This window comes from Phoenix dactylifera, unplaced genomic scaffold (genome assembly GCF_009389715.1).
Source record: "Phoenix dactylifera cultivar Barhee BC4 unplaced genomic scaffold, palm_55x_up_171113_PBpolish2nd_filt_p 000539F, whole genome shotgun sequence".
In the NCBI taxonomy this organism is placed as follows: Eukaryota; Viridiplantae; Streptophyta; class Magnoliopsida; order Arecales; family Arecaceae; genus Phoenix; species Phoenix dactylifera.
In genome coordinates, this window is record NW_024067948.1 from 104,893 (window position 1) to 249,071 (window position 144,179).

The 144,179-nt window shown below is 40.7% G+C and overlaps 3 protein-coding genes across 9 annotated transcripts; 1 reads left to right on the forward strand and 2 right to left on the reverse strand.

Annotated features, from left to right (window-relative positions):
- Window positions 1-161: 161 nt before the first annotated feature.
- Window positions 162-3,753, reverse strand: LOC120106373. The gene is made up of 7 exons (XM_039119377.1): window positions 3,461-3,753; window positions 3,278-3,389; window positions 2,963-3,187; window positions 2,483-2,845; window positions 1,980-2,294; window positions 1,092-1,895; window positions 162-503 (listed from the first exon to the last, which is right to left on the reverse strand). The coding sequence occupies exons 1-7, from the start codon at window positions 3,751-3,753 to the stop codon at window positions 162-164; spliced, it is 2,454 nt and encodes an 817-aa protein (XP_038975305.1).
- A 24,549-nt stretch (window positions 3,754-28,302) lies between these two features.
- Window positions 28,303-92,139, reverse strand: LOC103714908 (GTPase HflX-like). Of its 7 annotated transcripts, none has more exons than XM_039119380.1 (13): window positions 91,674-92,139; window positions 89,115-89,257; window positions 82,567-82,683; window positions 77,206-77,320; window positions 76,318-76,455; window positions 74,238-74,333; window positions 74,035-74,148; window positions 54,479-54,547; window positions 49,358-49,428; window positions 49,163-49,256; window positions 48,699-48,824; window positions 48,497-48,586; window positions 28,303-28,752 (listed from the first exon to the last, which is right to left on the reverse strand). In XM_039119380.1, the coding sequence occupies exons 1-13, from the start codon at window positions 92,031-92,033 to the stop codon at window positions 28,642-28,644; spliced, it is 1,644 nt and encodes a 547-aa protein (XP_038975308.1). In that variant the 5' UTR covers window positions 92,034-92,139; the 3' UTR covers window positions 28,303-28,641. The 7 variants fall into 7 exon arrangements, with proteins under 7 accessions (XP_038975308.1, XP_038975312.1, XP_038975310.1 ...); XM_039119381.1 differs by lacking the exon at window positions 28,303-28,752 and adding an exon at window positions 37,511-37,826; XM_039119383.1 differs by lacking the exon at window positions 28,303-28,752 and adding an exon at window positions 38,866-39,282.
- LOC120106375 (pentatricopeptide repeat-containing protein At1g08070, chloroplastic-like) lies at window positions 31,980-34,196 on the forward strand. The gene has a single exon (XM_039119379.1). The coding sequence runs from the start codon at window positions 32,032-32,034 to the stop codon at window positions 34,105-34,107; it is 2,076 nt and encodes a 691-aa protein (XP_038975307.1). The 5' UTR covers window positions 31,980-32,031; the 3' UTR covers window positions 34,108-34,196.
- Window positions 92,140-144,179: the final 52,040 nt, after the last annotated feature.

Below are 144,179 nucleotides of genomic sequence, written 5' to 3' on the forward strand. Positions count from 1 at the left end.
GAACGACCATCCACTTGAGAAAGCCAAGAGATCGTATCCATCCATCTATGCAAGGCCCATGGAATATTACACTTGGCACAAAGAACAGACCAGATGCGTTGAGAGAATGGGCACTCAAAAAATAAATGATCCACATCCTCATGCCCACCCCCACACAAAACTCATTGGGCGACCTGAATAATGCCAAAGCGTATAAGCTTAGCTTGAGTATACAAGGCATCCTGGATGGCTAACCAAAGAATAAAGGACATCCTTGGAATAGCTTGGCTATGCCAAACAAGCTTCCACCAGTCCACTTTACTATGACGCAGGCGCAACGACTCCCAAACACCACGAACAGAGAAGGAACCCTTCGGAGCATCAATCCACTGCAAGACATCCGGCCTTCTGCTATCTGGTCGGAATGAAGTAGGAGTACTACTAATGAGCTCAAGCCATGCAGGGGAGCGACAGATAGGCCAGTGCCACTCCTGGCGGTCAATAATAGCCTCAACCTTGGCATTCTACCCAAGGCCAGAATCATAGATAAACCTTTCCCCAAACACCTCAATAAGAGGATCAAGGGGATGCCAATGGTCAAACCAAAGTGAAATACTACTCCCATTGCCCACTCGATATCTCATCTTCCATCGGACAAGGCTGCGAAGACTAAGAATCTTCCGCCAACTCCAAGAGCAATCCCTGGGGCATTTGATCTCCCAAATACTTCTGCCTTGCAAAAGATAAGAGCGAACCCAAGAAGACCAAAGAGAGTTACCGTCATCATTACAGAGAGCCCATAAGTGTCTGGTCATGGCTGCCCTATTCCAAGTCACCATGTTCATAATGCCCAAACCCCCTTCCTCCTTAGGCAAACAAATATTGTCCCATGCAACCTTCGCACCTCTAGTGCTAAGCTCACAACCCTTCCAAAGGAAAGAGCGTAAAGTGGATTCCACCTTCTTAATAATTGATTTGGGCAAGATGAATAAGGACGACCAATAAACTTGGATGGAAAACAAAATAGATTTGATGAGTTGTAATCTACTTGCAAAGGAGGGAGCACGGCAAGTCCAACTCTTAGTTTTGGCAATAATCCGGTCCACCAACACCTTACAATCGGTAGCCTTTAACTTAGTCATTATAAGTGGCACACCAAGATACCTAATTGGAAGCGCTCCTTCATTATACCCGAGGATATCCAAAAGCTGCATTCGAAGCTCGGAAGGCACTCCACAAATGAACATGCTGCTCTTATCTGGATTTGGTATAAGCCCAGAGATGTCTCGAAATTGCTGAAGACAACCACCGATCAAAGACACAGAAGCCAAATCCGCTTTACAGAAAATCATAAGATCATCTGCAAAGCACAAGTGAGAGATCTTTTCCTTTTCACAATGCCAATTGTACTTGAAACCACTGTCCCTTACCATATTAGCCATCAGACTCGAAAAGACCTCTATGGCTAGGACAAAAAGATAAGGTGACATAGGATCCCCTTGCCGCAAGCCCCGACCCCCAGGGAAGAATCCATGAAGTTCGCCATTAATAGAGATGGAGAAGCGAGTAGTGGAGATACACTCCGCAATCCATCTAACAACTCTATCCGAAAACCCCATAACACGTAATACAGCCAGTAAAAAATTCCACTGAACGGAGTCATATGCCTTCATTAGATCCACCTTAAGAGCACATCTCGAAGAGCCACCTGAGCGATGATAGTTCCGCATTAACTCTTGGCAGAGGATAATATTATCACTAATACGTCGACTCGCAACAAAGGCCGTTTGAAAGGGTCCCACCAATCTCGAAAGTACCACCTTCACCCTATTTGCTATGAGCTTTGCAATACACTTGTAAACAGTGTTACAACAAGAAATTGGTCTAAAGTCCTTTACCTTGGTAGGGTTTTGAACCTTAGGAATCAAAGAAAGTGTTGTAGCATTTACTTATTTCAGAAGATGCCCGGAGGAGAAAAAAGATTGGATAGCCGCTATGACATCTGCCCCAACTATTTTCCAAGCCTTCTTAAAGAAGCCAGCACTAAAACCATCCGGACCGGGAGCCTTGTTGTCCTTCAAAGAGAACATCACCATCCTTATTTCGTCATCTGAAATAGATCGATCTAAATCCTCCCTCTGAATCTCAGTGAGCCGCTTTGGAAGGACTCGCTGAAGCATGTCCTCATCAACACCCGCAACCGTATGAGAACCTAGAAGATTCTGAAAGAACTGCACAATGGTGTCATTGACCTCACCCGGAGTCTCCACCCGAGCCCCATCATCAGTAGAAATAGATGTGATCTTGCTACGACTCTGAAAAAGCTTCATAGATTGGAAGAAGAACCTCGAATTCTTGTCTCCCAAATTCAGCCACTGAACCCAAGCCTTTTGCTTCAAAAAACTTCTTCCGCTCTGCTCAACTCCAAATAATCCTTAATGAGCCTTGACTCCTCGGTGTGAAAAGTCGAGTCAAGGGGATGACGCTGAATTGTACGTTGTACCTCCTCCAAAGCCTCTTCAGCTCGCACCACTCGCCGAGGTAAATTTGCAAAGAACTCCATATTGAACTTTTTCAACTCCCCTTTCAAATACTTCAATTTATGGCATAGTTGATACATCGGACTTCCTTTTACATCTATAGCCCATGCTTTAGCTACCACGGATAGAAATTGCGGATGCTCAGCCCAAAGATCAAAGAATTTAAATGGTGTTTTTCGCGAAGGTAAGGCAGCAAGTGTTACCACCATTGGAGAATGATCCAAAACACCGGAGGGAGGAAAGTAAGCTTTAGAGCCTGAAAAGTCACACTCCCATCTCAAATTGGCAAGGACCCGGTCTAGCTTCTTCATAATAGGAGCCTTGTCCTGCCGATTAGACCACGTGAAGAGACAGCCATTATGTCGTAAATTACTTAGGCCAGACTGAAATAAACAAGTAGCAAGGTCATTCTACCAAGAAGGCCAACTATGAGAGCCCCCAACCATCTCCTCTTGTGACTTTATAGCATTGAAGTCCCCCATGAGCACCCATGGAGAAGATTCCCATCCCACACTGTGAGAAACTAAATCAGCCCACAATTCACTCCGCTTAATAGGGCAATTATCACCATACACAATCGAGACAATGAAAGAGGAATTCTTAGCAAGATCCCTAACATGCACATGCATCACTTGGTCGGATGAATTTATAAGAACCACATCCACCTCCTAAGGATTCCAACCAATCCAAATCCGTCCATGAGAAGAAGTATTATAGTTGCACAGTAAGCCCCAAATTCGAAAGATGGTGTTCGCCACCTTTTCTTTATTTCTCTCTTTAACTTTAGTTTCCACCAAACCACAAAGTGACAATCTTTCCTTTCGAATAAGTTGTTGCACTTCTGAATGCTTGAAAGGGTCATTCAAACCCCTAACATTCCAACAGGCATTAATCATTAAAACTAAGAAAAGAGAGAGAAATCAAGCTCCATAATGGATTACCTCCATTTACCCTTCCTCGGGGAGTAGTATTTTCGCCCTTTCTTGCCCTTGCCACTTGACACTTTCATCTTCTTTTTCTCAAGCGAGTCCTTTGCCTTAATAGCCAACTGATTAGCCATAGGAGTAGTAGCACCATCTGCACAAATAGCTAGCGGTTGTGGAGTAGCTTCATCCATTTTGGGTGTATGCTCTTCAACATCATTTTCAGAAAAATAATACTCTCCCTCTTCAAATTCCACATTATCCTGAAGGTCCTCAAAAGCAATGAATGGAAGCGTGGACTTCTCATCCATTAGGTGAATGTAAAACAATCGCATTAGATGGTGTTGCTTCCAATTCACGCCCCCAAGGTGCTGTCAACCCTTTATTCTCACAATTAAAGTTGAAGGTACCCCACATTCCACCGGTGACTTTCCTTTTTTACGCCTTGTAACTTCTTGCCATTCACCTTCACTAGTAGAACCCACCTTAGGCACCACTTTGTCACCACCATCAATCTTAGGAACCCAAACTTGCTTTATTTTCTCCTTGGCCACCTTAGGGCAAGTGCCATTTGAATGGCCAAACACTCCACAAAGTCCACATTTATGAGGCAGCCACTCAAAGTCAACAACAACACATATTTGCTCCCCATTAGGGCATTGCAAATCAAATTCCTTAATGAGATCCTTAGAAGCATCAATCTCCACACAGACCCGAACAAAACTAAGTCGCTTCCTTGCAAGAGTGATGTGATCCGCATGCACAGGAATCCCAATAGCGCTAGCCACAAAGCTTAAGCCTTGAACCGTCCAATATTCAAGTGGCACATTGTAAAGCCGAACCCACACCGGGATCTTCCGCATATCTTCTTTGGCCAACTTCAAGTTAGGTTGCCATCTTTTAAGCACTAGCGGCCTATTCGCCATATGCCAAGGAGCCTTGTCTAGGATGTTGCATGCATGCTCAACGCTATCAAACTTGAAGAAGAAGAAGCCACTTTCAGAAGCTAGAACCTCTTTCAATCCCGAACTACCCCATATCTTATGAGCAATCGAATTTACAATTGGAAATGGGAGCTTATTTCCAACAAAGTAGCCAATGAGAGTAGCCTTCCATACCTCACACCCTTCTTCAACAATGCTAGGAGGTGGTAGCACCTTAACCCGACCTTCTTCTCTCAATGGTGGTTCATAATGCAACGAATGAGAGGTCTTGGAATGTTCTACCAATTGAGGCCCACGCAATACATTAATAAAGCTAGGCTGAACTTTAGGATTTTCAGCCACAATCACACTAGGCCCATTGGTATGCACGGCCCCCACAAGATCATAGCCCACTCTGAGGCCTTGAGCTTGATTCAAACTTGAAGAAGAGGCTGGCTGACTTTTTTGGAGATAAATGAATCTCCCAAAGGCAACTGATCATTCAAATGATTCCCAAAAGTAGTAGCTTGCAATATAGGAAAGTTACCTAGTTGGGCTTGAGAGACAATGGAAGGAAAGGGTGGCTGACTTAATTTGGAGAGATTTGAATCTTCTAAAGCCAGCAGATTTTTGAAATTCTTCCCACAATTACTAACTTGCAAGGAAGGAAAGTTTCCTTCATAATCAGCATCATTCATAGGTAGTAATTTACTTCCGAAAATAGCTCCTTTGCCATCAATAGAAAAATCTCCATTTGAATTTCGCAGTAGTTGTTGAGGGAAGAGTAGTGCCGCTGTAGGAGGCTGTATTGCCTCTTGAGGAGGCACACCACCATCACCAATGGCTCCAAACCGACTTGCATTCTCACCTTCAAGTGGATGCACCATATGATCCAACCCAGCAACTTGAACGCTACCATTAACATCTCCAACCTTGGTATTTGGCAACCCCAAGGCTATTCGTGCAGAACTAGCATCCACCACTCCCTTCTTGTCACCAAGAACAACCTTTGAAGTAGCAGCACCACCACACTTAGACCCACTCGGATCAAGATTCAAAGCACCGCAACCAGGGCCTAAACAACCAATAACTCCACCACCAACAAGATTCTTCTTCACCTCACTATCATTTGAAGGAGAATCCATCAAAGAGTTGAAAAGAAGAGACCACCAGAACCAAACAATCCCACAGAAGAAAAAAAAAACACCAAAGTAATCGGATCAAAAAGAGGCTAATCCAACTACAGAAGAGAGAAAAGAAGGAACAATTGTAATCAACAAGAAGAATCAAGGATGATCATGAAGGAAGAAGAGAGGGAGGAAGAGAGAGAGGTCCTCATTAGACACCCTCTATTCTTCGAAGGAGGTAGAAGTTTGTTCCTTCTTTTCTAGACTGTGGGTGCTTTCTCCCCCGTGACGCAATAGAGAGAGAGCCTATTATATATATCTCGAGTCGAGCAAAGTCATCGTCTTTCTGCCGATCCGCTTTTCGGAAGATGAGCTCGATTTACGGAAACACTCAATGCAGATGAAGCCTCTTAATCTCGGCCTTTCCATACTTTCTCGATTCGCTTCTTTCCGCTACTTTCTTTTTCCGGTCTTTTCTTCTTTCTAAAGAACCAGCGATTTGAGACTATTATACGTCAACACTCACGAATGCATCTTTTACAAGAAGACGAATGAAGATTAGAAAGAATAACAAGGGACTTTATGGCTTTCACGCTGAATACGCTACCTTGATCCGCCCTATCTAATTAAGTGCTTCGGGAAGGTTGTCTACGCCGATGATAAATAAGGCCGGTACGCACCTACCATTGACGGTCAAAAAGCCTTGCCTATCCGAATCGTCAGCCGATCATGCATTTCTTGATCGCCGGAACAAGCACATACTCATCGGGCCCTCCCGGGTAGGTGAAAAATAGGGGTTTCATCATGATTCGAATCAGGAAGAGGGGGTTCTTCCCTTAAGGAAAAAGGCGTCGACGAGGTACTTCCAAAGAGTAGGGTAGGCCTTTCCGAGAGGTAAGTCAATCTCACTTTGAATCTTTTTGGGTAGGCCCCGCCGGGTGGGCTTCTGTATAGTGATTCTGATCCTGGAAGAGTCTACGACAAAGTCAGAATATGATCAATTGAATAGATAGATAGGCCGTCGCTTTAATTATACGGTTAGGCGGGAGAGCGGAACTTCCCCCATCGGAAAAACAGAGCAGTAACAAGAAAGGGAAGGCATCAGTGAGGGAAAGCCGGGGCCCCCTATACTTCGAGTAAAGCTGAAAGCACTACTCCCTTCGTCGCTTGGGACGCCAACCTTCTTTCTAAAGGCCAACTGCAGATCGGTAAAGTCTCTCTCTCCTTTCTATCCATGATCTTTTGCTTTCGGGATTTCTTCTCCCCTTGTCCTTCTCTCTGCCCTGAAAATAGAGACAAGAGGATCAGTGGAAGGGGGATTTGTCAAACCCAGGGAAGGGAAGAGGCCTGCTCTACACCTAGAACAGCGGACCGACGACTGAAAGCACATGACTGAGCAGCTCTTGTTGACCTCCTCGAGCGATCTTCTTCAGCTCTTGAAAACCGGTATGATGGTTCTGTTCTATTTTGGCTGTGATCAATTTCGAAGCTGCTGGTTCGGGCTTTAATTGGATTTTGACGATCCTTGCTTCATCAATTTCGAGCTTAATAAATTATTAATTTGGCTGAAAACTACTTGTATTTCTAACTTGGGATCCGTCTGTTGGTTGTGTCCTCCTACTTTAAGAAAAACTTCCTCTTTTGTCTGACCTCTCGACCGCTTCTCGTCGAAGAGGCAGGTGATTGAAGATCCGCCTAAAAAATGATGTTTCCAGTTCGACGATAACCCGGGTCCCCTCCTTCTCCGGAAAGAGATCTATTAGTGATTGGGCCATGAAATGGATAATTGAGTTCACCTCATACTGCACGCGATTAAGCATTCCTATCCGCCTCATAAACCTATTTATCGGCAAGGATTTAATGGTTCGCTCCTCCCCCTTTGACCCGACGGCATGAAAAGCAAGAGACCTCCAATAACCGGGAAGTCCAGCAGGAGGATGCTCCTGAGAGAGAGGTGGAACCTCCTGTTGAAGAAGAGCGTGCGGTAGTTCCTGAAACAGTCGGAAGAGTTACCCCTTCATGATACTGTATAGGACAGTGATTAAGAGGATGTCGACGAAGAAATACAAACGGAAGGACCTCCCTCTATCTATAACCACACAAGAACCCGTGGGAGAAAGGACGGAAGCACTAACTTCTACTCCTGTCCTGCTGTGGAAGCAGTGGCCTCGCCCTCTCCACGCTCTAGGTAAGCGGTCTGTCTGATGGAGCTGATTGATCTAAATGTTCCGCCGCTACTGGTGGGGTTTTCGACTCCCCCGCTACCGGATCGCCCGAATCACCTGCTGGATCTACTGCCGGATGATCTACTTTAGTATGGACCAGTGCTGCTACTGGATCGGCGGAATAGACAAAAGCCACTGCTGAAGCTTTGACTTGGTCAGCTGGATTAACGACTGAATCTGGACCTGGATCTACTCGTGCTAGCTTTGGATCTTCCATACATATCCGGCTACTTGTTCCGGTGGTTACGGAAGCAAGCTAAGGGATGCTACTGGATGTGCTGCTACTACTACCGCATACGCTGCTGACTAAGGAGCTGGGACTGGCTCCGCTCTGCTCTAGCTTGCTTCGTCATCAATGTCGTAGGCTCCGGTGTTGCATACGGATACTTATATCGACCCGTAGGATACAGAGCAAAAGGATATAGTATAGCCAACATTCCGCTACTAAGAAGGGATGCAACTAGTCTAGTAGTAAGACAGCTAGAGAGAAGCAACTGCTCTAAAGCCGGAAGGCAGGAAGCAGAGGTCTTTTATCCAAAAAAAACTACCTTAAACCAGTTGGAATAAGCTATCAATACTGGCGAAGCAAGAAGAGAAGCAGCCGTATTCTCCATTAGAAAATGGCTACTACTTTTCTTTAATGAGGGGCGAAGCTAGGGATTAAAGCAGGGTATTCTACAACACTAGGTTAAAGCAGTCTTTTCAACTCTAGCATTACTGGGCGAAGTATGGGACAAAGGCTATTCAAAAAAATTGTACACAAGCTTTTTTTAGGATATTTACTAGGGCTCCGTCAAGCTAAGGATACGAGCTCCTAGAGATTTGAGACTTAAAGCAGCTAGCTAGTTAGGAAAGCAGCATTAATACACCTTCAGATGAAGAAGGTTCCTCTTGAATTCAGCTAACAAAAAGAGGAACTCACTTCACTAAAGTCGACGGTTTCAATCAACTCGTCAGTCAGAGGTATAATGAAGCTAGTAGTCTATCTAGTAAGAGAATCAATAAAATGAAGTACTTGCTAGCCAGAAAGCCGATAGGGAAAGCCACAAACATACGCCTTTGGATAACTAATGCTTGCTCCTCTTGTTTACAGCTTAAGACTATTAAATATATTCAAAAGAAAGAGAAGCAACTGCTCTAAAGCAGTAAGGCAGGAAGGCTAAAGCTGCTAGTCCGAAGGCGACGGTTGCTGCCCATTGCTTTGCGACTAAAGGTTCTCCTGTGGACAGCTTGGGCCTGCCCCTACGATGGGGACACACGTGGATATCTCGCTTCCCCGGGGACCCCTTCGTCTCTCTGGGTTGTGGTATTCGGCATAGGGAATTGATTTGACGGTTCCATTAGTGTGCTGTTTCCTCTTCCTACGCCTGCCTGCTGCCCCGCCCTAGCTGCTCCCCAATCCTGTCAAGATGCTGGCTTGTACGAGTCTACCGGAACTCGTGCTTTTACTCGACAAACCTGTTCAATAGCTGCCTCTGCTTCTTTCGCCGCGCCGCTAGCCGGGATAGGATCCCGATGTAAAGCTACAGAATAACCTGCTCAATTCACTGCTGCCGGGGGACATGGAACTGCTCGTGCGACTTCAACGTTTCCATCCGGCTTTTCATCTTGAACATCTGGATCAACAACTGGGTAGGAACAAATGGGGGAGAAAGGACGGAATTCAAATAGTAGACCCTGGAGCAAGTAGCCCGCATCTACTGCAGCTATTGCGGCTATCTATGCCGCTACTTTCGCTACTACCAAAAAAGTGGCTGAGTGGTCAAAGGTCGGAGCCTTTTTTCGGTGGTACAAGCGCAAAGTCGACCTAAAAACTTTGGGTTCCAGTTATCGAACTGGATCAACCTCCACTACTCGCTCGACAGAACTACTTGCTTAATCAACTGATGCTTCTGGAACTACCCCGACCTAGCCTCTGCAGGTAATGAATCTCTTGGATCGCTCCTACTCGCGACTTTTTACACCTGCTGCGCTTCATGATTCGGATTAGGAGCTCCGTCAACTATGAAGCGGTCGCTCTTTATACGACGCTCGTTGCTCGCAATACTGACCGCCCTGAATACTTCCACTTGCCTGCGCATCTCGCTCTCGCTCGTTTGCTCTTTAACTCACTTCGCTCGCACCACTCGCTGCTCGCAGGCTCCTCGTCCGGGAGCAGCTTCCATAGGATACAATCCCTCCATAGTCATCCCATCTTTAAGGGTCGGTCAATCCAATGGTGCAACCTCAACATCAGAAGGGGCAGTGGTCGACAAAGAATCGTCGAATGGGCATCTATGTTTCCAAATCTAACATCTGAGCAACATTCCTATCTATCAGGAGGCTTATCCGTCACCTCTGATCCCTAACCTCCTTTCTTTCTTCGGCGGTAGGGTGGGTCGAACAAGACAACTCTGAGTTGCTAATCCATTAGCCGCTTCCAGGGAATGAAGGAGAGGTGAAGAACCATGAGATAGGACTCATCTTCTTTCCCCCCATCTTGAAAACCTCTAGTGCCTACCCCTATCACTCTGTTCGCTGCCCCCTGCTACGCGAATCCCTCGACTGCGGAATCCAACCTCCTGCCATAAAGGAAGGAGTTGATCGGGTTCAGTAGCCCGCCCTAACTAAAAGGTAGGTAGGCGGGCTTTGAAAATGCCTTACTTACACCTTACTGATGATGATCAAAAAGCCCTACTAAGTAGAGGACTAGCCTTGAGTTCCCAATAGTTATGACCTTCTCTTTCTTTCCCGCCTCACCCGAACCATTATTGATACGATGCAGCTGACTGATTCTTGGAAGGGGGGAATGAACCTCAAGACTCTTTTTCCTTAAGCCCTACGAGGTCGAACAGGGGTGCTAGCTATGGCCGGGTCGACTGCGGAGAGCCACTGAACTTCATTCTTTCCTCCGGTTTGAAACCAATCCTGTCCTTCCAGTCGAGCAAGGCCCTTATCCCGGCTTTGAAAGGCGAGGACCAGCTCATGAAAGAATCGAGGGAGAAATAACTTGCAAAATGAAACGTCGTTCCTCAGGCTATCAAGTCCAGTTCCGAAGGCGTCAAGTCATGAAGATCACTTTCCTATATGAATTTAGCACATGACTCCTCATCATGTGTATTCCGAACCACTTTTCGAAAGTTTTTTCGTTTTCTCCAGTTCCCGTAATTCGCGAAACTCGTGATGAAGAGGGAAAGTCTTCGAAATCTGGCATCTCGCATCGATTTGTGTGATTTTTTTTTTCTTTTCTTCTTTCTCCTCTTCTTGGGACTTGCTTTAGGACTGTGTTCGTAATCCTCTATTCCCTCTGTTTGGATCCCACCTTGTTCTCATCGTCATCCATTCTCCTTGTGTTGAGGTCGTCTTTCGAACACTTCCTAAAGCACGCTTCTGTAATACCTTTTCCTACTCCTGAGCTACCATGAGTTTAGAATCTTCATTGAGCTTTATCCGCTTCAATAAGGTATTACACTAGCCTTCTCAATAGCCTTACCAGCTACGTTGGAGGAGAAGTTCTAGCCGCTTCCCCCTTTGCCTATCTTCCTGCTCTGCCAGTATACCTCCTTGCAAACCATCCTTCCCATCCAATTCGGTTAGTCTTCGTAAGAACAAACCGTATGCTTTTGTAATCATGCTATTGTAATGGGCAAGTTCCCTATCTTCATTGCTCAGGGCGAAACTCTGCTTTAACAATATCCTCGGGTTGCAGGATTTCTTTCTTTCTGGCCGCGTAGCCCCTTTGTTAGGAATACCAGGAAATCGAAGATGCAGAGAATACGCTGTTGTTGTTACAGAATATGTTGCATATAGTTGAATAGGTTGTTTTGTTTGCGACGAATACGCTCTTTGACACATCTATTATATAGATGCCCAGAGGAGGATGCTAGTGAGTTGTTAAGGAACTTCTTTCTCTAAGACTGACTATTGCTATTGGTAACAGTCTTGAGGCCCTTACTCCGCTTATCTCTCTAGATGCGGCCGGTCTTAGGACTTTTTGACAAAAGCGCCAAAGCCGTCGAAAGGTAACTGATGCAAAGAAGGAGCTGTTCTCTTTTCACGAATCCAACTGACATAGGGGCAAGATCTTGACTATTTAAGGTATCCCAATTCGATTAGCTCTGACACTAGGAATAGTTAGTCTGTAAGACCTATAGGGCAATTAGACTGAACATGGCATGTCTGACTGATTGACCTCTATAAGCCAAGGAACTTCTTGCATTGCACATAGGGAAGGTGCGGAGCGGTTCTTTATCTTATCATTGCCCTAAGGCTTGGAACTGAACTGCAAGTATATATATAATTAAGGATATTGCTCAGAGTTAGCAGTCGAAGGGAGTTTGAACTGTGAAGGAATTACCGGTGCGCACAGAGAAGGAGCTGTGAGGGAGAGAATACAGAGAATACGCCCTTGACTATACGGAGGATAAGGAATTAGGCAGCTTAGGGACTGATTTCCTTTCTTATCTTATTGTTGAGACAGGAAAGCAGGCAAAGTCAAGCAGTCAAGCGGGTCGGCATCTATCTGCAGTAGGAGTAGGACGTAGCGCATAAGAGGGTCTTAGGAATCGATCTAGATGCCCAGAAGAGGATGCTATCGAATGCGCTCTTGTCGCAATTGAATCAATAGTAAAGATACCCACGATTTTGACTGCCACAGAAGGAGCTCTTACTGTTTTCGCCTTTTTCGCTGCTCTAGATGCTATCGAATCGGAGTTTCCTGGAGGGACTAATAGAGGGAGAAATCGGATTGATGCAGAGAGGAGTAGGTGAATTTTTTGGACTACAAGATCAAGCCAGATTATAGAACAGGACCTAATAAGTAACATTCCATCCTTTCTTGAATCGTAGCTCTCTCACTTAACCTGACCTGCCTACCACTTAGAGGATTTTTCACCTGTGTCTCTTCGTGCGGCAATGTTGACGCACCACCCTTGGGGTTCATACAAATCAAAATGACTGGAGATGTCATTATGGAACCAGGCCACCAATAGATCGGTGAAGCTCCTTTTTATGATTTATTCTGTAGGATCTAATCATGATCACTCCGAGCAAACCCTGCCTGGATAACCACTGTGCTGAACTTCTAAAACCGACGCTCGAGGATTCGCTTGCCTTGCCTTACTAGCAAATGTGTAGATTGTTCAATTGGTGAAGTTTACAATCATAGAGCCCCTCCCAGGACCCGACTTAACACTTACTTAATGTTCTCCGCTCAATGCTCTCAAAAGGCGAGGGCACTTCAGCTCTAGTCCCAACTCCTTATAGAAGAATGGAGCCTTTTTTCTTCGATTCGGTGAGGTTGCCTGAATTGGTCTAAGAGTCAGGGCTGTTTATTCCGTCAGGTGTTTGCCTCTGTGGGCAGATACGCTATAGCGGACCTATCGGCCTACAATAGGAGATAGAGGCATTGTAGCGAGCCTCACTAATACGCATCTAAGGCGGTAGGGACTACTAATGGACTATCATGAACGAAGTGAGGGAAGGAGTCTAGACCACAAGCCTAGTGTACTATAAGGGTACGGAACTCCGGGATATACTCTCGTTATTACCGTACCGACTAAATTAAAGGACATCTCGATCTCAGCGGATGACCCATATTCCAGGACCATACAAACCTGTTACATGAAATGCGCCAAAGCCAAAGCAAGATTTGTTCTTTGAGAGCGATTAGGAGATCATCAGAAGCCCCTTCCAGGCCAAGGCGATCTAATGATCGTAGGAGCTTTGCCCCTTGGAGAGTTGTCGGTTCTAACTTCTGCAAAACGTGCATAAGTTCAAGCTTTACCTCCGCTCGACGGGATCTAATAGTGCATCTGTCAGGAAGGAATTGTGGAGGGGTCCCTCATGTTGTAGTTACATGGTATGGCTAACGCTCCTTAGAGGACAGATCTGCTTCTAATTCACCTACCATTACTTCATCAAGACCATGAATACGAACAATGCCATCGCCTACTTGAAGTACGGTGCCGGTATTTGCAATCTTTACTTATCTATTATATTGTTAAAGGGGCCAGACCAAGTTTTGTTTCTACTTACCGCCCTGTCCCCGCTTGGATGGAGGGAGTGGAGAAGGCCTGCTCGCTGAGCTCGGCAGGAAATCTTATCTAGGACCCGATGCTTCGTCTCTTGTTGCTGCTTCGGCGGATGCACTTTGTCTAGGAAGGTATCGAAGGTCGACGTTTATAGCAGCAAGAGATTGGTGCTGGAGAAAGGGCCCTCCTCTTGTGCAATTAGTGAGTTAAGTAAAGTAATAGTAATAAGAACTATGTCGTGTAACTTCATTCAAAAATGTCCGATTAGACTTTCCGCGGGGTAGCAAAGGAAACTTGCTGAATCAACTCCTTGGAATCGGAGGCCTGACTGAGGGTCGATCCTATGGTAACCTCAACCTAGGAATGCCTATTTCACTTCCTTGACAGCCTGGTAAGGTACGCGCTATCGGTTCAACTCTTGCCAGTTAGTTTTGCGTATCAGTTCCTTGCTTTCCTTCCCCAGCTTGAAGTTCAGTTCCAAGCCTTAGGTCTGCCAGGTACTTACCACTTCACTACTGGGAAAGAAGAGTCCCCTACCCCACGGAGGATCATGGCACTCCCGAACCCCGTTTTACACCTCGGACCTGAAGAACTGCACTGCTGCTGGCCGAGTCACTCCTTGCTCTTTGCTTTTTTTGTGATGGCATGCTTCTTTAATTCAATCTTTCATTTCATTCATTCGTCGAAAGATTGAGCCTGTGTTCAATTATCGTGACTTACCCATCCATTTGTCTATCCTTTTCCTGTGTTAAGGTCTAGTGGTCATTCCTCGCCCTCGATTAAAAAACCAACTTCATTAGTCGTCTGTATTTCCTCCTTATGGTGTTCAGTGGCTCGACCGGACCCACGTCCATTCGAAATCATCCATCCATCCCATCCGAAAAAACCGAAATCTTCCTACTCGAACAATAAGTCCTTTTGTTTACAAGTCTTCTTTATATAGTAATTCGACCTATTGCTCGCCTTTTTCTTCTTTATCCTTACGAACCGAACCGTAGAGGTTGACTCCCGTCTTTGCAAAAGACGATAAATGAGACCTCAGACCAGGAGTCTGAGGCTATGTCTTGCAGACTTGCTCAAGTACGAATAAGAGCATTGGGGAAGGGCTGCAGTTGTCGATTCTGAGCGAATGGTTTTATGTGAAGAAGAGGTGGTCACTTTTATAAAGAATCTGATCCCGTTACGGTTGGGAAAGCAAGTGCCATCCGAGAGTCTGCTTTGTCTTCTGCGGGAACTGTTTTATCTAAAGGTAGTAAAGTGATGCCAGAGGAGAGAGAATTGCTTTTTTGAAGAAGCGTAAAAATAAGCTCTTGCTCATGAAGCCCTTTCAGGTGCAGATGAATAAATATGCCGTTTAGCTTTGGACTACTTGGCCTACGACCGAAAGATCCTATCCAATAGGCTGAGGAAAAATAAATAGAAACCCTTATCTTATGAGTGTACCGATGCTGTCAGGAGGATCAACGAAAAGGTAAAGAAAACCACTTTGTTCAGTTCAGTAAAGTTGACTGTCTTCCATGCGTAGCTATGCCCGGCCGATGCGTTCCAGTTGCATTTAACTGGAGGAGACGGATGATGAGGATTCATCGATGTTGTCAAATTCCTGTTTACCTGAAAATACGCTAAACAGATCGTTGTTAGAACCGACAAACAAAGTTTAAATTAATTTTACTCTCACCTGTTCTACTTGAAGAATAGTGGTTGTAAGAGGTCGATCCACAGGGAGGCAATTGGAGTTGCTTAAAAAATAAAAACGTTGACTCGGACTCAAAATCGATTTTTGAATATAAAAAAGAAAAGCATTACATCGGGGATGTTTGAATGATTCTCTGGGCTACTAGAGAATGTTTTCTACTTGAAATTGACAAAAACATAGGTATTTAAATCCTAAAAGCATTTATATTTTTAACTGATCAAAGAAAACCTTTGGCATAAATTAAAATGGATGAAAATAGTGCTAAGAAGATTGAAACCTGGAACATAAATTGCATAAAAGAAAATTTTATATATTGCATGAAAGAAAAATTAAAAGATTGCATTAAAAAAAGAAATTAAACTGAACCTAGAACAAGGATTGCATGGAAGAAAATTGATTGATTTCATAAAAAAATGATTACAAAAAGTAAAAAAATTTGAAGATGAAGCCTAATGCTCCTTTCTTCTGCAAATAAAAAATAAAATAAAAATGAGAAAATCCCTTCCTCTCCCATGGTGGGACTTCAACATAAACTACTCTTCTTTTTCTTTCTTTCTTTCCAAGAACAGAGCACTCTGTTCTTGATTCTTTTTCCTCCAACCGAGCTCACCTCCTAAGCTCCTCCCTCCTCTATTCTTTCTTGAACCAGCCGACCTCCCTCTGTTTCTTGGTCCCCAGCCGATCACCACCCTCCTCCACCGAGCTCACCTTCTCCTCTCCTCTGCCGATGGCCCCTCCCTTTATAGATTAACCCCCTAGAGTGAGGATGCTTGGGATCTTTGCTGGGAGGAGGCGAATCGTCCGGGATCGCATGCGGAAGAGGAAGGATGCCACGAAAATCACTGGGGTGCTGGAAATGGAAGGGTTGCATGTCATCTGGGATGCTGGGGTTTCCTTCATGGACGCGGGATCGTTGCTCTTCCCTTCTTTGGGTGCCGGATTGGAAGCGGGAGGAGGACGAACAGCTAGACGTGAATGACGCTTCGAATCCGGAAGGCTGGCCGCGGGATCGACGGGGCGGAGCCGATCGTGGAAGAGATCCGGTGCGGATCGGTTGGAACACGAGATGCTTGCATCGCTCGAAAGGGTAGCTGGAAGTAATGCGGACGGTTGGAGGAGGATGATGCGGCTGAAGAAGAAACGGACGCGTGAGGGAATTCGCTGATTTGGGAGGCTGTGAACTTCCTTCTTTGGGCCAAGAGGGGGACGCGATGCAGGGAGGAATGAGCTAGCCGCGGGATGCTTGCAAACGCGGAGGAGACGGACGGGTTGATGCTGGGAATCCGGAATGGGCGCACGGCTGGGAATGGAAGGTTGCAACGCTGGTTGGGACTTGGCTTCGCAGGAAGCTGGGATTTGATCCGGATGCATCACGGATCTAGAAAATTCTGGGAGCACATTGGGATTGAAGGCTGAAGACCGTTGATGACGGAAGAGATCCGGTTGCATCGTGGGGCTGAGCTCCTTCACATGAAGATGCTGGCTTGACTTGAGCTCGGGCTGCCGGGCATTGGGCTCAAACCCAATGTTAATTGGTTTCTTGGATTACTTGCACTCAAGCCCAAATAAAACGTTAATTAGTTAATTTTATTATTAATGATTAGCTATAATACTAATTAAGATGGTATGACGATTGCACTTTTGTGCCCTCATCACATCCTCCAACCAGCTTATTGCTAGTCTCTAGCAATTTAGTGCAGAAATGAGAGTGCAAAAGTATTAATTATTATTATACAAATATATGAACTAAAATAAATACTCACTTTCGTAGAGCACCACGATTGCACTTAGCATGTGCAACAAGCCGTTAAACCCCTAGGTTACCCTAGTGGACGAGTGTTGTCTCGTGAGGGTTTGCAGTGAAATTACCCACAAACTTCATTAGTCAAGGATTTCCAATTTTTAACTTGAAATTTGAACAAGTATTACTGTATGAAACTAGAATTGCAAGGACAATAGAGACTTGTTGCTATCATATTTAAGCAGACTCTAACTCAAGTTTCATTACACCCCATCTATCTGCTAACAAGTCAAGAATGTAGTGAGATGCAAGATAGTATTATATAAATGAGTGGCTGTCACTTACTTCCAACATGATCACTCCAATTTTCAAGACTTCCTAGAGTTAAATGGTAATGAACACCCCAAATTTAACTTTTAATTAGTCTGAATGCTAATAAGAATGACTTGTGCAATATCTAGCCTTATTAAGCTTTCTAGCTGACCCGTGTAGCGAGTGTTAGGCCAATGACTTCCGATCCAGATGGCTCAGGGCACTAGGTGTGAAGACACCCTAACAGGCTTAATAACCCAAGTCAACTAGGCTCCAAAGCCAAATTAGTCACTCAGAGTTTAATCTCAGCCATCCTCACCTTTTTACGCGAACACTCGTTGCTTGCCAAGCAAGAGGCCCGGTTACTCAGTGAGAAGACTTACAATAAACTCATTTTATTTAATTTTTTTATCTTTTTTATATAATAGGGTGTTCATCACACATATAACTTTAAATTATCCAGAAGATTAAAAGTATTCATATTAGTTGCAAGTTTACATACCCCACTATTCATGTGCTTACGTGTAGGTGCTAAATCGTCTTCTATCATGTTAGTAGAAGATAGGTGGGACGAAAACTTAAATTAGAACTGCTATCATATTCCTTAACTCAAAGCTATTGTCAAAGCAATTCCTAGTTTGTACAGCCAAAAAGAATTTGAGTTAAAAATTTGAAAATCCCCTTTTTTTTATGTGCTCATCATTTTTTTTTATTTTTTTTAAATCAAAAATATTCTCACCCCCATACCTAAATCTAACATTCTCTTCAATGTTAAAGAAATTTTAAAGCAGTAATAGGATAGAGGAGAAGTTACCTGATATGGGTAGGCAAATTGACAATTGGGGCCAAAAACCCCCAAACCTGCATGTTAGTATTTTTTTTAAATTTTTTTTTATAATATTTATATGTTGGGTTGCCTCCCAAGAGCGCTAAGTTTTATGTCTTCAGCCAGACAATTCTAATTCATTCATGATAGACAGGGTCGGTCAGAAGTGTTGCCTCAACTTCTGGACTCAGATACTCAAGGTATGGTTTTAAACGATGTCCATTGACTTGAAAGGACCTACCATCCTTGGTGTTGCATATTATTACTGCACCATGCGGATGCACTTTCTCTACTATGTATGGGCCAGTCCAGCGGGATTTAAGTTTTTCAGGAAACAGATGTAATCGAGAGTCGTATAAAAGAACTTTCTGTCCTGGGTGAGATTCCTTACGAATGATCATTTTATCATACATGATCTTCATGCGATCTTTGTACTTCTTGGCACACTCGTAAGCATCGTTTCTAATTTCTTCAAGCTCATCGAGCTGAAGCTTCCTATGTTCTCCCGCTTTGTCAAGATCAAAATTTAAATGTTTAATAGCCCAATAGACCTTGTGCTCTAACTCGACAGGTAAATGGCAGGCTTTGCCATAGACAGTTCTATATGGAGACATTCCAATTGGTGTTTCATAAGCCGTCCGATATGCCCACAGTGCATCTGTTAGCCTAAGAGACCAATCCTTCCGAGATGTATTAACAGTTTTTTCAAGGATGGTCTTGATTTCCCGATTGGAAATTTCTACTTGTCCACTTGTTTGTGGATGATATGGTGTACTGACATTGTGATTAATGTTGTACTTTCTCATAAGGGCTTTAAAGATTTTATTACAAAAATGTTTTTCCCCATCACTAATGATAGCACGAGGGGTGCCGAAACGAGCAAAGATAGATTCTTTAAGGAACTTGATAACCACTTTGTGATCATTGGTCTTACATGCGATAGCCTCAATCCATTTTGATACATAGTCAACTGCCACAAGAATGTACTGGTGCCCAAACGACATAGGAAAAGGATCCATAAAATCAATACCCCAAACATCGAAGATTTCTATAATTAAGATAGGGTTCAGGGGCATCTCATTCTTTCTCGAAAGTTTTCCTAATCGTTGACATCGATCGCAAGATTTACAATAGTCATGCGCATCTCGAAAAAGTATGGGCCAATAAAATCCGCACTGCAAAACTTTTGCAGCAGTTTTCTTCCCACTAAAATGACCACCACAAGCATGGTCATGATAAAAGAAAAGGACATTCCTTTGATCATGTTCAGGGATGCATCGTCTGATGATTTGATCAGGACAGTATTTGAACAAGTATGGTTCATCCCAAAAATACCATTTTACACGAGCTAGGAAGCGGAATTTCTCTTGTTTGGTCCATGAACTGGGCATTCGTTCAGTAACTAGATAGTTGACTACATCAGCATACCATGGAACATTGGTATGGAAAATCATCATTAATTGTTCATCAAGGAAGGTCTCGGACACAGGCATGGATTCTCCAGATGATTCAACAATTAATCTGGACAAGTGGTCAGCTACAACATTTTCAGATCCCTTTTTATCTCATATTTCAAGATCAAATTCTTGAAGCAAAAGGATCCAACGAATGAGTCTTGCCTTGGCATCCTTCTTTATGAGAAGGTACTTAAGGGCGGCATGATCAGAATAAATAAGAACCTTGGATTCTATTAGATAGGGACGAAATTTGTCAAGAGCAAAGACAACAGCCAACAACTCTTTTTCAGTGGTAGAATAGTTCAGTTGGGCGTCATTCAGAGTTTTGCTCGCATAATGAATCACATGGGGAAGCTTCCCCACTCGCTGACCTAGGACGGCACCTATTGTATAATCAGATGCATCACACATGATTTCAAATGGCAGATTACAATCAGGGGACCTTATGATGGGTGCTGAGGTTAGTTTAGACTTAGTCTTTCGACAGCAGTTATACAAATCGGCGAAAAATTAAAAACAACATCTTTCGCCAACAGATTGCATAAGGTTTCGACAATTTACTGAAATTCTTGATAAAGCGGCGGTAAAAACCCGCATGCCCTAAAAAGGATCTGACTTTCCTAACAGTTTTGGGAGGTGGTAATTTGGCAATTAATTCTACTTTGGCTTTATCCACCTCGATTTCCCTTTGTGACACAATGTGTCCCAAAACAATACCTGATTGGACCATAAAATGACATTTTTCCCAGTTAAGAACTAAATTTTTCTCTTTACATCGTTCTACAACAAGGGTCAAGTGATGGAGATATTCATTAAAATTAGATCCGAATACAGAAAAGTCATCCATAAAAACTTCTAAAAATTTCTCCACCATGTCGGAGAAAATGCTCATCATACACCGCTGGAATGTAGCCAGTGCATTGCATAACCCAAAAGGCATGCGACGATAGGCAAAAGTGCCATAAGGACAGGTGAATGTGGTTTTCTCTTGATCCTCACGTGCAATTGGAACTTGGTTATATCCAGAATAACCATCAAGGAAACAGTAATGAGAGTGGCCAGTTAGACGTTCTAACATTTGGTCAATGAAGGGTAATGGAAAGTGGTCTTTCCTAGTCATGGCGTTCAGCTTTCTATAGTCGATGCACACTCGCCATCCAGTTTGGATTCGAGTTGGGACTAACTCATTTTGGTCATTCTTGATCACAGTAATTCCAGATTTCTTGGGTACGACTTGAACTGGGCTCACCCACTGGCTATCAGAAATAGGATATATAATCCCTGCATCTAAGAGTTTAATGATTTCAGCTAGAACCACGTCCTTCATAACTGGGTTAAGTCGCCTTTGTGGTTCTCTAGAGGTTTTTGCATCCTTTTTTAGATGAATTTTATGTTGGACCACAGAAGGGCTAATTCTCTTAGTATCAGCTATAGACCAGCCGATCGCTTCTTGATTTTTCTGAAGGATATTTAACAACTTCTCTTCCTGTTCTTCAGTTAAATTTGATGCAATAATAACAGGTAAGGTGTTGTTATCCCCTAGAAATGCATATTTTAGGATTTCAGGCAGATCTTTAAGTTCAAGCTGGGGAGGTTTGACACTTGAAGGTACTAGCTGGGATTCAGGTATAGGTAATGATTCAAATTTAGTAGCCCATCTACTAGTATCCATTATAAAAATAGAATCTAACAATGCATTAACCTTTTGATTCGACTCTCCTTCCTCACAATCTTGGCTGAATTGGGCCAAACATCTTTCTAGTGGATCAGAATAACTTGATTCCTCGAAGGACTTTCTGATTATATTCTCAATCATGTGAATTTCTTCTAAATCGTCCATCTCATATGGTTGATTACTACTGTGAAAGACATTGAGTTGGACAGTCAAGTTTCCAAATGCTAAGGTCATTATCCCATTTCGGCAACTTATCACAGCATTTGACATGGCCAAAAATGGTCTGCCAAGGATTACCGGGATGTGACTACCCGGATTTTTCACTGGTTCAGTTTCAAGGACTACAAAATCCACAGGATAGTAGAATTCATTAACTTTTACAATCACATCCTCCACAATTCATTTGGGATACTTTATCGTCCTATCTGCTAATGAAAGAGTGATGTTTGTGGATTTTAATTCCCCCAAACCCAACTCAATGTAAATAGAATAGGGTAACAGGTTCACACTAGCTCCTAAATCTAGAAGAGCTCTCCGAATGATGGTTTCTCCTATTTTAATTTCAACAGTGGGGCAACCAGGATCCTTGTATTTTGGGGCAATCTGTTGTTGAATAAGAGATGAGGCTTGTGCAGCCATAACAGCTTGCCTAGGAATACTGGTTTTTCTTTTTACCGTGATCAGGTCTTTTAAGAATTTTGTATAGGAGGGGATCTGTCTGATGACATCTAGGAAGGGTAAATTTATTTGAACATTTTTAAAGACTTCCATGATTTCATCGTACTGAGATTTTTTCTTTGAGTCTTGTAGTCTACTAGGAAAGGGAACCCTAGGTTTGTATGTTTCTATTGGTTTCTCCTCTATTCCTTGTGTTCCCTGTTCTTGTGCCTTTTTCTGAGTGGGGTTCGGTTCATGCTTTTCTTCTTTTTCTTGTATAGGAAGTTGGACCTTGTTGTCCACTTGCTTGCCAGACCGTAAAGTGGTAATTACCTGAACTTCATGGGTAGGGTTTTCATTAGAATCAATCTGAAACTAGCCTCTCAGCCCTTGATTTTGTTGCCTACTAGGGTTAGGTACTGGCTGACTTGGCAATTCACCTCTCTTCCTATCCCCTAGAGAGTTAGCTATTTGGCTCAGACTAACCTCAAGTTTTGCAATCGTTTGCGCATGGAATTGGTTAGTTTGTGTTTGAGCCATATTGGTCTGTTGTTACTGTTGGATGAAGTCTTGTTGCTGCTTCATTATATTAGCCATCATGGTTTCTAGAGTTGAAGATTGTTGTGGGGCAGGGGTATTGTAAGGAGGTACAGATGGAACCAAAGGTTGGTTCATTTGTGATGGACCTATTTTGGAAAAGTTCCTCTGAAAACCTGGTAGACCACTTTGATGCTGAATAGGTTCATTTTGCTTGTATGAGAAGTTCGGATGAAACCTATTATCAGGATGATAAACTGGGCTGAATGAATTGGGAGTGGGTTTCTTAAAGGCATTATATGAATTTAGAGCATTTGCCTGCTCAGCCTTAATGTTGGGTAGACTAGGACAATACTCCACTAGATGCTCAGAACTGTTACACAAGATGCATAAGCCTTGTGGCTCATGTTCCACTTTCATGATGGAATTTGGCTCTTTTTGTGAGTTTGAGTTAGTGGAAACCGTAAAAGCATCCAACTTTTTTGCTTAGATTATTCACCCCATTCACCAGATTCGACATGATATTTTTGAGTTCTGGGTCTGTTTTTATTCCGTAGGTCAATTCTCTAGAACCCATAATCATCTCTATCTACCTCCTGACCGTAGCTACTCCAATTTTGAGCATTTTCAGCTAAGTCCACAAGGAACTCATAGGCTTGATTAGGGGTTTGGTTCATGAACCTACCCTTATGCATGGATTCAAGCATGTTCCTATGTGCTGGAGGTAATCCTTTGTAAAAGAAATGTACTAGATCAGCCTTGTCAAGCCCATGGTGCGGGCACTTGACCAAAAGATCATGGAATCTTTTCCAAAGTTGGAAAAATTCCTCCTTAGATTTTTCTCTAAAAGTTTTATGGCATCCTTAATTTTTTCAGTCTTTACTATGGGATAGAATTTAGCCATGAACTTCCTAGATAGTTGTTCCCATGATGTGATGGAATTTGAGGCAAGGAAATACAGCCATGCAGCAGCACGATCCTCTAAAGTCATGGAAAACAACCTTAATTTAATACCCTCTTCATCTAAGTTTTGATTTCTAAACGTTTGACAGATTGTCAAAAATTTGTTTAGATGAATGTAGGGTTGTTCACTCTCGAACCCATGAAACTTGGGTAACATGTTTATTATTGCAACCTGAATCTCGAATTGGGCTGCATTATTAATTGGTAATACTATGCAAGTAGGGGGACTAGCGGATGCGGGTGCAAACAACTCATTCAAAGTTCTAATATGTTCACCAATTGTAGAGATTGACGGTTGGTTTACAGTTCGCAGGTTGTGATGAAAAGTTCTGTCAATCTCAGGATCAAATGGGGTTAACTTATTCCTTAATGATCTTCTACCATGCATACATTATCAACACTTCATTAGATTTGACTCCTACAATGAACGAAATCTTAAAAGAAGAAAAGGGCTAGATACAGATGACCACAACCAACACCACACAACAATTTGACTCTATTAGTCTTAGAATTAAGTGAGGTTTAGTAGCTTTTAATCTAATTGCACAGAGATTTATCAGGTTAAAAAGTTTCTGAAATTCTCTCCTAGATTAGACAGCTTCTAATCTCCCTTTCAGAGTAAGCTTGAGCTTACCAGTTAAGCGATCCAGTAACCAGTGACCAGAAAAGTCCCGGAGTGTGTGGTGGTGCCAGAAGGGATACACCGATACCACAATACCCGTAACAGTTCTCACTATTGTAAAACTTTCCTAGACATCACCAATTACTAAATTCTCACTGGAGTGGCTTTCAGCCGCTTCTTTCCAAGAGCCTAATTGAGCTTGAAAATCCCAAGGCCAACGTCTAATTGATTTTAATTTAATTTGGCTTAGGATATGTATGCACGATGGTGATTTTTGGGCTAAGGACAGGTAATGACTTTCCGACCTTACCTTAAATTATTTTATGCAAATGCTTAATACTAAATGCAGCAAATAATCAATAATTTTTTTAAAGTTTATGCAATGTCATTAGGTTGTACTGATTAAATGAGCAAGCAATTTTTTTTTACTATTTTTTTTTAATTTTTATATAGCAATAACTTGAATGTAAACTAAACACAATCCTTATGTGTCAGTCAATCTCCGAATGCCCGTTAAATAAGCTTTGGAGATTACTCCGTGAGGAGCCCCAATAGAGGTATGATAACCTCGGAGGATTGCACCTTATCAATTACTAGCAAAATTAATATTTTTTTTATTTTTTAATTTAATTAATTTTTTTTTCAAAATTCAGAATTCAAATTTTCAATTTAAAATTTTTTTTGAATTTTAGAATTTTAGAATTTTGGAATTTTTTTCTTTTTCAATTTTTTTTTGAATTTTAAATTTCAAATTTGAAATTTCAGAATTTAATAACTACGAAATTATTAACTAAAAATTATCAAAATAAGAAAAAATAATAAAAATAAAAATAAAAACTTACTACCGGAGTGCGTTCACTCCGGGTATCCAAAATCCGATTTGATCTTCGTGATCATTGTTGCTTCTTGATTTGCCTCCCCGGCAATGGCGCCAAAATTTTGTTGTCAAATTCCTGTTTACCTGAAAATACGCTAAACAGATCGTTGTTAGAACCGACAAACAAAGTTTAAATTAATTTTACTCTTACCTGTTCTACTCGAAGAATAGTGATCGTAAGAGGTCGATCCACAGGGAGGCAATTGGAGTTGCTTAAAAATAAAAACGTTGACTCAGACTCAAAATCGATTTTTGAATATCAAAAAGAAAAGCATTACATCGGGGATGTTTGAATGATTCTCTGGGTTACCAGAGAATGTTTTCTACTTGAAATTGACAAAAAGATAGGTATTTAAATCCTAAAAGTATTTATATTTTTAACTGATCAAAGAAAATCTTTGGCATAAATTAAAATGGATAAAAACAGTGTTAAGAAGATTGAAACCTGGAACATAAATTGCATAAAAGAAAATTTTATATATTGCATGAAAGAAAAATTAAAAGATTGCATAAAAAAAAATTAAACTGAACCTAGAACAAGGATTGCGTGGAAGAAAATTGATTGATTTGATAAAAAAATGATTACAAAAAGTAAAAAAATTTGAAGATGAAGCCTAATGCTCCTTTCTTCTGCAAATAAAAAATAAAATAAAAATGAGAAAATCCCTTCCTCTCCCACGGTGGGACTTCAACATAAACTACTCTTTTTTTTTCTTTCTTTCCAAGAACAGAGCACTCTGTTCTTGGTTCTTTTTCCTCCAACCAAGCTCACCTCCTAAGGGCTCGTTTGGTTCGCGGGAAAAGAAGGGGGGAAAGTGTGGTAAACGGGAAAGTAATGAGATGCCTCTTGTTTGGTTGGAGTTTTCAAAGGAGAGAGAAGGAAAAGTTATATTCCCATGGGAATGTGATTCCCACATTTCATGGGAAAGTCTTTCCCATGAGAAACATGGGAAAGTTACTTTCCCATGAGGCGGGAATCACTCCATTTTTACTTTTTCCTAAAAAGTCCTTTCAGCATTAAAGAAGCATTAAAGAGGCATTAAAAACCTAATTTTTATTAAGGGCATAATAGGAATTATATATAACTTTCCTAGGAAAGTGGATGGCCAACCAAACATAAGCACCTTGGAAATTTGTCACTTTCCCATGGTCAACCAAACATGCCAAAAGTACTTTCCTAGGCATCCTCTTCCTAGGAATTTGTTTCCCAGGAATCATATTCCTAGGAAGGAAAATGCTTCCCGCGAACCAAACGAGCCCTAAGCTCCTCCCTCCTCTGTTCTTTCTTGAACCAGCCGACCTCCCTCTGTTTCTTGGTCCCCAGCCGATCACCACCCTCCTCCACTGAGCTCACCTTCTCCTCTCCTCTGCCGATGGCCCCTCCCTTTATAGATTAATCCCCTGGAGTGAGGATGCTTGGGATCTTTGCTGGGAGGAGGCGAATCGTCTGGGATCGCACGCGGAAGAAGGAGGATGCCACGGAAATCACTGGGGTGCTGGAAATGGAAGGGCTGCGTGTCATCCAGGATGCTGGGGTTTCCTTCACGGACGCGGGATCGTTGCTCTTCCCTTCTTTGGGTGCCAGATTGGAAGCGGGAGGAGGACGAACGGCTGGACGTGAATGACGCTTCGAATCCGGAAGGCGGGCCGCGGGATCGACGGGGAGGAGCCGATCGTGGAAGAGATCCGGTGCGGATCGGCTGGAACACAGGATGCTTGCATCGCTCGAAACGGCAGCTGGAAGTAATGCGGACGACTGGAGGAGGAGGATGCGGCTGAAGAAGAAACGGACGCGTGAGGGGATTCGCTGATTTGGGAGGCTGTGAACTTCCTTCTTTGTGCCAAGAGGGGGACACGATGCAGGGAGGAATGAGCTAGCCACGGGATGCTTGCAGACGCGGAGGAGATGGACGGGTTGATGCTGGGAATCCGGAATGGGCGCACGGCTGGGAATGGAAGGTTGCAACGCTGGTTGGGACTTGGCTTCGCAGGAAGCTGGGATTTGATCCGGATGCGTCACGGATCTGGAAAATTCTGGGAGCACATTGGGATTGAAGGCTGAAGACCGTTGATGACGGAAGAGATCCGGTTGCATCGTGGGGCTGAGCTCCATCACATGAAGATGCTCGCTTGACTTGAGCTCGGGCTGCCGGGTATTGGGCTCAAACCCAATGTTAATTGGTTTCTTGGATTACTTGCACTCAAGCACAAATAAAACGTTAATTAGTTAATTTTATTATTAATGATTAGCTATAATACTAATTAAGATGGTATGACGATTGCACTTTTGTGCCCTCATCAATCAACGTCTCGGAGGAACTGGGATTAGATGACAGGCTATGATCAGATTTTTTTTGCCTGCATCTTAGATTGAAGGGGAGAATTTGATATATCTGATCCATGCATAATATCATGAAAAATGGATACAAATTTTTGACTGCTACTTAGTATCGGCAATGGGTGTCTTGCCATATATTAATGGCATAAACAATCCTTTGACGAGCTTTCTGGTTAACAAAGAAAAACATCTTTCAAAGAGGAAGAGACTTCACCAATGGCTGTAATGGATTGCAAATCCCCATTTGCAGTATGAATTTGTATATTGCCATTATAGTGTTTGACATTAGAATGATTCTTGGAGGAATGGGTCATATGGTTTGAGGCTGCAGAATCAAAGAGCCAAAGGTTTGAAGGAGATTTACCATCACCAGTAAGTCTAAGAGCTGAAAAAATAGAGAAGATCATTTGTTGAACCATTTCAGGTGTTAGAAAACCAGAGGCAGCAACTGTAGTTGAAGAAGTTTGTGAAGACATCGTTGCATTAGAGAGAGAATCCAAAGAATCAGAAACTGGAGAACTAACAATAGCTTGAAATGCTCTTTGATTGCGATTTTGTGGTTGCATCAGACATGTTGTGATGATGTGCTCTTTCTCCTTGCAGTAATTGCAAAATTTCTTCTGACAGTGAGTTGCAATATGGCCAATTCCTTACAACTGCAACATTTAACATTCCTCATATCTCGACCTTTCGCTTCCCATTTGCTGCATAGGCAATATTTTGAGAACCTGTGGAAGCCTTCTGTTGTTCCATAACTGCCTGTGTAAAGCAGCGCTGTTCCCCTCACAAAAGCTCACTCAAACAAGTATCCAAAGATGGTGTAGGAGATTGGCTCATTAAGTTAGAGCGAACAATTTCAAAATCTGGATGCAGTTTCATCAGAAACTGATCTCTCTTGCCTATTTCATTGACCTTTTGAATAGCAAACAATGACTCCACAGGAACTTTGGCATACACAATATCAGAGTATTCAGTCCACAAATTAATAAAAACCATAGTAGTATTCTTGAATAGACAAGCTCTCTTGATTGTAGTTTGCAATATCAAATTCCAATTAAAACCTTCCAGCATCATTCTCTTGGTTATAAACCCGTTTCAAATAATCCCACATACCTTTGGCTGTTTTAGAGGGGCAGAGATTCAAAATTATGTGGGATTCCGTAGTTCCCAAAATTCAACTCCTAATGCGTGCATCCTTCATCTCCCACTCTGCTACTTTAGCACTGCCAGTAAGTCTAGAATCAGACCCATCAAGGTGTCCCTGTAGTTCTTTGCCTTCGAAAAATGTTTGGAATTGAAATTCCCAAGTAAAATAATTCTTTCCTGAAAAATAGATGCAAGAAGACTTAGATTTTTCAAAAGACATGTTGAACAAAGAAAGATTATGCAACAAAATTAGGCCACTCTGAAGCTCGAAGAAATTACAGAACCAATTCTATAATGTCCAGTACCAAGAAGACGAGAATCACGAAAGAAATGGCTAGGCTCTAATACCATGTCATTATATAGAAACGAGATTAATTACAACAATTAAGACTCCTTAATCTAAACATGCAATAAATATAATATAGCCTAACTATGGAAAATACATTTTAAAATCAAATGTCTATTTACAGCAATATATACTGGAGATAGGCTGTCATCGATAGCTGGCTTTGACACAGACTTCTTTCCAAATATTTAAAGTATCATTGGGCAAATCTAGATTAACTAGTTAGCTTGATTGGCTTGGCTTAGTTTTGAGCAGATTAGCAGGCATTTTTGACTTGATGGGCTCAGGAAGATCTTAATTTCTTGACCCAATACATGACAACTTCAAATGATGGAATTCCTCTAATTATCTAATACTGTATCCAAACAAGCATCTTCTCTAGCCGTAGTTCTCAAATCTAAGTGTGTTATCCTTCTGTGGAAATCTCTACTATTTTATTAGGAGAGGCTTCTGTTGTGGTTGAAATATGGCCTGAGGGTGATCACGCCGGAGGAAGCCGAGAAGACACCGGCCGAGATGGAAAAAAGGGGAGAAAGGGAGCCATGTCCTGCGCTCCAGGGTACCTATACAAAGTCTTGGCTGGAGATTCTGGCAAAAGCCCTCCGATGATTAAGTTAGCAGAGTATTTTGAAAAAAAAAAGTTCCCGAGTGTTTTTGATATGGTTTATTTATAGTCCTCACAATGGTACCTAGGTGGTTGAGGTATGGTCTATCCTCATCATAAGAGGAGATGGTCTTGGTCAGGTGGTGTGTGACCAAGGCCAGGGCTCACTTGAGGCACACGGTTTGGGCGGTCCTTGTGCACGGTATGGTGTTGGCCAGTGTGGCAAAGTATGGCTCTTGGCAAGTGTGGCAGGATATGGCTCTTGGCAGCAAGTCATGGTCCTTGGTTGGCATGTCATGGCGTGGTCAGCAAGTCAGGATGTTCGGTCATATGTGCGAGCGTGGGCGCATGCGCGGGTCGTCGGGCAGGCTTGGAGGCCGCGACATGTGTTTGGCGAGGTCGGCTCGGCTTTTGGCGGGGGCTGAGGTCGGCCGGGCCTCTGGCCGAGTCGGCTCGGCCTTCGGCGGGGTCCGAAATCGGCCTGGATCTTAGTGGGACTGAGGCCTGCTCGGCTCTGAGGTTTGCTCGGCAGGAATTAGGTGGTTCCACGCTAGAGCAGGACGATCCATTTTGCCTCTCATCAGCTTCAATCATTTTCCTTTTCATACTTATGAGATTCTGGATGAGATTTACTTTCTAAACTAACAAGTTGATACAAGCTGTTCCTATCTGCATGTTGCAATTTTCACAATCATTCAAGTACGGCTACTCCTCCCCCCCCCCCCCCCCCCCCCCCCAATTCTCTCTTCCTATATCTCTATGTTTGTGTCGCTTTTGTCATATTGGTTCTCTTTCCCTCCGCTATCTTTCTTGGTCTTTCTCTCTCTCTCTCTCTCTCCAGCGCCATAAGTGAGACCACTTACACTAGCCCATCCCTATGTCTCTTCCTTTACAAAACCTCCCTCAAGACATCACCTAAACCCCAAGCCCTAACCTGTCTTTCTTTTTATTAGACCAGGAGAGGTTAATCCCCACTTGCTATCTACTCCCACCCTACACCATCTAGACTAGAGCCTAGGTCCAAGCAAACTAAGTCCGAGCTCGCGGAATCATGGCTTTGCCAATAAAAGGTTGATGCGAGAGCCAATGCCGCTTCGAATCGAACCCAATTACCATTCGAGCAATCGTTTAGCAGTCTAAGCGCCTAACAAAAAATTTCCCGGTTCTGAAAGTTTCAAATATCAAACCAAATCGAGGGTTGGTTGGGTTCAAAAAAGAACTGTGCGCCTTGGACTGGGATTTGGCTCAATTAAAAAGAACCCAATTATCCAAGCCTAGAAATATAGAGTTCTAATTTGGCATTCATATCCAACCACAAAAGGATCTAGAGAATATAGGAAGATGAGCAACTCTTTAACATTTGGAGCCAGGTTCTAGATGAGCATATGAATTTGTATGCTCTTAAGAAATTGAGAAGCAATTATACACCTACATACATATTCTTTGAACTCAAATTCATGGAAAGAGCCCTACTTTATAAGGTAGAGGTCCTTGACATCAATCACTGCATCATCGTCCCTTAGGTTAGCTAAGAAAATCTTGGGCTCTCATTCCGCTCTTGTAGCATCCAGAATTGTGCTCGTATCCTGAAAGCCTCCACCTTCTGGTTTTCTTAAGATGAACTTTGATGGTAGCATCGAGCAGGGTGGATGCAGTGGCGGTGCTGGGTTTGTCATCAGAGATCAGGAGGCCAGATTAGTGACGGCCGGGGTTCGGTGGATTTTCGATTAGTCCATCGTCGGTGCCGAGATCAGAGCCGCTTGGGTGGGAGTCTCCTATGCTAGGTAGGTGCTGGGTGCGGACAGTATTATTCTTGAGAGAGATTTAGCCACGGTGATCGAGTAGATCCAGGGTCTAGGTTGTGCTGCCAGTGGGATGTGGCTGTTTCATGACATCTGTAGTTTTTGGGTGAGTGCGCCTCCCATCAGGCTATTTATGTTTACAGAGAAGTAAATAGTATTGCGGATTGGGTGGCATTCTATATAGCTCATCACTCCAGCTATTTTTTCTGGAAGAACCACGTTTGTTCCATATTCCTTACAATTTTTTCTTCTTTCTGACTTTATAGGCTATACCCATACCCGTTGTACCTAAGTCGCGGATGTACCAATATATATATATATATATATATATATATATATATATGTATATGTATATATATGTATATATGTATGTATATATGTATATGTATATGTATGTATATATGTATATGTATATGTATGTATATATGTATGTATATATGTATATGTATATGTATGTATATATGTATGTATATATATATATGTATATGTATGTATATATGTATGTATATATATATATATATGTATGTATATATATATATATATATATATATATATATATATATGTATATATTCATCAATTAATTTGGGGAATCGTTCTTTTGCGCGAAGTATACAACCCCGGTCCCCCTCTCTCGCATATTTTGCGTGCTTAAAAAGCAAAATAGTTGAGTTGAACTGGAAAAAAAATAGACAACGGGCTTCCCATGATGAACCACTCATTCTCACCTTCCGCCACCCAGACCCAGCCACGGCCTCCGCTATCCATAAACCACGCCCACCTCGCCGCCCTCCTCCAACTCTGCCAAACCCCCCGCGAGCTGAACCAAATCCACGCCGCCTCCATCAAAACCGGCCTCTTCCCCCACTCTCCCGCCTTCTCCTCCCGCCTCCTCGCCCTCCACTCCCGCCCCGTCCTCGCCACCCTCGACGAAGCCCGCTCCGTCCTCGCCCGAATCCCCCACCCCACCGCTTTCTCCTGGAACGCCCTCATCAAGCGCTGCGTCGAAGAACACCACTCCCACACCGCCCTTGCCCTCTTCTCCTACATGCTTCGCCGGTCCTCCGCCGCCCCCGACAACTTCACCCTCCCCTGCGTGATCAAAGGGTGCGCTCGGTTGAATGCCGTCCAAGAAGGGAAGCAGATCCATGGGTTGATTCTGAAGCTGGGTTTCGGCCCGGATGGCTTCGTTCAAAGTAGTTTGGTCAGCTTCTACTGTAAATGTGGCGACTTGGTCTCTGCCAGGGAGGTGTTCGATAGAATTTCGTGTAGAGATTTGGTTACTTGGAATTCGATGGTTGACGGGTACGCGAGGAATGGCCAGATTGAGGTGGCGAGGGGGTTGTTTGATGAAATGCCGGAAAGGGATTTGTTCTCATGGGCATCATTGATCAATGGGTACTCGAAATGCGGGGAAACTACAATTGCTCGAGAGATTTTTGAACAGATGCCCGAGAAGAATGTGGTCTCTTGCAATGCGATGATTGATGGGTACATGAAAAATGGGGACTTTGAATCTGCTAGAGAGTTGTTTGATCGGATGCCCGTGAAGAATGTCATCACTTGGAACACGATGATCACAGGGCTTGATAAGAATGGGCGTTTTAAAGAAGCTCTTTCTGTTTATGAGAGGATGCTTGCAGCAGGACTTGTTCCGAATATGGTGACATTGGTTAGCGTCCTTTCAGCTGTCTCTGGGTTAGCTCTGCTCGAAAGGGGCCGGTCAGTTCATAGTTACATTAGGCAGAATGGATTTAGGGTAGATGGTGTTCTTGGAACTTGTCTTATAGATATGTATTCGAAGTGTGGCAGCATTGAGAGTGCTCTCTCCGTTTTCGAGGAGATTCACAGAAGGAAGTTGGGGCATTGGACTGCGATGATCATGGGCTTAGGAATGCATGGTATGGCTAATGATGCTATACAGTTATTCATGGAGATGCAGAGAGTTGGAATAAGACCCCATTCTATAGCATTTGTTGGAGTGCTGAGTGCCTGTAGTCATGCGGGAATGGTGGATGAGGGGCGTCAGTATTTTGATCTCATGAGCAAGGAATATGGTATAAAGCCAACAGTCGAACACTATGGTTCTCTGGTGGACCTCCTCTGTCGAGTTGGGCGTCTAAAAGAGGCGAGAGATGTGATAGACCGGATGCCCATGAGACCAAACGAGATAATTTGGATGAGTTTACTTAGCGGATGCAGGAAATATGGAAAAGTTGAGCTTGGTGAATTTGCTGCTAAGCGTGCGATTGAACTGGCACCTGAGGCTTCTGGGTGCTATGTCCTTCTCTCCAACATATATGCTTCTGCTGGCCTCTGGGACAGTGTCTCGAAGATGAGGGGTCTGATGAAGGAAAGAGGAGTTAGAAAGGATCCAGGTTCTAGCATGGTAGAACATGGAGGTGTGGTTCATGAATTTGCTGTGGGGGATACTTCTCACCCCCAGACTGAAGCAATCTATAATAAACTGAATGAGATGGGTAAAAGATTGAAATGTGCAGGATACATTCCTGACACCTCACAAGTTCTGTTGTGTATAGAAGAGAGAGATAAAGAAGCAGAGTTGGCTCTCCATAGTGAGAGATTGGCAATTGCTTTTGGTCTTATAAATGCGGAACAAGGGTCGCCGATCCGAGTTGTCAAAAACTTGCGAGTTTGTAATGATTGCCATAATGTGACAAAGCTACTTTCGGGTTTTTATGAACGTGAAATAATTGTTAGGGACAATAGCCGCTTCCACCATTTCAAAAAGGGAACATGCTCATGCATGGATTACTGGTGATTTTTCTACTGCTATGACTGTATTTAATCCTACATAAGGTGCAAGTGACATTGGGCTATCTTTAATAAAAGTTGGAGAATTTTTTGCAACGAATGTTGTAGCTCCGACATCTGCTATCATATAAAGATCATTTTTTTTGATAATATAAATCAGGTAAGTGATAGAAGAATGGCAAGATTCGCTGACCTTAAAAGTAAGAAAGCGGATGAGTCAAAGGACCACAAAATAATGTGGATGTACATTTTCTTGCTTTGGGAGAAGGGTCTGCTATGAAGATGCTTGGCCAGGATATTGACCTCCTATCTCAATGGCGCAGAACCAACAGATGCTGGAATATTAGGTTAGAGAGACCCCTCACAGCTAGGGAGAACTTCAAGAGATTCTTTCTCTAGTCCAGCCTGGAGTTGGTCCCAATTTTCCTTGATGGAACCTCTGTCCATCCATGAATTAGCAGTTTGGAGGACAGCTGCACCCACAAAATTGAGATTTTTTTTTTTTTTTTTGCAGTTTGGGGGCAAAAAACAGATTAAATACATAGGAGAATTTGATGAATCAGGGATGGTCTTTTACTAATGGTTGTGTGCTGTATAGTAACACTTCAGAAACATCTGCTTTATTTTCTTCTATACTGTCCCTTCTCCAAGAGAATTTGGTGCTGCATTAGATCCTCTGCGTTTCTGCGGTCAACCTGCTAGCCTCGCTTTTCTTTGGACTAAATGAAAAAATCATGGAGTTAAAAGGCTTCTTCAACCAGCTTGGCATCACTTAGTTTCAACTGTCACTTGAGCATTTGGAAGAAGCATAATGCTCGTATTTTCCTAAAGAAACACTCTTCCTGCCTATGTTTTAAGATTGGCTATGAGGCTTCTCAAGGATTTATCTGCACGCTCTGCAATGAGAAGCAGATGAACAAGCTAACTATCAAGGTTCATGCAGAACCAAAGCCAGATTCACTACAGAGTAGCAAAGAGAATACTCAATACATTCACGGCATGAAAGAGTTCGGCATATGCTACAAACCCAACTGACAGTGATTTGGCTGGATCAATGAATGACATAAAAAGCACTTCAGGCTCTATGCTTACGCTAGGATCTGAAATTTTCTCATGGGCATTGAAGAAACATGACACAGTGGCATAGTCATCAGCTGAAGCAGAATATGTTGCAACAGTAAGCTCGACTTTTCAAGCAATGTGGCTTAGAAGAATACTTGCAGACATCGGAGAGCTATAGAAAGAGCTTACTGAGATATTCGGCAGCAACAATCAGCAATCACAATGGCAAATATTCATGTGTTTCACAATAGGATGGAGCATATTGCAATCAAATATCACTTCTTGCAAGGATCAACTACAAACAGGGAGATTGTGCTAAAATACTGCAAGACAAAGGAGCAGGTTGCGGACATCTTTACAAAAGCATTGAGACAGCTAAAATTCAAGATTTTATGGGGCATGCTTGGAGTATCCAAAAAGTAAATTAAGAAGGAGGGTTAAAATATTAATATACCTTTTGTAGGATAAAATAAACAGAAAAAGTAAAAAAAAAAAATCAAAAATATATCTGGAGCTTACTCAAATGATCTTGATATTTATAGTAGTCTCTAAAAACTTGATAAAAAATTATTATATCTAGAAAGCATCAAAACGTGGTGCTATGTTTGGAGTCCTGTAAGTAAACTCGCATGGAGCTTCAGTTACAAGTGTGACCAATTTGCTTGTTTGGATGCTTGCAACTTAAATTGCAAAGTTAAGTTGGATGGCTGCAACTTAAATTGTAAAGTTGAGTTTTGCTTGTCCTGCAATTTAGGGTTGTCTTGCAGTAGGTTGACTTATGGTTAAAATGGTCATAAGACGAGTTACAGCAGCTCGACTATATATTTTAATTATTTTTTTTCCTATTCCATTTCAATTAAAATCTTAGCACCACACTCTATGTCATCGCGTCCCTCTTATCTAGTGCCCCATTTCGACCTTGTCCCATTAGACCTCTCTGGTTGCGACTAGCCATCTCCTTAATCTCTTCTCTTTCTCCTCTTTCCCTTTCCCTTTCCTCTCCTGCCCCATTCTTGAGTCCTTCCCTGCCACCATCTTTGATGCCTCCTTAGGTCTCCCACCTTTGGATGCCCTACGGCTACCTCGTCCATCTTGACCTTTATTGCAACAACTTCCTTTTTACCCGCTCCTCATCTTCTCCTAGGTCTCCTGCCCTAATCCCTTCCTCTTGGTTGCCCTCATTTGCTGTGCTGCCCTCCTCCTTCACCCCATCTCCTCATTCGTCATCACTATCCACATGTTCCACCACTACAGTGTTATGCACTATCTTTGGCCCCTTGCCCCCATCTCCTTCACCTTCTCTGCCTTTCTCAAGACCTGCACCATTGCATGCTCCTTACCAATGGGCATCTAGGTCCATGCCTATGCCCTTGACACTGATAATTTTGATACCAACCTCTTCGTTCAAAATACCCATTATCTCTATGTACATCGGGTGCTTCGACGTGATGTCTACTTGCAAGGTGTTTGAAGGAATGTATGTTAGCAATACCATATCTTGGGCTTTGTTGATCCTGGCCTATATCAAGACGTAGGACATAGACTCCATTGAGGGGCTTTTCAAGAGGGCCCTAGTGAAGGACATAGTGCCATGGACTACCATGGTCATAAGGTGAAGTAAGGCCACACCCTCTCTCTCCTCTCCATCTTTTTCGTTTCATCTTTATTTTGCCCAAACTCTTCTCTAAATACAAGAAGTGAACTTTCTTCTAAATCAACTACTGCAATTTAAGTTTTAAAGCTACTTGAGCTGCAGTGCAACTTTAATTATAAAGCTCTAACGAAGCATAGAAAAATTAGTTGACCAATATCCTCCAACTAGAATGTAGCTAAGTGCCCCAACCACCAATCAAATAAAATCTTTTTTTGTCTTCATATACCAGCTCTTTTTACCTTGAAAACTATTTTATCTTGGTCCAACTACTCTTATTAATTAAAGTAGACCTTTTTCTCTTTGTAAATATGAAAAAGGAATAGCGCATTGTAGAGCAAGGTGAAATGATGGATGAAGTTTTTCCAGCAATTACCAGACAAAGAAAGATGTACTCTCACCAACAAAAGAAAAAGGAAAGATGTGCAACATCTACTTTACTCTAGTCAATCTCTGTATTGCCAATCATGACCTACTGGGAGGCAAAATTTCAAGATCACACATGCTATGATCACAAGTGCAAGATGTATCATGTTTCACGGGCTCAGCCCAACTAAAACATAGAAGCAGCCCCAACAGTCACAGCCACGAGTCTTGCATTCTCTTGCTTGAACAATTCACAACCCCAAATAAAAAACTAGTATGGTTAATGCAACTGATGAAGACAAACACACCAACTTTAAAACTACACAAGGCAATTTCTTGATTCAAAATAATCCTAAAATTTCATGTCATCAATTAAGACATCTTTAGTTTTATCTACATGAGTATAATGTTACAACAAGATCAAGCTCTTATGCTAAATCTTGGCCTACATATATACAAAATATTTACCATATCTCAATTCATGAACAGGGGGCCTGAGAAGAAAACTGGCAAGAAGCTATTAGAGAAATAAGCTTATCATATTTTTAGCAACCTGAAGCCACATGTTGTTGCCTCATTGGTGTGAGTGACCTAGCAAGTGGAAGGGGCACATGTGCTCTCACTACAGTCCCATTCTCCATGTATTCCTTCAATAATTAATATATATATATTTAGAAAATTAAACATGAATATTTTCTTTCTTTTGAGATAATAACATCTATTAGTTATTTTGTCATAATCCATCTTACACCTCAAACATCTTATCCACTTGAAAGAGCCACACAAAGATGTAAGCAACAGGAATATCGAGATATTAAATTTGGATAGTGAAGAAGCATATACAGAAATCATTTTAAATGGATAATGAGATGGGAAGCAATGTACAAAAAAGTATTATGCATAAATCACGGCTTTTGATTATATAAAGATGTGTGCATACATTGGTGGCTCGTTGCAGTTCCAAGCGTAGGCTAATTTCACAGCATAACAACATGCCCTATCTGTCATTATGATCTGGAAGGACTTCAAATGCCATTCTTCTCTTAGGCAAATTAATACAGGAGTACTTGTCATCGGGGCTTTGCATAAAGAAAGTTTACTAAGTGAATCATGTACTACTACTGATCTTAAATTCACCTTTCCCCTTTTCCCAAAAGATCATGCCATTTGTAGAGAAGGTAACTTTAAATATCTCCTCGGCCCTTCATTTTTTTTTGTTGTTGCATCTTTTCCCTTTTTGGTGCACGATAGGTTTAAAGAAAATGTTCAGCGATTGTAAGAGAATGGGGAAGTGTAATACCAACAGGGAAGGAATTTGCTCACTAGTCTGGTAGGTGTAGAAAGGAGACAGATTACACTTAGATAATGGTTAACTTTATTTCAGTGGCAAATCCGATGAAAGATTGTAACTGTAAAATAGCAGTGACAATCACACAACTTTTACTCCAGACTGGTGGCATATTTCTACCTTGTTGGTGGATCTTAAACCATTAGAAAAAGATATCAAAATATTCTGGAAAGAACTCAAAGAAGAGTATGGGAAAAAGAAGAAAAATCTAAGCAGACTAGTGGAGTAGCTGACGCACTATTTTTTTTTTAATAAATACCAAAGAAAACGACTTAGATGATGGATGGGGGGTGAGACAGAAATACAATGTTTAAACTGGAGTTTGGCTAGTTGGATCATACTTTAATGTGGCATTTATCATATATTTTCTTCCTGACAACTGAATGAAGTATTATAGTGAAACAAGCCGTAGTTCCTCCCAGTATAGGCCCTTTTAATGCTTGGGTTAACATTGGGATGGTTTCATAGTTTCATAAGTTTGAACCTGTGGCATATTAAGTAATGACAACACCTGCCTATGAGATCTCCAAATCACTATTAAAATCATGACCATCAGCATGTCAGTTCGAGATCCAAGGGGTAGTCTCAAGGCCCTTAGCTATTGTTCTTGAGAAATGGTTGAATCAGGTGCATTCCTTGAAAGACATTTATAGGATTTCTCTCTACGACAATTTTCACTTCTGGATCCGGCTAGCTCAGTAGGTTCTGTTCTGTAGCATGTCTTTTTATTACCTAAAGCTGCCAAACTGAGAATCCTGCAACAATTCAAAGGGTCAATATCAAGTTGAGAGTTGGTAGTAAAATATTCTCGAACATCAATCATATGATGATCAATGAAACCAATTCGATATGAGGGTGGGAAAACAATGCATGATGGTGAAGGTGAAGGCTGAAAAGAAATACTGATGGTCTAAGATCAACCAAGAAAGGTAAGCACTTTTAGGAAGAGTCACGTGCCATTGGCACAGAATAAAAGAGTCATCCTAGAAAGTTTCAGTACCAAACCTTGGAGAAGAAACATAGTAATTTATTGAGAATCATCTTGCAAAAATTGTCTGCTTTCGGTTTACTAACTGGGTGAAGTACCAAATAGAAAGCTTGACAGAATAACTGAATTTTGAGTATGCTCTTTGAGTGCTAACAGGATGCAGGAGAGTTGTTGATCACATGGTACGGTTCCAAACTATAAGATCTTTAGTCATAAAAAACTCTATTGTATGTTAACTCATAAAAGATTATGGTGTCCAACTTGATTGGTGAAAGAGGTTAGTAGGAGAGAGCGGGTAGAGAGAGAGCGGGTAGAGAGAGAGAGAGAGAGCGGATGCGCCAAAGTCCGCGCTACCTAGGGAGTCTTTGAGGTATTTTAACAAACAGGAGTGGGGGAGGGGGTCATGGCCGACCTTGGGGGCGGTGCGACAATGCCGGCCCCGGGGAAGGCCGAGGGACCTAGAGTCTCTGTTCCTGGGGGTGGTGCGAAGGGTCGCTCTTGGGTTGAGGTGGCGAAGGGTGAGTCGAGGAGGCAAACTTGGACGTGTCATCGGTCCTCTCCGACGGAATTGGAGATGCTGCAGAGGAAGTTTACGGAGGTGGTGGTGGTACCCGAGGAGGAACTGGAGGGGAATCGGGCGGAGTGGCGGTGCACGACGGTCCTAGTGCGAAGCCTGGGGAGAAGCGTCCCGGCGGAGTGGGTAGCAAGGGAGATCAAGCGGGCGGGGCGGCTGAACTATGAGGTGGAGTGCTTTACGCTTATGGACGGCGTCATCGCCGTCCGGTTTGCTAATGAAGATGACCGGGAAGCCGCTATGTCGAGTGGCCCGTGGATGGTTGCCGGACAGATTCTGGCTATGGACCGGTGGCGTCCCAACTTCATCCCCGGGGAGGAGGGTGTGGGAAGAGTAGTAGCTTGGCTCCGGTTGCCGCGATTGCCATTAGACTACTGGAAGAAGCCCACTATTTTTCGAATAGCATCCAGTGCCGGGATCCCACTGGCGTTGGACGGAGTCACTGAGCAGGGGCGACGGTACGGCTTTGCCAGGGTTAAGATTGCACTGGACTGTTCCGTCCCACTCAAGCCGGGTATTCTGGTGAGGGGTTGCTCGGAGGGGGCAGGGGAGCCTTTTTGGCAGAGCTTCATTTACGAAAATCTGCCGGTTCCCTGTTCTCGGTGTGGTCGGATCGGGCATGGGGCGGCGGAGTGTCCCTTCCACTTGCCAACCCGTGGGGCGGCGGAGATGGGGGAGTCCCGGGGGAAAGGCAAGGTTGTGGAAGGGACGGATCACCCGGAGAGCTCGAATCAGAAGGACGGGGATGGTGTTGCGCCGGAGGATCTGCCGGTCTTTGGACCGTGGATGGTCACAAGCTTCTCTCGATATCCTCGGGCAGCCGTGACGAAGGCCCGGGGAAAGGAGAAAGGTGAGTCCGGGGCTAGGGGGACCTCAGGGTCGTGTTCTCCCCGTCCCGGCAAGAAGCCGTCCGAGCACAAAACGGGAGATGAGGCCTCCCCGATCGACGCCGAGGGGTGGCAAAAACCCACCAAGCTCGCTCGACGAAGGACGCCGGAGAAGGATGTCTCGGCAGCCGGTGCGGGTGTGAGCAAGGCCGGACCGAGCCAGCTCGTCCAGGGAGCGGAAGCGGGGGCTGAGTCGGGCCTAGAGCTGAGTTCGGATTCGGACGGCGCTGATCCGAGTCGGGTCGTAGGCGAGGAAGGGGGCGAACCTGGAAGCGGACCCAACCGGGGTGGGGTCAGACCTGAACCCACGGCGCGTCCTGATGAGCTGGGAGTGAGCCCAAGGAAGCGAAGTAGGAGTCCTTGCAGACCCAAGGGCTCGATGCGTCACTTCTCTCCTGCGGGGGGGTTATCTCTAACCAGGAAGGATCGGATGGGTGGTCACCGGAGGAGTAGGAGTTCCCCTCCACACCACTCGGCGGCTTGTAGTCGCCCCCCCGGGCGGGGCGGGAGCCCAAGGGTGCCGGAGGCTTGTTCAGGTTTGGGGAGGTGGCACCCGCAGGGAAGCACAGGTACAGGTCCGTGTCTGTGGCGGCAAGTCGATCCGGCTTGGGGGAGTCATCGTCGGCAACTCTGTCCGGTAAGGTGGGGCCAATGGAAGCGTCCGCAGGGAAGGAGGTTGTCGCTGGTTCCGGGGCGAGCAGAGTGGGGGCTGATCCTCAAGGTAGCCACAAGGTTCTAGCGGTGCCGGATCCGTGCCATATGGCACGGCTGTACAGTGAAGGGGAAATCTCAGAGGAATGTGCCAGGGATGCTGTGGAGGCTGGGGACGCCGGGATCGAGGCTGACAGTGGGCAACGGAGTGTCATTGATCGTGTGGTGTCCTCCTGTTTGAGGCGTGTGAATCAGTCTGAATGTGCTGATGAACATCTTCAGGTCGTGAGCCAGCTGAAGGCAGCAGCGAAGAGGGAGCTCTCGGGAGATGTGGCTTGTGTTGGGACCACGGAGGAGACGGTGTTTCATGATTGCAACCCCGGGGTAGTGGGTTGTGATACCCCCATGGGTGATCAATGAAAGTCCTCCTATGAAATTGTCGGGGTGCGGGGAAGCCCTCTTTTGCCCCGGCTTTTCGCAGGACAGTGCAGCAGCATTGTCCAGACATTTGTGTATTGTTTGAGACCCGCTTGTCAGGGAGGAGCCTAAAGAAGGCCAGAAGTGCGATTCGCAGATCGTGGGGTTTTTATGCAGTGGAGTCTCGCGGGCTATCAGGGGGCATTATTGTCACTTGGAAGCAGGGATCTTTCAGATTGGACATATTTCATGTTTGTGAACAAGAGGTTATCATGGTGATCTCGGAGGGTGCTAACTCACCTTGGGTCCTTGCAGCGGTGTATGCTAGCACTGATTTCAGGGAGAGACGGAGGCTATGGGAGGAAGCATCGCAGGTGATCTGTCAGGGTTATCCTTTGTTGATTGCTGGTGACTTCAATTGTATAGTTGATCCCCAGGAGAAGATGGGGGGTAAGCCGTTCTCTTATGAGCGGAAGGTGAAGGAGTTTCAGGACTTTTTGTCTGTTAATGGATTGATAGATCTGGGGTTTGCAGGTCCTAGATTTACATGGTGCAACAATCAGCAGGGTGTTGCCAGAGTTTGGGAGAGACTGGACAGGGCCTGTGCGACAGCGGGGTGGATCCAGAGGTTCCCGGATCATCGAGTGAGGCACTTACCCAGGATTGCATCTGATCATTGCCCTTTATTGGTGAGTACTGATGTATATACTCCGGTGCATCCCCCATTCAGATTCGAGAAGTTGTGGCTCTGCTATCCGAGATCATGGGAGATGGTGAGGGAGGCCTGGAGCATCCCTGTTAGGGGTGACCCCATGTATCGGGTTTCACGTAGATTGGAGCTGGCGAGGAGGCGTCTGAGGAGGTGGAACAGGGAGGAAGTGGGGAATATTTTCAGTAGGATTGAGGAGTCAGAGGTGGCCATTGCTAGATTACAGGCTCAGGAGGTTCGAGGAGGGGGGCTTCTGGATGCAGAGGTAGGGGAGCTCAGATCCTTATTGGCGTTGCATGATGCCCTCCTTAGGCAGCAGGAGATATTCTGGAGACAGAAGGCGAGGGTTCAGTGGATCATGGAGGGGGACAGAAACACCAGATTTTTCCACCAGGCGACAGCGATTAGGAGGCATCAGAATCGGATCAGAGCTATCAGAGGTGAGGATGGGCAGGTGTCGGAGGATCCGGATGTGATCCAGAGGATTCTGGTGAGTTTCTTTAGGGCCAGGTGGACAGAGCATTCGGCAGGTGCGAGTCTAGCTGATAGTCCGATGCCAGGGGATGGGGTTACGGAGGAGGAGACTTCAGCTCTGATCAGGCCGGTGTCGGAGAGGGAGATTAGGGAGGCGGTGTGGTCCCTCGGGGGGACAAGGCCCCGGGGCCGGATGGATTCCCACTGGTTTTCTTTCAGAGATATTGGACGATAGTTGGTCGTGATGTGACGGAGGCTATTCAGTAGTTTTTCAGTTCAGCAGTGATGGCGCATGAGTGGCAGCAGACTTTCATTACCCTGATACCGAAGCGGTCGGACGCTTCGGAGCCGAGTCACTTTCGTCCGATTAGCCTTTGTACGACTCTGTACAAGGTCACGACGAAGATTCTTGCTGTTAGGCTGAGGGGTGTTCTTTCTAGGCTCATTAGCCCAGAGCAGGGGGCTTTCTTGGAGGGGCGGAGTATATCTGATAATGTACTCATCGCCCAGGAGTTTATGTATGATCTTGGGAGGGCGCCAATGAGAAGAAGCTTGATGGGGATCAAGCTTGACATGGAGAGGGCCTATGACAGGATGAGGTGGGATTTTGTGCAGCAGTCATTGCAGGGATTTGGGTTTCATGAGATATGGATCAGGTGGGTCATGGGCTGCATTAGAGCTCCTTCCTTTGCTATTTTGGTGAACGGTACGCCGTCGGGGTTTTTTGAGTCATCAGGTGGGCTGCGCCAGGGGTGCCCTCTTTCCCCATTGTTGTTCATTATCTGTGCGGATGCGCTGTCTCGATCTCTCCGGCAGGCGGTGGCTAGTCAGGAGTTGGAGGTTTACAGACCGGTGGCGGGGGCCTTTGCGATCTCTCACTTGCTCTTCGCTGATGATTGCTTGCTTTTAGCCAGGTCGTCTAGGCAGGGGGCTCGGGTGATCAGTCAGGCCCTTCGGGATTATTGTGCTGTGTCGGGTCAGCAGGTCAACTTGGCCAAATCGTCCGTTATGTTTAGCCCGAAGACTAGAGTGGCGGTGAAGCAGTCCATACTGGAGATCCTGGGGGTGGGTGAGCAGGCGGGTACGATGACATACTTGGGGATTCCGCTTTGCGGACGTCGGTTGAGGGCTGGGGACTGTACCTCTCTTAAGCTCAGTATCAGACGCAGGTTAGAGGGGTGGCAGATACATTCACTTTCCATGATGGGTAGGATCACCTTGGTTCGCTCAGTCCTTACATCAGTTCCCATCTACCTATTGTCCCATGCCATGATCCCGGTGACAGTTCTGAGATCTCTTGAGCAGCTTTTCAGAGAGTTTATCTGGGGGAGGAGCAGTGGCAGAGGCGGTATCCATTTGCTGGCATGGGAGGTTGTATGCCAGCCGACCAGAGATGGTGGTCTGGGGGTGCAGTCCTTGGTGGCGAGGAGGGAGGCCCTGGCGGCGAGGCATGTTGCTAGGTTTGTGTTGGAGCCCGAGTGCATGTGGTCCTCTTTGATGAGGGCCAAGTATGGAGGGTTGGGACTTGGGGTGCGACCTGGGCGTCACCACTCTCCGGTCTGGAGGGAGGTGTGTGTCAGGGCTATGGTGGTGCTACCGGAGATCAGATGGGCCATCGGGGACGGTCGTTCTATTGATGTGTTGGAGGATAGTTGGGTGACCGAGTGGCCGATTTGCCGCCTGCCGACATTGGTGGACTCGGCGAGGTTATCAGGGCGCAGGGTCAGTGATCTACTGGACTCGGAGGGGGGCTGTTGGAGGACGGGGCTGATTCGGGAGGCATTTGGAGAGCACTTGGCGGAGTTGGTTCTGTCTTTGCCAGTCCCCGTGGGGGGCGAATCTGATAGATTGGTGTGGAGGGCGACGGGACGGTCGCGAGTGCGGGTCAGAGATCTTCTCGCTCTGTTCAGTAGAGAGCCAGGCCGACAGATTGCGGGTGGTTGGATATGGAGGCTACGGATTCATCCCCGAGTGGCACTCTTCATCTGGAAGGTGGCTTGGGGATGCCTTCCGACCAGGAGTCTATTGGTCCGGCGCGGTATGCGAGTACCTCAGCATTGCGAGGTATGTGGTGATAGTGAGGAGACCATCGAGCATGTCCTTCTGTCGTGCCCCAGGGCCTATGAGATATGGCGGAGGTCATCGGTTCCACTACCTGTCTCGGTGGCTTCAGCTCAGGACCTGTTGCAGCTATTGAGAGATTCCATGAGGTGTCCTAGATCTGTTGAGGATGGGATTCTTAGGGCGTACCTGTCCTACCATATTTGGTTGGACAGGAACGCTAGTATTTTCGAGGGGAGGCGATCGCCTCCGTGGATGGTGGTAGACAGAGCAGAGCGTCATGCGAGAGAGATTATCGCGACTTCTGCTGTGATTTCCTCTGGGATAGACAGGGACACCTGGGGTACTCACGCTATTTCAGCGCCACGTTTTGCCCTTGTTTCTTGGGTACCCCCACCCCCAGGCTATCTCAAGGTAAATTTCGACGGGAGCAGGTCAGCGGATGGCGTGACTGGAGGGATTAGCTTTGTGATCAGAGACCATCATGGGAGGATGATTGTTGCAGGTGGGCGCCGGACTTCTGGGCTCACTGTTGTTGGGGCAGAGCTGCGAGCTGCCTGGGAGGGGTTATCTTATGCTAGGCAGGTGCTTGGTGTGGAGCGGGTGTTTCTTGAGGGAGACTCTGCGGTGGTGGTTGACTGGATCCGGGGGGTGGACAGGTATGGTGATGGTCACCCCCTGATCCGGGAGACTCGCAGGATGGCTCAGACGATGGGCGGCTTTCAGGCTATTCATGTGTTTAGGGAGGCGAACAGGGCTGCAGATTGGGTTGCCTCTTACGTCGCCCGGCACTCTGGGTACTTTGTGTGGACGTTGGATTCAGATGTCCCTTCTGCTTTGTTGTCTTTACTTTCACGCGATTTAGATGGGTGTACTCAGGTTAGACTTATATGAATGAGTAACCGCTTTTTACCAAAAAAAAAAAAAAGAGGTTAGTATGGTAAACAATTAGAGAACACTATAGCATTTGGCTAGGATGTCTAAGCAATTTGATATTCTTATTGAAAAGGTTTGGTGAATTATGAACCAAACTATTAAAAAATTAACATGTAGAAAGAATGTAATGCAAAAGCTTCCCAAAGGTTGCAGAAGGCCTTGAGTTCTAATACCGAGCAACACTAAGTACATTCTTAAAGCGAGAGGGACAGAAGAAGAGGAAAAGGAAACAAAGGGTCTTGGAAGGATACATGACTCCTCAACCATAATGGACCTACCAATAGCTTCATGTTTCCCATTCAAATTAATATATAAAAGTACTCTTATAAAGCCTATCATGTTTCTACAAAAGATTTAAGGCATATAAAATCAAACCCTAGACAATTCTAAACCCTTACAATGCAAACAAACCAAATACTATATCTCTTTAAAGTAACCAAAAATTAAACCAAAATTAATGCCAAATTTGTAATCGGTCCCTTGAAAGGAGTCATATCCAGCTACTTCAAGCTGAAAGAAACAGTTTTGATGTGCCTAAAATAGATATCCAATCAACATTGAAAAGCTCAGAACTTGATCCAAAATTCAACTCAATCAATTCAAAGAGTAACCAAGTTCTTATTGAATCTTAAATTTCAAGACTAGTCCAAGCGCTTACTGAATCTTAAATTTTGGACTTAATAATGACATGTACACTCTAGCATGAGGGGGAGTGTCAAACACCTAATATAGTAATTTCTTCTGTTAGATGTACTATAGGGACATGTTTGTCATCATCTACCCTTGTTTAGTGGTCACCCTAATTTAATAACATAGAAAATTATCCAGTCAAATTTGTGACTGAACAACTCATCTCTTTTCTGTTTCCACCAGCCCTTCTAGTTCCTATGTTCCCTGTTCTTTCTCATACCTTTTTCTTATTGTCTAATAAAAGATCAGCTGGATTTCTCCTGTTGAAAGAGATGACAGCGATTAAAGAACACGACAGCAGGCTGTTCTCTCTGGAGATTGGATCTAGATCTAATAAAGTGCAATAGATCCAGATCAAGTAAGGAATTTTCTTGGCATGTACACGTGATTATCTTCATGACGTCCTTGGCACATGCAATGTATGTGAGAGGTAGTGTGGGTGTTTGTGATCCTCCAATATGATTGAAGAGTTTTTTTTTTGTTTCCATAGTTCAACATAAAATTGATAAACACAAAGTTTGAGCGTTGCACTTCTCTTGTTTCTCTCCCTTAAGAGTAAGAATTGAAGCATTGAACTGTAATGTATATTTATTTAATAGTGGTTCAGCTGTAACTAAGTTAAGCCTCAGGAACATGGAGACACTCAGAATCGCTAGCATTTTAAAAAGCAGCCTATGCAGCCACATATGCATATGCAGCCTCCCAAGTTCCCCACATAGAGTCTAGGCTGCCTTGATATGCAGACAAGTTGCATAATGGGTGCCCAGGTGGCCCGCATAAGCCCAAGCCTTAGATATGTAGCATTCTACCTCCTTCATAAGTTTTTCTTATTTTCATGGATTTTTATTGATCTGTTTCCACATTTTTCTTTTTTTATTATTATGAATTTATCTATCTTTTAAATATTTATAGATATGAATTTCGTAGATGCCTACCTAAGAATGCTTAAGCACCATGTGGTACCTTGTTTGCCAACATCCTACAACTGTTCAGAATTTCAGCAATTTTATTAGCATAGATAACTTGAAAGGTGTTCAAATTTTTAACAGTTGTTTAAACAAATGAAGTGAATTGAGATCGCTTGCCACTTTTTATTCAACACCAAGATCCAACTACACCACTCACACTAAGTCAGCTAGGAAGCTTGTGGAATTCTTCCAAAAGAGAGATTTTTATAGCATCCACTAAGAAATGCTTAACAAATGATCCTTCATAAGTTTGGACGGGGGGAAGGAAGTAGGAGAGTTACAAGACATGTTAACCTACATACCCTTGTATCTTAATTGGCATGCTTGTTTCCAATGTGTTTTAGAATAGACAGCCCATTTTTGTGTATATATTGCCTTCTAAGAACATCCCTGGCCTTGCTTCTCAGAACCTCATACTCTCTCTCTCTCCCCCCCTCTATCTGTCTCTGTGCGTGCTTCAAATGAACCAAGTCTATTAAAGTCACCAAGTCATCCATGATTTGCCAATCAACATCAAGTCACATACAGATATGTTTTCAGTTTAGGTATTTATAATGTTTTGTAATTTGTACCAAATTATTAGCAAGTTTATAGGTCATTAACATGATACTTACTGTTTCCTCCACCATTCCAACTTGATGTATGGTATTTAGGAGCATCCCTTTGTCATATGGAACAAAAGCTTCAACTGGTACCAATGAATCCTATGAAAATAATACCGAATGGAACTCAATGACTAGAATTAACCCCTCCATATTGAGACTAAATAGATTATACACAAATCTTAGAAAAATAAGCAATGGAAGCAACTTATGCCTTAAGTTTTGTTTGAATTGCATTGCAGAATTGCTCTAGACCATCACCATTTATTGCTGATATGCAAATTACACCTTGTTTTTCAGCTTGAGTTTTCACTCTTTGTGGATCATCAGTCTTGTCAACCTGCAGCAAGCATCACACAGTTATAACTACGCAACTGGATTCATGCAGCCAGCATTTCTTATTAGTGCATCTGCCAGCATTTAAGGTGATATCTCGCAATAAAATTAGATAGAGAAAATACCAGAAATTTTCCTTACTACAAAAGGAACCATCAAGAGTGTGACAGTTGATAGTGGAAAAAATTATCATCCCATATATGTTCCTTTTAAGAAAATAAGGTATTAACTCATACTACTTACCAAAATATTCTGAATATAGAATAAGCAAATAGTTTATTGCTATACATAAACTAATAATATTCACAAATATGACAAAGAAGAAATTTAATATAGTCCTACCTTATTCCACACAACCAACTTTGGAATTGACGCCACATCTAATTCTTGTAGAACCTTATCGACAGCATCCATCTGTTGCTGAGCTAATGGATGGCTGAACTTGGTAGAATCAAAAAGAAAAAATTCACCATGCTTAGTAACTGGATGTGAATGCAATATAAAGCGCAGTTATTCATTCAGGTGACAAGATGTTACCTGATATCCACAACATGAACTAGAAGCGATGACTCAGATATTTCCTCTAATGTTGCTCTGAATGCGGCAACCTGTACCAGAATATTATTAGTAGCGAAACAATTGGACTTTTAATCTTCATGCTCTCTAAGAAACATTCAGTTATTAACCAAGAATAATGCAACTTTCTCATCCACGTATCAGCAGAACTTCATGGCATTCATAAGTTCCAGAACATTAACTGAATGTAAGTTTAAAGTTATCTAAAATACATCAAAGCACTAAGAAACAAACTGTGTGGATTATATTAGATGAAGCATAAGTGAAGCACTGCTACCAGGAAACATGGTTTCCTTAACTATGGAACTTCCTCCTCTGCTTTCTGTAAAATGGGGAAACATTAATAAAATTGTATGGATAATACACATCTAGACAATGGAAAAACCATCTTTATTTTGGGACGCACTGGCTATTGCTCATCAAAATCTGGGAGGAACGGACAAAAATTTGACAATATTTTGGAATTTAAGGTATTTCAATTTGCTTTCCTTTCTGGGCCCTCTACTCCCAGATGCAGCAAAACAGCTAGTGCATCTCCCCTGGCCTAATCTCCTTCATACAGGAATTCTAGCAAACAGACTGGTGTTGGAAGGAGGAAATATCTGCTGACTAACTGCTTGAGGGAGACAGAAAACATCACAGTTGCTTGAAGCCATGGAGTCAAAATGACTAATGTGACAAGCAAATTGATGGTCAATACCATTCATTGTAAACTATGACATCTAAAATGTCTAAAAATACAGTTTCAATCAAGGTACGCTGAACCGGTACCGGTAGGCGTACCGGTCGCCTACTGGTCTGGTTCGAGATGGTTCATACCAGAACCGATCCGGTACGAGCCGGTTTTTTTCTTTTTTCCTCTTCGGTTCTCGTCCATGCATTCGCGCGCAGACGTGGGTAAAAAAAAAAAGGGCCACAGGGCGAGTAAAAAAAAAAAACGGACAAAAGGCCATTCTATGGCATTTATGACCCGCGCGCTGCCCCGCGTGGATGAATTGGCCTGTGCCCGCGCAGGCGCGCTGCCCTGCGCAAGCTGGGAAAATGCTCGCGGGGCGATTCCCGGCGTGGGGAATCGCGCCCGCATGCCGTGGAAATGCGCCGCGTGCGGAAACGCACGGGGCAGAACCGCGCCCACGTGGGGTGCTATGCCTCGAGGGAGCTCGTGGCCCTTTCGGGCCACGCACTCTGCACCACAGTGCGCACGCTGTGGTTAAAAAAAAAAAAAAAACGATACCGGTGCGAACCGGCCTTTAAAGGCCAAATCGACCCAAACCATATGGTTCGGGCAGTACCAACCGAACTGGTCAAAAACCGGAATGGTTCAGGCAATCTAATCGGTTCGGCTCCTCTCTTCATCCTCTAAGCCTTTAAAGCCTCTTGAGCCCCCCATGCCCACCCTTCTGAGTCCTCTCTGTTCCCCCTCCCCTCCCTTGATGCTCTCCAAGGTCCTCTTTCTCTCTCTCCCCCTCTCCCTCTCCCTCTCCCTCTCTCTCTTAAACAAAACCTTGCCATCGATCTTTGCCCGCGTTCACGCAGACCCATCCCCTATCCCTACGGTCGCCCTCTACTATGACCTCTCACCCTATCCCCACGTCACCACCTCTCTCCACGTCTATGCCACCCTCGGCCTCCTCGGCACTACTTGGAGGGTCAACCAGCATCGGCACTTATGTAAGCCCCGATACTAGTTCGGCGAACCTTAGGTTGATCCCTACAAGTCTGAGAGGCCCCTTATCAATAGCAGAACACTAGCACTAGGACAAGACCTCCAACCAACCATAGAAGAACCATTCAATACCTTGAGGGGTGAAGAGGAAGCTTCAATATTTCATCAGTCAAGTCAAATTTGGATCAAAACACAATTCATTGACATGCCTAGGAAAAGGATTAGAATCCCATCCACATGGGCCATGCGTATGATGTAATTAATCAATGATTGGATGCATTAATCTATGGTAGTAACGCAGTCATCATGACATATATGTTTGCAAAAGAATGACCTATACAATCATTGAGTTGGATCAATTATAACAACACATGCTATTGTCTAAAGGGTCTATCAAGTCTAAAAATCCCCAACATGACATGCATATAGAAGTGCTAAGATGATGAACTTAAAAATATAATAAGGGAACGAGAGCCTATTCTAGTGCAAATCTAGGGTTCAGTACACTTGTTTAGCCAAGTGGAAACATATGAGATGGGTTATGTAATTACCCAGTATCTTAGCATCCTATTCAAGGTCAAAAAACTTGGTCCCTATTTCCATTTCAGCTAGGTTTGTGGAGTTTTTGTTTTGGCAACTTCAGCGATTTTGAAAGTTCCACTCCAAATTTTTGAGTTTTGGTTAAAAAAAAATAAGCCAAGAAATTTTTCCACAAGATTACAAAGTGTTCTTGTATTATATAGGTTCTTTGTGTAGTTTTGACAATTTTACGCCCTAGTTAATATTAGGTATAAGTGAAATTATTAAATATGCTGGTATTTTATAATGTGAATATATATTATTTACTCTTTGAACTTGAATTGTTCAAAATTAACTGCATTTAGAAATTATGAAGCATTTTAGTGGCTCATGCATTCAAATATTTTCTTCAACTTTTCGTAGAATTTACGAATATATTAAGCCTTTTAGCATGATTAAGCATCTCTAATATACTTGACATCAAGTGACTATGTTAGTCCTATGAAATGTCTTGTTTCTAGTTGTTCTTTGTCCTTATAAAGTACTGTAATAACTAACAAGGGCCTTTCTGGAGGTCTTAGCTCATTGAGTATCATGTTAATGCACATCTCTATTTTCAGTTCAAAAGAAAGATAGAAAAATCACCCAAATTTCACATCTTAATAGTCCATCAACTTAAATAAGTTAAAAATTATCACAATAATTGTTGAGATAAAAGAAATCTAAAACTCAACTGGCTAAAAGCACCGAAATTAAACTAGAACAAAACAAGTTTGTTTCAGCTGAAACCGCCTGAAATGTGAAATTAGGGGGCAGTTTTGGTTCCATGTCAACCAACTGGATCGGTTTCAAAATGAAACTTCAAAAGCTTGGTCTTATTTATGATTTATTGATAATTTGAACATACTTTACAGCATTAATCAATGTGTCCACATAGAATCCCTTGGAAATAAATTATTCCTATAGGATTAGTTTAGGAATACAAATCCAAGGGATTAGAGAGGGTGTCCTAGTGCACAAGCCTCCCACCATTATCTTGGGAGGATTAGATATATGCAACCAAGGTATGTTGAAACAACACGTACTAGTTTCAGCACAAAAAAAAAAAACAACATGTACCGAACCGGTACCAACACCGATCGGTCCGGTTCGGCTATACAAAACGGTTCTGGCCCCTACGGGGTTGGAACCAGCCGGTACAAGGCCGAACCGGACGGAACCAGACCGGTTCCATCCGGTTCGGCCAGGACTCGGCACCGAGTCCGGTTTGATCTGTAGCTAGGCTGTGGCTAATGTCACAGCTTATTGGTTGTGTCATTTGAATGCCAAGGCTGTGGCATTCAATGCCACAACCTATGGGCCACGACGCACTGTGGCCTTTTTGTCCACATCGCGCCGCGCAAGCGCTGCGCGCACACTTTTTTGCTGGTTCGGACCGGTTCGAATCGGTCCGAACCAGTACTAGTGCCGACTGGTACCAGTTCGGCGATCCTTGTATGCAACCTTACCTCTATGTGTGGAGAGGCTATTTTCATGACCTAGGTCATAATATAGCGACCTTATCGTTGTTCTAAGGCTAACTAAGAAAATTTTGAGGATTAAGTTGCAAATATCGAAGAATTAGGATATTTCATGCTTGCTATATTATAATTATCCATTGAACTGCCACATTGTGTGTGTTTTCCACCTTATACTTATCCACTGAAGTGCCTCCTCGTGCTTCCCAACATATCCATTGAAGTGTCACCTCATACTTTTCAGCTTATTCTTCTTGATTGAACTACTAGCTCATGCTTGGCGGTGCATACTACAATGCTTACTGTACACACCCTAGTCAATATGGGTTTGATAATCAATATTTGAAGCCTGGCAGAATTTAGTTCCATGAATGTAGTTGCTAGATCAAATAGAAAACTTTTGTTTGTTCTTGTTAGCTTGATGATGTAATGTATATTTTGCTTCTGGCAGATTCTGAAAAATTAAGTGCGAAATACCATATCTTCCATCCATTAAAGAATATTTGCTTAAAATTCTATATGGGTCAACTCTTGAGAGTCCACAAACCTTCCTTCCTTCTTTTACCCTTAGATTAAAAGAAAATTTCAATTATAACTTTGAAGCAAGGTCCGCCGGACCGACCGTACCGACGTACCATTAGGCATCGGTACCGGTATGGTACCGGCTCGGTACTGGTTGGAACCGGTACTGAACCGAAGATGCGCCAGGGAAAGAAAAAAAAAGCGTGTCCGCGCGCGCGCGGATGCGAAAAAAAAAGAAAAACAATGCGTCCGCGCGCGAATGCATTAATGCCACAAAGTGGCATTAAATGGCCCACGCGGGTTGCCAGCTTGCGTGGGCGCGCTGGCCCGCTTGGGGAACCGTGCGCAGGCGCGATTCCCTGCTGGGGAGTGCAGTTCCCTGTGCGGCGAATCGCGCGCGGGCGCGCGATTCGCTGCTCGCGCGTCCGCGTGCAATTTCCACAAAAAAAAAGCTATGCATCCGCGCGCGTTCTGTGGCATTAAATGGCCCATGCGGGCTGTTAGCCGGCGTGGGCGCTCTTCCCCGCGCGCGGGCGCACGGAAAAAATAAGCTTGGGCTGGTGCGAACCGGGCCGGTTCGCACCGGTACAAGTACAGAACCAATCGGTTCCGGCTCAGTTTGGGCTGAAACCGAGTTTATATGCTATACCGGACTGGTGCCTGTCGGCATCGGTTCGGTACGGGCTAAACCGACCAATTCCGGTCGGTTCAGCATACCTTGCTTTGAAGTGTCCCTCATTTTCTACTTATAGTTTCTAGTATACACCTATGTACTATAGCCATGTTACCGAAATTGTCAACAAAAAGAAACAAAAAATTTCATGTAAAAGAATAATTACATAATCAGCAAGTACGTACCAGCATAGTGGGTAGCTTTTGAATAAATCCTACGGTATCAGTCAGAAGGAATTCATTCCCATTTTTCATCTGCTAATTACATATAAAAATATGTCAGAACATACACTTCCTTAAACAAAAGAAACTATCAGATTCAGATATCTCAACTGTACAGAAACTATCACCATATGAGTGTGGATCTTTAGGGAAAAAAATAAATTAACTTATAATAAAACTTACAGGAGCCACTAAATTGGAAATTAAATGGCTTGTATAAACACACTTCTTTATCGTGCATGAAAATAGATACATTAAAATGATATTTATATTAAATATCCATGTTGGACAATGCTAGGTAGCATGGTCTGCCGAACCGGGCCGAATCACTCGGTTCGGGCTGTACCAAGCCAACCCGGCATGGGATCAGGTTGGTTCGGCCGGTCCTCCCTCCTTTCCTCTCTTTCAAGCCTTGAGAAGGCCTGAGAAGGCTTCTTAAGCCTTCTTAGGCCTTCGTTCAAGTTTTCTTCAACCCCCCCCCTTTCGGCCAAAAAATGCGATGATTCAAAGAGGATCCAACCCAAAATAAGATATGCTTTCCTTCTCCTACCTCATTTCCTCTTTTTTTTTCAACACCAGAAAATACCTCAAAATTTTCAAAATACGGAGAAATCATGCCAAAATTTTGGATTGGCCTCTCCACAGTCGTATTATTAGCCAGAGGACATCTTTCAAAGCCAGAGCTTCAGTGAGAGATCTGATAGTAGTTATAACCTAGAGCGCATTCTTTATGGGATGAGCGTACATGACAACGCCGCTTGATTAGATAGATAGGCTGATATGCTAATGATCTGAATATCTACGAGAGGTATCGCCACTCGACGAGAGTGGCAAGAATTTAGATATTGACATGTATATTGTACTTTAAATATATATAATTGATTGTATCATTTTATATTTTGTATCTCACTAATTAATTTTAGGGTATTTCATGTTGCTTCTTATAGCATGCAACATCTCACTAATCATTTTATATTTTTCATCATTTTAAAATAACAAGATGCATCATTTAAGTTGTATTAAGATGATAGAAACATTAAAAAAATAAAGAAACATCAAATTACACTTAAAATCGTTGAAAAAGTTGAAAACAATTGATTACCAATAAATCAAACCTAAAAAATATTGAAAAAAATAGCGTGCTGGTTCGGAATCGGCACGCCTCTGCGTACCGTGCATCGGTATGGTACCGAACCGGCCGCCAACCAGTACGGGTCCCGATACCGGTTCGGCAGACCTTGTTGGGTAGTGCTTCTAGATACACATTTGTAGTGGTTCTTACCATGTAGAAATTATATTCAATACCATCAGTATAATGACTCACAACGTTCATATCTACACCAAATAGGAATCAGGAGAAATAATCTTCAATTTCAATGCAAGTTATGTGGAATGGTTACAATATTATTTAAGTTAAAGAACCAAAATGCAGATAAAAGAGTGTGAAAAATGAATTTCGTTGATACATTTATCTATGAAGTATAAATTATTGACGTATCTTGACCTTGAAAAATGTTAGAATAAATTTTATGACAGAGAAGATCTTGAAAGCAAACATGTTCACCAATTGTAAGAATCATGAAGTATTGTCAACAAACAACTTATATTTTCTTGAAGACATGCTAATTAGATCCAAGGTACGCCATACCATACTGAACCAGACAGTACGGAGCATACCGTACTGCACTAGTTTGGTAAGGTACATACGGTACACCGGGCGTATCGACACTTGATATGCTGAACCGGCCTCCGTACCGGAAGTACTGATACAGTTACGGTGGCACCAGTATAAGGGGCCCGGTACCGAGATGGCATACCTTGATTTTTAGATCTCTAGGTCCTTAGTCATATTGTTCATGAAACTATAGAAGGTTTTGGAAGAGTTTCAATGTTCAAGATAAAATGAAGTTCCCTTTGGTTGTGCAAAATACAAGAAAATGCATCGGACTTTCGGGTTCCATAAGCACAATACTCTCTCGAAAACAACATTTCGCTTTTGATATTGGAAAACCGATCAATAACAATTTTAAGAGGCTTGGTGTGCTAAAAGCAGGGTAGTTGGGTGATTTGGTGCAAAATGCACGACCATTGAAGTAGTGATAACTTGAAATACCATAGTTCTAAGTTTTTAACTATTGGTTCTCACTATTTATACCATAGCATTTACTTTCACAATTTGAAGCTCTTAAACATTATGATCTCATCTAGTAATGCTTAACTTTTAGACAGAATGTTCAGGTCACCAGATTCAAATGATGATTAGGGAAACAGCTCCAGAGAGCAGAACTAAAACTAGGGATTCTGAATAATTCTGATTTAACAAAAGACACAAGCAATAGATAACGAATATCGAGCAACTGCTCTAAATAGCTTCCAAGATGGGACAAGGAATAACTATGTAACCATTCCTTAAAGATAACAAAACAAATGCAAATAAGCATTTTATTAATTATATGATTGTCAAACAATGTGATGCATTATCACAACCATAGATAGATAATGAGATGGATGATAATCGACAGCTATACTAAATAGTAAATTAGTAATCATAACCCAAAAAAGTAAAACGACTATCCATGATGCATATTATACTTTCTATGGGTTGTGTAAGGATTGTGCATACTATTAACTATTAAGTATAAGAATATTCATCATAATTGTTGCTTTGCTTTACCTCTTAAAATCACTCAGCATGCCATGGGATTTAACCTATTATTCCAACCTGTCCTTTGGCAAGGACCTCTATTTCATGCATATTTTAGCTGCATCCCATATTCCGACCTATCCTCCCTTTGATTTCCACACTTATCATTTCCACCTTCCAGCATATTCACTGTCTACAAGTTCATTTCCACAAATTCTGTGCATTAGTGCAGTGTTTGCTCTCTGGTTTCCTACTGTTTCATGCTTCCATCTAAACGATAAGTGAAAATCTCTTGCATGTTTAACATAGTTTTCCCCACTCTACATGTGTAACATAAAATCATACCTGATATCCATTTGTTGCACCCACCACCAACATCGTTAACCTCAAAGAAGATCACATCTTCCACCATCCCGCCCTTCATTCTATATCATGTGCGTGCATGTACTGTTAGTTACCCTTGATTTATTTCAAATCAAGGTTCTAAAACTCGGTTTTGGTTTCGGTTCCTGGATAGAATTTTGTTTTCAGTGATAGTTTCGATTTCACAGTTTCGTCACAAAAGGTTGGAAAAAACCAAAAAAGAAAAATAAGAATAAAAGAAATCAATGCAAGATGCTTCATATCATTTTATTGTGTTTTGAATCATATAAGATCACAATTGGTGTAGTGAGGGTAATTTCTCTGAAACTGAACTATGTTGAAGCTTAATGAATAAAGTAGATCACAATAATGTATTAATATATTGACTACAAATACCAAACATCGCTTAATCATGCATAAACATAAGTTAGTTGATGCCTCGGATTAAGCGCATAATGCCCACTACATCCTCAGATTGATAGAGGAGGCTACAGATCAGGTAGAGGAGCAGAATGTCATGCAAGTGGCCATGGATGATGACCATAGTATCAAGATGACCATAGGGAGATTATGATGGACAAATGACTACATATGTCGTACATTAAATACATTAAATCAACTCCATTTATACTATTGTTTGTATATTCACTTATAAATACTTTAATTATTCTTCAATTCCATTTCATGATCAAAAAGATATCAAAACAACGTCAAAATTACAATTAAATAACTAAAATTATCAAAATCATTGGTGAAAAAAAGAGGAAACAATAATTGAAAAAACAAACAATAAAAAAATAGCATACCAGCTAGATGATCGGTATGCGAGCACATACATGTGTCGGTACGGTACCTAATCTGTACCATAGTGTACCGGTAGCCGACCTATATTGGTCACCGGACTGGTGCGACGAACCTTATGTTAAAGGTTTACCATCAGGATGGGATATCTAGATTCTTGGTCATTGTATGACTGCTTTTCTTGATTGAAAAGAGTGACTGCAAGACTAAACAAACATAGTGAAACTTTTATAAACACTAAAACAAGGTTCTAAGTCTTGTTCAAAACTGGATGGAAATGCTTGTTTCTTTTTTCTTAAACAAATAGACGTGTTTAATGTGTCCTTTGATTCACTTTTTTCTTGAATTTTTTAATCATTTTTTACTGAGTAGAAAGCATTATGTGTTCATATAATTCTTTTTTTTATCTTAGATGCTCTTCCTCTTTTCTAGAAATAAAATGAAATATTAAAATGAAACAATGATATATATCCGTTCTTTTATTTACATGGATTTTTCTTGCTTAGGTATGAAGATATACATCATGAATGGTGGCCTCTGCTAGCATCTCTTTGGACTTTCTTCTCTTTCTTGCTAGCAAAGACCCCTAATATAGATATAGTAGGTGCCTTTGCCGATGACCTCCTAGACCGAAGAGGCCCTCCTACAACCTAGATCTACCTAGTAGATCTAGAACTAGAGCTTGACTCGTAGTATAAGGGCCAAAACTGAGCTTTGTGCTTAGGAATCTCCTTCCTCTGCTGCTAGTCATTTAGGCTCTCCTGGATAACAGATTGAATCTGCACCTCCTCTTCATCTAGAATGGATGCTTCATAGCCCTCTAGATCCCTCGAATGGTATGACGTGGCTCTGCTGGCCGATGTTCGACCTCTGCTTTCTTAGCACTTCTTTGATTGGCTACCTTGAAATTGGTAAAGGCTTCTTCATAAGCTGCAGGACCTTTTGAAAGCATTCTAGCAGGGAGACATGTCGGGGCCACCACCGACCAGATACTGCTTCAACCTGCTCATCCCTCCTCTTAAACTATGTGACACCACTTGCACCTCTAGTAGTGCCATCCTGAGAGCATGACCCTATAATTCCAATCAATGCCACACTCTGGCTCTTTCTTCCTTACTGGATCCATTACAGCAAATTTACCAAACACATGTCAAACATTTTAAATCAATTGATATTATATAATTAATTATTTAAAAATAGCGAAATTACATTGTAATTAAAAATCACTAAATTAGTCCAGAAAAACCTTCTAATTTTCTATATATAATATTTTTTTTAATAACTTTTAGACTTCATTAAATATCTTTTAGGTTAATTTTTATGTATTAAATTTATATTTAACTACAAAATATCTAAAAAAATTATTTTAATTCAGAATAATGTAGAACTCTACATAAAATGCTACATATATTATTAGTTAATTAATTATTTAAAAATAGTTGCATTTCTACTATAATGCAAAAAATCAGTTTCTACTTTAGCAAACTGATTTTTTGCATTATTTTCATATTTCTAAATTGTTTTTAATCCAAAAATTTAAATATAAAATATTCAAAAAATTAATTTTAGTTCAACTCGATGTAGCACCCTACCAAGGATGTCACATATATTTTTTTCAGCCTGTAGGTTTTCACAAAAGACCACTTATTTTTCAAATTTATTCAAATTTTGGCCTAGATCTCTATGAGCACGATCATGCACAAACTTAAATAAATTGATACTAAATTTATATACAGGGTAGCACACATACCCTCAAACATGCTACCACTTTTACATAAATATTTTGATAATTACTTTATTTTTTATTATTTTTAATCCAAAAATATATTTTTAATTTAAAAATTCATAAACTTAATGAAAAATCAAGATTTTGGCTGAACTGCGTAGAACATCCATTGATCTACAGCATATCACAAAATTATGCCAAAATTAAAAACTTTGGAATGACCTCATATTTTCTCCATTTATTGCCAACTTTCAGCACGAAAAAGAGAAAAAAAAAAAGAAGGGAGAAGGCTAGTTACTAGTTTTTGGCTTCGATTTGGGCTGAAATCCATGAAATTTAGTACTCTTTTTTAATTTTTTGGAGTGCGGAAAAAAAATAGAGGAGGCCTTCTTTGCCTTCCCCTGATTTATTAAAGGGGAAAGAAGGCTGAATAGTCTTGAACCTAGGTTCAGAGCTGTACTGCTTGGTTCAGGTTTGAACCAAGTGGTTTGGTCGTTGTTCCAAGTCGAGGCCTTTTAGCATCCCATTTCAAGAGCAGTACAATTTCATATGCCCTGAACTGGACAGTTTAGGGTGGTATGCGATCACTGATTCAATACTTCAACTAATAATATGGACCTCACTGCACTTAAATAAAAATGGTTACTATAGCTGAAAGTCGGTCTATGAAATCAAGGCTCAAATTTGTACGCAAAGGTCTTGTCGCATAAAGGTTGAAAATTCACTCATGATTTAACGATGGAATACAATTTTGATGATAATTTACCCTTTGTACATGACCACAACACACTTTTTAATAGTTTTATGTAACTAGATGAGGATGATAGTGGTATTTTGATGATTAATACAATAATCAAGAGTATGTTACAAGTTAATTCGATACATCATTTATAAGTCTGTTACTCTCAGTACAATTCGTATAATAAGATAAAGATGCATTTCATTGTTTATATGGATGAATCTAACCTTGAGTTGCAGCAAAGTGTGGATTGAGTCGACCCCAAGGTTGATTGGGTCGACCTCGGCACATCAAGAAAGCATCTGGCACACTTCTGCAAAAATGGCACGGATGAACAGTAGTTGGGTCGACCCAAGGAAAGGATGAGTCGACCCAAACCTCAAGCCTCTCAAGCCTCAAGAAAACAGTTCTCTGGAAACACTGAGAGGGTCGACCCAAGAGGAAGTTGAGTCGACCCAAACTTGAGTCGACCCAAACACTGAGAGGGTCGACCCAAAGGCAATGACATTCAAAATTAGGTTCTCTGGAAACCCTGAGAGGGTCGACCCAAGTGGAAGTTGAGTCGACCCAACTGAACCTTGAGTCGACCCAAAAAGATGTTGAGTCGACCCAAGTGAAGGAAGGCTGAAATACAAGGTTCTGTGGTTCTGAGAGGGTCGACCCAAGAAAAGGTTGAGTCGACCCAAATGAAAGTTGGGTCGACCCCAGTAAAAGTTGAGTCGACCCAAGCACGGGCAGAAGCATAACGGCTAGTTCTGCAGAAGTACTTTTTGACCTTCCAACAGTGAGTAACGGCTAGTTTTTGAATTCTAACCATTGGGGCTTGTCCAATGGATGAAGAAAACTATTTAAAGTGGCACTATTCATCAGAGAAAACATCCTTTTGCAAAAATATCAAAGAGTACACAAGAAAGACAAATGCCCTAATCTTCTTCATCCAAGTGCTTCATTCAAGAGTCAAAAGAAAGTGGTTGAGCAGATTCCAATAGTCATTAAGAGCTCCATCCACCCTTGAAGAGTGAAGCATCCTTGACAAAGAAGAGAGAAGTCTCATCAAGCGATAACTATTCTCTAAACTCTTCTTTGTAGATTATAATTGTTATATTTGCTCATCTAGGAGCTTAAATCTTCTTACTTCTTTTATTAATCACCTTGTAAAGGTTTGTTGATAAGCCCGCAAAACCAACGGTGTAGGTTTATTGGTGAACCCGTAAAACCAATTGTAAAGGTTCGTTGGTGAGCCCGGAAAACCAACATAGGTTCGTTGGTGAGCCCGTAAAACCAACATAGGTTTTTGGTGATCCCGGAAAACCAAAGCGTAAAGGTTTTTGGATTGTGAGCCCGGAAAACAATCCAACTGTAATCCGCGGGATTATAGTGAATTCCCAAGGGATCGCTTGGGGAGTGGACGTAGGTGCTTAGGAGAGCACCGAACCACTATACTTCTTGTGTGTTTGTATTGTGCTTTGTTAAATTCCACTAACTCATCAATTGACATAAGTAAGATAGTAAAAATTAAGAGAAACCAATTCACCCCCCCTCTTGGCTTGTCACCTTGGGCAACAAGTGGTATCAGAGCAAGATGCTCCAATAGTATTTGTTGATCTCACAATCAAGAGTTAAAGATCATGACAACCCAAGTGGGATGTTCTATGAGTGAGGGGCAATCCACAAATAGACCTCCTCTATTTAATGGCACAAATTACACATACTGGAAAGCTAGGATGAGGATATTCATTCAAGCTCTAGACTATGAATTGTGGTATATTATAACTAGAGGACCTCACACACCCACAAGTAGTATAGAGGGCACTATCATACCCAAACCAGAAATGGATTGGAATGAAAGTGATAGAAGATTAGCACAATTAAATGCTAAAGCGATTAATGTACTTTACTGTTCATTAGATGTAAGTGAATTCAATAGAATATCTACATGCATCTCTGCAAAAGAAATTTGGGACAAACTTGAGGTCACACATGAAGGAACTAATCAAGTTAAGGAGTCAAAAATAAACATATTAGTACATAAGTATGAATTGTTTAAAATGGAATCCACTGAGTCCATAACTGATATGTTTACTCGTTTTACTGAAATTATAAATGGGCTAAAGAGTTTAGGAAAGTCTTATACTAACTCTGAATTGGTGCGAAAAATTCTCAGGTCTCTACCAAGAGTTTGGGAGGCCAAGGTAACCGCAATTCAGGAAGCAAAGGACCTCAATACACTGCAATTAGAGGAACTTCTAGGATCACTCATGACCCATGAGTTGACCATGAGGCAAAATTCAGAAGATGAGGTCAAGAGAAGAAAGACCATTGCCCTAAAGTCTACCACTCCAAAACAAGAAACTGAGTCGGAAGAATCTGATGAATTTGATGAAGAAGGAATGGCTATGCTTGGAAGAAAATTCAGAAAATTTATGAGAGGTAAGAAGAGATTTCATAAAAAGAAACCCTTCTTCAAAGGTAGCTCAAGCAAAGAAAAGGGTAAGGACAAAGAAAAGGAAAAGGAAACACCTATTTGTTATGAGTGTAACAAGCCCGGGCATTATAAGATAGATTGTCCGGAACTAAAGTGGATGGCAAGAAAACTTAAAAAGAAGAACTTCATGGCTGAATGGAGTGAAAGTGAGGAGTCAAGTTCGGAAGAGGAAGATCATCAAGAGACGGCCCAAATATGCCATATGGCCAATGACGATGAGGTAGATTCTGAACTTGAATGTGATTTTACTGTTGATGAATTACATGATGCATTTTTAGAACTCATGGAAGAACATAAAAAACTAATCAATAAAAATAAAGTTCTAAAAGAAAAAAATCAATCTCTTATCAAAGATAAGTTGAAACTATCTCATAACTATGAAACATTAAGTAGGAAACTCACAAATAAAACCAAGAATCTAAGTGCTGAAAATGTCAAGTTAAAAGAAGATGCTGAAAAATATAAATCCTTAGTAGATAAGTTTACACTTAGTTCAACCAAATTAAATATGATTCTTGATAGTCAAAAAGCTGTATATGATAAGGCTGGATTAGGATATAAAACAAATAGGAAACAAAAATACTTGAAGAACATTTTTGTGAAAGCTAAAAATGAAAATATTACTTGTCATTGCTGCAATAAATTAGGACATAAAGCATATGAACGTAACTATAGAAAGTCCAGCCAAAACGAATTGAGTAATAATCATAAGCTTAAATTCAAGAAAGTTTGGGTTCCAAAAGGAACATCAAGTACTAACCCTAAAGGACCCAACATAGTTTGGGTACCTAAAGCTCATTCTTGATCTTGATTGCAGGGGTGTCTTGCAGCTAATAAAGTGGATAAACGATGGTATCTAGATAGCGGCTGTTCAAGACACATGACCGGTGACGTAGACCAATTTGTCACCTTGGAATCTAAGAAGGGTGGAGTAGTAACCTATGGAGACAATGGAAAAGGGTATATCATTGGAAAGGGTAAAATTTTCATTACTCCATCTACCTTCATAGAAAATGTCTTATTAGTTAATGGTTTGAAACATAACCTACTTAGCATAAGTCAATTTTGTGATAAAGGGTTTAAAGTCACATTTGAAGCATCAGTATGCATAATCACAAATCCTAAAGATAATAGCATTGTACTTATAGGACAAAGGCAAAGAAATATTTACATGGTAGATCTTCATGAATTAGGCAAGAAAAATGGATTATGTTTAATTACTAATGAAGAAAAGAAAAATGAAACAAGTTGGCTTTGGCATCGTAGACTAGGACATGCTAGTATGGAATTAATATCAAAACTAGTCAAGAAGGAATTAATAAAAGATGTGCCAAAATTGATCTTTGAAAAGGACAAAATTTGTGGACCTAGTTCATTAGGAAAACAAACAAAATCATCCTTCAAATCAAAGAATATAGTATCAACAACTAGGCCTTTTGAACTCATACATATGGATCTATTTGGACCCACTAGAACTGCGAGTCTAGGAGGGAAGAAGTATGGACTAGTTATAGTAGATGATTTTTCAAGATATACATGGGTTTCATTTTTGGCACATAAGAATGAAGCATTTTCAGAATTCTTGAAACATTATAATTATATCATAAATGAAAAGAAGCTCACCTTAATAGCAATTCGAAGTGATCATGGAACTGAATTTGAAAATCAACACTTTGAAGAATTTTGTAATGAAAACGGTATCTCACATCAATTTTCAGCACCTAGAACGCCTCAACAAAATGGGATTGTTGAAAGAAAAAACAGGACCTTGGCAGAAATGGCACGCACGATGTTGTGCGAGTCAAATCTTCCAAAGTACTTTTGGGCTGAAGCTATAAGCACTGCTTGCCATATTCTAAATCGGATTTTAATACGACCTATAACCAAGAAAACTCATTATGAACTTTGGAAGAATAAGAAACCAACCGCTAAATATCTTAGAGTATTTGGATGTAGATGTTTCATTTTAAACAATGGCAAGGAGGATCTAAGTAAATTTGATGCCAAGTCAGATGAAGGTATCTTCTTAGAATACTCCACATCTAGCAGGGCATACAGAGTGTTCAATAAAAGAACTCTTGTAGTCGAAGAGTCAGTTAATATCATATTTGATGAGTCTGATAGTGAGTCTGCTAGGAAAGAAAATATTCTTGATAATGATGCAGGAATTAATAACTTTGAAAAGTTAAATCTTGATGACGTGCCAATTCAAGATAAGGGAAATGATTGCGTGCCACCACAATCTCAAAACTTGCCAAAGGAATGGAGGTATGCATATGGACACCCTAAAGACTTAATCATTGGTGATCCATCTCAAGGGGTAAGAACTCGATCCTCTCTTAGAAATTTAAATGATTATCTTGCTTTTGTTTCACAGTTAGAACCTAAGACTTATGAAGAAGCTGAAAAAGATACCAATTGGATAAATGCCATGCAAGAAGAATTAAATCAATTCAAAAGAAGTAATGTATGGACATTAACTGAAAGACCAAAGCATAACTCTGTAATTGGAACAAAATGGATCTTTAAAAATAAATTAGATGAAAATGGGTTAGTTATAAGAAATAAAGCTAGACTTGTAGCTAAGGGATACAATCAAGAAGAAGGGATAGATTTTGATGAAACATTTGCTCCTGTAGCTAGATTAGAGGCTATTAGATTACTTCTAGCCTTTGCATGTTTCATGGATTTCAAATTGTATCAAATGGATGTAAAAAGTGCATTCTTAAATGATTTTATAGAGGAAGAAGTATATGTAGAGCAACCTCCTGGTTTTGAGAATCATGAATTGCCAAATCATGTGTTTAGACTACATAAGGCATTATATGGATTGAAGCAAGCACCTAGGGCTTGGTATGATCGATTAAGCAAATTTTTACTAAATAATGACTTCAGTAGAGGAAATGTAGATAAAACACTTTTCTCAAAAGAAAGGACGAAAATCTGCTAGTGGTACAAATATATGTAGATGACATAATCTTTGGTGCCACAAATGATAATCTTTGCAAAGAGTTTGCTGATTTAATGCACGGAGAATTCGAGATGAGTTTGATGGGAGAACTAAGTTTCTTTCTAGGATTACAAATCAAACAAACTAAAGAAGGTATCTTCATTCATCAAACTAAGTATACAAAGGAAATACTAAAGAAGTTTGGGAATGAAAATCACAAGGGAGTAGGCACTCCAATGAATCCTACTAGTAAGCTAGACAAAGATGAGAAAGGAAAGAGTATTGATATTAAGCTTTATAGAGGATTAATTGGATCCTTGCTCTACCTTACTGCTAGTAGACCAGACATCGTGTTTAGTGTAGGAATATGTGCTAGATACCAATCAGATCCTAAGGAGTCACATTTAAGTGCTGTTAAAAGAATTCTTAGATATTTAAGAGGAACTACAAACATAGGATTATGGTACTCAAGAGACTCCTGTCTAGATTTGCTTGCCTACTCAGATGCTGATTTTGCTGGATGCAAATTAGATAGGAAGAGCACTAGTGGAACATGTCAATTTCTAGGAAATAACTTAGTATCATGGTTTAGCAAAAAGCAGAATTCAGTGGCACTGTCGACAGCTGAAGCTGAATATATAGCTGCCGGCAGTTGTTGTGCTCAAGTACTATGGCTTAAGCAACAACTAGAGGACTATGGAGTTAAGCTAGATAACATTCCTATAAAGTGTGATAATACTAGTGCCATCAACCTTACTAAAAATCCGGTTCAGCATTCTAAAGCCAAACACATTGAAATAAGATATCATTTTATTAGAGATCATGTGCAAAATGGAAATATATGTATTGAGCATGTATGTACTGAGGAACAATTAGCTGACATATTCACAAAACCCTTGAGTAAAGATAGATTTTGCACGCTTAGGAGGGAATTAGGCATATGTGATCCTTTTTATTGAAGAGATATAAAAGGGAGCAAGCAGTCTCATGATACACTCCTCCCATTTCTAAAAACCCATGAAACATGAGTCAAACTTGTCATCTATAGATTCCTTACTCATGTATCATTGTCCCAGAAAGAATTTGTAAGGATTGGAAGCAAGGAAAATTTTTAGAAGGGAAAAGGAAGAGAAAGAAAAATTTCTGAACTTGGGTCGACCCAACCCAGAATAGGGTCGACCCAACGTTGAGTTGACCCAAGAAAACTCTCGAGTCGACCCAACGTCGGGACCCCACTGTTAAAAGGGGGACCCGTGAGCTATCTAGGGCACTGTTTTCACTTTGTCCTCTTCCGAAAACCCTATTCCCCACTCTCAAATCTCCTCCAATCATCTCCAAACAGAAGATTACATCAAGATCTTGGAGAAATGGGACCCAAGAGAGCCGTAGCCAAGCGATCCGGGAGAGTTTCACGGATCACACGTGCGGATAGGGAAGCTACAGAGCCATCTACAGTGTCTCCACAAGGTGAGACATGTGTAGAGCCACCTCCTCCTCCCTCCCCTTCAGTACAACTTGCAAAATTTGCGGAGAGACCGGTTACAACGGGGAGAAGGATCCATTCCGAGTTTTTGGATCAAGAAGGGTTCCGTTTGGGGGAATGGATCCGAAGGCAAGGATGGAAGTATCTTTGCTCCCTAGATGTGGTGATCTACCCGGGATTAGTCCGTGAGTTCTATGCCTTCCTCAAAACTGGGATGGGAGGGCTTATATCGGAAGTTCGAGGAGTTAGGGTTCGAGTTTCCGAAGAGAGTTTGAGTGAGTTGCTTCATCTCCCCTGCGAAGGAGCAACTCCAGAAAAGCCAGAAAACAAATTGAGAGCCTTGCAGTTGATTCTTGAGAATGAAGACTTCGACTACTCGGAAAATGTAATAGCAAGCTCTCTTTCAGCGGAAATGAGGTTGTTGCACAACTTTATTGGTCGGATTTTGTTTCCGAAGAGCGGGAGATTTGATCTCATTTCAGAGCGAGATCTGGTTGTTATGGAGCATATTATTCAGGGCATTCCCCTGAATCTCCCGGCCATGATACTGAGGCAGATGAGGAAGGTGATATGCAACTCCAGAGTCTCCCTGCCTTATGGTATGATACTCACCTTGATCTTCCGACAGCACGATATATCTGTAGAGGGAGAGATCTCCAGGCATCTACTTTTCACCGACACATACACTGCACGATCCCTTGTTCGCATGGGCTATGAGAAGGTGAACGGGCAGTGGGTACGTGCTGGAGCAGGGATTTAGGGTGATGCACCAGAGGGTGATGCACCAGATATTGGAGACCCTATCCCTGAGGATGAGGAGCATACGGATCATCCTACTGCACCTTCAGAGGCTGGACCTTCGTCATCTGTTCTTGCGGGAGACACAGATGAGTTTTGGAGTAGGATGACTGAGCTTATGTCAACTCAGGCGAGGACTATCACTGATGGGCTGACGAGCAGACTAGATATCATGACTGCTGAGATCAGTGATCTTAGAGAGCAGATAGGAGCTCTACGGAGAGAGAGAGGGGTTCATGGACCATCTGTGCCACAGGCAGCTGAGTCAGAGATTTCGGCACAGAGTCATCCAGCTCACCGAGCTCTACGCCAGACTCAGTCCCATCAGGCTCGACCTCCCCTCGCCACTTATGCTAGGAGGATGAGGACTAGATCACAGCCATTAGATACCCCCTAGGCTGATATTAGCATTTCTGATTAGAGCCTAGGATATGTATCTAGTTCTCATATGTATTTTGTGTTGATCATGTACTTTGAACTTTGATTGAGGAACATTGTATTTGTTTTTGTTTTGGCATTATTGTACTACAATGTTCCATTTTGATCAATGAAGCTGAAATGTTTGTTAATTATTGTGTCTATTCCCATGCACCTATTTGATGATAACAAAAAGGGGGAGAAGCAAGGAAAGAGAAATGAGTTGAGCAAGAAAAGAGAAATAAGTTGACAAACAAGTTGAAAATTATAATAGGAAAGCATATACATTTAAGGGGGAGCAATTTGTAACAATGAAAATGATCAAATCTAAAATTTATATTGAATTTCAGAATTTAGCACATAGAATTTCAGAATTTGGCACATACCTTTCACACCTCGATACATAATCTGAAACTCATGCTTTATCTCAAATTTTTGAAGTTTCATCTTTAATGAAATATAAAAGAAAGGGGGAGTAATTCAAAAGGTCAAATTGGAAATATTTGGATGAAATAGGGGGAGACTTCACTCTCAAATTTGAAAAGCTGAAATTCAGCAACTTGAGCCCTTTTAAAACTAATTTTAAGATAAGTATCAATAGGCTCATACTCTATATTTTGTAATCATCAAAAAGGGGGAGATTGAGGATGATAGTGGTATTTTGATGATTAATACAATAATCAAGAATATGTTACAAGTTAATTCGATACATCATTTATAAGTCTGTTACTCTCAGTACAATTCGTATAATAAGATAAAGATGCATTTCATTGTTTATATGGATGAATCTAACCTTGAGTTACAGCAAAGTGTGGATTGAGTCGACCCCAAGGTTGATTGGGTCGACCCCGGCACATCAAGAAAGCATCTGGCACACTTCTGCAAAAATGGCACGGATGAACAGTAGTTGGGTCGACCCAAGGAAAGGATGAGTCGACCCAAACCTCAAGCCTCTCAAGCCTCAAGAAAACAGTTCTCTGGAAACACTGAGAGGGTCGACCCAAGAGAAAGTTGAATCGACCCAAACTTGAGTCGACCCAAACACTGAGAGGGTCGACCCAAAATTCAAAATTAGGTTCTCTGGAAACCCTGAGAGGGTCGACCCAAGTGGAAGTTGAGTCGACCCAACTGAACCTTGAGTCGACCCAAAAAGATGTTGATCGACCCAAGTGAAGGAATGCTGAAATACAAGGTTCTGTGGTTCTGAGAGGGTCGACCCAAGGAAAGGTTGAGTCGACCCAAGTGAAAGTTGGATCGACCCCAGTAAAAGTTGAGTCGACCCAAGCACGGGCAGAAGCATAACGGCTAGTTCTGCAGAAGTACTTTTTGACCTTCCAACAGTGAGTAACGGCTAGTTTTTGAATTCTAACCATTGGGGCTTGTCCAATGGATGAAGAAAACTATTTAAAGTGGCACTATTCATCAGAGAAAACATCCTTTTGCAAAAATATCAAAGAGTACACAAGAAAGACAAATGCCCTAATCTTCTTCATCCAAGTGCTTCATTCAAGAGTCAAAAGAAAGTGGTTGAGCAGATTCCAAGAGTCATTAAGAGCTCCATCCACCCTTGAAGAGTGAAGCATCCTTGACAAAGAAGAGAGAAGTCTCATCAAGCGATAACTATTCTCTAAACTCTTCTTTGTAGATTATAATTGTTATATTTGCTCATCTAGGAGCTTAAATCTTCTTACTTCTTTTATTAATCACCTTGTAAAGGTTTGTTGGTAAGCCCGCAAAACCAACGGTGTAGGTTTATTGGTGAACCCGTAAAACCAATTGTAAAGGTTCGTTGGTGAGCCCGGAAAACCAACATAAGTTCGTTGGTGAGCCCGTAAAACCAACATAGGTTTTTGGTGATCCCGGAAAACCAAAGTGTAAAGGTTTTTGGATTGTGAGCCCGGAAAACAATCCAACTGTAATCCGCGGGATTATAGTGAATTCCCAAGGGGTCGCTTGGGGAGTGGACGTAGGTGCTTAGGAGAGCACCGAACCACTATACTTCTTGTGTGTTTGTATTGTGCTTTGTTAAATTCCACTAACTCATCAATTGACATAAGTAAGATAGTAAAAATTAAGAGAAACCAATTCACCCCCCCTCTTGGCTTGTCACCTTGGGCAACACTAGAACTATCAAATGGATGTGGAAGGTGTATGTACTAATGTTTATGTCTCGATTAGGGCTAGAAGTGGGCCGAGCTGGGCCGGGCCCTGCCCCCACCTGAACCTAGCCCGAAATTTTTTTGAGCTTTGGGCTGAGCTTAGGCCCAAATTTTTTTGGATAATCTAGGCTCAAACCCAACACGATCCTGACTCAAGCTCGACCGAGCTCTACTAGAACCTATTCGGGCTAGCCCAAATTACCCATTGGACCAAAAATGGGTTGGCCTGAACCCAATTGAAGTTTAATATTTCATACTGTTGCTTCACAAGTAAATAGGCTAGCCAAAAACTAGGCTCTCTTATAACACAAATAAATGATACATGATACATTATTTTAGCTAAATCTATTCTAATTTATCCTTTCCTCATCATTCTCTTCAAATAACTATATACAAAAACAAATAGATCCGGGCCTAGAATTGGGCTTGAATTCAGGCTCCGTTTCGGACCTTGTTAGGGTTGAGCCAATGACATACCCGAGCTCGGCCCGAAAAATAAATGGAATCTACGTTTAAGCCCAAACCTAGTTTAAACTCTTTTGGGCCTAGCGCATAGCCCAACCTGAAGTCGGCCTAGCCCGAGACGCCTCGAGCAGGCCCGAGCCCATTTCTAACTCTAATCTCGATATTAGGCCCCATATTGACGATACATTGCAAGAATTGGCATACTATGGTTTTACTCCTTGCTAGACGGGGGTTGTCCTGGCTGTCATCCCATTCCTTTGAGAAAATAGGAATTGGGATGGAGGCGGGACTGAAAACCCACCTACATAGTGCAAAACAATCCTGAGGTTGGGAGGAAGAGAGAAAGAAAGCGAGGAAAGAGAAAGAAAGAAATAGAGAAAGAAAGGAAAAAAAGAAGATGAAGAAAAAAGAGAGAGGAAAGAAGAAGAATAGGAAAGAAGGGAAGGAAATAAGGAAAGCGAGAAGAAGAAAAAGGAAAGAAAGGAATGAAGAAGAAAAGGAAAAAAAGAAAAGAAAGAAGAAAGGAAAGAAAAAAAGGGAAAGAGATAGAGGAAGGAAGGAAGAAGAAAAGAAAGAAAGGAAAGAAGAAATGAAAGAAAGAAGCAGCCAAGATAAAAACAAAGGAAGAACGAAAAAAAGAAAGGAAGCAAAGTAGGAAGAAAGGAAAGAAAAAAGAAAAAGAAACAAACAAAGGAAAAAAAGAGAGCAAAGAAGGGAAGAGAGACAAAGGGTAGCTAATTGGATGCTCGATTGGGACAGCTGCCGAGATGGGACGGGACATGGGAGTCCTGTTCCATGAAGAAACCAAGATAGCCCTATCCCACGGAATTTAAAACCTTGGGCACAATACCCATATCATGTATTAGTATGGTGGCAACCATGCCAGTACCTTATTGCATCCATAAAGTACAACCTATGCAGATCAATATGGGTCCGTACATGAAACCTTTATAAAATGGTGATTCCATCAAGGTGTGCAGATATAGCCCTCATCCTTTCGCATACTCCACACCATGGTAAGCAGAATTGGACCATACTGGCCGATTTCGCCCGTCCCGAACCGTACCGGTGGCTTACTGGTACGGTTCCACCTTACGGGTACGGTTTTGCTTTACAAACCGGTTCGGCTGAAGCCGAAAAAGAAGAAGAGAAGGAGAGAGCGAGCGGGGCAGGGAGGGAGAAAAAGAGGCCTCCGCTGCCCGCGGAGGGCCGCGGCCACGGCCTCGGCCTCCGCTGCGCCTTCGTGGGCTCCGCCGCCTCCCCCCACCCCCGACGGCCTCCCGCGGCCCTCCACGGGCAGCGGAGGCCTCTCCTTCTCCCTCCCTCCCCCGCTCACTCTCCTCTTCTTCTTCTCCGGTTCCGGCTGAGTTCTCTCGGTACAGGCCTGGTACCGAAACGGTACTGAACACGCTGAACCAGTATCGTACCAATCTAGTAGGTGACCAATATGCCTACTGGTACCGGTACGACATACCTTGCTCCACACAATCTTTATCACCAACATCAAGTCAAATGGGTATAAGAGAGAAAAATGAAAATATAAAGGAAATCATGAATAAAAAGGTGACATGCAAAAAGGAGGAAAGGAGTAGGAGGACAGAGATGTACTGGATGTTAGAGGCATGGTTGAGAAGGAATATGAAAAATAGAGGTAGAGAGATTAAGAGGCAGGTTTCAACAAATATGCACAATTTCTTTTTGAGGAAAAGAACTAGGCGTTAGCCTTGCTCACTAAAAATGGTAAATAGGTCAGCCAAGTCTAACCAGCAGACAGAAATAAAATTGAGATCCTTTCCCTTTTTTTTTTTTGCTTTATCAGCTAATCCACCCATGGAAGAAGTCTTCGTAAAGCTAGTGTATATACTGAAGTTCAAGTCTATTATTTTGACTAGTTGCTATTATTTATTTATACTAGGCTTCTATTGAGCATATGGTAAGTATGAACACCCAATATGATCTAGAGAAACAAGTACAATAACTCAGCCACAAATACTTAGGAAATACTTGCCCAAAGCTTTCCCCTGATAATTTTTCTCCCACACTTCTCATTTTTTATCTAAGCTCTTCTCCTTTACCTTACTTTCTTGGTAAGCAAACAAAGACTCAAGAGAAAAACAGACAACATCCAAGAAAAACATCCTAGTTGAGTTGTGACAATAGCCTTATCTAATTCACTCAAGAGTCAAGACAGTAACCTTATCTAAATGGAGTTCTGGCGGCTTTTTTTGCTAATTAGATGAGTGCTTGAGAGTTCTCTGAGAAAATTCAGGAATAGAGATGAAAACTTAACACTTAACCTCAAAGAGCATAGCAAAGGCTATTAATTACAATTCAGTGAATGCGCTATAAGTTTCTGGAAATAAATGCTTGGTGCTGACTTACCATGATGTATCAGATACACAATATACTTATTGCTTAAAGCTACTCCTAGTTGTATTTTTCAACTAGATGTTTGGATAAGTAGTCTGCTCAAATTTACTCAATCCTTACCTGGACCCTTCTTGTAGTTGGATCTAAGGTTGCAAATAACTGATCCTCTGCAAGAACTTCAGCTCCAGTCAAGTGATTCAAAAGTGTACTCTTTCCAGCATTTGTGTATCCAACCTGAAATTTTGCAATTCAATTTAAACCAAAGAAAATGAGTTACAAAATAAAGTGTTTTTATAACTGAATAATCATCTGTATGTTCTTACCAAAGACACGACAGGAACTGGCACAGATAAGCGACGATTTCGATATTGCTTCCGATGCTTCCGGACAGATTCTAACTCTTTTCTCAACTCACCAATCTGTCAATAACAAAACTGGAAAAGTAGAATCTAATAGACCTAATATACCCAAGTAGACAAATAAGAACCTGAAGTTTATTTCAGGTACGTAAATGCGTGATCGGTGGAAAGGTAGCATCTATATTAGGATCAATCTAACTTTTAATTGAATGTCTGCATAAATAGCAGCATTAGCTACTTTCTTATCTCTTAAACTTCTATTCCAGTGTTCTTTACATTCAATCTAAATCTCAATGATGCACGCCATCAATGAGGAATGGAATCCACAATGATTGGAGCACTCTAGATCATGAACCAATAATTTCAACTGCAAAAGATGCATCTCGAAGTTTTTTCACACCACTCTTGATGCCTTAAATCTCAAATGTAACTAGTTATGTGTTAACTGGATAGATTCTATCCTACATAATAACTTCCACAAGGCCCTAGCTTCATTCCATAATTTATGCTTCAGTGCTTCCCCACAACTACTTAGAAATTTTTGTTTCTCATGTATATGTATAGTCAACCAGGGTGCCCAAACATAAGCATCAATTACCTAGCGATTGTTATTCCTTATTTCAAAACATTGACGTATGATTTGTTTACCTTATTATAAGCCTATTTTAGGCCTCAATAACAAAATCCACATGTGAGAAGATCATCTAACACTTATATCAGCATCTATCACTTCATATCTTACTATATCAGCCAAGGTTCGTTGTACCGGTGCATACTACCCTATATCGGGCACTATTGTATCATACTGGTACTAAACCAAGACTTGGTATAGGGAGGCAAACCAAGTCTCAATATATTGAACCAACCCCCATATCAATATGTAACTACACTATATCAACATGATACCATTATGGGGTCCGTTATCGAGATTGCAAACTTTACCATTAGCTACTGACTAGTATGCTACAACACACAATAAATAAGTACAAATCTTTCAGAAACAGTACATTTTTCAAACCTAGGCTTTTGAAGATGTATATATCAAGGTCAGTGGAACCATCCCGAATCGGATGGTTCCGATCGTACCGCACCATCCCGACAGTGGATCGGGATGGTTCCGGCAACGGAAACGAAACTCGTTGCCGAAGAGAGAGAAGAAGGAAAGAGATGAAAAGAGAGAGCGAACGGGGGAGGAAGGGAGAGGGAGAGGAAGAAAGAGAGAGAGAGGTGGAGGCCGGCCGGCGGAGGACGCTCCTTCGGGCTCCACGGCCGAAAAATAAGCTCGGGCCCCCTTTTAATTTCGCAATTTTTAAGTGAAGTCAGCAAACGATTTGCCGACTTTACTTAAAAATCGCAAAATAAAAAAAGAGGTCGGACCCCTATTTTGAACGAAACAGGTGACCTGGCCTATTTCTCGGGCTCAGAGCCTTCCTCCACCTTCTGCCTAGGTCACCAACCTCTGCCACCCTCCTCTCTCCCTCCTTCTCTCCCCCTTCTCTCTCTCTTTTTCTCTCCCATTCACCCTCTTCCCCGCTTCCTCTACTGTGTCGTACAAGCCGGACATGGTACGGCACAAGCCCGTACCAACCTATGTCGTTAGGCAACCGGTTTGGGGCCTAGTACCGGCACAGCAGACCATGGTATATATGCTTTGTCAAATTTGCATACCTAAATAACATAGCTTTAAAGTTAGTTTGTTTCCTTCTACTTGTCAAACATAGAAGATTTATAGTACCTTATGTGATTTAGGGGGGCGGGGCGTTAGCATAAGAATAAAAGGTTCATATTCACATCAGGATGCATGTGATTGCATGAATCCAATAGCACTAAAATACTTATGTACTTGATCAAGAGCATCGGAGTAATGAGTTTCATATAAGAAAGAAAAACAAAGCCTTAAACCCCTAATTGTTAAGTTATTCAGGATGCCAATCAAATGCCTATAACATGGTTCCCAACTTCCCACAACATAATCGAGCTGAATGAACAAGTTTCATGGTTTATGTAACAAAAGAGAGTTTTTGCACCCACAAGCATGACTTACTTGAGTGCGTAATATACGCTTGTCCACTTCAATTTGTTTCTCACCCATTCCCTTAACCTTGCCTCCCGCCTGACGTTCAAGGTGAGCCCACATTTTTGTTAGCCTCGGAAGTTGATATTCCATTTGTGCCAAAGAAACCTAAAAAAAAATAAAATAATTTTAACAAGAAATTCCAAATCCTCAAATATTGCTTTCCCTATGCAGATATTACAAGGCTGTAATGCATATGACAGTGAACAAAATGCAAATATTGTCCAAACTAAGGTACGCCATACCGGCCTGAACCGGATAATATACGGCATACCGTACCATACCGGTTCAGTACCAATATCTGGTATGAATGGTGTACTGACACTCAGTAAGCCAAAAAAATTTCATACCGTACCATACCGACACTCTGCTAATGTGGCACTGGTATAGAGTTCGGTACCGAGACGGTGAATCTTGGTCCAAACTATTGTAGTTGAATGATAAATGTAAAAGAACATGAGTTCTTGAAACATTTTCGACAAAAAACAACTAAATAATATATGAGAATAATTAGTTGTACAATTGTTCCTTATTATTGAAAAGCATAACTATAAAGGAACCTAATTCATCACAAAATAAACACATTGTGCAAAATCATTTCAAGTCAAAACAAAGAACAAACACTAAGAAGCAGAGGAAATGAACTATACATATAAATTTGGAGAATTTGTTAAAAAGGGTCTAGCAAAAATAAACATCTACATTTGAAAGATGTTCTAATAACCTCCATTTAGCAAGTGAAACCTGGATTTACCATTATTTTCATTTCTAACAACAATAGTTTTCATGTCAGAAGCTTAAATCCCTGGCTCAGGTTAGTGTTAGCTCAAATTCTAAATAGTAAGGCAATAGAGTTGCCTGTAAAGCAGCTTCATGTGTTGCAGCCCTTTGATTGAAAATGTCCAGGATGAGAGCAGTTCGATCACATACCCGTACATCCCCACCAAATACCTTCTCCAAGTTACGCAGTTGTCTGCATGTCAACATTCCAAATGTAACCAGGATTAAAGCTCTAATTCAATTTCACATACATCAAAAACCACTTCTATGAAAAGGATGATAAAAGGAATATATATATGAAAGTAAGAGAAATTAATATGAGCATATTTATTGTAGAAATATAGTTAGTGGAGATTTCTAGACATACTTGCAGAACTTTCTTCAGCATCACTTTAAGAATAATAAAGAATGCATGAACCATGCAAAATATATCGTCTTAAATCAACAAAATTGACAAAAACAAGCAGCATTAGGGATCCAAGCACATGGAAATTAAATGGGAACAAAACTTGATACAACATATATGCTAGTTGGCGAAGATCTTTAAAATCATAATAAAAAGTGCAAATTAGTTTCATTAGTATGTAAATTGTAAATATATTATATGAAATGTGAAAGTAAATTGTAAATATATTATATGAAATGTGTATGTAAATTGTAAATATATTATATGAAATGTGTACGTAAATTGTAAATATATTATATCAAATGTGACTTGGTGGAGATCAAAATAGAAGAAAAGAGATATAGGGAAATGGGAAATCCCATGGTTAAACCGTAGGGATGTAGAACAGAGTTTCAATTGATTATGCATGCTTTCCCTCGAGTTTCTCTGCTCCCAAACAGAGGTCTGGATCTAAGATTGCTTTACATCTATAAGATTGGGGATCTAAGATTGCTTTACATCTATAAGATTGGCCCACACCTTTCATATAAACAGATAAGCCAAACTATAGATTTAATGCAACCAAACTTCCTTAAGGCGACCTTACATTTTTACATGCTGAATTATTCAAAGAAAAATGTCTCAAAAGATTTGTACTGTATGAAAGTAGGATCTTTCCTTATTTATCCTATAGCCAATGCTTTTCCTTTAAATCCAAATTTTTCACCCACTGGCATTGTTTGGATAAAAATCACAAGGCCTTTAGGCCACCAATTTAATATTTCCCACCTGGCCTACAGCCTGATTTAGAGTTTATGGTCCCACAATCTGATCGTGATTCGCAAGCACACTTACAATTTTCCCTATGCTAAGGTAAGGGGATGATAGGGTGAGCCCTAGTGATTAATGAAACAAGAAATGAAGACAACACAATAAATCAAGACATTCAAAAAAAAAAAAGTGATTATATGGAAGCAATCAATTTAGCATCTCTTTCCATCATATGGATATTCCATGCTTTAATATTTCAGTAGCAGCCTTCAGTTATTTTTATGCATATCACAAGCACCAATGTGGCTAACTTACATCTCCAGTTTGGCCAGCAAAAAAGAAACAAATTAAGAATCTCAAAAGGAATGTTAGATTCCTAATGTTCCAGATTATGCAACAGATTTTGTAAGAAACTAAAATCTGGTATGCCCAAGGGCAGCCAGAAGTCCTATTTGATGCAGTGCAGCTAAGTTAGAATCAGATTCTATTTAAATGACGCAGGATGGATGGCCTAGTGCAAGCTTCAGAATTACCTAGCAGAAGACTAAAGCAAGCTTCACAACAAAAGTAAATCTAAACCTAACTTTTGAAGCAACTATCAATTTAGAAACTAAAGGTTACAGATCTAGATTCTAAGAAAGAAACTGCAAGAAGGGATACCTAGTAGCTTTCTTGTCCTGCTACCAAGACAGCCTTATTGTTGCCAACGACTCCACCAACTTTCTAGTGCTTGCTTGATTTTTCTTTTTGAAGTCTCTTGATTTAATCAACAAAGGAAGGCAATTAGTTAAATATAAACTTATGACAATATCTTTTGCTCTCCATTACTCCTGATTTTACACTAACCTAAACTTCACCTAGGTAATTTATGAGACTATATGTCCTGCCAGAGGAATTTAGATGAAATTCCTAGTTTATTTTGACTAAAATCTATTTATAATTTCAACCAGGTTCAGAACATTGAAACCTACAGAATTTCAAATAATGAATTTTAATTATTTGTAATTCTATATCTAATTGTCACTTGTGATATTATTCAGTTTTAACTCATCAAAAAATTAATTATATCTAATACCTAATTGCATTTCAATTTCTAATTACAAACATTGGAGTCAATTTATTTTTTGACTCCAAGTTGTGTGGTTATGTGATCAACATGCATGTCATTCACTTTAGAATCCTCCGAAAGCCATGACTAGGATACTTGAATTGGTAGTCCTGCCTTATTTCTTGCAAAAACGTAGCACCAAGACTATAAGACATGATGGAAAAGGAAGTTGCTGGTCATATATATGGTCCTATTTACAAGAACCAGCCTCTAAGCAGGGTCCTAACTCGCTAACAAAATATTTGAAATGTTTCTATCATATGTTCCAGCAAAGAAGGGAATTAAGATATTCAATATACAACCAAGAATTTCCATAATAAGGAACCAACAAAAAAAACGAGATTAAAGTTCACCATGTAACCAAACACAGCTGAGGGAGTTCTTTTAGTTCCTAGCCATAATAACAAAAACTAAAAACTAGGATTGACCATTTGGATGACACAGAAGTAGTCATCTGCTATAAAATTTATCCTGCACACTAGGTTCTTTTTTACTTTATTTTCCCCTTTTTCCATTGTATGTTCTACTCTAAGAAAATCCAAAGCCAGATAATTATGTTTGTAGATTAGGAATTGATCCATGTGAGCAATGAGGAAAAGCATCAAAGTTTTCTTATATAGACACTTCATAATCATAGCCATAATCATCAAGCCTTATCCCAACTATTTGTGGTCAGCATTGTGGATCCTTATTTGCCAAGAATTCCTATTTAGGGTCTAATATTTTCCTTCAAGAAAACAACCTGAACCTAAGCAACACTTGCTCATTTGTCACCACAAACAGGATATGCTGTGTAGCATCACTTACAACATATAACCTAGCTAACCCTTGCTCATTTGTTACTATAACTGGGTCATATCTTGGCACACCATTCACAGTCAATGACCTCGACAACCCTTGCTCACTTCTCACCATAATCAGATTAGGTCGTGGCATGTCATACAAAATAAGGGACACCCTAACATTCTGGATCAATTTCATCATAATTTGACAAGTTTTGACGATTGACTGTCAACCTAACATCAACCCTCCACCTTTCTCATCTAGGCTAGGGACCAACCATGGTAGTGTTCAAGAGACACTTCATGTAATATAAAATTATATAGAGATGTAGTAAATATTTTAATTTTCTTCTCTTCTTATCCAAACTAATTGGTGTGAATTATTAGATTAGCATAATACCTCTGCTGTATTAAGTTTAACATCTGACAGAAGGCAGATTTCTGTCTAATTTATGATAGATGCCTTATGTTTATTTACTTCAGAACTTTATTTTTTGTTGTTTAAATTCCTTGGGCTGAAACTCAAACAAAGACAAGGTTCTTCTAGCCTTAAAATTCAAAATTCCAAGGTTGAGTCGAGCAAAGATTAGCATAAGATGCTTTTAAAATCTTGCTTTGTATGTTTCCAACTTTAATGGTGGAGAATAAACCATTTTTCCACTAAAGACTATTCCTAAGCACTATTAGGCAGCAATGTTGTTCTGTTCGAGAATTAATTCGGCCCTGGTATGGGACAAACTAACCCAGTCTGCCTAGAATGGCTTAATATAGGGTTGGTTAAGCAGTTGGAGCTCAATTGGGCGATATCTACCCCAATTGGGACCTCTAGGTGTTGCTTTAGGGACTAGAAAGCATGTAGGGAACTAATCATTTTTTCTTTCAATCTTGATCTAGCCAAAAAGTCCCAGGTTGATTGAAATTAGTTACAAATCTTATCCAAGAGTCTTAAGTGTGGAGACCCAATTGGCATGTATTAGTCCTACATGAGTTATGCACTAGATAGATCTTGGGTATTTATACAAAGCCTACAAATACCTTATGGCTAGCCTTTCTGGACAAGGTCTTGGGTCGTTACAAATGGTATCAAAATGAACCTGACTCCTAACCCATGTGGACTAAGGGATATTGTATCCTGGGCCCTTTTAGAGCTAACCATGGGCCACTTTTATATTTGATTGTATTTGGACATGACAAGAATAACAGGGCTTGAACAGGGAGAGTGTGCAAGGACCTGCGTAGGCATGTATTTAGTCTCATATTGATTATTCTTTAAGTAAATCTTGGTTACTTATTCAATGCCGAGGAGTCCAAATAATACCTCATAGCCGGCCTTCTTGGGTGAGGTCCTAGGTTGTTGCATCAAGACCATTAGGATCTAGGTAGCCCTTTGTCATGGGCTACAAGATTTATATTTTCATTAGTTTTGAGCCAAATTTTAAATTTTGGACTTAGAAATACTATCCAATTTCAGTCACTTCACTAGTTGTTTATCTCTAATTTAGTCCTAGATGTTAAGAAGGTTATGCGAATTGGCTTGAAAAGAGTCCCTTAACAACCTGCATGGTAAAGGTAATGACCAACCAAGATATACATAATGAATTATAACCAGCTTAGAAACATGGTATTTCGTTGGTTTCTAAGTCAACGTTATGTTATTTCAAGTGCAAGGTATGCATATCTACCATCAATCGCACCCACAGTTTTTGTTGCTATAATCATATTTAGTTGTCAACCACATCTATTTCTTTTCACTTTTACTTTAAAATCTGAACTCATTTTCTGTTACTTACAGCAATAAATTTTAATTTATGAGATCATAACTAGATCTTGTTGTTTTCCAAAGTTAATCTTAGTCGTCCTCTTTATATAACAAATAATTACTACTTTATAACTTCCTTATAGTGCGTTCGTGAGCAGGTTCAGGGAACCGGGCAGGGTCTTCAATACGACTACTGAACAACCCCACCCCCTCAGTTCCAAAACAAAGTGTAATATCAGGCCACTTCATTATAACTAAGGAGCAAGGAAGTTTGCAAGCTGTGCATAGACCCTTTCTGCCATCCCCCCTTCTCTATCTTGCCTCAATCTTTACCCACTTTTCTTTTTCCTTCATTTTGATACCACTATGTATCTCTCTTTCACTAGATCTTCAGTTCTGGAAAAGACTAGGAACACAATATGCATTAAGAACTTTGAAGTCTTCAAGAGATATGACATGTTCTGTGCCAGCAGCATAATTGGGTGATTATACATTAGCATAATCTTCTAGATAAATCTAATAAGATTGCAAGTGTTATGTTAACCAAGTAGCTCATTGAAAAATACAACATTAGAACTGCATGTAGAAATATAACATAATGTATAAATACAAATTAGTTACAGAGGCAACTGACCCGGCAGACAACTCATCATCAAAAATTACAGTCTCGACATTGAGAGCATGAACTGCACTCTTGATTTCAGCAACCTTGCCAGAACCAATATAAGTCCTTGGGTTTGGAGAAGCAAGCCTACATAATTTTAAGAGTTCAAACCACAATATTACTATATCTATCAACATTTGCAGTACCGTATCAAGATACACTATAAAACTGAACAATATACAGATTAAGCAAACAAACAAAATCAAGAACAAATCTCTGCCAATGTTAGAAGAATATATTCCGAAATCATTTCAACTTTTAATTTATAAGATAGCAAAACCTTAAAACATTGAATTATCATAATCACCAGTTCACCACTCAGGCCACTTGCACAACTCAAGGTTGAGAAAACTCCATGTAAGAGGATAGAGTAGATTTAATGAAAAATTGTCAAGAAGAAGTCGACATGCTGGAAATGATGCTGAATTCGTAGCCAAGGCAAAATTGAGCATGAGAGTTTAAGCTGGTAGGGTAATCTATATTCTTGCTTGAAGTTTAAGCTCATTCCTTGACCTGCCAAAATTCCTCTAGATTTGAAAGAGACTAGATGAAGGTGTAAAAGTGAATACTTATAATTAATCATTTACAATCAATGGTCTATCATCAAGAATTAACAAAATGGGGCCTATTAGACATATGTCAATTCATACATGATTGGCATAGATAGGACTTGGATCTAACTTTTGGCATGTGTTAAAACCCAGATGTTCATTAATTTTTCATTAACCTCATAGTTATGTACCCCCACCAACGAAATAGATAATTGCCAAAAAGGGAAGGCAAACTAAGCTGCCTTAACAAGGGTTGATTGCTAAATTATAAATGGCCTTATGCCCTTTGTCATCATCAAAAATTCAGGGCATCAATAGAAGTGCTTAGACATTGTAGACTGGGATCCAAGTGGATCAGGCTGGATTGGAGATTGGTCCCGGGTGGCCAAGGGACCTCATGGTGCATATATGTTATGAAGGCCAAATATACAGGTGCATATCGTGTTAGTATTTTTAAATATTTCAAATAAATAAAATACATTATTTTTATGAATGATAGCAATATTAATCATTATAATAATATCTAACAATTAGTTCCAACTATTTAGCCCTTAACTCTAAATAGCAATAATTATAGCATAACTAGCATTTGACATTATTAACATACATATACCCATACCATCTAAAACCAATATTTAATCCAATCATCTACTTGAATTGCTGCATTCGCATGGGCTTGCATGAGAGTAAGCCACATACATGATTGCACAAAGCTAAAAGGGCTGCATATGTGATCGCAGAAAGATAAGCAACAAAAGCAGCTAGACAATGTTAATCTTGACACATGCATCTATATATTGCTAAGTAAACCATCTTTTTCAGCCCATTTGCAGCCTCATGCACCATATTTTGAAACATTTGGCATACCAAAAATCCAATCCATATCTAAATCAGGTTAAAAAATTGAATCCAAGCCTAACAGGTTACTCAGGTTAAATGAAGTGAAAAATAAACCAAACACAAAGCACAGAAACATATATGAACTGGTCAGTTAAGTATATAAAAACATAGTAAAAAGCCTATCTCCCTATAGTCCAACATCATATGCTCAATATGGACAATATAGTCCAGCACATAAAAAGCTTGTGTAAGAAAATAATAACTAAACAGTATGTGCACATTATCAACAACCCATATTACCATGATCTACCGAACCAGGCCGAACCGTCCGGTTCGGGTAGTACCAAGCCGACCCGGTGCAAAATCGGGTCGGTTTGCCTTGTTTATTTGGTTCCAACCCCGAACCAGTAGGAACCGGTACCAAACCGACTGGAACCAGCTGGAAAGGGGCCAAACCAGTCGGAACCGGTGCGAACCGGCCTAGAACCCGCCGGAATTGTTTAAAACCGATCGGTTTCACTCCAACTCGGTGCGAACCTGTTCGCATCAAGTTGAATCGGTTCTGAACCGGGTTGACTGTTTTGGATAGTCTAATGCCCAATAATTGTTGTTGGAAGTGCTTCGGGCCGTGGACAGCGAGAGATACCCTCAGTTGGGCTTCTTATATTACATGATGGAGAGGGCAAAGACTCAGATCATCAAGGCAAATCTGACACATGCCCCAGAGTACATTGGCATTATTGAGCGGCAGTGTAACTACCAGATGGGTAGGAACTTGTATTTAGCAGATAAGCAAAAACATTAAAAATTAGACTGCATCTATACTTGTATAATTTTACTAAGACAATAACGAACTCTATGTGCAGCATACCACCTGAACTCTCAGTTCTAATACAGTGCATATGGAATCATTATGGATAATGAACTTCTGGCCGCTCTGCATAATGTGATTTACAAGATGGTGCCAGATCCAGAAGTTCCGACTCTATGTCTAGAAGATGTAATTTAACTTAAATGATATGTGTAAGTTAATTGGTATATTCTATTATTAACATAGCACAACGTGGTTCTTTTTCACAGACCAAAATATTTGGAAAGGGCAACGATAGCTTTTAACTCTCGGCAGTTGTCATAAGTAAAAAAGTATAAATTCAAGTATGTTATATATCAGGACATTTACCGGACATTAGATGGTTACTAATATGGTACTATCTTATATATAATTTTTTTTAATATTTTAATAGTTGAATGGTGGATTCTTGTTGCGTTGTCCGCAAAAAATATTAAGCAGCTAGCTATCCGGATCCTCTTCCAGACTGTCTTCTCGAGTGGCTGTGAGTGTAACCGGTCCACCTCGCCCTCATCCACAGCAAGCAATGGAACCGTCTGATATAGAAGCACCTCAACGACCTTGTATATATTCACTACAATCTGAGGTTAAGGCTGAAGTGCATTCAGAAAAAAGTGCAGCTAAGTACGCAGATCCGATCCATAGTGCTTTCGTTGATGTAAGGATGGTCCTATAATCGGATGGCTTGTGGGCCAGCAGCAGGAGCCAGAACTTGATGAGCGAGGATCGCCTCCACGACTGGCCAGTTTCGTAGCCAGTGAGGCTAGGGTCGATGAAGGACAATGGGCTAAGCACAATATTTAAGACTGCAAATGGGTCAGGTTGACTAGTGATCCGACCCATTTTAGAGGACCCGGAGAGCCAGGTCAGGTTCTAAAATTAGACCCGTTCCTTTTTTTGGGTCGAATCTAGGTTTACTGAACCTCGATTCGACCCGGACCCGACCCAACTCGTTTTTTAGGTCAATTTTGGATCATTTACCCAACGACCCGATCTAACCCTACCCGAACCTGGATTATCCATTTGGGCCCGTAAGCCTACAGGCCACAGCCGCAGGAAAAATCGCTTAATCACTTGATTCACTTCGTCACTCCGACAGTACGACTCCGTGAGGGTTGAGGCCCAATCGCTCCACTCTTCATTGCTTCAAGCTTCAAGCTAAACAATTACGTGTATATTAATATAACCCAAATGAACAAAAGATTGGGTCGGTTAGGTAAGCCTTACCCCTCTCCATCTTGGCTGCAATAAAGTGCGCTGTTTTGGCCTCCTATCCCAATTCCCAATAAAATAAAATAACTTCTTAGTCCCCATCCTATCCTCCAATTGATATCGCAACTAGAGAGATAGCATGGCTTCTTGCTTCCTCTCCTTATCCCTTCTTCGCCCTCTCCCCTCTTCATTCTCACCTAAAAGCCTCTCCCACCCCCACCTCATCCTCCGTCGCCGGCTGCACCAAGCCGTCACCGCCCAGGCCAAGAACAGCAACTCCGGCACCGATCCCGCCGATCGCCTAATCGCCATCGCCTGCTACCTCTACCCCTTCCTTGATGGCATCCAGTCAAGGTACGCGGTACCGACAATACCGACGTACCGGTGGGCATCGGTACCGGTACGGTGCCGAACCAAACCGAGCCGAACCGGTACTGTACCGATGGGGCTAAAAACCAAAAAAAAATTGGAGCCGGTACGGACTGGTCGGTTCGGGCCGGTACCGAGTCGGTATGGGTCGGTACCGGTCCGTACGGGCCGGTACGCGTCGGTACCGGTCGGTACGGGCCGGTACGGTTCGGTACCGAAATATGTAGCTGTACCGTACCGGTAGGGTTCGGTACCGGTATGTACCAGCCGGTACCGGCCCGTACCGACCGGTACGGCAGACCATGCATCCAGTATAACCGCTACGTCCTGGCCCAGTTTCCAACATTCCAGGTCCTCCTCCAGCCCCTCCTCCCTGCCATCCGCCTCTTTCGCTCCTCCCCCCTCAATGGCTTCCTCCTCTTCCTCACCCTCTACTTCATCTTCGTCTGCAGATCGTCCACCTTTAACCACTACATCCGCATCAATACCATGCAGGCCATCGTCCTCGATGTCCTCCTCATCTTCCCTAATCTCCTCGAGCGCACCTTCAACCTGCAGGAAGGCCTCAGCTTTGAGCCCTTCAGAGCGTCGACAACACTGTCTTCTTCTTTCTCCTAGTTTCCTTGGTCTACGGACTAACTTTCTGCCTCCTGGGACACCTCCCCAGGTTGCCAATCGTTGCTGAGGCTGCCGAGCAATAGGTGATGTGAGTTTCCCGCTGCTCTTCTCTCTTCTAGTTGTTTCGGTTAGGAAAGATTCGATCTTTTACCTTTCTTTGGACCTCTAATTAGTAGCTTGGGTCAATACTTGATAGTGGTGGAAAATTCAAGGGAGAGGAATTGAATTTTGCTTCTTGATGAACATGGACCCATTGTTTTTGCTTGGGTCACTGCCCGGACCCAGACCCGAACCAGATCCGACCCGGACCCGAACCGGACCCAAATTTTTTTGGGTCGGGTCCAGGTTATATATGGACTCGACCTGATCTGAATGACCCATTGGGTCAAAAATTGTAGCCATGGAGAATACGACTACATATAGAAGATGAACTCTTCGAGATCATTCAGGTGGACATGATGTAGCTGCAGATGACCTCGTATATGGAGTAGGATCTATAAAAATATCAGGTTCCAAGTCGTATACTAGATCCTATTATCCACAGTTACAGACAGCTTATGACCCATATGGATACGGATAGGGATATAGTACATTTGAGGCATCTTTCAATGGCTACTACCCTACGCAACCAGAGCATCTCACAGATCGAATTTTATTGCCAGCATATTCGGATGGGCCTCTTCATAATAGTATTATCAGCCAGAAGATACCTCTCAGAGCCAGAGCTTCAGCAAGAGATCTCAGAGTGCTTATAACCCGGCGCATATTTCTTATAGGATGAACGTACAAGATTACAGTGTCACTTAGTTAGATGGATGGATTGATGTGCCTCCTGACTATACTTATAATCTGAATATCTACAAGAGCCATTGCCACTCGATCCAATTTTAGATATCGGTATGTATGTTGTTCTTTAAATGTATGTAATTGATTGTATTATTTTATAATTTTCATGTCACTACTAAATTTTAAGATATTTTATGTTGTTCTTTGTAGCATACAACATCTCACTAATTATTTTATAATTTGTATCATTTTAAAACAATCAGATGCATCATTTAGGTTAAACTAGAATCATGGAAACATCAAAAAGCATCAAAAAAAATGCTATAAAAATATCAAATTAAACTTAAAATTATTGAAAATGATCAAAAAGAATGATTATCAATTAAATATTCTTGAAAACTCCAAAAAAAGGGGTGCGCCGGCTTGGCATGCCGGTCCATGAACCGGCACGCCTCACCTATACCGGTTCGGTACAGTACCGAACTGGTACCGGGCGCCGATTGGTACGGATCTCGGTACCGATTCGGCGGATATGATTTGATTCACAATCACATGTAACTTCAAATCAACATCAGAATGCATGCTTACCTACAAAAAAATACCAACATGAGCAAAACAATTTCTTAAACTCATGGAGGGTGGTGAAATATATGTACTGATAGTTTTGGGTCAGTTCATGTTGGTTTGAGTTTGGATGGAGGTACTTTGTGATCCACTTCCACTCCATATTTATGAGGGTCATATGTTTAATTCAAGCCTAATTTACATAAAATAAATTTAGATTCGACAAGGTTTTTTTATTTTCAGGTCTATTCCGGATCAGAAGCTAGTTAGTAGAATCCACTTTCAGGCCTCACTGTAAATTGTCAATGGCTGCTCAATGCACAGCAGTGGAGAAATATGAGTATTCTGAATGCTTGAGGAGAAAACATGAAACAATTATTGCAAATGTTGTTTAGAAAAGTGACAATTTATGGATGACTGATTAGTGGAATTTCCACATAATATTGCATGTTTTTTCACAAAACAGCAAGGTTTTCTGCAAATGGTTGATATGTTAGAACTTAGAAGTGCTCAATGTAATACTTCGAATTCAAAAGCTGAGGGATTCATTGTATTACTGAATTATTATAGCAATGAAAAGTGAAGGGGCCATTACTAGTATCAGCTAGTATCAGCTAAGTCAATGACATATACCTCTAGGTTGTGAAACTTATCATTGAAATGCAAGGCAAGCTTAGAGCAAGCATATCGATAGCCAAAAGGAACAATGTTTACTGGAGAGAACTTACTTTTGGTAAGTAGAACCAACAACTAGAAGTCCAGCAGTATCAGCTAATTGTGCAAGCTCCTCAAGTGATTCTTCAATACCAAAGGTATCCCCTTTACTACCTTTACATTCAACTCCAACAAGGTATGCTTTTTCTTCAAAGACCTAGAATTTGAACATGTTTTTTATTACATTCAATATTACTGAGAGAGAGAGAGAGAGACAATCTTATACAATAAGATGTTTCAAGAAATGATTTATAATTGGAAATGTTGATTCAGTCTCTACTTCAGAAAAACATTTCAAATATCAAAAAACAATTTTAAGATATCCAATAATATTCAAGGAAACTCTTATTATTAATAAAATGAAATATGAGAAGCAAGTTCATAATAGCAACTCGAGCTCATGGCGGCATTTTTTTTTCAACTTACTTTAATTAGACCATAGTGTTAAGAAGAGAAACTCAAATATAATAGAGCATCTAGAGATATTTCAAATGTTTGCATATCTAATAGCACAAGGATGATGATCCAACAACAGCATTGCTTTTGCATGAGGCTTGCCTCTCACCTTTTTTAAGTTATTCAAGATTCCCATTGAGACTGAACTTTCCCTGTGATAGAACCCTCCAAGGGTTCGATCCAAGCTTCCAAACAGAAAGAGAATGGAGATTGAATGCCTCAGCAGGGAGCAGGCTCTCTCATCCTATACAGATAAACCTTGCAGCTAGCCCTTAGGGATAAACCTTCAAGTTCATGTATACAACTTGGTATTCTAGGTAAGTTTCCTTCTTCCAAGGTCCATTTTTCACCATTCATTGTTCCTAATATAGTATGCAATAATCATTAGAAAGCTCTAGTCCCCATAAGCCACTCTGAGATGCATGAAGAATTGTCGAAGCCTGTTTGGAGTATGTGCATGGCAGTTGGAAGGAAGTTCCACCCAATACTGGTTGAAGGGAATAAGTTTGGAGTGATACATAGACATACGTGAACAAGAATCATCACATATGGACAGCCAAGCCTGTTCCAACAACAAGCAAGGTCTTACTACTTTAAAAGAAGGATTAGCTTGAGGTAACATTTGGACAGATATCTCCATGGACTTCATCGACAGATGGCCCAAATCATATGAAAAGAGCTGATTTACATTGTCGTGGATCGCTTATCCAAGTATACGCATGTTATAACCTTATCTCACCCCGACATAGCATCATAATTTTTTTATTGATCATGTCCTTAAGTTGCATAGGAAGTCTTCATCAATTTTATGCAACAGCGATGTTGTTTTTACTAGCAGATTTGTGGAAGGAGTTTTTCCATCTAAGGCACCCACCTCAACATGAGCTTAGTATACCACCCACAAATCAGTGGCCAATCCAAGGAGGTGAACCATTGCTTAGAAACTTATCTTTGCTGCTTTGTTAGTTTACAACCCAAACAATAGGTTAAATGGCTTTGATGTGCTGAATGGTGGTATAAGACCAGAATTCATACTTCAACCAAAATGATGCATTATGAAGCAGTTTATGGTAAACCTCCATCTATAGTTATTCCTTATATACCAGGAGCTACTAATATTTGTCTTGTAGATGATAATTAAAGAAGCAAGAATCCTATTCTTGCCTTGTTTAAGGAGGACCATTTGGCTCCTCAAAATCTAACAAAAGGACAAGCCAATGAGCATCACAATTAATGACAATTTAAAGCAGGAGACACGGTCTAGCTAGGGTTACAACCATATCATCAATAACCAGTTGCAGTAAGACCATCAATGAAGCTATCTCCCTGCTTCCATTGACCCTATCATATTTTTGAGAGAATTGATCTGGTGACTTACAAGTTAGAGCTACCTCCAGAGTGTAAGATACACTCCGTTTTCCACATCTCCAAACTCAAGAAAAAGAATTAGTGCAAAACATCATGGCCACTGTTGAATTGCCAAGTATGAATCATAGAGGAAGGGTTATAAGTGCAATTTTGGACAGGATGGTGAAAAACACTAATTCTAAGTAAGCACTAAAATCTTTGATTTTCCCTAAGTATCATTTTTCCACAAAATAGCACATAAGTCCTAGCCAGTTAATCATATTGATAACCTCTAGTAAGAAGTTAATAAATGATGGAAAGCCATACGACACTTTCTAATAATGCAAGCTTTCTTTTGTTCTCTTTTTCATCCACTTCCAAGGGAAATACGAAGCAAGGACCCTAGGCGAACATCAAAGCATTCTTCCTCTCTCATGCAGACATAATCTCCTCGTTTGCTAATCTATCATACAGGATTCAGCGCAGATCCCCTATATGCATGAATTTCAGTAATCCATTATACATGTTAGTGAATTTTCTTGAATCATTAAACCAGAAAAAGAAGTTCCAGAAAATTATGCAAGAAACTTGGAAACATTTAGCTGACTTTTAATTAATTAACTAACCAGATACCAGTACTATGACGCTGAGGCGTATGGCAAAGAAACAATCAGAAGGACCACCATTGCTTTTAATCGCAATCAAGAAATCACAGAAATTGATATGGCTACCAGAATTCCGATAAGAATAGTTCCAGTGACCGAACCCACCTCCCTGCCATTGCGCAGCTTGTACCTATCGTATCCGCTGTCACTTTCCTCGGGCCTCTTCTTCTTCTTCCTGCTAGAAACCTTTGGCGGCGAATCTAAACCGTCCTCTTTGGTCTCCAGAGGAAATCCATTAACCCCGAGCTCGCTGCCTCCTTCTGAGACTTCCTCCGTAGCGCCGGTCTCCACCTCCACGGCTTCTTTGAGAACTCGAATACTTTGGATTCGGCTCGTCCATCGGGCCAAGGATATCTTAATCCGAGGAAGGTAGAGATGAGAGAGGGGTTTGACCGGGTGGTGGAGTGGTCTGAGAGGAGGCGAAGCGGTTACGGGAGGGAGGACAGAGACGAAGAAGGCTCTCATGGCTGCAGTTTTTGCCCCAGGGTTTCGTTAGAAAGATAGGCGTCCATGTAAGAGTACAACGGATTCCTCGCGCCTTCCGGCCATCCCATTCTCACCGCTATTTTCTTTTATATTTTAAAATAAAATCTCCATATAACAAGCATAATATCCGGGCATTCACGCAATGCACAGACGCAAGGTAACAGAGAATCTTATCTGAATTATAAATATCATTAATGAATATTTGACTAAAAACAAAAAATCTTTTACATTTTGTATAAATTTGCAAATATTCACTATATGTTATGAATCCACCGTATTTGGGTGGATGACCACTTAACCTTCACCTCTTGAGTTTTCTCACCTCTTGGGTTTTCCATCTTTTGTAACTCCTAGATGTGCCCTTATCCCTTGGGGATGTCTACATTCATCCACCTTTTCACCTTCTCTTATCCTTTAATTGTCTTGTGATTATGACTATTATATCTCCTCATTATAACCTTAGGCCTATCAAAGGGTACCTTGAGGAGGATGAAATGTACACAAGTGAAAAGAGAAAGAAAGACATTAGAAAGAAATGAGAAATACTATTAATTCATGAAGAACTAATTTTCTACAATTTCTGTGTGTTATTTATTTTCTTGTCTCCAATCTCTTTACCTTTTATTTTACAACACGTTATCAACACGAAGGCTCTACCAATTGTGGAAGTACGTGGTGTTCTTTCTACAAAAAAAATATTTTCTGTGCCATTCTCCAATCTAGAATGTCGAATCTTACCAAACTTGAATTCGTTGCTTTTGATATTTCTGGCAAGAATTACCTGTCTTGGATCCTTGATGCTGAGATCCATCTTGATGCAATGAACCTTGGAAATACTATAAAGGAAGAAAATCAAGCGTCCCTGCAGGACCGTGCTAAAGCAATGATTTTTCTTCGGCACCATCTTCATGAGGAATTGAAAACTGAGTATCTAACGGTAAAAGATCCTCTCATTTTGTGGAATAATTTAAAGGAGAGATATGAGCACTAGAAGTGCGTAATCCTCCCAAAAGCTCGATATGATTGGATGCACCTGAGGTTGCAAGATTTTAAGAGTGTTAGTGAATATAATTCTGCACTCTTTAAAATCAGCTCACTTTTGAAATTATGTGGTGAGAAAGTCACCGATGAGGATATGTTAGAGAAGACATTTACTACTTTTCATGCCTCGAATGTGCTCCTGCAGCAGCAATATCGAGAGAGGAAGTTCACAAAGTATTCTGAACTTATATCTTGTCTTCTAGTGGCTGAGCAAAATAATAAGCTTTTGTTAAAAAATCACCAATCTCGTCCAACTAGTTCTATACCATTCCTTGAAGTGAATGGCACATCATTCCCTGAAGCGAATGATAAATCATTCCAAAAGAATCGTAGATATGGGAGAGGACGTGGTAGAAAAATTATCATGGTGGCACCAGAAGTAAAACCACTAAAAGGGGAAATAACAAGCGGGATGCACCGTACCACCAGAAGTGGAACCACCAAAAGTGGAATAACTCAGATAAAAGAGAAGGCTCTCAGAGTAAAAAGAAATTTGAAGATGTGTGTTATAGGTGTGGTATGAATGGATATTGGTTGCGTACCTGTCGTACGCCTAAGCATTTGGCAGACCTCTACCAAGCCTCTTTGAAAGAAAAAGAAAAGAGAATTAAAACAAATTTTGCTGAATCATCAACACATTTCAAAACCTCTGATGGGGTTGATATTACTCATCTTGATGTTTCTGATTTCTTTGAAGATCCTAGTGGTAGAATTGATCATTTGATTGGTGATGGAAGTGTTTCCTTTAATTATTGCATTTTTCTTTATCATGTTGTAAGACTTTATGTTATGTTTTAAGTAATAAAATTTTACATATATTTTGCATATTTGTAGAGACATGGATCTTACTAATGAATTGAATGGTGATGATGTTTGTCTGGTAGATAGTGCTACAACTCACACAATTCTTACAAATGAAAAGTATTTTCAATGCTTGAAATTAAGCAATGCCAATGTCAATACCATATCGGGTTCATCAAATTTAATTGAAGGTTCTGGAAGAGCATATATTATGTTGCCAAAAGGTACAACATTTTGTATTAACGATGCTCTATTTTCTTCAAAGTCTAGAAGAAATTTATTGAGTTTTAAAGATATACGTCGTAATGGTTATCATATTGAAACCACCGACGAAGGCAACAAAGAACTTCTTCTTATTACTCAAATGAATTCGAGCCAGAAGCTTGTTTTGGAAAAGTTGCCTGCTTTCTCATCTGGGTTGTATTATACACCAATGAAAATGATTGAATCAAATGTTGTAATGCACCAAAAGTGCACTAATCCAAAGATCTTTATGATTTGGCATGATCGCCTTGGACATCCAGGTTCTATAATGATGAGGAGGATTATTGAGAATTCACTTGGGCATCCATTAAAGAACCAGAAGATTCTTTTACCAAGTGATTATCCATGCTCTGCTTATTCTCAAGGTAAATTGATTGTTAAGCCATACCCCTCAAAACTTGTTGTTGAATCTCCTTCATTTTTACAAAGAATTCATGGAGATATTTGTGGGCCTATACATCCATCATGTGGACCATTTAGATATTTCATGGTTTTGATTGATGCATCAACTAGATGGTCACATGTTTGTTTTCTTTCAACTAGAAATGTTGCATTTGCTAGACTTCTTGCTCAAATAATCAGATTGAGAGCGCAATTCCCTGATTATCCAATTAAGACAATCCGATTGGATAATGCAGGTGAATTTACATCTCAAGCTTTCAATAGCTATTGCATGTCAATTGGAATTGATATTGAACATCCTGTTGCTCATACACATACTCAAAATGGTTTAGCTGAATCATTTATCAAAAGACTTCAGTTGATTGCTAGACCTTTGCTTATGAAATCAAAATTACCTATTTCTGCTTGGGGACATGCTATATTGCATGCAGCATCATTAGTTCGAGTTAGACCATCTGCTTATCATAAATATTCTCCCTCGCAACTTGCATTTGGTCAACCACCAAATATTGCTCATCTTCGCACTTTTGGTTGTACTATATATGTTCCAATTTCACCCCCCACAACGCACTAAGATGGGTCCTCAACGTAGACTTGGTATATATGTTGGTTTTGATTCTCCATCTATTATTAGATATGTTGAGCTCCTTACAGGAGATTTGTTTAAGGCACGTTTTGAGGATTGTCATTTTGATAAAACAGTCTTCCCATCATTAGGGGGAGAAAAGTCGATGCCTGAAGTACGACGTGAAATCATTTGGAATAATTTTCCCTTATCTCAATTTGATCATCGTACAAATCAATGTGAACTGGAAGTTCAGAGGATTATACACTTGCAAAATGTTGCAAATCAATTACCGAATGTATTTACTGACACCAGAAGTGTAGTAAAATCTCATATTCCTGCTGGTAATGCTCCAGCAAGAATTGAGATCCCTGAAGGACAACTTGCTAATAAAGCAGCAAATAAGTCTAAGGCACGCCTGAAGCGTGGAAGACCTATTGGATCGAAAGATAAGAATCCTCAGAAGAGAAAAGTACAAAGAAAAAAAATTGGCGCTCCTGAAGAGGCCATACCCACAAAACAGACCATAAAATTTGGTGCTCCTGAAGAGACCATAACTCCCATTTTAAAATCTTCAGAAATACAACCTCCTGAAGAGGAACCTCCTGAAGAATTATCCCCTGAAGAGAAAGATATACCTGAAAATAATGAGATCTCAATACATTATATAAGTACAGGAGAAATATGGGATAGAAATAAAACCGTTGTCGACAACATATTTTCATTTAAAGTGGCTCTTGACATTACCAGAAGTAATGTTGGCATTTGTTGCCCAAGATGACAACCCAAGAGGAAGGATGAATTGGGTTTTCTAAAAATTATGTTCCCTAATTTTTACTTTGAATTGAATGCAGCGGGATGATAAGATGCTACTTACTTAAGCTCTAGGCAATTACAAGTAAAGCAGTGGAAAATTAAGCTAAAGCAATTGTACTATGGCTTTAGGGTGCAATTGATCTAAAATTAATTTATAGTTGTATGATCAATTTTAATCTATGTGGATGGTAAAAATGGAGTGGAAGCTAAGCAAGTTCTAAACAATCACTTATAAATCAATAGGAAACAAAACTAGAGATATTACACAATCAGGTATGAATGTAAGGTATGAAACACAAGAGATAAAGCATCACAAACACAAAGATGTACAGTGGTTTGGTGCACCCCAGCACCTACATCCACTCCCCAAGACCTCTTGGAAATTTCACTATAATCCCTCAGATTACAGCCGGTTGTTTTACAAGCTCATAACCTAACTTGTTGTTTTCACGAGATCACAACGAACTCGGTCAGTTTTCACAGGCTCATCGACTAGAACCAATCCGATTGTTTTCACGGGCTCACAATCCAACCCAGTTGGTTTTTTCCGGTTCACCAACCACAACCTTACACCGTTGGTTTTTCCTTTGGCTCACCAACAAACCTTAACCCCTTGATTCAATTCCTTGATTGAATCAAGTTACAAGATATTAGAACAAGAGTTTAAAACAAATCAAAGCTTCTTAAACAAGCAGATATAACAATGTAAACAAATAGAGTAAAGAGAAGCCCTCAAACAAGTTTTGTAGATGAGAAAACTCGGCTTCTTCTTTACTTGACCCTCTTCTAATTTCGCACGAGGTAGAAGATCACTGAGGCAGCACACAGTTAGAGATGAAGCTTTGGGATTCACTCGGATGCTCTTCTTTTCTCTTTTTTTTTGCTTTGAATGGCCCTTTTGTGCTTTTGGGAGGTTTCTCTTGAAATCTCTTTGAAATCTCTTCTCTATGTGTTTTCTCCCACTTTCTTAACTTCTTTCCTAGCTCTTCCCTTGATTTTATAGCTTTGGATGGCGTGGGAACAAAGATCTAGCCGTTAGAGACAAAAATAGAGCCGTTGGAGTTGAGAAAAAACTAGCCGTTATGCCTTCCAGCATGCTCGAGTCGACTCGGCTGAAGTGGGAGTCGACTCGTGAATAAGAGTCACCGGCACTGTAGCTGGAAGTCGACTCGAGCACTGTAGCGCTGAAGTAGGAGTCGACTCGAGCACTATAGCGCTGAAAATCAACTCTCTGTCTTTTAGTCTGTTCTCAGTCGAAGTCGACTCGCAGAGTCTCGGAGTCGACTCGAGCACTGTTCCTTGAAACTCCAGAGTGCTAGAGTCGACTCTGAACTTTCAGGAGTCGACTCGAGGACTATTCTTTTGAATCTTTCTTTGAATTTGCTCCTCCAACTTGAATCCTTTGAACTTGAAACTTGGGCCAATGAAGTATATCTTTCTTTCAACTTTTTGAGAGCTTTTGAGGCCTTCTTGTATTTTTCCAACTTGCTATGTTCCTTGCAAAACAAATTATCTTTCTTCTTGCGACACAAACATTAGTAATTATACTTCAAGATTTTGTGATCATCAAAATCAATCTTTAAATCAATCTTTGGGTCATCAGCATTACCAAAGGTAATGAGGAAAGTGAGCCAAAGACCGTCGAAGAATGCCGACGTAGAAATGATTGGCCAAAATGGAAAGAAGCTATTGAGGCTGAATTAAGCTTGTTAGCAAAAAGAAAAGTTTTTGGATCTGTAGTCCAAACACCTGAAGGTATAATGTCCGTTGGATATAAGTGGGTATTTGTACGGAAGCGTAATGAAAATAATGAAATTGTGCGATATAAAGCACGACTTGTTGCACAAGGTTTCCTGCAGAAACCTAGGGTTGATTATGAAGAAACTTATTCCCCCGTTATGGATGCAATTACATTCAGATTTTTGATTAGCTTGGTAGTTACAGAAAAATTAAATATGCGGCTGATGGATGTGGTCACTGTATATTTATATGGATCATTGGATCATGATATATATATGAAAATCCCTGAAGGATATAAAATGCCTGAAGCATGTAATTCAAGTACATCCCGAAGCATGTATTCTATCAAGCTTCAAAGATCTTTATATGGGTTGAAGCAATCCGGGCGCATGTGGTATAATCGCCTCAACGAATATTTGTTGAAGGAGGGATTTGAGAATAACCTATATGCCCATGTGTTTTCATTAAGAAGTCAGAATCCGGATTTGCTATTGTTGCAGTTTATGTTGATGATCTTAATCTTGTTGGAACTCCTGAAGAGCTCACAAGAACCGCTACTTATTTGAAAAATGAGTTTGAAATGAAAGATCTTGGAAAAACAAAATTTTGTCTCGGTCTGCAACTCGAGCATTTTCCAAATGGAATCTTTATTCATCAGTCAACATATACAGAAAAAGTTCTGAAGCACTTTTATATGGATAAAGCTCATCCTTTGAGTACTCCAATGGTTGTTCGATCACTTGACGTGAAGAAAGACCCATTTCGTCCTCCTGAGGAGGATGAAGAAATTCTTGATCCCGAAGTACCATATTTGAGTGCTATTGGTGCACTAATGTATCTTGCAAATTGCACTCGACCTGATATAGCCTTTGCAGTTAACTTATTAGTAAGATTCAGTTCTACTCCAACCTGAAGACATTGGAATGGGGTCAAGCATATTCTTCATTACCTCCGTGGAACAATTAATATGGGATTGTTTTATCCTAATGGATCAAACTCACAATTGATTGGATATGCAGATGCTGGCTATCTATCTGATCCACACAGGGGTCGATCTTAAATAGGATATTTGTTTACTTGTGGAGGTACTGCTATATCATGGAAATCTGTGAAGCAAACATTATCTGCTACTTCTTCGAATCACTCAGAGATTATTGCTATCCATGAGGCAAGTCGGAAATGTGTTTGGCTGAGATCACTAATTCACCATATTCGAAAAAGGTGTGGTCTATCCACAATCAATGATAGCCCAACAATTTTATATGAAGATATTCTGCTTGCATCACCCAGATTAGAGGAGGCTATATTAAAAGTAACAGAACGAAGCATATTTCACCTAAGTTCTTTTATACTCATGAACTCCAGGAGAAAGGTGATATTGACGTCAAACAGATACGATCAAGTGAAAATCTGGCAGATTTATTCACCAAGGCATTGCCAACCGCAACATTTAAGAAGATTGTGCATAACATTGGAATGCGACAACTTAAAGACCTTTGATCATGCATTTTTCAGGGGGAGTCAAGGACCTTGAAGATTTTGTGCCGATTATACTTTTTTTCCTTCGCTAAGGTTTTGTCCCACTGGGTTTACCTTTGCAAGATTTTAATGAGGCAATCCTAAAGCACTTGATGGTACACAAGAATACTGTACTTTTTTTCCTTCGCCATTGGTTTTTTTCCCACTGGGTTTTTTCTTGGCAAGGTTTTAACGAGGCATGTTCTTTGTGTGTGGTCATCCAAGGGGGAGTGTTATGAATCCACCGTATTTGGGTGGATGACCACTTAACCTTCACCTCTTGAGTTTCCTCACCTCTTGGGTTTTCCATCTTTTGTAACTCCTAGATGTGCCCCTTATCCCTTGGGGATGTCTACATTCATCTACCTTTTCACCTTCTCTTGTCCTTTAATTGTCTTGTGATTATGACTATTATATCTCCTCATTATTACCATTATATCTCCTTATTATAACCCTAGGCCTATAAAAGGGTACCTTGAGGAGGATGAAATGTACACAAGTGAAAAGAGAAAGAAAGGCGTTAGAAAGAAATGAGAAATACTATTAGTTCATGAAGAACTAATTTTCTACAATTTCTGTGTCTTATTTATTTTCTTGTCTCCAATCTCTTTACCTTTTATTTTATAACACTATATGCCTAATTGTTGTAATATTAATCTTATATTTTTTGGATTGTTGCAATATTGCCCATTCTCCTTCCAAGCTCGGTGATGCTTGCTTGTCTGCTAAGTGAATGTAGTTCACTAGAAATGCCTACTTGTTAGCTAACATAGAGAAAGGTATTTACTTATCAGCTAACATGGAGATAATTAGGTGATGATCGGATCTATCATCATCATCACCTCCATGAATAAAATGTATCTTTAAAACATAACCCTAACTTTGTCCTCTCCCCCCAACCTTCCTCCCTAAGACAGCCACACAACCTTTGTCGGCGACCCCTCAGCCAGCACCACTATCACCCTATCCTCCTATCCTTTTTCTCACTCTTCCTCTTCTTTTTCCTCACCCTCTCTTTCCTCATCTTCTCTTTCTCGCTCTCCCTTCACAAATCCCAGTCATGAGAAACAAAAATTAGACAGGCAAGTGCTAGAGAAAGAAAGAGACGTTATCAAACATGATACCTTGCAAACGGATTTTTGTTCTGTCACAAAATCCCCCTCCCTCCATCCACCCACTTAGAGCGGCCATCTTCTTATGAAGGCCACCACCAAAGCCGATATATTGGAACCCCAAGAGCCCTAGAATAGATCCCATTGGAACAAAAAAAGAGAGTGAGAGAGGAGAGGAAGGCTTGGAGCTCACAAGATCCTTAATAGCGGATGCCTACATGGTGCGAATATTTCACTCCCCCCCCCCCCCCCCCGTCTTCTATTATCTCCTATAATGGTGGGTTAATACAGTGAGGTTTGTTTTAGTTCGATGTATTTTGGTGAAAATGGATAGGAGAGTAGGTCTGATATCTTCTAGCTATATTTTTATATAATATAAAGCAAGTGTTCCTTTCTAAAATTGGGCCAATGAGCAAACTATCTTTTGTTTGTTTATAACTCACTAATCATGAGAGATGAGATGTATGCTAATTTTCTCTTGTCATTTTAAATGTCTATCACTCATTAGATCTTTATAAAGCTATGCCTGAAGGACTAGTTCCCTTGGTTCTTGAGGACTAATAAGTAGTTGCAAAACCTCACAACTAGGAGTAATTACGATGGAGCCATTTGGTCTATGTATATAATGTTCATCCTCCATGCCTATTTTAGCCTGTGAAAACTATTCAGGAGGAACTGAGACAATCTAAGCACAAATAGATGAAGGCTTTCGAACTTTAATCTTATCTCATCTATAGGATAAATCAATAGAAGTATTGTACTTAAGTAGTCGCATAATATAAAAGATGGTAGTGATCTGCTTGCTAATTTGTATCTACCTGTTGCAACCAAATGCAAACAAACTAAAGCACATTCAAATTGAAAAATTATTGACCATCCCTAGTCCACTAGAACAAAGAAAGAAGAGGCATCTTCCACAACTTTTGTGGCACCTCGGCCTACATAGAACCCAAGATGCTCACTTACAAGGGCTACAATGGTGCCAAGGATGACATCAGGTCATGCGACATCATCCTCTTCATTCTCATGGTATGAGAGGGAGAAGGAGAGGGAGAGGGAAAAGCAGAGGGAGATGGAGAGGAGGAAAGAGAGGGAGATGGAAAAGAAGAGAAAGATGGAGGAGGAGAGGATGGGGGGCAGCAGCAACCGGGGGGATGGGGGCGGTAAGGACGATCGCTGGGAGGGGGTTGCCGGTAGAGGTTGTGTGGCCGTTTTATGGGGCAAGGTTGGGATAGGGGATGGTGTTAGGGTTAGGTTTGAGGGTGGGATTTGTTCATAAGGGTGATGGTGATGACACATCCAATCATTGCTTAATAGCTCCCTATTTTGGACCTAGCCTAGTTAGGCTTGGGCTGCTTAGAAGGGATCTCTTGGGTCGCTCATGCATGGCATGTACCAGGAGAGGAAGATTTTCGATCAGAGTCTTCATCTTCCTCGATTTTGTCAAATGAAGAAGATCCTAGGGCATGTCCGACTTAGGCAAACCCTAGGATTTATCCTTTATAAAAACTCCCCTTCTTATCAAGAAATATCGCCAGCAAATTTGCCCTCGGTTGTTGCCAGTTAATGTCGCCAATCTTCATCATGTTTTTCCATTGAAACCTTCACAAGCCAACCTTGAAACCTCGTCGGAGTTGAGGTGAGGACCCTTGATCTTTCTTCTCCTAAGACTTCCATTGTCGATTGGATTAAAGTGATTCATCATCCGATTTAGCTGCACACCATCGCCCTTGTTCGCCTTAACCCTTGTTTCTCCCTCTTGTTTCTTCCACTATTAGCCACAACCAACAGTAGGACTACTGTTGTCCGATTCCTGTTTACCTAAAAATATGCTAAACAGATCGTTGTTAGAATCGACAAACAAAGTTTAAATTAATTTTACTCTTACCTGTTCTACTTGAAGAATAGTGGTCGTAAGAGGTCAATCCACAGGGAGGCGATTGGAGTTGCATAAAAATTAAAACGTTCACTCGGATTTGAAATCGATTTTTGAATGATAAAAAAAAAATATTACGTCGGAGATGTTGACTGATTTTCTGGTCTACCAGAGAATCTTCTTTATTTAAAAATAATGAAAAGACAAGTACTTAGAAATCGAAGAGCATTTACAAATTTCATGAAATATTTAACTATTCAAAGAAAAACTTTGGCATTGATGAAAACAGTGCTTAAGAAGATTGAAGCATGGAACCTAGATTGTATGAGAGAGAATTTCATATATTGCATGAAAAGAAAAATTACAGAATGTGAAAAACATAAATTAAGATTACAAATCTAAAGTTCTTAAAATAAAACTCTCCAGTAAAATTGCAACAAAAAGAGCTACAAATAAGACTCTTAATTAAAATTAAAAACAACACTGCTCTTAATCAAACTAAAACTAAAAAAAATAAAATAAAAAAAAAAGAACAAGTAACGTGCTCTGTTTGAAAACAGAGCACAAACTTCTCCTCTCTCGTCTTCTTCCCCGGACCAGCCGACCACCCTTTTCTCCCCTATTCTTTGGCCCCAACCGAGCTCCTTTCCCTCCTCTCCTCCTCCTCTTTTATAGATCGCCCCCACCTCTTTGGCCAGCCGATGGATCCCCTGATGGAGGGGTAACGGAAGCTTGATCGTAGGGAGGAACAAGCTGGCCGCGGGATGCTGGAATCGGGGAAGGGGGTCGTCCGGGATGCAGAAGATGAATGTGAGACACACGTGGACGGCTAGAGGAGGCTGGGACGGCTGGATCTCTGGATGCATCAGGGGATCTTGGACACGAAAAAGGGGAGGAGTTGCAGACGGGCGCCGATCCGGAAGGAGGACGGCGTGATTGCTGGGGCGCCGGATTGATTGCAGACGGCCGGATCAGTGGAGCTGGCCGTGGGATTCCGGGTGGTTGATGTGCGGACGGAAGAAGATGAGATGGGAGGCTGAGACGGGCGGCTTGATGCTGGGATCATGGATTAGCGTCCGCATCACGGGCGGGAGCAGAGGCGGAGGAGGGGGGTCTCGAATCACATGGAGGCCGCCGCGGGATCGTCGGGATGCTTCACGGCTGGCTGCGGGATCACTGGGAGGAGCCGATCATGGTGCGGATGCGGCTGGAACGGGCAGAAGAAGATGGAGTTTCTTCTTTGGCCCACGGACGGATGGAGTGGGCGGACACTAGGACGTCGATCACGGGATGGTCGCGTGATCGTGGGAGCTCCAACGGTTGGCTGGATCGGGTGGAAGAAGCTGGGAACAGGACGTGGAGGAAGGGGTTGGTGGCTCCTTGATGGCAAGAAATAGGATGCACGGAAATTGATCGTGGGAGAAGAGCTTCGGAGGATGTGGACTGTACGGGATGGCTGTGAGGCGTGGTGGGGACACGCTGAAGACGCGGATGGCCTGGCACAATCAAGTTGGTGTTATAAGGGCGGACTGGATGCGCTGGAATGCTAGCTTGACTTGAGCTCGGGCTGCCGGGCATTGGGCTCAAACCCAATGTTATTGGGTTCCTTGGATTACTTGCACTTAAACACAAATACAACGTTAATTAGTTAATTTTATCATTAATGATTAGCTATAATACTAATTAAGATGGAATGATGATTGCACTTTTGTGCTCTCATCACACCCCCCAACTAGTTTATTGCTAGTCTCTAGCAATTAACGAGCAAACGATAAAATAAGGGCACAAAAGATGTAGTCTAACCCATGACTCTCTTTTTTTTTTTTTATTTACACACAACTAAGATATGTGCCCATTTTCGTAGGAAATCACGATTGCACTTAGCATGTGCAACAAGCCTTTAAACCCCTAGGTTACCCTAGTGGACGAGTGCTGTCTCGTGAGGGTTTGAAGTGAAGTTACCCATAAACTTCATGAGTCAGGGATTTCCAATTTTTAACTTGAAATTTCAACAAATATTACTGTATAAAACTAGAATTGCAAGGACAATAGAGACTTGTTGCTATCATATTTAAGCAGACTCTAACTCAAGTTTCATTACACTCCATCTATCTGCTAACAAGTCAAGAATATAGTGAGGTGCAAGATAGTATCATATAAATGAGTGGCTTTCACTTACTTCCAATATGATCACTCCAATTTTCAAGACTTTCTAGAGTTAAATGGTAATGAATACCCCAGATTTAATTATTATTATTATTATTATTATTATTATTATTATTTTTGAATGCTAAGAAGAATGACTTGTGCAATATCTAACCTTATTAAGCTTTCTAGCTAACCCATATAGCGAGTGTTAGGCCAATGACTCCCGATCCAGATAGCTCAGGGCACTAGGTGTAAAGACACCCTAACAAGCTTAATAACTCAAGTCAACTAGGCTCTAAGGCCAAATTAGTCACTCAGAGTTTAATCTCAGCCATCCTCACCTTTTTATGCGAACACTCGCTGCTTGCCAGGCAGGAGGCCCAGTTACTCAGTGAGAAGACTTAAAATAAACTCGTTTTATTTTCTTTCCTTTTTTTATTTATATATATATTTTTAATAGGATGTTCATCATACATATAACTTTAAATTATCCAGAAGATTAAAAGTATTCATATTAGTCGCAAGTTTACATACCCCACTATTCATGTGCTTACGTGTGGGTACCAAATCGTCTTCTATCATGTTAGCAGAAGATAGGTGGGATGAAAACTCAAGTTAGAACTACAATCATATTCCTTAACTCCAAGCTATTGTCAAAGCAATTCCTAGTTTATACAGGCAAAAAGATTAGATTTTGAGTTAAAAATTTGAAATCCTTTCTCTTTTTTTTATTTTTTATTTTTTTTAAAAAAAAATTAGGCAAAAATATTCTCACCCCCATACCTAAATCTAACATTATTCTCAATGTTAAAGAAAATTTAAAACAGTAAGAGGACAGAGGAGAAGTTACCTGATATGGGTGGGTAAATTGAAAATTGGGGCAAAATCCCCCAAACCTGCATGTTAGTAAAATTTTACAAAAATTGGGTTGCGTCCCAAGAGCGCTAAGTTTTATGTCTTCAGCCAGACAAAATGTGGATTCATTTTTTTTTTTCAACCATTATCTAAGAATGGTTTTGGAAGAGTCCGACGAAGAACAGTCGGCTGATGACGATCTATGCTCATGAGGGGAATAGAATTAGGGAGCGCATGCTCGACCCCTTCATCGGAATGGGCAAGGTAAGCTTCGAAAAGGTCCTTACTATAAGTTTGAAAGAAAGTCTCCTGAACCAAACTTTCAATCATGTCAACTTCATTGATTTCTTCATCGTCTGGTGGTTGTTTACTTATGTTAAAGACATTAAGCTCGACTTTCATGTTGCCAAAAGATAACTTCAGCATCCCATTTCAACAATTGATCACATCATTTGCTGTGGCTAAGAAAGGTCTCCTTAAAATTATAGGTGTGTGAATGTTTGGATGTATTACAGGTTCGGTCTTAAGGATAACGAAGTCCACAGGATAGTAAAACTCGTTTACCTTCACTATTACATCCTCTACAATCCCCTTGGGGTACTTCACCGTCCTATCTGCTAAGAAAAGGATAAGATTTGTGGGTTGTAATTTCCCCAAACCTAACTTTTGGTACACATAGTAGGAAAGTAGGTTCATACTGGCTCCTAAATCAAATAGGGCTTTCTGGATGATCGTCTCTCCTATTTTTATTTCAATGGTTGGGCAACCAAGGTCTTTGAATTTCGGGGCAATCTGTTGTTGAATGAGAGATGAGGCTTGTGCAGCCATGATAGCTTGCCTAGGAATGCTGATTTTTCTTTTGACCGTGGTGAGGTCTTTCAAGAATTTTGTATAGAAGGGAATTTGTCGTATGGCATCGAGAAAAGGTATATTTATTTGAACGGTTTTAAAGACTTCCATTATTTCATCAAAGTTAGATTGTTTCTTGGAGTCCTAAAGTCTACTGAAAAAGGGAACCTTAGGTTTGTATGTTTCTATGGGTTCTTCCTTTTTGTCTTGTTTTTGACCCCCCTTTTGAATAGGGTTCTTATTGGATTCATTCTTATTTTCTTTTATGTGTTCAGGAAGTTGGACTTTATTGTCCACTTGCTTGCCAGACCTTAAAGTGGTAATTGCCTGGACTTCATAGATCGAATTTCCATTAGAATCGATTTGATACTGACCTTGATTTTGTTGCCTACTAGGGTTAGGCACTGGCTGACTGGGTAATTCACCTCTCTTCCTATCCCCTAGAGAGTTAGCTATTTGGCTCAGACTAACCTCAAGTTTTGCAATCGCTTGCGCATGAAATTGGTTAGTCTGGGCTTGGGCTGTATTGGTCTGTTGTTGCTGCTTGATAAAATCTTATTGTTGTTTCATCATATTAGCCATCATGGTTTCTAATGGTGAAGGTTGCTGTGGGATAGGAGCATTATAAGGAGGTACAGATGGAACCAAAGGTTGGTTCATTTGTGATGGACCTATCCTGGAAAAGTTGTTCTGAAAACCTGGTGGACCACCATGATGCTGAATAGGTTCATTTTGCTTGTATGAGAAATTTGGGTGTAACCTATTATCAGAGTGGTAAACTGGGCTGAACGAGTTGGGAGTGGGCTTCTTAAAGGCACTATATGAATTTAGAGCATTTGCTTGCTCGGCCTTTATGGTGGGCAGATTAGGGCAGCACTCCACTAGATGCTCCGGACTGTTACATAAGACACACAAACTATATGACTCGTGATCCACTTTCATGATGGGATTTGACTCTTTATATGAACTTGAACTAGTGGACACAGTGAAAGCATCAAACTTTTTACTTAAATTGTCATTCCAGTCACCAGATTGGACATGACATTTTTGAGATCTGGGTCTGCTTTCATTTTATGATTACCTGATTTTCTAGATCCGAAATCTCTATTTACTTCCTCACCATAGCTACTCCAATTTTGGGCGTTCTCGGCTAAGTCAACAAGAAATTCATAGGCTTGATCCGAGGTTTGGTTCATGAACCTACCCTTGTGCATGGACTCGATCATGTTTCTATGTGCCGGAAGTAGTTCTTTATAAAAGAAGTGGACCAGATCAGCCTTATCAAGCCCATGGTGTGGGCATTTGACCAACAAGTCATGGAATCGTTCCCAAGTTTGGAAGAATTCCTCTTCAGATTTCTCTCTGAAAGTTCTTATGGCATCCTTAATTTTTTCTGTTTTAATCATGGGATAAAATTTTGCCATGAACTTCCTAGATAGTTGTTCCCATGTTGTGATGGAATTTGGGGCCAGAGAATATAGCCATGCCGCGGCTCGATCCTCTAAGGTCATTGGGAACAATCTCAATTTTACACTTTCTTCATCTAAATTTTGATTTTTGAAAGTTTGACAAATTGTCATGAATTTATTTAGATGAATGTAGGGTTGTTCGCTTTCAAACCCATAGAATTTGGGTAGCATATTTATTGTCGCAGCCCGAATTTCAAATTGGGCTGCGTTATTTATTGGCAACACTATACATGTAGGTGGACTAGCGGATGCAGGAGCGAATAATTCATTCAGGGTTCTAATATGATCACCCATTGTAGAGATTGGTGGTTGATCAATAATTCGTCGGATGTGACGATAATTTTTCCCAACCTCTGGGTTAAATGGTGTTAACTTACCCCTTAATGATCTTCTACCATGCATACATTATCCACAACTTAATTAGACTCGACTCCTAAACGAAATCCTAAAAGAGAAGAAGAAGGGCTAGACCAAGATGACCACAATCAACACCACACAATGGATTGGCTCTGTAATCTTGAGATTGAAGAAGGTTTAGTAGCTTTTAATCTAGTTGCACAGAGATTAATCAGTTTAAAAAGTTCCTAAAATTCTCTCCTAGATTAGATAGCTCCTAATCTTCCTTTCAGATTAAGCTTGAGCTTACCAGTTAAGTGATCCAATAACCAGTGATTAGGAAAGTCCCGGGGTATGTGGTGGTGCCAGAAGGGATACACCGATACCACAATATCCGTAACAGTTCTTACTGTTGTAAAACTTTCCTAGACATCACCAATTACTAAATTCTCATTGGAGTGGCTTTCAGCCGCTTCTTTCCAAGAGCCTAATTGAGCTCGAAAATCCTAAGGCCAACGTCTAATTGATTTTAATTTAATTTGGCTTAGGATATGTATGCAAGGTGGTGATTTTTGGGCTAAGAACAGGTAATAACTTTTCGACCTTATCTTTTTAATGGATTTTGCTCTTAAATTATTTTATGCAAATGCTTAATACTAAATGCAGCAAATATTCAATGATTTGTTTTTTAAAGTTTATGGAATGTCATTAGGTTGTATTGATTAAATGAGCAAGCAATTTTTTTTTAATATTTTTTTTATTTAAATTTTTATATCGGAATAACTTGAATGTAAACTAAAACTAATCCTTATGCATCAGTCAATCTCTGAATGCCCGTTGAATAAGCTCTGGAGATTACTCCGTGAGGAGCCCCAAAAGAGGTATGATAACCTCGGGGGATTGCACCCTATCAATTACTAGCAAAAAATATTTTTTAATTTTTTTTTCAAATTTAGAATTCAAATTTTGAATTTAAATTTTTAAATTTTAGAATTTTGGAAATTTGTTTTTAAAATTTTTAATTTTTTTGAATTTTAATTTTTTTTTAAATTTTGAATTTCAAATTTCAGAATTTAATAACTACGAAATTATTAACTAAAAATAAACAAAACAAGAGAAATTAATAGAAATAAAAAAAACTTACTACCAGAGTGCGTTCACTCCGGGCATCCAAAATTCGATTTGATCTTCGTGATCGTTTTTGCTTCTCAATTTGCCTCCCCGGCAACGGCGCCAAAATTTTGTTGTCCGATTCCTGTTTACCTAAAAATATGCTAAACAGATCGTTGTTAGAACCGACAAACAAAGTTTAAATTAATTTTACTCTTACCTGTTCTACTTGAAGAATAGTGGTCGTAAGAGGTCGATCCACAGGGAGGCGATTGGAGTTGCATAAAAATTAAAACGTTCACTCGGATTTGAAATCAATTTTTGAATGATAAAACAAAAATATTACGTCGGGGATGTTGACTGATTTTCTGGTCTACCAGAGAATCTTCTTTATTTAAAAATAATGAGAAGACAAGTACTTAGAAATCGAAGAGCATTTACAAATTTCATGAAATATTTAACTATTCAAAGGAAAACTTTGGCATTGATGAAAATAGTGCTTAAGAAGATTGAAGCCTGGAACCTAGATTGTATGAGAAAGAATTTCATATATTGCATGAAAAGAAAAATTACAGAATGTGAAAAACATAAATTAAGATTGCAAATCTAAAGCTCTTAAAATAAAACTCTCCAGTAAAATTGCAACAGAAAGATCTACAAATAAGACTCTTAATAAAAATTAAAAACAACACTGCTCTTAATCAAACTAAAACTAAATAAAATAAAAGAAAAAGAAAAAGAAGAACAAGTAACGTGCTCTGTTTGAAAACAGAGCATGAACTTCTCCTCTCTCGTCTTCTTCCCCGGACCAGCCGACCACCCTCTTCTCCCCTGTTCTTTGGCCCCCAACCGAGCTCCTTTCCCTCCTCTCCTCCTCCTCTTTTATAGATCGCCCCCACCTCTTTGGCCAGCCGATGGATCCCCTGATGGAGGGGTAACGGAAGCTTGATCGTAGGGAGGAACAAGCTAGCCGCGGGATGCTGGAATCGGGGAAGGGGGTCGTCCGAGATGCAGAAGATGAATGCGAGACACACGTGGACGGCTAGAGGAGGCTGGGACGGCTGGATCTCTGGATGCATCATGGGATCTTGGACACGAAAAAGGGGAGGAGCTGCAGACGGGCGCCGATTCGGAAGGAGGACGGCATGATTGCTAGGGCGCCGGATTGATTGCAGACGGCCGAATCAGTGGAGCTGGCCGCGGGATTCCAGCAGGTTGACATGCGGACGGAAGAAGATGAGATGGGAGGCTAAGACGGGCGGCTTGATGTTGGGATCATGGATTAGCGTCCGCATCACGGGCGGGAGCAGAGGCGGAGGAGGGGGGTCTCGAATCACTTGGAGGCCGCCGCGGGATCGTCGGGATGCTTCACGGCTGGCTGTGGGATCACTCGGAGGAGCCGATCATGGTGCGGATGCGGCTGGAACGGGCGGAAGAAGATGGAGTTTCTTCTTTGGCCCACGGACAGATGGAGTGGGCGGACGCTGGGACATGGATCACGGGATGGTGGCGTGATCCGTGGGGGCTCCAACGGTTGGCTGGATCGGGTGGAAGAAGCTGGGAACAGGACATGGAGGAAGGGGTCGGTGGCTCCTTGATGGCAAGAAATAGGATGCACAGGAATTGATCGTGGGAGAAGAGCTTCGGAGGATGTGGACTACACGGGATGGCTGTGGGCATGGTGGGGACGCGCTGAAGACGCGGACGGCCTGGCACAATCAAGTTAGTGTTGTAAGGGCGGACTGGACGCGCTGGAATGCTGGCTTGACTTGAGCTCGGGCTGCCGGGCGTTGGGCTCAAACCCAATGTTATTGGGTTCTTTGAATTACTTGCACTCAAACACAAATACAACGTTAATTAGTTAATTTTATCATTAATGATTAGCTATAATACTAATTAAGATGGAATGACGATTGCACTTTTGTGCTCTCATCAACTACCGCAGCCCATGTTAGAGGATGGCTTTCTTGCTGCTACTATTGTGACACCGCCGATTTTCCACTAGCGATCTTGCCCTGTTTCTCTTTTCTCTTCCGCCAGTCGACCACCATTGCCAAGGTTGTTGCGACCTAGTGCCGCTCGTTGTGGGTCGTTGCTCTTTATATGCCACCACCCCTAGCCTAGGCTCCCTCTTCTCTTTTCTTATTTTGAGAGAAGCCTCCATGGATCTCTCTTTGCTTTCTCTCTCTTTCCTCTCCTCTTTCTCTCCTTAAACTTCAGCCCTCTTTAAGCTCTCTTCTAGGGAATTTGCTTGGTCTCTTTTTCTTTCTCTACTTAATCTAAGGGACGCAATGGATGGTCCCAAGTTTCCGCCCTATGAATCCTAGTTTGACCTCTATAGGGTGTTCCAAATTGTCAACTTCCACTTTATGATTTTATTATGATGTTTGGGTTTCATCTTATAGGGAAGCAACCATCCAGGCAAGAAGATGTTGAGCAAGGTACTCTACAATGTAGTTCGTAGATCAAAGTATTGACAAGTGCATAGTATGTTTGAGTGTATCATTAGTAGAGGTAAGAGTTTCTGTACATAATCATCTATATGAAAGTCGGTGATTTTAGGTTTTACATCATTTGCTGCGTGATTGCTAATTGATTTCTGATATGTTATATATAAATATATGTTTTTTTATTGATGATTTGGGTTGCTTGGAATATGATATTGGTTGTTTGGAATATCATGCTATTTTGGAACTCGACAAGAAATATAATATGATATTATATTTTTCTAGCATAGATGAAATTGAATAATTTGATTACTGAGTCAAAAGATTTAAACTAGCTATGTTATGGATTACCAACCACGGGCCGAATCTTGACATTTGATTACCGCTATGGGTCAAAGCGTGGGTATTGTGGATTGCCAACCACAGGCCAAATCGTGATACTTTGGTCTGCCGCCCCGGGCCGAAGCATGACCATAGATAGTTCAAATTGAAAACATAATTATTGATAAAAAATTTGGATAGTAGCAGAAGATAATATATATGAAACCACCGTTGAACAAAAGTTTTAGATTGATGATGTATGTGATATATTTTCTTGACCAAGATGTGTATTTGATATACATTTATTTGTGTATATCTATATGAATTTATCTAAGCTATGTTGAATAATTTGTATGAGATTTTATGATATTTGTTTGTATTTTGATATGATTTTTTGTTAATATTTATTTTACAATTTATTTTATCTATATTGGTGTGAGTGTGGAGGATTCTTACTAGGTTGTAAAACCTTCTTTTTGTTTTCCAGAGTAGAAGGATGCTTAGTCTCAAATGGGTTGGGTATGGAGTTCAAACGATAAAGATATTAGTTAGAGAGTTGATTTTTTTTTCTAATACCGGATGAACATTGAATTTTGTAATTGAGTAAACTATTTTAATGATGGATTTATTTAGTTAGACTATTATGGTTAAATTTCATGATTAATTTAATTATTCTGGTGCTGTTGAAAATTTTATTCATCTTATAGATCTTGCATAATCTCTAGAAAATCTCTCTAGAGTTCATGTGATCATGTGCCATGGCCAACTCAGGTGATAGGTTCGAGGCATGACAACCTCTATGTCAGTTGACAAGTAAGCACTTTTAGTGAACTGCATCTATGTCAACCGACAAGTATATACTGTCAGTGAGCTTTGATTTAGTTAGGAGGAGAGTAGGCGACATTGCAACAATATAGAAAATATGAGGTTGATATTATAGCAATTGAACATATAGGTTTATATTTGCAAATTCATGCAAAATGCCGGGGGTATTTTTTTAGCCTAAATTTTGGACTATTAACATAATCTCAACTCTTTGCAAAGTGAAGAATCATATTAAGGTATGTCATCCAAAAGAAATGTTTTAGATTGATAAATTCAGCCTTTACTTGTTAACTTTGCATATAAATTTGAAACTAAAAATGAATCTTGCCCTTGTAGTTTACAAAATTAACTATGAAATCTTTGGGATGGTCATATCATTGTTTGTGTTGCTCCTATGATCTAGTGCCACATTTTCATCATCAATACTAATCCTAGTTAATTGATAAAAATACTAATTATTATGTAGAAGTAATACTTACATATATCACGTGTAAAATGAATTTTAGAAATATCCATGAATCATTAATTTTTGTACGCAAAAAACTGCCTTCTTCGGATGGATCAATATGTATATGTGTGTGTGTAATGTATGTTTATATGTATGTATATGTATATGTATTTATGTATGTTTCAAGATTTTTTTTTGTTCAGTGTTTGCCCTATGATCCTCCATCCTTTGCCTCTCCCGCTAAGCCCCAACTCAATGCCTCTATGATTGGGCAAGGAGCCCAATTGTCAATGAGTAAGTCGAGGCTCAAACCAATGCTAGAACCCCTTTCAATGCCCTATTTTTGGGCTAGAATCTATTTTCTTGATTCTGCTTGTTTCTGCCATCATTCGTTGCTCTCATTGTCACTTGACCACTGTCTTCCATCAACAAGCCTCCAATGCCACCATCAGCCATGTCGACTGTCCATCTTACTCCTCTTCTTTCCTTAGAGAGCTACAAATAAGACCTCTCTATATAACACCTTCTTTCTCACTCTCCTCTCTCTTCCTTCTCTCTTTCTTTTTATACTCTCGTTCTCTCTCGCTCCCTCTTCGATTGCATGGACCCTAACAAAGGGGCTCTCCCCTATGATCTTGGTTGACTTTGGTAAAGTGGCTTTGAACCATTCTCATGTTTGGGCAATGTGTCGGCCCCCACCCCAGTCTTTATCAAGTACCATTAGACTCCATCATCATCGATTCTTATTGTGTTATCATTACCCTAGTTAGACTCTCATTTCATGATTTAACCGGTTGCATTACCTGATTAGGCCGACCCAGGCTCACCCAGCCACCCTATTCCCTTCCTTCAACTTTCGCTCCTATTTTTCTACAATTTCTCGTATCTCTTCTAAATGCTGGACTTGATTTTGTGAAAGGTTGCAATTATTTAGACTAGGAAAAGTCTAACCAAGGGGTACGACATTATAGTCCTTAAAACGAGATTTCTGAGGGAAAATTTTTAGGAACTATTTGGAGTTGTCCATGTACTTACAACATAAGTAATGATCCACTTTTTTTTCAAGATTTTAAATAAATATATATAATTGACATTAAAAAAATATGAATCATCTTGTATATGATTTACGGATTTTGTGGATTTTGATCAAAAATTAAAATTTATAATTAGGAAGTAATATTTTTGTTATGGAATATTATGCAACTTGTTTATTGATCTTATATGGAACATGCATATTTTGATATGATATATATTATTTTGTCAACAGAGCTTTGGTGTATATCAAGTTTGGACTCTTAGGTTGACTATGCTATGGATTTTGCTAATGGACGTTAAATGTTAGCATTTTGATTGTTCCAAGACTTGATAACTATGGATCTACTCTGCAAAGGTTATGTGTAGTATCATGGACCTAGTCTGCAAGAGTTAAATGTAGTTCTATGGGCCTTCTCTATAGGGGTTCAGTATGGTACTATAGATCTACTCTGTAGGGGTTAAATGCAGTACTATGGATCAACTCTGCAAGGGTAAAGTATGGTATTATAGACATACTCCGCAGTTAGAGCTATATGAATTGCCGTTTTAACCAAAAAAAAAAAAAAAAAAAAAAAAGACATACTCCGCAGGGGTCATATGCAATACTATAGACCTTATCATAGGAATAATGTGGTCATAGTTAAATGTTGGTAAGTTTGATATGATATTTTCAAATTGAACTTACAAATATGAATATGGATTTATATGATAAAGTGAAATGATTTTTTTTATACTTATTCTTAGCGAGGATAGTTATTTATTTATTACATAAATTGTCCTATGAATATAAATATGAATATTTGAGCAGTACTAGATATTCTAGATTTATGTTTTAAGATGAAAAGATTTTGTTTATGTGCTTATCTATGATAAAAAATTATATTTGATTATTATATTTTAACTATTGCATGAACTATTTAGTTAAGGTATTCATTATTTACTAGACTATCGAGTTTATTATTCAAATTTTTCTTTCATTACATATTTGGAGAACTAGTCATTGATGGGATACTACTATGGGCGTATGATTACAAGCTAGAGTCGTCTGCTCCGATAAAGTTTAATTAGAAGTATTTTTTTAGTTTAATATTGAAAAATATTTTAGATTCCTTGTTTTGATTAGTGTTTGAGAAATAGTTGATGTAAGACTTTTTTGAACAAAAATTCTAGATATATTTTGATAGCTTGGATATATTAATTATTAATATATGGAGTTTAGTTGCTTTGATGCTATCCCACTGCGTCATTATGATATCATGATAGAAGTCTTGCATGCTTATGGGGGAAGTGCCTTATTAGTATGTGGCGGTTGCCGCATGCCTATCTCGGGACTTCGGATCGAGGGTGTAATAGACTGATAAATAAGGAATGATATATAAATTATAGTAAGCTATGAAGGTAGCATATCAAGCTAAACAAGCCAAGAGGGCATATATGGAAGACAACCATATGGCTGATAAGGAAGATAACCATACGACTAGCTCTTAGGTTGCTTTTCTTAACAAGTTCCTAGGTTGCTTTCTTTAACAGTGTGACCACATAAACACTGTGTTTCTTAACAAGCTCCTAGGCTGCTTTTTAACAGTGTGAGCGCATAAACACTGTGAAAGAGAATGAGCTAAGACCTAGTTTTGTGAGCTCTTGTGGTGATTCAATCAAATGGTTAGACCAACAAATTGATTTCTAGGGATCTGATGTGGTTTTCAGTGGAAAAATTAGGTGTTGGAGATATGGACGACACATCATATATCATGATGACGAGGAAAACCATCATTATGTCTAAAAAGGATTGTTAATAACCTCATTAGCTTCTTTTTTTTGGGTGGCAAATCCAAAGAGAAAATTCATTTGTAGTATGGTGTGCTTTGGGGCCTTTGGGCCTTCCATAGTTTTGCTAAAAGAATTTTATAAAAAAATCTTATTAGAATTTTCTTCAACCGGCTTGCAAGCACAACCATCACAATGCTTGAAATCAGTGATTTAACATTGGACATTGCCATTGCATATCAATGCCACATAAAGACCATCAGAGCCTGATTAATACAATGTGTTCTTTGTTTTTTTTTTTTTTTTGGTAGCAAAAGATGATAAGAATTACATACAACTGAAAGATATGCCAAAAGCATCCACTCTCATTAGATGAGTCACGGAGGGCGAAATCATCGGTTCATGAAGCTTCAATCTGATGAAGACTAGCCATACTTGCAAAAAGTTCAGCAACCTAATTTGTTTCCCTTAGAACATGCATGCAATAGGACCGTGAAAGAGTAAAGCATCTCCGATGGATATTCCTTAAGGCCAGATGAAGACTATCTTCCTTGTCATTTATCCAAGTAACCATGGTTTTTGAATCCCCTTCCAATAGAATATTATCCATATGAAATCTATTCATTTCTTTTTGTAAGCCATACCAAGCTACATATAACTCAGCAATAGGAACTAAATTAGAGGATAATGGAATAGGTGCAGCAAATAAAACCTGCCCGTATTGGTCTCTAATAACAATTCCTGCGCCAGTTGCAGTAAGTCGCACAGATCCATCAAACTTTATCTTGACAAAACCTGGTGGGGCGGTCTTTTCTAAACAAACAGGAATGTGACAGCCAACCTTTAAATTCAAATACCACTTGTTATTGGCTTAACTGCTAAATTCATCCTTGAGATTTGGCCTAAAACTCATTTGAGTCCCCATCATTTTAAAAGTTAAAATATCGTCCCTGACGTTATAAAAATGATTCAATTGAACCATTACCATCAATCCGACATTGCTAAATCAAACGAAGCTGCACAGGTGGCATGTATTTTATGACATGGGAAGAGGATGTCCATGATAGGGCCAAGACATGGCAGAGAGAGACAATTGGGAGGAAAGATGTCACGTCAGTGGCTTGTTGGGTGGAGGCCTGAGGGATTTGGGGTTTTTAGGGTTCGTATGTAAGTAAGAAAAAATTAAGTGTGAAAGAGATCAGATATTCAAAATCACTTCAACCTTGGATTTGTCGTTCCATTTCTATAGAGACTTAGGTGAAGGGAGAAGGGGAGTGGTGTTCCAATACTAATTTGTTGTGGAGTGACAGTAGATTGCCTGGTGAGCAGGAGTTGCGGCATGGGAGAGAAGTAAACAAAGGAATGGTAGAGGGAAAAGAGTTGTATTGTACAATTTTACATCTATATGGTCGACCATGGTAAGAGTAATGCCTGCATTCTTTCCGGCGTGAATGCGCTTGTGTGTGGTTTTTTTTATTTATTTTGTTGTTATTGTATTTGTGAAGATGATTACTTTAAGCAGCATTGATAGATACTTGCATGTTATGTTTACCATTTTGAAGACATTCTTTATATGTTAAAATAATTGCTCTATTTTTCATCTTGAATATGTTGAAGATATTATTTATATCTTGAAAAATTACTCTATTCCATTGTTGTTGATGTTGAAGACTTTGTTTATATCTTGCAAAAATTGCTTTGTTTTTTTATGTTGAATATGTTCCATTGTTTTTTATATGATCACACTGTTTATATGTTTAAAAAAACTGCTCTAAATTTTATGTTTAGGCATGACAAATGATCCCAACCATTTTACAATGGGTTTAGACCATAATGGGCATTTTATCCAAGTGCCAAATAAATCATATTTTCATGGCAAAATTGACTCTTATGACTACTGTAATGTAGACAGGATGTCAATACTTGAAATTAATGACATGGCAGAGAAATTAGGGTGCAATGGATTTATGAATATTATTGGAGAGATCCAACAAAGAGTTTAGATGATGGGTTAAGATCTTTGAAGTGTGATCAAGATGTGATAGAAATAGTAAATCATGTCCCTGCATGTAAGGAGATTGAAGTATACATAGAGCAGGTGTCTAGGGTTAAGGCAATGAAGAATGTGTATGAGATTTATTTGGTGTTGACATGAAGGGTGAAGATGAGGATGATAAGACTGAAGATGGGTGGAGTGCAAAAGAATTCAAGCAGTGAAGTTGGTGACTCTAAATTTGATGATAGTGACTATGGTTCACTGATGATGATTTGGAATTTGAAGAAAATATGAATCCAAAGAGGAGAAGGCCAAAGAGCATTGCCTATTTGAATTTCAAAGCAATACTAACTGATGGGAATGACTCTGCATATGCAGATTCGGATGACCAATATGGCATTGGTAGTTCATCTAATGATGACAAAACTGGTAGATTGAGATAGCTTGACTTTAGAGATACTGATATTAGCGATCCTAAGTTTGTGGTTGGGATGAAATTCAGCAGTACGGATTAGATCAAGGCTGCCATTAATGAATATACTTTGAAGAACATATATAACACTAGATTTATTAAAAATAACAGAAGAAGAGTGTATGCAAAGTGCAAAAAAGGCTGTCCATGGTCGATTTTTGTAAGCAGTATTCTCAGAAACCCCACAGACCAAGTGAAAAGTGATGTTGGCGAGTACAATTGCTAGAGGGTATCCCTAGAGGGTGACTTCACCACAGTGATCGGCTGGATCCGGGGTTGGCAGGTCAGGTTAAATTCGCATCCACTACTACGGGATATTTGACGCTTGACGAAGGAGCTAGATTCATTCCGGGTCTCACATATGTTTCGAGAGGCAAATAGTTCCGTGGACTGGATCGCCTCCTTTGTAGCCCACCACTCCGGAATTATAGTATAGGGTGTTTCCGATCGAGTGCCGCTGGCATTTAGATCGTGTTTTGTTTTGTGATAGCTCTGGGCTCTCTCACGGCTGAGTGTAATGAGAAGCCGTTTTACAACAACAACAAAAAAAAAAAAAGTACAATTGCAGTAAATCCCACACCAACAAAAGAATGAGTTCAAAGATTCTTGCACATAAATACTTAAATAAGTATAAGTCAGATCCCAAGTAGTCCATGAGTTCATTTGAAGATGTTGTTAAGGAGGATTATAATATCTCAGTGCCTAGAAGAAAGCTTTGGAGGGCTAAAAGCCTGGCATTGGAGATGCTAGAGCAGGATTATAAGGGGCAGTATGAGAGGTTGGTGATTATGCAGTTGAGCTAAGAAGAACAGATCCTGGGACCACCACTATTACTAAGCTGACATGTTGTTATTTCAAAGATTTTACATCTCCCTTGATGCCTATAAAAAAGGCTTCCTTGCTACGTGCAAACCACTGGTTGGTATTGATGGTTGTTTCCCGAGGGTAAGTATGGGGGTCGGTTGCCATCTACTTGGGGAAAGATGCAAACGATTGCATGCATCCCATCGCAATGCTGTAGTTGAAACTGAGAGTTGAGATTCTTAGACATGGTTTTTGAAGCTGTTGGTAGAGAACTTGAAAATGGAGAATCAATATCACTGGACTTGGATTTATCATCAACAGAAGGTAATATTTGTCATGTTTCTTATTCTTTAATTTGTCACTTATTGTTAACTATTTTTATTTATCATCTGATGTTTATGCATCATATGCTAGGGACTGGTGCCAAGACTTGGAGAGCTATTCCTAGAGATTGAATAGAGATTCCGTGTGAGACATTTGTACTCCTAAGATTCTTGAGAAGGACACCTGGCGGGTCCAAAATAGCAAGGAGGAACGAGCCAGATGAGCCACAAAACGCAACCAAACTGATAAGGAGCTTCAAGCTATGTTGTGGACAGTGTGGTGGAGGAGGGCATAACAAGAGGACATGCAAAAGAGGCACTGGTAGCTACTTAGAACCACCATCAGCTAATCAACCAAGTAGCTCAACAGAAAATAATGCAACTGTAAAAGTAATTCATATTTTTAACATTATATTTTTTTATATGAATGTCTTTCTCAAGTACAATGTTTACATTGATAGATGACTTATTTCTTGAATTTGAAAGGTGAAAGTGTTAGAAAACCCCGATCATGCCACTGAAATTTTAAAAAATTCAGATGCAGCGGAAGAGGCATGCGCGGGATCAACCGTTCATCGCATGAACGTGTTTCAAAAACCGTTCGTAGATAGATAAGGATTAAAAACTTTTTAAAAACTTTAGAAGATCAGATCTTCACCTTGTACGGGTAGATGATCACCGCAAACTGAAGTTCGTGTTTAGGATGAAGGTTCGCTTGAAGCTGTTCAAGTGCCCGGCCTCTACGGGTATCCACACGAAGCAGAGGACCCAATCCAAGCTTCTATCTCCCCGGGGTGCTAGCTCCCTTGCCAGAGATAACTTTTGATGGCTGATCTCCTCTCTTTCAATCAACCTTGATTGTGCTTGAGAGGAGGAAGAAGAAGGATGAAGAGAGGAAGAAGATCAAAGCCCCTGCAGCCTTCTTCTTTTCCTTGCGTTGGAAGAGAAGGGAGGAAGAGAGGCCCCAACTCTTCTTCTTTCCTTTGCTTGCGGCTGAAAGGAGAGAGGAGAGGGGGCCACGGCTGAGGAGGAGGCATCTTAGGGCGCCGGCCCTCACCTCCTTTAAAGATAGGGCTCCTACAATTAGGAGCCCTAATACTTTCCAAGAGGGGCGCCGGCCCCTCTTTTTGCCGCACCATAAGAGAGAGGGGCTGATGCCCCTCTTACTTGGTTAACCTAATCCTCTTCCAAAGAGGATTAGGTCCTCTCATGGTTTCCCTAATCTAATTAGGATTACCAATGAATTGGGTTCAATCTTGCTAGTCCTAATCCAATTAGGACTTGAATGAACCATGACTCAATTGAACTCTTCAATCCTAATCCAATTAGGAGTCATGTTGATTCATTAGATTAATAATTAATTAGACTTAAAATCCTAATCCAATTAGGATTATTTAATTTTAGTCCTAATCCAATTAGGACTCTATTTGAATCCGAAGTCCTAATCCAATTAGGATTTCTAGGAATCCTACTCCAAGTAGGAATCCAATTTTAATTCAAAACTCCTAATCTCATTAGGATTGTAGGAATCCTATTCCAAGTAGGAATCCCAGTCCTACTCCAACTAGGATTCCCAGTCCTAATCCAATTAGGACTCTAGGAATCCTACCGAAGTAGGATTTGTGTTTAAGTCCAATTAATAATTCCCTTTGTTCCTTCTTCAACTTATCAATCAAATTGATTACTTGTGATTCCTAATCACGATTTCAACCATCGGATCGGTCAATACTTCTAGTGTGTGTGACCCCATAGGTTCTATTCTGACTGGTAGTGAGATATATTGTGATCTCTATCACAATATATTGAAAACTCCTTTCAATGGGTTGGAACGATTCCAACTCAACTCATTAGGGTTTATCGATCATCAAGATAATCCCTATGAGTCCCACCATCCACCAGTGACACCTAGCAGCATGTAGTGGCTACCCAGTAGAATAGAATGATGAACCTCTAGGTGCAGTTAACATGTGATACAGTCCTACTATCGTGGATCCCTACAGGACGGAGGTCATGGACAACTCGTCAAACCCCATCGTCTGTCATATGTCAAGATTTATTCGACTTGAGTTCGATAGTGGAAAACTCTTTTCCACTTTATATTACTGCCCTGGCCAAGGTCTTAGAACTCAGTCTAACAAATCACATAGGATCACTCCTCTTCTATCAAGGTCGATAGATTCCTTATAGGTGCATACCCTACTCCTACAGTGAACTTACTGCAGCCAATCTACACTGCATGGACCCATATGGCTAGAGACCATGTATGTGTGCAGTCAAACTACAATAACCTCACTGTGAGTAGCCGAAGCACCGCAGGTCAAAGGACCAGTCACACTACTGCAACATCAAGCAAGTCACTGACGAGTGGATAGACATCCAAGTGACTTCTTGTCTTGGTCACGCTCAGTACCCTTGTTCTCTAACAAGCACCTGCACTATCACTTCAGTGTCCCTACACTGTGGACTCAAGTCTCGTCCATCCAGAAGGAAAGTGATCTGTGCACTGATCGGATCGATCACCGTCCTCGTGATGATCCATTGATCAGGAGCATTTAGAAATTAATCACCAATGATACATGGCTCAAATTCTCAACTCTTGAGAATATGTATCATCATCTTATTAATTTCTTGGACGATTCATAGACACATAAATAATATGAATGAAAAGATGCCTTTTATTTATTCAATAATAAATAGTCAAGTACAAAATTATGTCCCTAGAATAACAATGTGTCAGCCAATTGGCTTCTAGGGCATACATCTAACAATCTCCCACTTGCACTAAAGCCAATCATATATCTTAGCCCATCTTCTCAAGGTGGGCTTCAGTCTTTTGCTGACTAGCTGCTTAGTGAACGGGTCTGCCACGTTATCCGCGGAGTCTACTCTCTGCACCTCTACATATTTCTTCTCAACATAGTCGCGTATAAGGTGGAAGCGCCGCTCTATGTGCTTGGACTTCTGATGAGACCTTGGCTCCTTAGCTAGGCTATGGTGCCAATGTTATCGCAGTAAAGTGTTATGGCATCTGATGACATTACACCTAACTCTGCAATGAACTTTTAACCAGAAGTTTCACTAGCACCCTTAGATACGGCTTAACATTCAGCTTCTAAGTAGAATCTATAATGATCGGTTGTTTGGAACTCTTCCAATTTACTGAACCACCATTGCACATATCTGATGTGACTTTCTATCATCAATATGTGTGCATCCTTCTACCTTCAACTCTGATCTTCTCCAAAGACCAAGAAATCTTTAGTTCTTCTCAAGTACTTAAGATTCTTCACAGCTGTCCAGTGTTCTTCACCTGGATCGACTGATATCTGCTTGTGACACTCACAGCAAGAGCTATATCAGGTCGTGTACATAGCATGGCATACATGAGGCTTCCTATTGCCGATGCATAGGGAATCTTGCTCATGCGTTGAATCTCTTCAGATGTGTTGGGGCACATCTTCTTGGAGAGATGAATTCCATGCCTTAGGGGTAAGAGACCCCTCTTGGAGTTTTCCATGCTGAACCTCTTCAGCACCTCCTCTATGTACATTTCTGTGAAAGGCCAAGCATCCTTTTAGATCTATCTCTATAGACCTTTATTCCCAAAATATAGGATGCTTCCCCAAGGTCTTTCATGGAGAATTCTTTTGACAACCAGACCTTGACCGAGGTTAGCATGGGAATATCATTCCCTATCAGGAGAATGTCATCTACGTACAGTACGAGAAAAACGACAGCACTCCCACTAACCTTTTTGTAAACACACGGTTCCTCTTCGTTTTTGATGAAATCAAACGTTTTGATTGCGTCATCGAAACGAGTGTTCCAACTCCGAGATGCTTGCTTTAGTCCATAGATGGACCTTTGCAGCTTGCAGACCTTGTGATCTCCATCACTGGAAGTGAAACCCAAAGGCTGTTCCATATAGATATCTTCATCAAGATATCCATTCAGGAAAGCAGTTTTCACATCCATCTGCCAGATTTCATAATCATGAAATGCTGCAATGGCAAGCAATGTTCGGATGGATTTTAGCATGGCTACAGGTGAAAAGGTCTCCTGATAGTCAATGCCTTCGCGCTGACTATACCCTTTCGCCACAAGCCTTGCCTTATAGGTCTCTACCTCTCCATCCGAACCTATCTTCCTTTTGTAGATCCATTTGCATCCAATAGGTACAATACCTTCTGGTGGATCTACTAAGGTCCAGACTTGGTTGGAATGCATGGAGTCTAACTCTGACTTCATAGCTTCCAGCCATTTCTCGGAATCGATATCAGATATCGCCTCGTTGTAGGTTTTGGGATCCTGTATGTGATCCCTATCTCCCACTAGGAACATTTCCTCGGTATCCTCTTCTAGTATACCTAAGTATCTATCGGGAGGATGGGAGACCCTACTAGATCTACGAGGTGGTTGAGGGACATGGCTCTGTATGAATGGGTTCAATAGGATCCATGACTCGTTGCTTTTCAGAGACTTTCTCTTCAAGCTCAATTTTCCTCCCACTGCCTCTATCAAGGATAAACTGATTTTCCAAGAAGATGGCATGACGGCTCACAAACACATTGTGATCCTCTGAGACGTAAAAATTGTATCCTAATGACTCTTTAGGATATCCTATAAAACGAGCACTTATGGTCCTAGCCTCTAACTTGTCCGCCTGTAGTCTTTGACGTGGGCCGGACATCCCCAAATCTTGAGATGACCAGACTTGGTTTCTTACCATGCCATATCTCATACGGTGTGGTAGGAACGGATTTAGAGGGAACTCTATTCAATAATATCGCTGTGAGTAAGGCATCTCCCCAAAGAACATAGGTAAATCAGTGAAGCTCATCATGGACCTGACCATATCCAATAGGGTCCGATTCCTCCTCTCTGACACCCCGTTGAGTTGAGGTGTACCCGGAGGTGTCCATTGTGAGACTATGCCGTTTTCTTTGAGATAGTCCCGGAATTCCCACTAAGGTATTCTCCTCCTCGATCTGATCGAAGAGCCTTAAGAGGTTTTCCAGTTTGTTTTTCTACTTCATTCTTGAACTCTTTGAACTTTTCAAAAGATTCAGACTTGTGTCTCATAAGATACACATACCCATACCGTGAATAATCATCGGTAAAGGTAATGAAGTAAGAATAACGTCCCCTGGCTAGCACATCGAATGGGCCACATACATCTGTATGTACTAGGGTAAGTATTTCAGTGGTCCTCTCCCCATGTCCTACAAAGGGCAGTCTAGCCATTTTTCCTTGAAGACAGGACTCGCAAACTGGATATGACTCGGAAGTCAATGAGCCTAAGAAGCCCATCTTTATCCATTTTGTTCATTCTGTCCTCTCCAATATGGCCAAGCCTGAGGTGCCACAAATATCTTTGGTTTATCTCATCTCTGGATCTTTTGGATCCTTTGGCACTCACTTCTTGCTCGGTAACATTCACAGATACATCCATATGTAAATGATAGAGACTGTCAATCATAAAACCACGTGCGACTATTTTATTTTAAATAAATAGAACAGCAGTCTTTGTCAAATGTAAAAACATGACCTTCCTGTGCTAGACATGAAACAGAAATCAAATTTCTGCTAGCACAGGTACATAATAGCAGTCTCTAAGTAATAAACTAAATCCAGACGGTAGTCGCAGATGGTAGGTGCCCACAGCCACAGCAGCAACTTTTGCCCCGTTGCCAACCCGAAGGGTTACCGCACCTTCCGCCAGCCTTCTACTTTCCTTTAGACCCTGCATGGTAGTGCACAAATGAGCACTAGAACCAGAATCTATAACCCAACTAGAAGTAGAAGAAACCGTTAGATTAGTTTCAATTATGAGCAAGTCTATACCTTCTGAAGGTGTGTCACCTTTCTTGTTCTTCAGGCTCTCGAGGTATGAAGGACAGTTTCTCTTCCAGTGGCCGACATTGCAGTGGAAACATTTTCCTTTGTCGTTAGCCTTTTTCTTTTGAACTTCCTTCTTTGGCTTCTTGTCTTTCTTCTGCTTCTTAGCAGGCTTCTTTTTCTTCCAAGTAGACTTTCTCTTGGAACCAGAAGTCAACTCAGCAGCAAGGACATTGCCCCTTGAACCTTTCAAGGCTCCCTCAGCAGTTACCAACATGTTGATTAGTTCAGTCTTAGTGCATTCAATCTTATTCATGTGGTAGTTTACTATAAACTGACCAAATGAATCAGGAAGTGACTGTAGGATCAAATCCACTTGCAATTCCTTGTGCATGTTCATTCCGAGCTTCTCAAGCTCCTCTAAGTCCTTGATCATAGTCAGACCGTGATCATGGACAGGACTTGCCCTTCGCGCATCTTTGTCTTGAAGAGCCTCTTGGACACTTCAAAACGAGCTGTGCGACTCTGCTCACCATACAACTCTTGCAGGTGTGCTAGTATGTCCCTAGCAGTCTTGAGATTCTCATGCTGGCATTGGAGTTCATTGGACATGGATGCCATCATATAGCACTTGACTCTAATGTCATCATCCAACCACTTTTTATGCATCTCACGCTGAACATCAGTAGGACGTGCTGGTAGTGTGGGGATATCTGAATCGAGTATGTAGCCTATTTCTCACAGTCCAAAATTTTGAGATTTCTAAGCCAGTCCTTGTAATTGGTTCCGGTCAGTCGGTTGGTCTCAAGAATACGGGTCAAAGGGTTTGAAGCTGACATTGTATCTGCAGAGAGTAAAGATTCTAGTTAGACTTTTGTACTTGATCCTAATCTGTTCTAAGGTCTTTTAGAACAAATGTAACTCCCACTATTTTCTCGAATTCCTCACACTCCCCTGGTAGGAAAACGAAATCCTACACGACTAGAGTTTCTAGTGGGTACTGCGGTTCCACCGATTTACATGCCACCTTACCTAACAGTTATTGATGACACATAAATTGATGAATGTACAACTCTTGTACAATGCTTCTCAAGCATGTTGCAGTGCTACTTGTCTCTAAGCCATGAAAACCTCACCTAACAGTTATTGGTCTCATTTCTTAGTTAAGTCAGACCCACCGTATAACCGTAGGAATAAAGTCGTCATTGGGTCCTCACCTAACAGTTATTGGTGCCCAACCCCACCTTATCCTACAACATCTCATGTCTATAGAGAGGTCCAGCCCCCGATGCAACTTGACCACTGTATCCAGCCGAGACAAATCAACATCAGAAAGGCCTTAGCAGCTCTACTACAGTGGAAGACCTATTGACTTAATATTGGTTAATCAGGTCTTAGTGTTTGCAACTTGAGCTCTTCATAAGAGGTAATCGAACAATTGGCCAGGTAAGCAGGTGGGAGGCTCCCCTTACTCAGAGAGTAAGGTCCTAATTAAGTAACCACCTTTCATGCTTTCCTAGACACCAATTAGATCAATTAATCTAATATGACTTTCTCATGTCGGTTCACTCTCGACTTAATTGAGGAGGTTTTAGTTTAGGTCTCATTGGGTTTGCTACATCATATGTAAACCTATCTACCCGACTCTCATTCACATCACATGCAAACGGCACTTGCGGCAGTTATAATCGCAAGCAATAATTAAAGCTAACTTTAAATAGGTGATGATCATGGATTCTAGTTAGGTCGTTTACAAAGCACATGCACGTCATCGATCAACTGGTCTTCAAACTCTTGAATTGGTTCCAAGCCTCCTTGATTTGATCCTTGACCAACTCTTGATCTAATCGCCATCAACCGCTTAGACCCTTTGCTCATCTCATGCATCATCTTCGACTTGATCGTTTGACGTACATCACATCACAGAAATAACAACAGATATTAATAAAAATAAAAATAAATTACATCTCCCTTTTAGGAGGCACGCAGGCCTCTCAAAATATTAATAAGATGCATGCAAGCATCTGAAAAATTAATGACATTACAGATCACATCGCAGGTCATTTACATTTGATACCAAAAGGGTTGAATCCTATGATCATCACCACAATGCAGCAATTATAATTTTCAGATCTAAAAACTAATTGATTATCTTATGAACATAGGTTGCTGATCATCGCTATCATGATTCTAAACTTTGTAATCCCATTAACAATGCAATTAGAATCATCCTTTTATCACATAAAAATCAGCATGCAAAAATCAGCACCCTAGAAAAATCTGCATGCAGAAAATTTTCAGCATGCATGATCATTCAATTTTCAAATCTAATAAGCCTATTAATAATTAATCCTTACCTTAATCTACGATGCCTAGGCTCTGATACCACTATTAGAAAACCCCGATCATGCCACTGAAATTTTTAAAAAATTCAGATGCAGCGGAAGAGGCATGCGCGGGATCAACCGTTCATCGCATGAACGTGTTTCAAAAACCGTTCGTAGATAGATAAGGATTAAAAACTTTTAAAAACTTTAGAAGATCAGATCTTCACCTTGTGCGGGTAGATGATCACCGCAAACTGAAGTTCGTGGTTTAGGATGAAGGTTCGCTTGAAGCCGTTCAAGTGCCCGGCCTCTACGGGTATCCACACGAAGCAGAGGACCAATCCAAGCTTTCTATCTCCCCGGGGTGCTAGCTCCCTTGCAGAGATAACTTTTGATGGCTGATCTCCTCTCTTTCAATCAACCCTTGATTGTGCTTGAGAGGAGGAAGAAGAAGGATGAAGAGAGGAAGAAGATCAAAGCCCCAGCAGCCTTCTTTCTTTTCCTTGCGTTGGAAGAGAGAAGGGAGGAGGAAGAGGCCACCAAACAATCTTCCCTTGCTTTCCTTTTGCTTGCGGCTGAAGATGGAGAAGGAGGAGAGGGAGGCCACGGCTTGCAAGGAGGAGAGCATCAATAATAGGGCGCCGCCCCCTTTCACCTCCTTTTAAAGTACCTAGGGCTCCTACAAATTAGGAGCCCTAAATCTTTTCCAAGAGGGGGCGCCGGCCCCTCTTGTGTTGCCGCACCCATGAAGATGAGAGGGGCTCAATGCCCCTCTTACTTGGTTAACCTAATCCTCCTCCAAGGGAGGATTAGGTGTCCCCTCTCATGGTTTTAGCCCTAATCTAATTAGGGTTTAAACCAAATCATGAATCAATCGGGTTCAATCTTTGTTAGTCCTAATCCAATTAGAACTTGAATGAACCATGACTCAATTGAACTCTTCAATCCTAACCCAATTATAAGTCATGTTGATTCATGAGATTAATAATTAATTAGGACTTAAGAAATCCTAATCCAATTAGGACTTATTTAATTTTAGTCCTAATCCAATTAGGACTCTAATTTGAATTCGAAGTCCTAATCCGATTAGGACTCTAGGAATCCTACTCCAAGTAGGAATCCAATTAGAATTCAAAACTCCTAATCTAATTAGAATTGTAGGGAATCCTATTCCAAGTAGGAATCCCAGTCCTACTCCAACTAGGATTCCCAGTCCTAATCCAATTAGGACTCTAGGAATCCTACTCGAAGTAGGATTTGTGTTTAAGTCCAATTAATTCCCTTTGTTCCTTCTTCAACTGAATATCAATCGAATTGATTACTTGTGATTCCTAATCACGATTCAACCATCGGATCGGTCAATACTTCTAGTGTGTGTGACCCCATAGGTTCTATTCTGACTGGTAGTGAGATATATCATGATCTCTATCACAATATTATTGAAAACTCTTTCAATGGATTGGAACGATTCCAACTCTACTCATTAGGGTTTATCGATCATCGAGATAATCCCTGTGAGTCCCACCATCCCACCAGTGACACCTAGCAGCATGTAGTGGCTACCCAGTAGAATAGAATGATGAACCTCTAGGTGCAGTTATCATGTGATACAGTCCTACTATCGTGGATCCCTACAAGACGGAGGTCATGGATAACTCGTCAAACCCCTTCGTCTGTCATATGTTAAGATTTATTTGACTCGAGTTCGATAGTGGAAAACTCTTTCTCCACTTTATATTACTGCCCTAGCCAAGGTCTTAGAACTCAGTCTAACAAATCACATAGGATCACTCCTCTTCTATCAAGGTCGATAGATTCCATGTAAGTGCATACCCTACTCCTACAGTGAACTTAAAGCAGCCAATCTACACTACAAGGACCCATATGACTAGAGACCCATGTATACGTGTAGTCAAACTACAATAACCTCACTGTGAGTAGCTGAAGCACCGCAGGTCAAAGGACCAGTCATACTACTGCAACATCAAGCAAGTCACTGACGAGTGGATAGACATCCAAGTGACTTCTTGTCTTGGTCACGCTCAGTACCCTTGTTTTCTAACAAGCACCTGCACTATCACTTCAGTGTCCCTACACTATGGGACTCAAGTCTCGTCCATTCTATAAGAAAGTGATCTGTGCACTGATCGGATCGATCACCGTTCTCGTGATGATCCATTGATCAGGAGCATTTAGAAATTAATCACCATGATACATGGCTCAAATTCTCAACTCTTGAGAATATTGCATCATCATCTTATTAATTTCTTGGACGATTCATAGACACATAAATAATATGAATGAAAAGATGCCTTTATTTATTCAATAATAAATAGTCAAGTACAAAATTATGTCCCTAGAATTAAACAATGTGTCAGCCAGATTGGCTTCTAGGGCATACATCTAATAGAAAGGACTGGTGGAAGCAGGTTACATCTACCACCAACTACTTAAGCAAATGGGTCAACAAGAGGAAATGCACCTATAACATTGAATGAATGCCATTTATTAAGTTCAATTACACATTGAATTTTTGAAATGAAGTTTACAAAGAAGGCTACCTATGGAGGGGAGTTCATCATATATTGGAGGGACCTCACCAACTCTCATTGTCAGATGGATGCCTGATGTGAGCTTACTCATATCGCTATTATATACCTTTCTTTTATCTTCTTGTGTTTTTATGTCTTGCATGTTTGTAAATTTAATGGTTGTCATTTTTCTATTTCAGTGCTCTAGCCAATATCAAACATTATAAGACAAACATTAATTGCACCATCTACCATACCTAATATAGTGGCATCATACCTAGCACCAAGTAAACCTACATCAACTCCAACTCAACCCAAAACAACCCCAAGTGTTGGGAGAAAAAAATGGACCACCCACAAGTTACAATTAAAGCACACAAATCCGACAGCAAGCCTGATCTCATGCAGACCGAGCTCAAAAGGTCGAGCTCATGCAGACCGAGCTTAGGAAGACCGACCTCATGCAGGCCGAGCTCACGCAGACCGAGCTAATGCAGGTCGAGCTCATGCAGACCGAGCTCATGCAAGCTGAGCGTTAGAAGACCGAGCTCATGCAGGATGAGCTCCGAAGACCGAGCTTCAGAAGGCCGAGCTCCTGCAGCAGTCTCATTGTACCATGCTTTGCTTGCCGGCCACGCCACGACACATCAACCAGGGACCATACCCTGCTACGGACTGTCAACAATTAATGCGCATGGTCTGTTAGATGTATGCCCTAGAAGCCAATCTGGCTGACACATTGTTAATTCTAAAGACATAATTTTGTACTTGACTATTTATTATTGAATAAATAAAAGGCATCTTTTCATTCATATTATTTATGTGTCTATGAATCGTCCAAAAAATTAATAAGATGATGATGCATATTCTCAAGAGTTGAGAATTTTGAGCCATGTATCATTGGTGATTAATTTCTAAATGCTCCTGACCAATGGATCATCACGAGGACGGTGATCGATCCGATCAGTGCACAGATCACTTTCCTTCTGGATGGACGAGACTTAAGTCCACAGTGTAGGGACACTGAAGTGATAGTGCAGGTGCTTGTTAGAGAACAAGGATACTGAGCGTGACCAAGACAAGAAGTCACTTGGATGTCTATCCATTCGTCAGTGACTTGCTTGATGTTGCAGTAGTATGACTGGTCCTTTGACTTGCGGTGCTTCAGCTACTCACAGTGAGGTTATTGTAGTTTGACTACACGTATACATGGTCTCTAGTCATATGGGTCCTTGTAGTGTAGATTGGCTGCAGTAAGTTCACTGTAGGAGTAGGGTATGCACTCACATGGAATCTATCGACCTTGATAGAAGAGGAGTGATCCTATGTGATTTGTTAGACTGAGTTCTAAGACCTTGGCCAGGGCAGTAATATAAAGTGGAGAAAGAATTTTCCACTAACGAACTCGAGTCGAATAAATCTTGACATATGACAGACGAAGGGGTTTGACGAGTTATCCATGACCTCCGTCCTGTAGGGATCCACGATAGAAGGACTGTATCACATGATAACTGCACCTAGAGGTTCATCATTCTATTCTGCTGGTAGCCACTACATGCTGCTAGGTGTCACTGGTGGATGGTGGGACTCATAGGGATTATCTCGATGATCGATAAGCCCTAATGAGTAGAGTTGGAATCGTTCCGACCCATTGAAAGGAGTTTTCAATGATATTGTGATAGAGATCACAATATATCTCACTACCAATCAGAGTAGAACCTATGGGGTCACACACACTAGAGGCATTGACCGATCCGATGGTTGAATCGTGATTAGGAATCACAAGTAATCAATTCGATTGATAATAAGCTGAAGAAGGAACAAAGAGAATTAATTAATTGGACTTAAAACAAGAGTCCTACTTGGAGTAGGATTCCTAGAGTCCTAATGGATTAGGACTAGGAATCCTACTTGGACTGAGATTTCTACTTGGACTAGGATTCCTACTTGGGACTGGGAATCCTATTTGGAGTAGGACTAGGATCCTACTTGGAGTAGGATTTCTACATTCCTAATTAGATTAGGAGTTTTGAATTAAATTTGGATTCCTACTTGGAGTAGGATTCCTAGAGTTCTAATCGGATTAGGACTTCGAATTCAAATTAGAGTCCTAATTGGATTAGGACTAGAATTAAACAAGTCCTAATTGGATTAGGATTTCTTAAGTCCTAATTAATTATTAATCTAATGAATCAACATGACTCCTAATGGATTAGGATTGAAGAGTTCAATTGAGTCATGGTTCATTCAAGTTCTAATTGGATTAGGACTAGCATAGATTGAACCCAATTGATTCATGATTTGGACTAAACCAAATAGGAGCCCTAGATGCCTTTATAAGCTTTGAAAGGAGGTGCCCTAATGATAAGTGAAGCCCTCCTCCTCATCCATCACGTGGCCACCCTCCTCTCCTCTCTTTTCAGCCACCAACAACAAAGGGAAGAAAAGATCTTGGTGGCCTCCTTCTTCCTCCACCCGTTTGGTTCCAACGCAAGGAAGAAAAAGAAGGCTGCAGGGCTTCGTTCCTCTTCTTCTCTTCATCCTTCTTCTTCCTCCTCCCAAGCACAATCAAGGATTGATTGAAAGGAAGGATATCAGCCATCAAAGTTATCTCTCCAAGGGAGCTAGCACCCCGGGAGATAGAAGCTTGGATCGGTTTTCTGCTTCGTTGTGGATACCCGTAGAGGCCGGGCACTTGAACGGCTTCAAGCGAACCTTCATCCTAAACCACGATCATCAGTTTGCGGTGATCATCTACCCCGGCACAAAGGTGAAGATCTGATCTTCCTAAAGGTTTTAAAAGTTTTTAATCTTTATCTATCTACGAACGGTTTTTGAACAACGTTCATGCGATGAACGGTTGATCCCGCGCATGCCTCTTCCGCCGCATCTGATTTTTTTAAAATTTCAGCGGCATGATCGGGGTATTCTAACAGTGGTATCAGAGCCTAGGCTTCGTAGATTAAGGTAAGGATTAATTATTAGTAGGCTTATTATATCTGAAAATTGAAAGATTATGCATGCTGAAAATTTTCTGCATGCAGATTTTTTCTAGGGTGCTGATTTTGCATGCTGATTTTTATGTGATAAGATGATGATTCTAATTGCGTTGTTAATGAGATTACAAAGTTTAGAATCATGATTAGCATAATCAGCAATCTATGTCATGAGATAATCAGTTAGTTTTCAGATCTGAAAATTATAATTGCTGCATGTGGTGATGATCATAGGATTCAAACCCTTTTGGTATTAAATGTAAAGACCTGCGATGTGATCTGCAATGTCATGTAATTTTTCATATGCTTGCATGCATCTTATTTGATGTTTTGAGAGGCCTGCGTGCCTCCTAAAAGAAGATGTAATTTATTATTATTTTTATTTTACATATGGTTGTATTTCTGTGATGTGATGTACGTCAACGATCAAGTTGAAGACAAGGCATGAGATGAACAGGGGTCTAAGCGGTTGATGGCGATTGGATCAAGAGTTGGTCAAGGATCGAATCAAGGAGGCTTGGAAACCAATTCAAGAGTTGAAGACCAATTGATCGATTGACGTGCATGTGCTTGTAATACGACCTAATTAGAATCCATGATCATCACCTATTTAAAGTTTAGCTTTATTTTGATGCTGCGATTATAACTGCCTGTGATGTGCCGTTTGCATGTGATGTGAATGAAAGCCGGGTAGATAGGTTTACATGTGATGTAGCAAACCCAATTGAGACCTAAATTAAAACCTCCTCAATCAAGTCGAGAGTGAACCAACATGAGCAAGTCATATTAGATTAATTGATCTAATTGGTGTCTAGGAAAGCATAAAAGGTGGTTACTTAATTAGGACCTTACTCTCTGAGTAAGGAGAGCCTCCACCTGCTTACCTGGCCAATTGTTCGATTACCTCTTATGAAGAGCTCAAGTTGCAAACACTAAGACCTGATTAACCAATATTAAGTCAATAGGTCTTCCACTGTAGTAGAGCTGCTAAGGCCTTTCTGATGTTGATTTGTCTCGGCTGGATACAGTGGTCAAGTTGCATCGGGGGGCTGGACCTCTCTATGGACATGAGATGTTGTAGGATAAAGGTGGGGTTGGGCACCAATAACTGTTAGGTGAGGACCCAATGACGACTTTATTTCTACGGTTATACGGTGGGTATGACTTAACTAAGAAATGGGACCAATAACTGTTAGGTGAGGTCTTCATGGCTTAGAGACCAAGTAGCACTGCAACATGCTTGAGAAACATTGTACAAGAGTTGTACATTCATCAATTTATGTGTCACCAATAACTGTTAGGTGAGGTGGCATGTAAATCGGTGGGACCGCAGTACCCACTAGAAACCCTAGTCGTGTAGGATTTCCGTTTTCCTACCAGGGGAGTGTGAGGAATTCGAGAAAATAGTGGGAGGTACATTTGTTCTAAAAGACCTTAGAACAGATTAGGATCAAGTACAAAAGTCTAACTAGAATCTTTACTATCTGAGGATTATAAAGTCAGCTTCTAGACTCTTAACTCATATCCTATAGAACAACCGTTTGACCAAACCCAATTATAAAGATTGGCTCAGCAAATTTCAAAAATAGTTTTGAATTGTGAGAAATTCGGGTATATGCTAGACCATGGAATCCCCGTGTTACCAATCCGTCCGATCACTGATCAGCGTAAGACGCTTGTTAAGTGGACGAACAATGACAATAAAGTTAGGTGCTGCACAATGGCATCCATGTCCAATGCATTACAATGCCAGCATGAGAATATGAAGACTGCCAGGACATATTAAATCACCTGCAAGAGTTGTATGGTGATCAGAGTCGCACAGCATGTTTTGAAGTGTCCAAGAGGCTCTTTAAGACAAAGATGCGTGAGGGGCAGTCTGTCCACGATCATGGTTTGACATGATAAAGGACTTGAAGAAGCTTGAGAAGCTTGGCATGACCATGCACAAGGAATTGCAAACGGATTTGATCCCGCAATCCCTTCCAGCTTCATATGAATAGTTTATAGTAAACTACCATATGAACAAGGTTGTATGCACTAAAATAGAATTGTTAAATAAATTGGTAACTACCTTAGGGACCTTGAAGAAGTTCAAGGGGCATCGTTTTCGCTGTCAAGTTGGTTTCTACTTTCAAGAGAGAGTCTATTTGGAAGAAGAAGAAGCCTGCGAAGAAGCAGAAGACTAAGAAAACACCAAGTAAGGAAGTTCCAAGAAAAAGGCCAATTGCAAGGAAAAGTGTTTTCATTGCATCATGGATGGCCATTGGAAGAGGAACTGTCCTACATACATGGGAAAGCATAAAGAACATGAAGGGTGACAGACCTTCAGAAGGTATGTCAGATATGCTCAGGATACTTAGGGACTGTTACCTATTGTTAGCAGAAATTTGATTTCTGTATTTTATTTAGCACAGAAAGATTTTTATTTATTTGAAAAAAAATAAATTGATTCAATATGGTTTTATGATTGACAGTCTCTATCACATACATATGGATGTATCTATGAATATATCTGAGCAAACAGTGAATACCATAGGATCTAATAGATCCAAAATGAGATAAATCTAAAGTATTTGTGGCACCTCAGGCTTGGCTATATAGGAGAAGACAGAATAAACAAATTGGAGAAACATGAGCTTTTGGGCTCATTGACTTCTGAGTCATATTTGATTTGTGAATTCTGCCTTCAAGGAAAGATGGCCAAATTATCCTTTGTAGGACACAGGGAGGTCCACTGAAATACTTACCCTAGTACACACTGATGTGTGTGGCCCATTAGATGTGCAGGGCTAGGGGTTGTAATTTTTACTTCATTTTACCGATGATTACTCACGGTATGGATATGTGTATGAGACACAAATATGAAACTTTTGAAAGGTTCAAAAAGCTTAGATATGAAGTAGAAAAATAAGCACAAAAACTCATTAAGGTTCTTCGATCAGATCGAGGAAGTGAATACCTTAATGGAGAGTTCCGTGATTATCTCAAGGAGAATGGTATAGTTTCATAATGACTCCTCCTGGTACAACCTCAGGCTCAATGGAGTGTCAGAGAGGAGGAATCAGACTCTATTGATATGGTCCAGTCCATGATGAGCTTCACTGATTTACCCTTGTTTCTTTAGATAGATGCCCTATTTTCAGCTATTTACTTGTTGAATAGAGTTCCCTCTAAATCCGTTCCTACCACACCGTATGAGATATAGCATGGTAAGAAACCAAGTCTTGGTCATCTCAAGATTTGGGGATGTCCGGCCCACGTCAAGAGACTACAGGCGGACAAACTAGAGGCTAGGACCATAAGTGCTCGTTTTATAGGATATCCTAAAGAATCATTAGGATACAATTTTTACGTCTCAGAGGAGCACAATGTGTTGTGAGCCGTCATGCCATCGTTCTTGGAAAAACCAGTTTATCCTTGATAGAGGCAGTGGGAGGAAAATTGAGCTTGAAGAGAAAGTCTCTGAAAAGCAACGAGTCATGGATCCTATCGAACCCATTCATACAGAGCCAGTACACGATGTCCATCAACCACCTCGCAGATCTAGTAGGGTCTCCCATCCTCCCGATAGATACTTAGGTATACTAGAAGAGGATACCGAGAAATGTTCCTACTGGGAGATAGGGATCACATGCAGGATCCCAAAACCTACGACGAGGCGATATCTGATATCGATTCCGAGAAATGGTTGGAAGCTATGAAGTCAGAGTTAGACTCCATGCATTCCAACCAAGTCTGGACCTTAGTAGATCCACCAGAAGGTATTGTACTATTGGATGCAAATGGATCTACAAAAGGAAGATAGGTTCGGATGGAGAGGTAGAGACCTATAAGGCAAGGCTTGTGGCGAAAGGGTATAGTCAGCGCGAGGGCATTGACTATCAGGAGACCTTTTCACCTGTAGCCATGCTGCTTGCCATTGCAGCATTTCATGATTATGAAATCTGGCAGATGGATGTGAAAACAGCTTCCCTGAATGGATATCTTGATGAAGACATCTATATGGAACAGCCTTTGGGTTTCACTTCCAGTGATGGAGATCACAAGGTCTGCAAGCTGCAAAGGTCCATCTATGGACTAAAGCAAGCATCTCGGAGTTGGAACACTCGTTTCGATGACGCAATCAAAATGTTGATTTCATCAAAAACGAAGAGGAACCATGTGTTTACAAAAGGGTTAGTGGGAGCGCTGTCGTATTTCTCGTACTGTACGTGGACGACATCCTCCTGATAGGGAATGATATTTCCATGCTAACCTCGGTCAAGGTCTGGTTGTCAAAAAGGTTCTCCATGAAAAGACCTTGGGGAAGCATCCTATATTTGGGAATAAAGGTCTATAGAGATAGATCTAAAAGGATGCTTGGCCTATCACAGAAGATGTACATAGAGGAAGTGCTGAAAAGGTTCAGCATGGAAAACTCTAAAAGGGGTCTCTTACCCTAAGGCATGGAATTAATCTCTCCAAGAAGATGTGCCCCAACACATCTGAAGAGATTCAACGCATGAGCAAGATCCCCTATGCATCAGCAATAGGGAGCCTCATGTATGCCATGCTATGTACATGACTTGATATAGTACATGCTGTGAATGTCACGAGCATATGTCAATCAGATCCAGGCAAAAAGCACTGGATAGCTGTGAAGAACAGTCTTAAGTACTTGAGAAGAACTAAGGACATGTTCTTGGTCTTTGGGAGAAGATCAGAGTTGAAGGTAGAAGGATGCACACATATTGATGATAGAAAGTCTACATCAGAATATGTGCAATGGTGGTTCAGTAAATTGGAAGAGTTCCAAACAACCGATCATTATAGATTCTACCTTAGAAACTGAATGTTAAGCCGTATCTAAGGGTGCAGTGGAAACCTTCTGGTTAAAAGTTCATTGCAGAGTTAGGTGTAATGTCATTAGATGCCATAACACTTTACTGCGATAACATTGGCACCATAGCACTAGCTATGGAGCCAAGGTCTCATCAGAAGTCCAAGCACATAGAGCGGCGCTTCCACCTCATACGCGACTATGTTAAGAAGAAATATGTAAAGGTGCAGAGAGTAGACTCCACGGATAACGTGGCAGACCCGTTCACTAAACAGCTAAGTCAGCAAAAGACTGAAGCCCACTTTGGAAAGATGGGGCTTAGATATATGACTGATTGGCTTTAGTGCAAGTGGGAGATTGTTAGATGTATGCCCTAGAAGCCAATCTGGCAGACACATTGTTAATTCTAGGGACATAATTTTGTACTTGACTATTTATTATTGAATAAATAAAAGGCATCTTTTCATTCATATTATTTATGTGTCTATGAATCGTCCAAGAAATTAATAAGATAATGATGCATATTCTCAAGAGTTGATGTTGCCGAGTAGATACAACCCAAGAGGGGGGGGGGGGGGGTGAATTGGGTCTTTTAAAACTTTTAACCTACTTCTGAAAGTTTTGATTAATTATGCTAAGTTGTATGGATGCACAGTGAAAGTCAAACTCAGCACAGTTTGATGTATAAAATGTGACTTGATTGAATATGCTTGCAACTAAAGAATGCGCAAATAACAGTAAGGCAAGCAATTTATCTAAGTAAGTAAGTGTGTTAGTTAGAGAATGACAAGAAGCATTAGTGGTCCGGTGCACCCCAGCACCTACATCCACTCCCCAAGACCTCTGGGAATTTCACTATAATCCTACAGATTACAGCCGGTTGTTTTACAAGCTCACAACCAACTTGTTGTTTACGAGCGCACAACGAACTCGGTCGGTTTTTCCAGGCTCACCGACTAGAACCTCCCCCGATTGTTTTTCCGGGATCACAATCGAACCCTTACACACGTTGTTTTACCCTCGGCTCACCAACAAACCTAACACCGTTGGTTTTTCCTTTGGCTCACCAACAAACCTTAACCCCTTGAATCAATCCCTTGATTGAATCAAGTTATAAGATATTAAAACAAAGTGTAAAACAAATCAAAGCTTCTTAAGCAAGCAAATATAACAATATAAACAAATGTGTAAAGAGAAGCTCTCAAACGAGTTTGAAGATGGAGGAGCTCGGCTTCTTCTTTACTTGACCCTCTTCTGATTTGGCACGAAGTAAGAGGATCACCCGAGGCAGCACACGGATGGAGAGGAAGCTTTGGGATTCACGTTGGATGCTCTTCTTCTCTCTATTTCACTTTGTATGGCCCTTTTGTGCTTACGGGAGATTTCCCTTGTAATTCTTTCAAATCTCTTTCCTAAATGTTTTCTCCCACTTCCATACCCTCTTCCCTAGCTCTCCTCTTGTTTTTATAGCTTTAGATGGCGTGGAACAAGAATATAGCCGTTAGAGACAAAAATAGAGCCGTTGGACACAGTCTGCACTTCCTGACAATATTACCGTTGGGATCGGAGTCGACTCGCGCGATCAGGAGTCGACTCACCTGTTGCAGGAGTCGGCTCGTGCTTTTACTGGAGACGACTCGGCCACTGTTCCAAATTTGAATTAAAGGTGCATGCCTTGACTGGGGAGTCGACTCGACTTAACCCGGAGTCGACTCAGCCAACATCTGGAGCTGACTTTGGCATTTTCGGAGTCGGCTCATCCCTGAATTCAGAGGTCATTCTTTCTGACTTTCTTCCTTGAGTCGACTCGGATTCTCTTGGAGTCGACTCGGCTCTCAGATCCCGAAAAACTGATCCTCTGTATTTTTGGCTTGTCTGGTCTTGGAGTCGACTCGAACTTCCCGGAGTCGACTCGGCTCTCCAGTTTCCGAAACTCAGCCTTCCTGTCATCCTTGGTGTAGCGCTGCCTTGGAGTCGACTCGAGCTGTCTGGGAGTCGACTCGAATCTCAGAGTCCGAAAACAGCTCTCTTGACTTTTTCTTTGTGTACCACTGAGAGTCGGCTCGCGCTTTCTTTGGAGTCGACCTGCCAACCATCGGAGTCGACTCGCGTTCCACAGGAGTCGACTCGAATCTCAGGGTCGAAAATCGCTCTCTGACTTTTGCCTTGTTTCTCTTAGGAATTAACTTGCCAGCTATTGGAGTCGACTCGAGGTTCTTCAGGAGTCGACTCGCCTCTCAGGGTCCAAAATATCTTTTCTGTCTTTCTGTATTGTTACTCCCTGGAGTCGAACTCGTTCTACTCTGGAGCTGAATCGACAAGCATCGGAGTCGACTCGAATTCCTCAGGAGTCGACTCGAGACTATTCTTTTGAATTTTCTTTTGAATTTGCTCCTCCAATTGAATCTTTTGAACTTGAGACTTGGGCCAATAAATTGTAGCTTTCTTCCAACTTTTCTTGAGAGCTTTGGAGGCCTCTTGTGTTCTTCCAACTTGTTATGTTTCTAGCAAATAAATATCTTTCTTCTTGCAACACAAATATTTAGTAATTATACTTCAAGGTTTTGTGATCATCAAAATCAATCTTTAAATCAATCCTTGGGTCATCAGTCTCCCCTTTTTGATGATGACAAAACTGTGGAGTATATGCAATATGAAATATATTGTGTTCTAGAAGTAATGCATAGCTAAGTTGCATGAAGTGAAAACATATATATCTAAGAGCGCATTATGAGCATATACTTAGATATTTCTCCCCCTTTTTGACAACATCAAAAAGATAGTGAAACATTAAGCTCAAAGATAAGAGTACTCAAATATTTCTTTCCCTTATTGTACTCTGATTGAATGTTAGAATCAGATTAAGAAGCTTAGATCAGAGCCAATCAAGATAATTCAGAGCAAACACATCGAATGTAGGGTGGAGTCTTTCTAATTTGATACCACAGATAGTTTTCTTAATCAAGTGTAGTGTGGAGTCTTTCTTAAGTTAATTCAGAAGTACCACGAATGATATTCAAGGAAACATGAGTGGAAATCTAACCTCTCTTCACTAATTAAGTATGAGAGCTTGTTCATTTAAGATCTTTTGCCCAATCGATTAAGTATTTTATCAACATGAGAGCAATTTAATTAATTTTCAGAGTAAAAGATCAAAACTTATATATTTGGAAAGACATATCATCATGTTGGATCATTTAATTCTTAATGACTTCAAAGTTTCTTTAATGATAATAAGAAGGCCAATTGGGGCACAAAATACCAAAATATGAATTCATGCAGTTTTTGATACATCTTAGAGTTCATTTACAAACTTTCTTTTATTCTTTCTTAATAAAATAAGCACAATTTGAATACATATATAGAGATATGAATTGGCACAAAATTGAAGTTCTAAAGTGTAAGCCAATTAGGACTCATTAGTGAATTTCAAAAATTAAATTTTCTAAGAGATACTCAAGAGAATTTAAACATGTTATTCTCCCCCTTTTTCATTAAATTAGAGGCTCTTAAGATCAACTATTTGAATTGCAATTTGGTTCATGATCGTTGTGCAGAAGATATATTAACCAAATAACATGCCTCAAGGTATATAAAAAAAATTTTCTTTCTCCCCCTTAATTGATCATTCCATTTAAGAGTTTAGAATTTAAGCATATGTTCAAATTAAAATTGTCAATCTCAAAAATATGTTTCTAAAGTTTCAGGCTTATTTTCCATAAGACTCAATGTATGAGATAAGTCAACCTTTATAGAACTCAATACTCAAGGTATAACTTATAATAAAGCAAGTATTATAAATAAAGGAGGTTCATCAAAATCAATCCATAAAAATCCAAGGTATGCTTCAAATTGAAGTAGCTTTAGGATAAGATGAATATCTAAAGCTCCCCCTCAAAAGATGCATACTTCTTTAATCATTCTTTTCTTTTGTTGATATTTCAGATTTTAATGATAAATGTGAATAAAACTGAAACATTATGACATAAGAATGTAGAGTGATCTAGAATTATTCAAAATTTATAGTAATCACTCTTTCTAATCCTTTAGAACAAGTTATGCTTTCTCCTAATCTTAAGAGAAAATGTATAGAAATATTAATCAGAAAATGATTCATTTTAAGCTCAGTTTCTTTCAAAAGCATTTACATTTTCTTTCTTTTAAGAATCATTTTGAGTGAAGCTGAAATATTTCTAGCTTAAGATCATTCACTCTATTATATATTATTCTGAGAAAGTCTTTAAAGAATGTAGGAGAGAAAAACATATAGATGATCATTGAGGTATGTGTATTTATAGAATCAATTTCCTTAATCACAGTTTTTCAGCAATGTGTACATGAAGCTCAATAAATTTTTTTAAATATCAAATAAAATCATATATTTAGAAATTTTTGTTTGCAATCAAGATCATCGAAGACACATCATTTGGACCAATTTATACACTTTGAAGATAAGAACTGATATGTTTCGGATGCGTATCGGAGCAATCAACCAAGGTATCAAAATTTAATTCTGTTTTTTTCTAAAATTAAGATTTTATTTAGAAATCATATTGAGTTTTAAGCTTTTATACAAAATCAGATTTCTGAATTTCATAGAGATTTTCAATAGAGGCTTTTAAGGTCATAATTTGAGATATGGATCTTCACATTGTAGCTCATCTTAAATCATTACGATTGAAGACACGTATTTCAAACATATAAGAGCATATTCAGAATATTTGTATTTATGTTTTGCACAATCTATACCAAAGTTAAGCAAGTTTGAAGGATAAAACCAAAATCAATTCATTTTGCCTAAATATGAGATATTCCTTCTCTTCTCCTTTTTACAAATTTATTTAACTTTCAGATTTTAACGATGATTGTGAATGACAAATCTGAAATTTCTTTTCAATAAAACCAAACAAAAGATGTTATGTAGCATTTCAAACATTCAAATCAAATTGTCCAAGTATGGGGTACTACAAAAATATTGAGAAACCCATAATTTAAGATATCCATGCCATATGCAAAATATAGTGTGTGTTAAGTCATACATTAAAATATTAAGAATAAGCATTGTCAAGGATCAAAATCAATTCTTTTCAAATAAACTCCCCCTATTTAAAATATAATTTGGCACTGATTTCATCCTTAAAGTGTGTTTCCATGTGACTAAAATTTGAATTGATTCTTTCTTGTATATTATCATTTACTTTGTCTTTCATTTTTACTTTCTTATGCTCTATACTCTATTTGCTCCCTATCCGGTGGAGTTGGGAAGGGGCACGAGGTACTACCACTAGCCTCCCTCTTGTGCCGTCCCTAAATATGCCCTACACCGAATAGTTGGGTCAAATAGTGCCGGGTACTACCACTAGCCTCCCCATTGGCACCATCCCTATGATTGAGCAATATAGAAAGGTTAAAATGTTTACTTCAAATTCTTCCTGTTTAAGTGTAATTAATTATGGATTTTAACTCTTCCAAATGTGCTGAATATATTATGCTTGTTTTGCTTTTCCTTAAGATTGAAGTATTTGCCTTTTACTTAGAATCTTTACTTCTCTTGAATAATGTTCATTTTCTTTTCTTTATCTCTTTTCCATTTTGTTATTCTCAAGTAATTTACATGAAAGAGCAGAATAAAGAAATGATCAAATGTATCATATAGAGGTATATCATGCAAACAACATTTTCATTAGCCCAAAGAATTCCGTAGCTTCTCACAAGTCATTCTAAAATCAAGTTTTAATCATATACTTGTGTGTTTCATGGTTATGATATTAGCCATAGAAATATTCTAGTTTGAGCAAACCATGAAAACAATTTCCAAAAGCATAAGTCAATTAATACATATATGGACATGATATCAAAAGATTAACAATTAATGATCTTAATCATGTCATAATAAGATTTAAAGTTATTGACTTTGCTCAGCTAATTTATGAGAGAGATATCTAGAATTACTTATTTATTATATATTCTTCAAGCCAAACTAGACTTCTTATGTGTGAACTTTTGGCTGAAGAAGATCCTGTCTCTTGTTTGCCCTGTGAATGTTTAGTGTATCTTACATGAAGATATCCTTCAAGTTGAAATTTCTCATTTTTCTTTCTTGAAGGAAGGTCATTAGTTTCTTTAAGATACAAAGCATTCATCCAACATATATATTTTTTTAACTAGATGACTCAATATAAGATATGACAATAGTAGCATATTGAGTCACTTTACTCAAGAGATTCCCTAAAATATAAGCAAGCACATATCACTTGAACTAAAGAGATAG

Excerpts from the sequence above, each read along its gene's own strand:
- LOC103714908 (XM_039119380.1), bottom strand. The coding sequence starts at position 92,033 with ATGAGAGCCTTCTTCGTCTCTGTCCTCCCTCCCGTAACCGCTTCGCCT. Across the intron at positions 82,684-89,114 it reads GTTGGTTCTACTTACCAAAA|GCTTGCTTCTCCAAACCCAA; the intron begins GTAAGTTCTCTC and ends AAAATTATGTAG. Across the intron at positions 49,429-54,478 it reads AAAAGCTACCCACTATGCTG|GTTGCCGCATTCAGAGCAAC; the intron begins GTACGTACTTGC and ends ATTCTGGTACAG.
- LOC120106373 (XM_039119377.1), bottom strand. The coding sequence starts at position 3,753 with ATGGATGAGAAGTCCACGCTTCCATTCATTGCTTTTGAGGACCTTCAG. Across the intron at positions 3,188-3,277 it reads AAGAGAGAAATAAAGAAAAG|GAGGTGGATGTGGTTCTTAT; the intron begins GTGGCGAACACC and ends TGGAATCCTTAG. Across the intron at positions 504-1,091 it reads TAAAGGCTACCGATTGTAAG|AATGCCAAGGTTGAGGCTAT; the intron begins GTGTTGGTGGAC and ends GGCCTTGGGTAG.
- LOC120106375 (XM_039119379.1), top strand. The coding sequence starts at position 32,032 with ATGATGAACCACTCATTCTCACCTTCCGCCACCCAGACCCAGCCACGG.